Below are 138,837 nucleotides of genomic sequence, written 5' to 3'. Positions count from 1 at the left end.
AGCACCTTTCCCGGTCCCTGAGGGCGCAGCACCCACCCTGGTCCCTGAGGGCGCAGCACCTTCCCTGGTCCCTGAGGGCGCAGCACCCACCCTGGTTCCTGAGTACACAGCACCTTCCCTGGTCCCTGAGGGGGCAGCACCTTCCCTGGTCCCTGAGGGGGCAGCACCTTCCCTGGTCCCTGATGGCGCAGCACCAACCCTGGTCCCTGAGGACGCAGCACCTTCCCTGAGGACGCAGCACCCACCCTGGTCCCTGAGAGGGCAGCATCTTCCCGGTCCCTGAGGACGCAGAACCCACCCTGGTCCCTGAGAGGGCAGCACCTTCCCCGCTCCCTGAGGGCGCAGCGGTGGCTCTGCCCTGCAGACAGGCCCTCAGACGCTGCATTTACATCCCTTTAACTGATCCCACACGCCAGTGACCGAAGCTAATCCGCGCAGCCTCCCGGTGCCAGCGCAAGGCTCCCCACCCCCCGGTGTTCCAGCTGTAAAAGCTCTCTCAGGCTGACATGAACTGCGGTGTAACCACGTCAGATTGACTGGACTTGGGTCAAACGCCCACCAAAAGCCTGCTAGAAAGAAGCTGCTGTAGAATTTATTGCCAAAGCATCGCTGGGGAGTTGTCCTTGAGGGGCTGGGCTCCTCCTGGCTCCACAGAGGCCGTTTGGCATTTGTGTGCTGATGGTTTTGCCCTGGTTCCCCTCCCCAGTTTGCAGCAGCAGCACCACGGTGCTTCGCTGGGCTGTGAGCTGGAGGGGGCTGGTGGCAGACCAGTGCCTTGGAGCATCCTTTAACTGGTTTGGGTTGTGAGCCTGGTGACCTGTGATGGGTGCTGGGGGTGGCTGAGGAATCCCATCGCTCCTCTTCCCTGCTTTGGCACCATGGGGAAAAGGAGCCTGGAGAGCACAGCAGCCACCCTGCTGCCTCCCAGCTTCCCATGGTGCTGGGGAGCAGCATTTCCCTGGGAGAGCAGGATTGGGGTCTCCCAGCACTCCTCCTTTTGGGATGGGTCCATCCCATACAGTGATCCCAGGGATGAGGCAGCAGGAGCTTCCCCATGCCCAGGCTGCCTCCCACTCACTGGGGACACCCAGCCAGCTCCAAGCACCCACAGCCAGCACCCAGCTGGGTTTCCATCACACACCCAAGCATTCCCTCTTCTCACCCCTTTCCCAAGCACGTGCACAGCACCCTTGGGGTCCCAGGGGTGCAGCTCCCTCAAACAGAGCTGGGAGCTGTGTCTTGGAGGGGGGAGGCAGCAGGCAGAGCCTTCAGCAGGACCCTGAGAGCATCTTTATCATCCTCCTTCCCCTTCATCCCCTTTGCTCTCAGGTGTTTCCAACCCGGCCACTGCCCTCCCCACCCACCAACCCTTCCGAGGGGGGTGGGGTGGTGGTGAGGACCCCTTGCAGGGCACTGAAACCGGCTGGAAAGGGGTGTGCTGCCTCCAGCACAGCGTTTTGGGGTGCACAGCCCATCGGGCATCACCAGCGCTGCTCTCCGAAGGGGCTGCAGAGCCATAACCCCCCTCGGGAGAGGGGATGTGGGGGGGTTGTAGGGGGTGGGGACCACTTATCCCCGTGGGAGGCAATGTTTGAACACACGAGGAGCTTAATTAGGAGTTTTTAATGGTCTTGATGCTGCAGCTGGTGCTTGCGAGCCCAGCCCACACGGTGGCAATATCTGCCCAGGGAGTGGGGATGCTCCCCCCCCCACCACTTCCCCCCGGCTCTGCCCGCACGGGGCTGGGGTCGGTGCCTGGAAATGGGGGTTTGGGGGGTGTTTGTTGGTATTTTGTTGTTTAAACTCGTTTTCTCCTCGTATTTTGCCCGACAGGCGTTGGTGTTGCAGTGCTGAGGATGGGCTGGGCAGGATGCTGGCCCTGCATAGGGTAATGTATAGGCTCAGGGGGATGGAGTTGGGAGGGCTTGGGGGGGTTGGTTGTTCTGGGGGGGCTGGTGGCTGTGCCCCCCTGGCAGTGAGGGCCTCGTTGGCAGAGCAGGAGGTCAGGGATGCTGTGGAGGGAAGAAGGTCTCTCCTGTACCCTGTTCCCCATCCTGGAGCTGAATGGAGGGATGGGAAGCTGTTGCTTCATCACAGACTGGGCTGGGTTGGGAGGGACCCCAAGGGTCACAGAGCTCCAACCCCCTGCCACAGGCAGGGACACCAACCTCCAGCCTGGAGCTACACAAGGTTGCCCAGGGCCCCAGCCAACCTGGCCTTGAACACCCCCAGGGACGGGGCACCCACCCCCTCTCTGGGCAGCCCCTTCCAGCCCCTCACCACTCTCTCTGCAAAGAACTTCCCCCCAGTCTCTCCTCTCCCCCTTCCCTCCTCCAGCTTCACTCCAGCCCCTTGTCCTGCCAGTCTCTGCCCTTTAACAAGCCCATTCCCCTCCTGTTCCTCTGCTCCCTTCAGGGACTGGGAGGCTGCAGTGAGGTCCCCCCACAGCTTCTCTTCTCCAGGCTGACCCAGCCCAGCTCCCCCAGCCCCTCTCCATGGGGAGCTGCTCCCTTCCTGCTGCTGGACCCTGCTGAGTTCAACCCAGAGGTTGGGTGTACTGGAGCAACTGGGACTGCCCAGGCTGGTGCCAGGCTGCTCTCCAGAGGTGGGCAGCTTTGGTGTGGTGCAGCCTGACTCCCATTCCTGGCTGGGATAAAAAGTTGTGTGGGATTTTTTTTAGTTTTGCCTTTTTTCCCCCCTTTTTAAAGCCAGTGGAAAACCCACAGAGCTCTCTGGTTACCCAGACATTCTTCCTCTCACCACTTCAAACCGCCGGCTTGATCTCTCTTAACATTCTTTCCCTGCAAATTAAACAGCAGAATTTAAATAAAACAGCTTAAAGGAAGAGAAATTCCAAGACTTTTTCTCCCAAGTCCTTTCCCTTGCACTGGAAAATTTATCCCCCCCTAATTATTTCAGGCAAACGAGCTCCATCTCAACCAGTTGGAATTTTCTATGAAAAATATTGAATCAAAACACTCCCAAACAGCCCCACTGTTCAGCAGGGAACAGATGCACTCGTGTTCATTAGCCTGGATGCTCATCAGGAGCTGAGCAGCATCCTCAGGCTGCCTGTGCTTCCCTGCTCCCAGTCTCAGGGTGTGGATGGGTTTTGGGCTGGGGATGTGTTGGGGAAGGGGAGCTCGGAGGGTTGGTCCTGGTGTTGGGAATACCATGTAGAGGGGATGCTCTGAGCTGTTCCCACCTGGCTGTGTTGGGTTGGGAGCCCCTTTCCTGCTCCCATCTCCCTGGGGAATCACAGGGGTTGGAAGGGAACTCAGGAGATCATCGGGTCCACCCCCCCTGCCAAAGCAGAAAGAAGGGGGTTTGGAGCAGGAGAGCTGGGGCTTGCAGTGCTGTGGGCTGTATTGCACACCCTGTGTCCTGGCTGGATGCAGGGCTGGGGCTGGGATGGGGTGGGTGAAGGGAAAGTGGTGGTATCCAGGGGTGGGTGAAGGTGGCGTCCAGCTTGCACGAGGGGAATTGAGGTGCTGGGATGTTTGCCAAGGTCAAGGAGGGAGTGATGGGGCTGGGACCACTCTCCAGCCTGTCACCTTGAAGGGATGAGCCCACCCTGTGATCCCTGGGCAGCACCTTAGTGTGGAGCACTCAATAGACCCGTCTCTTCCAGAGTAGCTGGTTTGAGGGGGGTGTGTGGGGTCCAGTTCCCCCTTCCCCCTCCTCAGCCCCTCCAGAGCTGCTGATATCCTCCCTCTTCTCCCCCTCCCCAGCCAGGCTCCTGAGACAAAAGCCATATCAACCACTTTTATTTCAAAACACGAAATAAAATTAACTGGGGGGAGCAGGGGGAACGAGCTCTTCTAAAGAGCACCAAATTGTGTTGCTATGGGAACGGGAGGAGAAGCCCAGTAGCTGATGCTCTCCTGGGGCTCGGGGCCGGCTGTACCAGCTGAGATGTTTTCTCATCTCTCATTCTTTCTTCTTCTTCTTTATTTCCCCCCCAGCCCCCCCCCCATGTTTGGGTGTTTTTTTCCCCCTTTCTCCCCTTTGGAAATTTGTCTCAGTGACTTTGCACTGACCCACAGACCTGGCTGCCAGCATGGGGGGGGCTCTGCCCCTCTATGTACCCACAGGGCTGTGGGCAGAGAGTTGGGGGGTCCTGCCCATGCTCCCCCCTGCCAGCACCCATCTCCTGCCTGCCTGGAGCTGTGGGACCTCTTTGGTTTGCAGAGCTGAATCTGGGGATCACAGGAGCTCAGGGAAGCACCCCCACACCCTGCTCCTGGCTCTGCCTCCTGGCAGCAGCTCCCCTCTCTGGCACCGTTGTGAGGGGGGTTTTTTGAGATCAAAATGTGCTTTATAAAACCAACCCCCCCCCAAAAAATGTCTCTACAGAGAGCGATGGTTTCAGGCTGCCTGCAGACTCAGGTGTGTGTTGGGTGTGTTTAGCTGGGGGTGCTGCTGCATCGCTGGAGCCCCCGTGTCTGGGGTGATGCTGGGGGGGACCCCGTGTGTCTGTGGGGGTAACTCTGTGACTGGACCGAGGAGCAGCCCCTCCAAACACAGGCACTCGTGGTGTCTTTGGCCAACCCAGCTCTTGGGGTGTTTTGGCTGGGGGAGCATCCTTGGGGGAGCATCCTTGGGGGAGGGGCAGCCTCTCCTCTGCCAGCTCCCATTTCAGGAGCTGCACAAGGCTCCGAGGGGCTCGTGGTGATCGACCCTCCCACGAGACCCCTGCTCCCCCCACATCACTCTCCTGACCCTGCTGGGGTGATCCCCTGGGTTTGGGGGGTGCCAGCAGCACCTGGCACCTTGCAGGGAGGGAGGAGGAAGCTGTTTGCACCGCTGGCTTCTCACTGAGCTTTGTTTCCCTCTGGTATCCCACGTCCTGTCCTCCCAGGCAGGAGATGGGTGTGAAGGGGGAATTGCTGGTGCTGCTGTGGGCTGAGTCCCACGAGGTCTCCTCTGGCTGCACCGTGTGTGTGCCCTTGGCCTTCCAGAGACCCCAAAACGGGGCCAGAGAGACTCTGGGGAGTGGACAAAGCTGGTGCTGGACACGTGGCTTGTGGCAGAGGTGATGCTGTAGGTGCTGCTGCCTTGTCACAGCAGCCTGTAGCACAGGGACCTGTTGTCTAGATCAGCCACCCATCACTCCCCATCGTCTCTCTCCTTGGATAACTCACATCCTCAAAGGCATTTCAGCCCAAGTAGGAGGAATTGCAGGCCCTTGACTTCGGGGAGATGTTGATTGACATCTCTGCAAGGCCAATTTACCCACTGATCAGTCCCAAATCCTACCACTTCAGCCTGCACTGGAATTGGGAAGGGTGTGGGGATGCAGAGGTGCCCACCTGGGTACCAGGGCAGGTTCCCTCCGTGCTGTGGATGCTGCTGCCTGCCCCAGGCAGCTGCCTTGTGCTGGGTCTGGAAGGAGTTGGGGAAGTGTTTAGGGGAGGGGAAAAGTGCTATGGAAAGTAATATTTAATTAGCCCCAAGAGGAGCATTAATTGGCAGCCTTAATTTGAAGTCTTGCCAGGGTCTGTTGTATTCCTACACCGTTTAGCATAAAATGGGTCTAGAAGCTGATCTGTAGGTCACGGGGATTCGATGGTGTGTGTAGGGCTGCGATGGGCAGGGGAGGGCAGGGGGCAAGGGGCAGGGAGTGGGTATCATTACCACCTGCTCTGAGAGCCCCTCATCCCTCCCACCCCATCCCTTGCCCCCTTTATCTCCCTCCCATCCCTTGCCCCTTTCCTCTCTCCCCATCCCTTGCCCCCTTTCCTCTCCCCCCATCCCTTGCCCCCATCCCTCCTTTAGAACATCTGTGATGCCATCACCCTGCTCCTGGCTTTGCCCGTGGGGTCTGTGCAATGCACTGAGCTTTCTGGATGGAGGGGGGGGGATTTGTTGAACCACTCCAGACCCCAGTCTGGACTGGGTGTTTCACGGCCTCCTGGCTACACCCCAAGTTCTAAGTGGGGAGGAACAGGCTGGGGCTGGTGAGCTGTGTGCTCCTCCAACACCACTCACTGCCCGAGTCCTGCCTGGCTCATCCCAGGTGATGCTACTGCCCTCCCGACCTCTATCTCCATCAATTGGTATTTGGAGCAGCTTGCCAAGGAGAAGCTGTGTTTCCCTGGTACAGGAATGGAGCCTCAGGGCTTGGGGAGGCTGAATGACTCACTGGGGAGTTCTAGGTGCTGCCTCTTGTACCTTGTCCTAAGCCCTGGGCAGGGAGGGCTGGTTCCAGTGAGCTGAGAGATCCAAACCCAGCATGGCTGAGGGAAGCTGATGCTGCCTGGGGAAGCAGCGTGGTGGGGGATCTGCACCCCATCTTCCTCCTCTCCATCCTCCTGCAGCCGGTTTCTATAGCGACCGGGCACCTGCCTTTCCCCACGGCCCTGCCTCCACCTGATTCTCATTCACAGCATCACCCTCCAGAGGCGATGGGACCGAAGCAGCAGCAGCAGCCCCACAGCCTGAGACCCCGTGTGGGTGCTGCAGGGTCCGCAGGGTGCTTGGTGGAAGCACTCCAGTGCACTTGCCATGCTCGGTTTGGCGTGCACAGGCTGCTCCCCACAGCAACACCCCTGGGTCACTTTGTGTCTCCCCAATCCCACAGGTTTTTGGAACAGGCAGAACCTGGTGAGACCCATAAAGGTCCTGGGTGGGTTTGTCTTTTGCCCTTGGAGCTGGAATCCCACCTGGTGTTGAGGCACCGGTGTCTCCTTACTGAGGCTGGGGGTGCTTGGAAGAGCCACAGCCCCTCTTGTCAGGGCAGGGATGCTTGGAAGCTGGGATGGAGGCTGCTGCCAAGTGCTGGGTCATGTCTCTCCTCTCCAACCCAGGAGGAGGTCGGCGTGCTGCCCCAGTCAGGGGTCACCCCTTAACCCTCCCAGGGGCTCGCTGCAGGTAAGTCACTGCCCCCCTTCCCTCCCTGGGTGTCTCAGCAGGCTCCAGACTCGTTAGCAGGTCTCCCAGAAAGCTCTAGCCAGCCTCTCCCGTGTCTGGAGAGCTCTCTCCAGAGAGCCCTGCAGATTTATTGTATGACGGCATCAGCGAGGCACCGAGCCCCTGGGCACAGCCCCCCCCTGCCCGCCGGGCGCGGGGGGCCGGCTGCAGCCCCTCTGTCTGCAGCCAGCCCATAAAACACTCCAACGTGCCCAAAACAAACAGCCAACCTGGACCCCTCAGAGATCCATCCCCAGCGTGGGGAGCATCCCCCCACCTCCCCCTGCCCCGGGGAGGGTCAGGCATGAGGTAACGCTCCCAGATAGAGTTATGGACCCGGCCAGCAACGGGCTGACAGGCGGCTCCGTGGGGAATGAAGGTGATGGGAGGTCGGGGATGGGGCTGGCTCCCTTCTTGGGTTTGTGCTAAGCAGCCAACACGGAGTCAGGGCTTGGCTTTCACAGGGGAGGGTGATGCTGTCGCTGTTCAGCGTGGTTCGGGGCTCTAAACAGCAAATCAGCCTCATCCTGCATGTGGGTCTGTCTCCCAGGACAGAGCTTGTCCCCAGCTCCAGATACTCTGGGAGTGCTGGGGCAGAGCTCAGCCAGGGCTGTACTCAAGCTGGGGGAAGCAAAGTGCTCCCAAGACCTGATCATGCAAAAAAATCTTGCCTTAGACTGGTTCCCCCCCCACCCCCCCAAACTCCCATCCCAAAGTGCTCTGCTGATCTCACAGCCCTTCCTTCCCTCTGGGATGGCTCCTTGGTCTCAGCATCCTGCTGATCTCGTCTTGGTGGAGGGTTTCTCCTCCCAAACACCTTTGCAGGGAGCTGGTGACCCATCCCACGGTGACCCTGGCTCCTGCAGCCAATCAATCCTGCATCCCTGTGCCTGGCTTGGTGGGGCTTCACCTCTGTGTCGCCGGCCTCGTTGGCTCTGCTAATGACAAGCACTTTCCTGGTGACAGATGTGCGTGTTTTCTTGGGGAGATGCTTTCTCCTTGAGGGCATACAGCCTCCAGTGACATGGCTAGCGAGGAATGGCAGAGAGGGGGAGCTGGAGGGGCCCTGAGAAGGTGATTTAATTTATCCCCTGCCCCAAGGCAGGATCAGCTATTCCTATATCACTTCTGACGGATATTTGTCTGCCTCCTCCTTAAAAGCCTCCAGTGATGGAGATCCCACTGCCTCCCTTTGCTGCCTGTCACAGGGCTCTAATAGTCCTTATTATTAGAAAGTTTTTCTTACCATTGAGTCAAAATCTCCCTTGCTGCAGTTTAAGCCCATTATTTCTTGTCCTTTCCGCAGCAGACACAGGGAACAGATTATTCCTGTCCTCTGCTGCTGCCCTTTGTGTCTTTGAGGACTTTCATCACATCTTCCTTGGTTTCCTCTTGCTCAGACTAAACAAACCCCGGTGTCACCACCCCCCCCTGCTGCCCCCCCCCCCCCTCCTTTCAGTGGGTACCAGTGCTGCGGGATGGGGTTTGCTCAGGCAGCTTCAATGGGCGAAGCTGTAACAGCATCTGCTCCAAGCCAGGGAGGGGCTGCTTGGCAGAAGGGTTGGGATGGGGGGGGGTTATGGTTTATTTTCTTTATTATTACTGTTTTTAAGAGTTATTTTTTGTTTCCTGGAAGCTGTGGCTGGTGCTGTGACTTGGGAAGGCTTCCTGAGGGGCTGCCTGGGAGGCGGTGATGCCTTCGTGTGATGGCTATGGGGGCCACAGAGCTGCTGCAAACAGATGTGCCACATCTGCCTAACCAAGGTCAGGAGTCACTGGCTCAGGGATCCGTGGCTGTGCCCCTCCAGTGTGTTTCGTGGTGGCTGTGGGCAGAGGAAGCCCCAAGGAGAACACCAGCTTGATGGTTTATCTGCTTCCACCACCCTCATCCCGCTGTCCCCTGCACTGGAGCCCTCAGCACATCTGATGCTGGTGTGGGATGGATGCGTCTCATGAGGACAGACAGACACCTCCCCTGCTGCTGGGTCCTGGGCTGCCCCCCCACCCCTCAGCCCTGGGTCCAGCACCTCTCCTGAAACAGCAGCCCCCCTGCAGAGTGGGTCCTGCTCAGCCTCACACCACCCCCAGAAACCCTGAGAAAAACCTCTGCCTTGACCCCCAGCTGCTTTACCCAGGGCTTCTCCATTCCCTGTAACTCCTCCACCCCGATTCCCCTTGTCTTCTGAGCTCCTTTCCCCCTGCTTTTACCCTCCCATCTCATCCCTTGGCTGCCTGTAGCTTCCTGGGAACCACCCAGCTCCCTCTGCCCTCCATCCTGGTGCTGACCCCTTCTTCATTAGGCTGCAGCTCTGATTTGCATGACTGCTATTTAATTGCAAACCCACCTGACAGATCTCTCCCCTCCCATCACCCATTCGTGGCATAATGACTGTTTTGTGTCTGACTGTCTGATCTGCAGGAAGGAGTTTGTGGGTAATTTGGGAGAAGAAATTGGGAGCTTTTCCACACACACCCTCCCCCTTCTTCTGGGTTTCTTAAATATATACATAAAGGGTGTGTTTTTCAGGCTTGGTAATTACTGATGCTTAAGTGGGTTGGCATCCCCGCCCCTTCTCCCTGCATCCCTGCAGAGATGAGCTTGGTTCTCTGGGATTTGGGATCTTTATACTCTGTCCTTGAGGTGTTTTATCCAAGCATCAGGTGGAGGGATGAGAACTCCTGGTTCTCCTGCTATTCACACTATTAATGGGGAAAAAAATCCCTTAGGGAAGCGCTGTGGCTTAGGAGATGCCAAAAGTCCTGGTCCCAGCTGGCTGCTCTGTGCAGGTTGCACTGTTATTTCCCTGGCTCCATGTGTGGGTCCAGGGCAAAGATCCTGGTTTTGATCCATCTGAGTGTAAGAGCAAGTTTGTGCTGACTCTTCCTTGGCTGGTGAGACTCACCACTCTTTTGTGGTCCCACATTATGGTTCACCAAGGTTTTCATTAGGGAGATCAATGAGCCGTAGCATCCGGGCGCTGTCTTGGCCATTGGAAAAGCATAAATAACGCTGAGGCCCGTTGTGTCTCCAGGGCAACAGGAGCAACCATCAAACAGGGCTGATTTCTGCACAGAAATCCCTAAATCTGTCATTCTGGCGAGTCCTGGGCTCAATAAACTCCAGTCTCTCTCCTTGGCAGACCTGGGTTGCCTGGTCCTTAACACCACTCCATGTGGTCCTGGGAGCGTGGTGTTGATCCAGCCTTGCTCCAGGGGCTGTGAGCTCTTCCCTGACTTACTTCTGAGGGGGAAAACCCTCCAGCTTTGCCAGCTACAGGTTGAGGAAGTAACTTCTATCGTGTGTAGCTGCTCTACAGGGTGAAGGGGCTGAAATGTTCCTTCCCTCTTTTCCAGGCTCAGAGCACTTGGCAGGGATGTAAAGATGCCTGTGATTGCCTCTGGATCTGCAAGAGCTGTTAGCACCTTTGGCAGCGGCCCCTGGGTGTGCTGGGTGGATGCTCTCACCTTGCAGGGCCTGTGGGTATGGAGATGCAGGTGGGTTGTGGAGCTACAGGGTGCTGCCAAGCACCATGGTGGGCTCAGGCAGCCCCAACCCCTTCTCCTGCCTGTGGGCAGCAGCATGGGGCCCATCGCTCCGTGCACGGTGGCCCTGGCATCCCTTCTCCCTCCCAGCCCTGCTGCCAGGCTCTTTGCCTTGTTATTTATTCCTCCAGCCCCAAGATTCACACAAATTGTTTTTCTGTTACAAAAATTGCCAGCAATTCCACTCAGTGTGAGCTCGGTAGCGAGGCATCTCGGGATGCCTCCCCTGCCTCCTCCCTCCCTCCTCTCCCTCCTCTCCAGCTGCCCGCTCTCCCACGGGAGCTCTTTTCATCCCACTTTCTTCTCTGACTGGCAATATTTGTGAAAGGAAGGCACCTATGCATGAGAGCAAGGCTGGCTCCAGCTCCTTCCCTCTCCTTGGCTAACAAGCAGCCTTCAGCCCTGTGAGATGATGGACAAGGAAGAAGCCACCAGCTGTCCCAGTTGCCAGTGAGGTGGTTGCTCCAAAACCTGAGCAGGGGTGTGCAAACAAAGATGAGCATCCCATGCTGCCTCCCCTGTGCCCATGTGGCTGTGGGCTCTTCCACCCCAGGAGTGTGATTTATTTGCTGCATCTTCTGGACTCAAGTGGTATTGAGTGGGCTTGCTGGAGAGCTGGTCTTTAGAGAGGCTGAATTAGGGGTGGGAGCGTGTAAAGCACTTTTTCTTTTCTTCTTTCATCTCCTCCTTGCCCTGAGGCTTTTAGGGACAGCTTGCCAGGTCCTGTCAAAAGCCTGCTGTGAATGGAGAGAGGAAAACCTTCCCCAGCTATAAGGGTCCTGGTTTCTCCCCTGCTTGCCCACGCTGCAGCATCCCTTGGTGCCCAGCCTTGCATGCCCACGATGCTCCTCTGTGGCTGCTGGAGCTCCTCCAGACCATACTGAATGGCCACATCTCAGGGATGATGAGGCTGTCCAATTAATTTACTCTGCAAACTGGTACCCAGCTTTCATAAGAACACTAAAAAAGTCCTGCAAAGCACAACAGCTTGTGATAGCCTCCCTGCCACCCACCTTCCTTCAGCAGCAGGCAAGTATGGATCACCCAAAAATAGAGATGGAGAGTCCCTGAGGAAGCATATGGCAGATGGGACTAGATCCCTGGCTATCGGGTTTGCTGTCAGTGCTTCAACTGTGTGATCAGCCTCTCTGAAGTATCGTGCTATTCTCCGTGCTGAGGGGATAGACTCTGGCTGCTGGGTTAATTCCTTGCCAGGGCTTCTCAGGACTAGGAGGACTTAGTGATGGGGAAGGTAGATTAGGGAGGTTTGCCCAACGGTTTAAAGCTGTGATGCTTTTTGAAGTCTCCTTAAAGCAGGAGCCTGTGTGGGAAGCAGGTGGGGTTAGCTGGGGGGGGTCAGGAGAGAGAAGTGCATTGCTGCACCAGAGGATCCCTGGATTTCGACTGGCACTGTGATATTCCTGTCCTGTGGTCACAATACCCTAATAGAGGGCTCGTTCCCACAGGTGGGGGGTTGCCTCCTGTTGCTTGTGGGTCAGGGGAAGCGGGTCAGGTGCTGCCCAGGAGCATGCTGGAGGATGCAGAGCCACACGCCTTCACAGGGACTAGTGTGCCAGGAGCACTGGGGGGCTTCCCTGGGCCCCCTTCTCCTCTTTTTATCTCTTGCTTTCCTCCGTGCACGGGCTGCTGGGTGACTGACAGCTTTGCCTCCTGGCCAGGCCTAGGTTAAGGGGTAAGAGCTGCCCTTCCCAGCTGCCTTCTGCCAGCCCCTGTGAGCTGGCAGTCAGGGTAAAGTCCCTTCTGAGGCTCTGAACGGCGTGCTGGCTGTGCAGGCACCGTCCTCAAGGTAACTCTGTGCTGCAGCTTGACTGTCATCTCTTGAGACACCCGTTGCAGAAACAGCCTGGATCCCAAAAGCAATGCCTTGCTCTGCAACAGTACACCAAGAAACCATGGGATGCGAAGCTCCGGGGGTCCCCTGAGCTCCTGCAATGGACTCAGTGCCCCCCCAATAGTGTAATGCACCTTGTAAGGCCAGGTAGGGCTTGATGCTAAAGGAAAGCAGCATGTGCAGAGAGAGTGGTGAGGGGCTGGAAGGGGTTGTCCAGAGAGGGGGTGGGTGCCCCATCCCTGGGGGTGTCCAAGGCCAGGTTGGATGGGGCCCTGGGCACCCTTGTGTAGCTCCAGGCCTGGAGGTTGGTGCCCCTGCCTGTGGCAGGGGGTTGGAGCTCTGGGACCCTTGGGGTCCCTCCCAACCCATGCCATTCTATGATCCCACACTGGGAATTGCAGCTGGCTGCTGCCTGCAGCCCCTCACACACGTTACCTGCCTCTCGTGAGCACCGGGGACCTTAGTCCATGGGAAGGGGGCTCTGGCCCTGTGCTTACAGCTGGGGCAGGCAGGACCAGAGCTGGCTGTGGCAGATGTTCTGGGTAGACAGGAGCAAGCACAGGCTGCCTCCCTCCTTGGCTCTGCTATTGTAGGAAACAAACTTTGGTTGAAGCAGTGACTGCATCCAGGATTTAATTAGCTCCGGCTGGCAAGCCCCAGCCTGAGCAGATCACGCTGATGGGGAATGTGATTGGCATTTCTATCCTAAATAGCATCAGATCAGGAAGTCCTCTGGGGCTGAGCTGTGCATGGGGAGCAGGCAGGGTCAGGAGCGGGCGGGTACCAGCGCTCCCACCCCACGGTGCCGTTCCCATGGAGGGGTTTGGTGGGTGTTTTGGTTTGGTTTTCTGGCTCTGGGCTCTGGCAGGAGGGAGGAATGTTCCCTTCCCTCTGTGCAGGCTGTGCCCTCCTGGTCCTGGTCCAAGCCAAGCCTGAGTCCCGTAGCATCGGTCCTGGTGCTGGGTGAACTTGCTGGTCCCCTGCAGCTCCCTTCACATCACACGTTTGACTCCTATTCTGCCTCCCCTCCAGCTCGTGGGGCTGAACATCATCCTCACAGCCTCTTCAATACCTGGAGCCAGGCAGGCTCCGGGCTCCGCTCTGTGAGCCCGTGTTTGCTAATTCCCAAGGACTGCAGAGGCTCTTATCACTGTCGGAGGGATGGATATGCCCTTTCCAGCTGCTATCCTGGGGGATCAGCCTGTCTCTGCTTTAAAGATACAGTCTGCTGGCAGCTGCCTTTCAGGAAAACAAGGGAGGAAAAACTCTGTGGGAGCTGATTTCTTCAGGGCTCACCAGCTTCTTGCAAACACCTCTCCAAAACGGATTCACCATCCAGGTGGCTTTGCCTGCCTTGCTCCCCTCTTCACAAATTCAAGGGAGTTTTATTTTCTCCAGCTGAAGGAGACCAGGGCAAGGAAAAGCTGGGAAGGAGGATGTTTTACCACTTAAATAAATGGGGAAAGTACTGTGAGCACAGGAAGACGCTGCCGCCTTCGTCGGGAAGAGGAGGGATGCAGTCAGCTAGCTTTAGCTTTTCAGGAAAAGATGATTTTTTTTCTTTTTTCTCCCCCCTTCCTGATCATTTTTGACTCTCTCAAAAAGTTTTTTTCCTCGTTTGTACTGGGATGAACCCAAGTTTTCTAGCAATCTTTGCCAAAGCCCTTCTCTCTGTATGGCAGGAGAGATAATCGACTGTATGTGAATTGCCAAGTCTGGATCGGTGAGTCAGTGGGGAGCAAGAAGGAAACCTCATGTGATGCTCCTGTTGCTTATTGATTGCCGTGGAGCCTGTCATCCCAAACTGCTGCCCATCGACTCGGCCTCCCCAGGCGAGCACAGCACGGTGCTGGGGGAGAATGGACCTGGGGCATGCTTCCCTATCGACCAGCCTTGCAGCTCTGGGCACCATCGACCTGTCTCCGGTAACTTGCCTGCCCAAGGCAGGTCCCTGTGACCTCCTGAACGCTTCTCCTTACCTGCTTAGCTGTTCCAGGGGGCTGCTGGAGATCCCACCAGCTCCCTGACCCCCCACCCCAGATAGGAACACCCCAAGGACCCTGAGCTCTGCAGCAGGACACGGTTGAACTGCTGGCACTGGGGACCTCACCCTCCAAGTCTGGAGAGAAACAGGTCTGTCTTCTCCCCCCCCCCCCCACCCCAAGCTGCTGACGTGCTTCCTATCCCTTCCGACCCAGATTTCTGGTTCCTCCTGCTACAGGAATAGCCTTTGAACTCGCTCTGTTTAGACACTTCCACCTCCTGAGCTTTCCCAGCCTGGCTGCTCCACGCAGCGCGTGATTCACAGGCTCTTTCCCGCATCCTCCCACCCAGGGCAGCCCCTCCTGGTGATGGCACGGCCAACCCAAGGACCCTCTCCCTTAAAGCCCAGAAAATCCTGCTTCAGGAGTGTGAGGACCTGGAGAAATCCAAACTGTCACTGCCTCTCATGCCGTCCTTCCTCCATCACGTGCGTTTAACTGGGGGGCACTGGGAAGAGCAGCCAGGGTCTGCCAGATCTCTGCTGATGACTCAGGATCGCCTCTGTGCTGTCTCCTGGTGGCTGTCTAGCCATCAGCTCCTGCCCAGCCATGGTAAATAACATTTAATCCCTGCCTCCCGAGTCCTCTCCATCCTACCCTTTGTCCTTTCCCTCCTGGCTGCTGCAGGCAGCGCTCAGCTGCTCCGCTCTGGCTGTGGCATTTACCCACAAGCGAGGTGTTAGCCGTGACTCAGCTCTCTCCTTGTTTTTCCCCTTCCACGCTGTAAAATCCCCCCCTTTCCTTTTTTTTTTTTCCCCTCCTTCCTTTCCCTTTATAATCTGGCACAGAACATTGCCCAAACCCTGTTCTTCCCAGTCCCCTCTACAGCCCAGCGCTGGGATCTCCTCCGCTCCTGTCTCCAGCTGTTCCAGGGCTGGGACCTTGATGGCTTTGCCCCTGGATGCTGCTGCAGACGTGGCTCTCAAACTCTTGATGGTTTCTCACTGTTGCTCCTCTCTTCACTCCTCTCCACTGCCCTACCTAAACACCAGCTCCTGCTTTTCACCCTCCTGGCTTTCTGCTCCCCCCAGCACGTCTCCTTCCCTTTTAACTGTCAACAGCTGCCTGTGATCAGCCTGTGAGAACCCCTCTCCCTCATCCCTCTGCTCATCTTCCCAGCAAACCCCTCAGCTGGCTCTGGAGCTGCCCTGAGGCTCTGGAGAAGCCCCTGCAGCTGGAGGGAGCTGTCTGTGTGCTCGCTCCCAGCCCCTGCTGAACCCTGGTGACTGGGGAGGGGGCATTGGTGAACTGGGGCAATTGTCATTGTCCATGGTAACCTGTCCTCCTTGCTGTCCTCACTGGGATGAGGCTTGTGGGTGGCTCTGCCAGCAGATCCCAGGTGTGGGCATGTCCTGCACCATGATCCAGGCTGGTTTTCCAGCCTGCACCGACCTCTTGGCTTCTGCTGCATCCCCAACATCACCCTAAAGCCATGTCCAGCTGGGTACAGGGGGCTTCGGGGGCTTTTCCCTCCCTGTTCAGTGGAAGAGCCTACTATTGCCCTGGGTTTGCTGGAGGCAGCGCTGGTTCTACCCTGGGGAAAAGGGCAGATGGGGCCAGCCAGGCGTGGTGAGCCCCAAGCCTGTGCTCCTCCAGGCCACCATGGATGGGAGTTGGTGCAGGATTTCTTGCCTGGTTAGTGGAAATATCGGTCACCTCCTCAAGCAGCAGAGCTGCTCCTTCCAAGAGAACATCCTCTTCAAGCTGCAGGAAGAAATCAACCCTTGTAAAGCAGCTGGCTTTGCTTGACCTGTGTCAGGCAGCTCCGTGGGTGAGGGGGGATGCTCGGATGCCTCTAGTGAGGATGCAGGGCTGTCTGTCCTGCACACAGGTCTGTCCTGTGCACAGGTCTGTCCCATTCCACCAGCTATCAACTGCTCAGCCCCCCTGAGAAGCAGCACTGCTGGGGCTCTGGGGACAGATGAACACTGGGGACAACTCTCACCATGGCCAGAGGTCTGTGGAGTGGCGCAGAGGAGCTGGGGAGTCCTGTGAGGCTTTAGGGAGCAAGGGGTCCATGCACAGCAGAGGCAGACCCCAAATCTGGGGTGAGGGGACACCTGACTCCTATCCTTTTCCCCCCCCTTTCCTTCCCTCTCCCACCTCCTTCCCCCCAGCCCCCTCACCCTCAGGTGTCCGTACATTATGGATCGAGGATTCTTTGCCCACACAGCACTTGAGGAGAGAAACCTGGCTATGGGCTGATGAAAGGCAGCACCTCCTCTATAACGCTACCCCAGGAAGCTGGCCACAGCCTGCAAAAATTGGGTGTAATCCACAGCACATCCCACCTTCCTCCTCACAGCCTGCCTGTCAAACCTGGGGTGGGGGGAAGAGGACAACCCAGTGCCGCCGCTGAGCTGGAGAGACTGGGATGGGGGTGAGAAGTGGGGAGGGTCCAGCCCTGGGTCCCCTGTGTCACTACACCCAGGTTCCCCTGCTGTAAAATTTAGGCAATTAGAGGTCACCCCTCCTTGTGTGGGTGGCAGGAGTGTTCGGGCTGGGGGTGCTTGCAGGGTGCTTGGTTCATGGGTGCCTCGTTCAGCCCCAAAAACGTGCCGGCTCCGGAGCGCGATTACAAGTCACGGTCACATCTGTCCTCGGTTGCCATGGAGACTTTTCCTCTTCCCGATGCCCAGAGGAAAGCAGTGGATAATGGCAGCGACAGGGAGCTGCTGCCGGAGCACGTCTGTCCGTCTGTCTGTCTGTCTGCCCCAGGAGCCTCGTGCCTGCCTGGCCTCGGCCATCCGGCATCCCGGAGCACGTGAGCCGCAGCATCCCAGCACGACCTGGCTCCCAGGGGCTTTGCCCCAGCTGCTGCCTGACTTCTCACTGGGTGTTGATACAGCAGCCCCTGGACCCAGGTCAATCCCTGGGGACTTGGACGGTAACGTCACCCGTGTGGCAAGAAGGGTGACCCTGGGTGGGTGAGGATCCTGCTCAGACCTCAGCGTGTGGGTTTCCACCTTAGGGCTGAAGTTTTCCACCTTTCCCAAGAGGGCCCAGGCTCCTGCCCAGGGGGTGTTTCCTCTTTCCCCATCTGGATTTCAGCAGCTTCAACCCCGTCCCCTTCAAGCCGCTGTCCTCCAAGGCTGTCACCTCCTCCCATCACCCACCTCTGGGGAGGATGGGGCCATCTTCCTGCTCCACACACCTGGATGTGCTGCAGGAGGGCTGGGGGGATGCGCACGGCTTCAGTCTTCAGAGCTTGATGAGCACACGTGAGCCTTGCAGACTGGTTCCCAGTGGAAATCAGGCAGGGACAGGCTCCAGGAGGGACCGTCGGCTTCCTCACGCGCTCCAGATGGGAAGGGACACGGAGGCAGCAAAGGGTCCCTTTCTGACACAATAAAATCTACTTGCTGCTGGTGGCTTTGCCTATAAACATCTGCTGAGCCATGTATTATTGACATGTGTTATTTAGCTGTTATTAAGCCCTCATCACTCACTGTGAAATAGGGCAGCCGATTCCTCTTGGATTTACCCCTGTGTGGGGCAGGCTGGGGGATTTATTCAGGTTCTGCAATATTTCCCCTCTTCTAGATACCTTTCCTTGCTTGGCTGGCTTATTTCTGGAGCATTCCGACCTCTTCCCTGTGCTCCTGGAGGGATGTTTCCGTGGGCTGAGGCAATTGGGGCAGAGCAGGCGTCCCCAGCGTGGCAGGGACCTGGAAAAGCCCCTTCCCACGCTCTTTGTGTGTGGGAGAGGAATAATATGGACTTTATTTAGGGCCTGAACCCTTGTAGGTGTGGTTCTGCTGTTCCTCAGCTGTAACAGGGCTGCTCAGGGGTGGAAAGTCTGGGTATTGTGGGGCAGACTCTGTGGAGAGGGTGTTTTAGGAGGAAAGGGGCTGGGTGGTGGCGATACCATCGGTGCTTGAAGGGAAGGTGAAGCCTTTCTTTGGCTTTTCAGGTGGATTTTGGGGAGTAGATGGGGAGTGCCTGGAAGCCAGGGCTGTGGTGGGGAGCGAAGTGGAAAAGGCACATCCCCAAGCCTGAGGGTGGCAGGATGGAGATGTGAGGGCTGGTGCGTGACTGGGAGCATTATAAATGGAACCGTGGGGCTGTGCGGCCAGCGTGGGCGAGGGGCTGGGCACCAGGGTGCCTCTGAGCCTGTGCCGAGGGGGACAGATGTGTGTGGGATGGCTGGCTCCCTGTGAAGCTAGATTAAAAATATGAGCAAAGCAGACTCTGGGGCTTCAGACACTCAGGCTTCACTTTAAAGGCTCCCAGACAAAGCAGGGAGGGGAGAGGGGGGGGGGACAGTGCTGGAGAGCAGGGCTGAGCCTGAGATGGCTCCAAATTAATTTCAACCCCCTCCACACACACCCCTCCTGCTTTTTGGATAGGTCAGCAGGGGTGGTGCAGGGATGTACAGAGCCTGGACACGTCCCTCTTACAGCTGAGGGGGTTTGGGGCTGAGCTGCCACACACACAGTGGTAGGAGCCGCTGTTAATGTGGGGGGGGGCAGCCTCAGAGCAGCCCCCCTCCAGGGCTCAGGCTGCCCAGGTGATGTTTGGGGTGCCCAGGTGATGCTTGGGGTATCCTGGTGATGCTCAGAATGCCTGGGTGATGCTCAGGGTATCTTGGTGATGGTCGGGGTGTCCAAGTGATGCTCAGGGTACCCAGGTGACGCTCAAGGCATCTCAGTGATGCTCAGGATGTCCCGGTGATGCTCAGGGTACCCAGGTGATGCTAAGGATATGCAAGTGATGCTCAGGGTGCTCAGGTGATGCTCCTATCAACTCTCCTGTTTACAGCCCGTTGATCTGCTTGGTCCCTCCCCTTGGGTGGAGCTGCTGGGTTTAAGGATGGGGCACAGCTAAACCAGGGCTTATTTTTTTTTTGCTGAGACCATGTGGGGATGGGTTTGGCACTGCCTGCTGAGAGACACCCTGTTGGGGGATGATACCCCAGTGAAGTGGGTGGCAGAGTCAGACTGGTAAGAGGATATAAACCTGTTTAATGGCTGTGTAGAGTTGGAGCTTATAGCTGGGAGAGTTTGCTGAGACTGGGAATGCTGTAGGGCTGATGAGAGCATCCCATTGGCATTGTGGTATTAAACTTTTGGGGTGCTGGATCCTTAGGGGTGACCTTATCTGGCTTGGGTGAGGGGGAGGCTTTGGCACTGACCCCCACTCCTCTCTGGGGAGCATTTGGCAACCAGGTGGTAGGAGTCCCTGCTCCCCAAAACCCTTTGTTGTGTGCTGGAGCGAGAAGTATGAGCTGCCCTGGGCTGCCTGGCAGGGCAGAGAGGATGAGGATGGCTTTTCTCATGGAGGGGGGGGAACTAATTAAAGACAAGGAGCACCCAAACCTCACCCTGCTCCGGGTGCTTCAAAGGACTTTTTAGGACAAGTTGGACAAAAAAAGAAGTCTACGATAAATAATTGAGAGCTGAGGCTCAGCTTTCATCTTCCTCCCATCCAGCACCAGCGGCAAAGGGACCTTGAACCCCTTCTGCAGGGCTGGGGAGGGGTTTGGTAGTGGGGAGGGGAAACAGCGACCGCGCTGCTGTGGGACTGCAGCCGAGCTGGGGAGAGCAGGGAAGGGTTAGGAGCCTCTTTTCTTCCCTTCCCTTCTCTTTACTGGGTCTCTGCAGTGGGGTGGGTGTTTGGGGGTGTGCTGGCCCCCGTGGGGTCCCGTTCCCATGCAGGTTGGGCTCGTTGGCTCTTGGTGAGGTGCCAGCTCTGGGTTATACGTGGCATCTGTTTTCCTCTGCAAATTAAACTCCTCTCTCCTGTGGCTACAGGACCTTCCCCCTCCCTTCTCCTTCAGCAGAGCCTTGGGATGCAGGAATAAATCGCCTTGGAGGCATTTTTCCAAGGAGCCCTGGGTGTTTTCAGGTCACCGCTGTGATTTCGGGTGGGGGCTGGCTCGTGTCCCCTGCCCATGGTGTCATATGCCATAGGGGAGCCCTGAGGGCCACGGTCACCTCATCCAGCCCCCATGGAGATGCTCAGGGTGGGGGTTCAGCCCAGCCCTGTCCCTGGGACCGACCCCCCCCATGGCTGTGTTTTTAATGGGCTTTAGAAAACAGGAGTTTGCCTCGTGGTATCTGGTGTGCAAGGTTACTGGAAGGAGACCAGCAAAGGTCTATAACCTCCCTGCTGATGAGGATGAAGTGCTTGTTTAATACATTTTAGCTTTCAAATATTTCTCCTTAATGTGTTTTTGAAATGACTGGAGCTCTGAAGGGAATATGTAACTTGTTAGGAAATAGATGTGCCGATTAGACGGCGTTTCAGCTCGTTTAGAGACATTTCACTGCCTCACTTGGATCTGCCGTGATCAAAACCCCTCTGCCTCTCCACGTGCCACGGAGCCGGGGAGCTGTCAGCCAGCAGCTCCCCACGGCCCCACTGTGGGGCTCACAAGAGGGGCTTTTGTGGGGTTGTTGGGTTTGTGTTGGGTTTTCTTGGCCCTTCTTGGCTGCTCAGCTTGATGTCCATCCCAGACACCCCAAAACATCTTGGAATTGCTCCCCATGTCCTGGGCTGTGAGGCTGGGGGGGAGGAGAGGCTTGTACCTCTTTCCTTGTGTTATCCCATGGGATGCTCCAGAGGAATTAAACCTCTCCCTGGGTTCGCACCAGGCAGCAGTGTGGGGTCAGCCCCCAGAGCTCATGGGGAAGGTGGATCTGACCCACACAGGTTATCCCCCTTGGCTTGGGGGGTTCTGGGTGTGGGGTGGCTCTGTGGGGTGACCGTGCTCCCCTCTGGCATGGGGAGGTGCAGACTTGCCTGGGGGAATCCCTTGGAGCACCAGATTAGGGTTCAGTATTAGACTGGAGACTTTCAGTGCTGGGGGGAACTTTGCCGCCTCTGATCTATCAGTGAGATGCAGACCAGAGGATTCCACACTTCACCTCTTCCTACATCTCTGCAGCGCTCCCAGGTCTGGCAGCAACTCTTTTCATCCCCCATTTTCATTCATCTCTTAATTTTCCTCCCCCATCCCATTCCCCTGGGCAGACAGAGCTCCCCTTCTCCCCCTCTCCCACCATGGCAGGATGCTGTGAGCCGCATGGTGAGCTGACAGAGCCGCCTGGGAGCACGGGACGAGCCTGTTGAGGTACCTCACTGAGCAGGGACAGGCGGCACATTGAGGTGACCCCCTTCCCCGTGCCAGCCCTGGGATGCTCTGGTCCCCCCCCCCCCCCCCCCGGCCATGTGTGTGGGGCATCCCGCTGTCGGGAGCATGTCGGCGGCCTCAGGATGCACTTTGGTGGCGCTGGAAAAGCCTTTTGCCCCACGGATGTTCTCTAATGGCCCCGGCATGGCTGTGTTCTCCTGTGCTGCTGGGCAGCGGCTCTCTGGCTAATGCAGCGCCCCAGGGAGCGCAGCGTGGGGGCTGCGGGGGGTCGGGGTTAGCTGGAGCCTCCTCTGCTTGCTGGGGAGGGGCTGGGTGGTTCCACAGCCCCCATCCCATGGGAACAGGAGTAGCACTGGTGAGGAGGGAGGGGAGAGAGAGAGACCCTGCAAGCCCTCTTTGCTGGTCCCAGGAAATGGTGCAAAGCAAAGCGGGTGCTGGTTTGGGTTTTTCCTGCCCTGTCCCCTCCTTTGGACCCGGTTGGACCTTGGGGTTTGTTTCTCTGGGCAAGGAGGTGCCACCCTGGGTGAGGTGCCAGTGGGGCATCTCCATGTACCCAACTGTGGGAGTTGCTCTGACTTTGGACCACGAGCGCTCAGAGCCTGGGGAGGGGATGGGGACAGGGATAGGGACAAGGATGGGGATCGAGCCCCTGCTGCCCCTGCCCCGAGGCTCCTCGCTGGCTGCCCCATGGGGACTTTACAACTGGATGATGGACAAGCCGTGTCACTGTGTTACCTGGGAGCTGCAGGTCCCATGGGGCCAGGTACCACTCCCACCACCCCTTTCCCATCACAGCACAAGCTGCCCGTGCGGGCCCGTGGCAGGATGCCACCCACCCCGCCCCTCACGAGGTGCTGGGTTTTCCACCCCCCCCCCAACCCCCCCCCCCCCCCCCATTCAAGGCGCATCACGTCTTGTGAACGCCGCTCCCCGCGCATCGCCCGGAGCTGCATCCCCTGAGCATCCCCTGAGCATCCCCCACGGGTCCGGCTGCCTCTCCCTCTCGCAGTGGGTGACAGCACACAGGGTGGCAACCACCCACCCCCGTGGATGGCTCCCGGCATTTGGGCTGGCCGCCTATCGCCGAATACAACGTAGGGGCCTTTAAGAGGGAGCAGAAGAGAGAGAGAGGGGAGGAGGAGGGGGGGTGGGGGGGGAGCCGGCTCCCCGCACATTAATCTATCATGAGCTAATGTGTTTTTCCCATTTGTTCCTTTGTACATCGCCGAGCTGCGCGCTCCCCCGCGCACACACCCCTGCGCGCACCCGCACGCCTGCTCCCTCCACTCCTGCCTCCGTCTCCCCATGGTTGGCTGGGCCTGAGCCCCCTCGCAGAGAGAGAGAGAGGAAGGGAAGGGAAGGGAAGAGAAGCCAGCAAGCGGAGCAGAAATGGGGAATACACCCTCCCAAGGCATGTCACTCTCACTATGTGCATCCATTCTTAAGTAGCAGGTATTTTTTTTTTATTTGTGTGGTTTTTTCTTTTCCTTCTCCTTCCATGTCGCCGGGGCAGCGCTGCTGATGGTGCCCGGGGTGGGGTGGGGTGGGGTGGGGTAAGAAAACCATCCCTGCTCCCTGCACTGGAGTTTGCTGGCTGTGAGCTGCCACCCTGGCAGGGGGTGCGTGGGGTTAGGATGCTCCGGAGGGGTGTGCGTGGGGCTGGGCTGCCTGTAGCAGGGCTGCGGTGCCTCCCCTGCGCAGGGGGATGCTGAGCTGGTGCCGGTGGTGATGCTGCTGCTCGGGGGTCGGTTGTTTTCTGGAGGGATAAAGTAACCGGAGAGCCCCTGTCCTAGAAACACCAGCGCGGGGAGCTGGAGGGATGATGGGGTGTTTGGGGGCGGGGGCTCACGGGGGATGCTCGAAGAAATCCTTTCTTGTGCCTGTGGCTGTTGCAGCTCTGTTGTTGCAGCGCTGTGCCTTAAACCTGATGTTCTGCTGACCAAGCCAGGCTGGGGGCTGCCGGGCTCTGGATTTCCTTTCTCTCTGAGCCCGGCGAGACAGATGGGGGAGGAGGAGGAGGAGGAGGAGGAGGAGGGAGGCTGCTCTCCTACCTGCTCTCTCCCGTTTTTCCTTCTCCCCCCTCCCCTCCAGCCGCTGCTGAGACACAAAGGGCAGGATGAGCAGCGGGGCTGCGGGTCACCCCAGCTGAGATATTTTCAGCATCTTTGCAGGAGGAAGAAAAATCTGGTGCATCCCGGGCTGGGCTTGGGCGTGGGGGGAGGCGGTGGGAAGGGAAACTTAAAATAACTCCAAAGCCTGCCTGCCTGCCCTCCTTCTGCCCCTGCGCGGTGGCCCGATGCTTCCCGTGTGGTTTTGGGGAGGGGGTGTGTGGGGGGTAGAGACCCAAGGAGGGGGTCTGCTCCCCCCGCGCTGTGTGCGCGCAGGGGTGGGTGTGCGCGGTGAGCTGCGGCTGCCGGCGCTGCCCTGCCCTGTGCCAGCCCCGCTGGGTGCCAGGGATGGGTGCCAGGGCTGTGCTGCCCATGGATGGGTGGGTGGGGGTCCCTTTGTCCGCCCTCGCCGGCGGGGAGCGCCCAGGCTTCGCCCCGCAGCCTCTCCCGTCTTTGTTCTCTGGGTTCTCGCCCTGGCTGTGGTGAGGCAGGCTGGGGAGTGGCGGTGCTCCAGCCCCCTGCGCCCACCCACCCACCCACCCACCCGCCGCTGCTCTGGGGGTGCTGGCACCCAACTTGTGGGGAAGTTGGTTTTGTCGGCGCTTGGGCCCCCCCGGGGATGAACCCGGCACCGGGACCCCTGGGAGCTGGGACCCTTCACAGGCATCCCGGGGGTGTGATGGGGGGGTCGTCGCATCCAGCCAGCTCTGGCTTAAGGATGGAGATGGAAAGGGTCCCTCTGCTCAGCTGCTCCAGGCAGTGGTGGGTGGGTTGGTGGGGGGGGGTGGGGGTTGGGTGTGTCATTCCCCCCTCCCCGTGACAGCGAGCAGAGGGGATTCATCCCTCCCCTGGGCTGGGTCGGTCCCAGGGACCCCAGACTCGCTCCAGCTCTGCCAGCACCCGGATCCCACCTGTGCAGATGCTTTTAGATCCTTCTGGTGCTCCGTGGCTGTCACACCGCTGCTGGAGTGGGGGCTGCTGTGCATCCCCCCCCCCCGCAGCAAGCCCATCCCGGGGCTCAGGGCAGTGCCCGAAGCCCCGCGGTGGCTCTTCCCTCATTTTAATGAGCGATACGTTTCCAACGTGCTAATTATTTCCCCCCCCTGACTGCCCCCGAAGCTGCCAGTGTTCCCACGCCTGAGGAAACGGCTCCGTGGCTCCTTCTGACAGGGACCCTGTGCCCCCTGGGAGATGCTGGTGGGATGCCATCCACCCCGGGGCCGGGGGGATGTGCTGGGAGGGTGTGGGGGAGCCACAGACCCTGGCAGGGCTGGCAAAGAGCTGGTGCCTTTGTGCTGAGGGAGCTTTAGTCTTTGTCAGGAGCTTTCCCTCCCTTCCTGGCAGGATGGGCAAGGGGGGATGCTCATCCCCTTGGTTTGGTCTGGAACATCCTGCTTGTGGTCTGAGGGATGCTCGTCACCCTCCTGGGGGTGTGGGGGTCAGGCTGGATGGTGCCAGGTAGGGGGTGATGCTGAGAACTGCCGTGGTAATTGCACTGGACTGGGGGGTGGTGGGGTTAGTGCTGGGGAGGGGGGTGTCAGTGCCAGGCTCAGCCCTGGTTCCCCATGCACGAAAGCCATATAGCCCCCCACAAATGTGGGGTTTGCCTGTGGGGCAAGAGGGGGATAAAGGCACCTACCCCCTGTTCTGGGTGTGAACCTGGGGCACCAACCTGCTCCATCCTGAGCACCCCCACCCCAGTGTGGGGACCGTGTCTGTCCCCCACATCCTCCTCCTCCCCAGTCCCTCCTTCCCTTCCCCCAGTGCTCCCAGCATCAGCCTGTCCCCAAGGCCCAGCCTGGGGGCAGCAGCCCCTCTTCCCCTGCCTGCCTCCACTTGCTTCCCCCCTGGGAGATTCTCTGTACTGATGCCCTGCTGTGTGAGCAGGGGCACCCTTGGGTGCCTTTTTGCTGCTGCAGGGACCCATGTGGGTGCTGCCTTGGCACCATCTGGGAGCATCAGTCTCCCATGGGGCTGAAGGACCCCGCTGTGGGGGGGATGCAGGGTGCTGGGGACACGGCCCATCAGCTGGATGTTTAATTATAGCAATTGATTCTCCTCGTTGCTGCCCATCGATCCTGGCTGGGGTGCACAGCGGCTGCCCCTGCGCCCCAGGGACACGCCTGGCACCCACGGACACGTGGGAGCAGCATCCCAGGGCTGCTGGGAGCATCCCCACACGGTGCCTGGGGAGGGGGTCAGACCAGCTGCAGACTGTCCCGGAGTAGGGGGGGTCAGAAGAGGGGGTGAATGGGTGTGGGTGTCCCCGGGGTGCTGTGTGCATGGACAAATCATTGAGGCCCCTGATGTTAAGGTTTTATTTCCAAGCATGTTGGGGAGGAAAGGGGGGGGCTGCAGGGTGGAGAGGTGTGTGAGGGGCTCAGGGGTGCTGCGGGGTCGGGCTTTGACCTGGATTTTGGGGTGCTGTGGAGTGCCAGTGGGGAGGAGGATGGGTGCTGTGCTCTGGTCTCTACCCAAAAAGCATCATTTCTCCATCATTTTGTCCTGCCACTGGAGTGGGGGGAGCATCCCTGGCTTGCCATCGCTCACAGTGTGTGCTCCCCAGATTGCTCCAGCCCTGCACCTTTGGGTTTGGGGGGGTGCTGGACCTCTTGGTTTGAGGGGGCTGCACCTCTTGTTTTGGGGATGCTGGGCCTCTTGGTTTGGGGATGCTCATCCTCCATCAAAGCCCTGAGGGTCTGCGCTTGGGAAGGGGCAGCACTGGTGTGGGGTTGGAGGGGAGGTGTGACAGGGACAGGTGCCCTTTTGTGCCAGCTCTGTGCCTGTGAGGTTCTGTCACCTTCAGTGCTCTGCTCAGTTGGCTCCTGCCCAGCAGCTGTGGCCAAGTTTGTCACTATTATTATTATTATTACTATTATTATTACTATTATTACTAAAACACCTCCAGGTGAGAGATGCCTGGTCTGAGGTCCCCAGGTCAGGCTGTAGGGGCTGCTTGGCCAAGCTCTGTGGAGTTATTTCATCCAAAAAAGCACCATCCCACCCTGTGAGCATCATCCCAGGCTGCTCAGAGCCCATCGTGGGTCCGTGCGAGTGGGTCTTACCCACCAGACAGACTCCACCTCCCACAGCCACATCCAATGTGTGGATCTGGGATGGGGGGTGTGTGTGTGTGAGGGTCCCAGCTCATCACCACGAGGGTCTTCAGCTCCAGAAGGGAGAGATGATGTGTGCTCTTAGCCCTTCACTGCGCTCGCTCCCACCCAAGGTCCTCATTAACCCCCCTCCTGGCTGTGCCAGGCTGCAGGTGCACCCCGGCTCCGAGAGGCACTTGGTGAGGAGCTGAAATGCTCGTTAGGAACTGACTGATTTGCTCCTCGCCCGCCCGATGGGGATAATGAAACTTTGCTGTCAGCTGCTTTTATTTTTTCCCTCCCCCAGCACGGGTTCCACTTCCAGAATAAATGCAAATGACGAGGTTTTGTTTAAAAAAAAACCCATCATCTCCAACAGAAGGGCTGATGGAGAGGGCTGGGAGGGGGCGGGAGGAAGAGGAAGGGGGGGGGATGATAAGCACTTATGGGTTGTTTGTTGTTTTATCTCCCCCCCCCTCCCATGCTGAAATGTTCTGATTGCAAAGGGAGGAGGGTGAAGGAAGATGCTGCATTTGGTCTTCCAGCTCAGCTGATAGCTCCGGGCTGAGAAATGGAGCATCTGCCCTCCAGCCCTGAACTGGGGACCAGTGTCCCACCCGAACTGGGAAAGGAGAGTCCAAAAGCAGTTGCTCTTCCTGGACCAGCCCTTTAGTCCCTTGCTCAGGTCACCCCGTCCTGTCTCAGCACCCAGACCTTGGAAAGGGATGTTTGAGAGAGGGTTGGGTGGGGGTGAGGGCTCCGTGGGCTGTTGGTGCTCCGTGGGCTGCCAGCACCACTCCTCCTCGCTCATGGGGCTCCGGAGCGGCTGTTTTGGGTGGTGTTGGCAGATTTCTTCCACCTCGAGTTTCTATATTTCAATCCCAGCCTGTTAAAAGCCTCTTTGTGTCAGGGAACCGTGGCTCTCATCCTGCAGCCAGCCCCTGGGCATCCTCCTGCCTTCCCCTGGGCTGGAGCTCTTGCTCAGGGGTTGCAGCCCCATGTGGGGCTGTGGGTCAGACCCTGCCCGGCTCTTGCTGCCCCATGAGCTCTCACCCCCCCTCGCTGCAGCTACGATGAAGGAAAACAGCATCTGGCTCCTCATCCACCTGAATTTCCCCCCATCTCCCCTTTCCCTCAGCACTGGGCAGTTTCCTTGTGAGCACCCTGGGTTTATGGGCATCAAAATCTTACTGTCTTGTTAATTAGCTTAATTACCTGTGGGAGGCAGGGACTGGCCAAGGTGAGGAAGGGAATGCCCAGGGTGGGGAAGGGATGCTGTGACTCCCAGCCCAGTATCTTGACTCCCAGAGAGATGGTTTTGAGGATCAGTTCTGGCATCTGGTCTGGTTTGTGTGGTTTTCTCTTTTAACAGGGTATTTGTAGTGGAAATGGGACCAAGTTGGGGATCAACAGAGACAAGGATCCTGTGCCTGGCTGAGCTGGGAGGGACCCAGCAGGGAGAGATGGAGCACTGGGATGGGATTTCAAGAGGGATGAAGGCCCAGGATAAGATTCCCTGGTGCCTTGTGGTGCAGGCAGGGGAGGAAGGAATGGAAGGGGACGAAAATCGAGAGGTGAACACAGGAACATGTAGGGAGGAAAGGGCTGTGCAGGGTCCTGGGGCAGTCAGGGTGCCCTGGGTTTGATCTCTGGCTCTGCAGCACTTCTCCAGCTGGATACCAGGCAGGTCACACAGGTTTCTAAAGCCCCAGCATGTTTTAGAAGATGAATTCCTACAGAATGGTGTGTATTAATGCTCTTGTGGTGCTGCCTTGCCCATCCCCTCCGTTGCCTGGAAGGCCCCGGGTGATGCTGCGTGCACCGGGGGGGGGTCCTGATATTCCTGGGTACCCAAAGCCAAGGCTGCCATAGCACCTTAAATCCCCTCTCCAGCTGCCCAACATCTGGTCTCAGCGACCCCTCTCCCAGCCTTACCACGGGGCTTGAGTCCCTCTGCTCTTCCCCAGCATCCCCACGCTCGCTGCCAGCTCCGTGGGGTGGAGCTGGGGCTCCAAATCCCATCCATCTGTCAGCGGCTCGGAGGCGGCTGGGCCGAGCTGAGTGGCACAGTAATAGGGTGTGAAACAACCACCTGTCAGTTGAGTTTCCTTCTGCGGCTGCCGTGGCGCTTGGCAAGGGCAGAGCTGGAGCTGGAGAGGCTCTCCTTCCCCCTGTGATTTGGAGGGATGCTGTCATGGCACTCAGGGGGTTTATTTGGCTGGGTGGTTTTATGTTAATGAACCATCTCTCTCCCGCTCCGAAAAGAGAAGGGGAAGGATGGAGGAGGGTGGGGGGGAAGAGAAAGTGTCACTTTGGATCTTCATGCATGGAAAAATACAGCATCTCCCCACCCATCCTTCGAGTTGGGAAGGTGCATGGGGAGGGGGGGAGGGCTGGGGATATGGGTGACCACCTTTGTGGAGGTAGCTCCTGGCTGAGCCCACGGTGGCTGGCTCCAGCCCTGCTTTGGTGCTTTGTTCTGGCTTCAACATCCCTTTTGGTACACCCGTGCTGGGGAGGAGGCCCAAAGAGCCTGTGTTTCTTCCTCTCCCTGCATCCCGGGGGTTAAACCAGCCTGGGAGGGCAGTGCTGGACCCCGGCAGCTCCTGAGCATGGGATACCATGATGTGTTCAGGAGGGAGGAGGGCAGGAGGTGTTTGGGTGATGTAACCTCCCCCCAGGCTCTGTGGGGTTGAGCTTGTTCATTTTTGCTCTCCAAATAATTTTCACCCCTGTGGAGCATCTCCAGCACCTTGGCATCCCCGGGGACCAGCAGTGAGGGGCTGTAGGGGTGTGTGTGGGCGGAATGAGGACGGGGGAGGTGAGGAGGAGCATGAGCCTGGTGCTGGCCAAATCCATCTGGGATCAGCAGGTTATCACCCAGGCAAAGAGGAGATGAGGTGGGAGCTGTGGTTCTCCTCCGTGCACAGACGCTGCTGCTGAACACCCGTGGCGCAGGGGTCTGGCCACCCCCACGCTGGGTCCCTTGTCACAGTGGGGGGACAGGGGGCTAGAGGGGTCCCACCTGGGGACCACCAGCGAGCAGGGGAGCGGAGGCAGCACCTGGCTGCTCCGTGGTGCAACAGGCAGCCCCGGCGCTGCCCGCAGGCTGCGGGATCTGTCTCGTTGCAGGAGGATTAATGATTCCGGCGTCGTTTGAAGAACATTATATGGCTCATTAAAAACACATTGCCCAGACCAAACACAGAGCCCTTGCGTGTCCCCAGCCCTGCCAGCTCACCTCCCCGTGCCAGCCCGTGGCATCGCCCTCTGCCCGCCAGGCTGCAGGGGATGATGGTGAGGCCGAAGGCTGTGTGAGGGGTTTGCCTGGCTGAGTGTGTGCAGGGTGCCTGTCCATCCTTCCTTCCTCCTCCAGCCGCTGCTGGGAGCGCTCAGGGGTAGCCAGCCAGCTCGGGCACTGTGTGCCCTTGGGATGTTTTGGGGATGCCAAGATGAGGGTGTGCTTTGGGGCAGAGGCTTCTGTTTGGAGCATCCTCTGCCCTCTGTTCCGTGGCACGTGGAGATGCCAAGCCCAGAAGGCTCCCAAGGAGCCTTTGTCCCCTCGGAGGGGACCTGATTTCCAGGGCAAAGGGGGGCCAACAGTGTCTCCTTTCCCCCTTACCCGCTCTGCTCCCCCCTCCTCCCTTCCCGCACGCCTCCTCCTTTCTCTCGCCTTCGCCGCTTCCTTTCAGCTCTCTCTGTGGTGGGGGGAATCAAAGAGGAGAGCAGTTTGGGATTTTTCAGTCCTTCCTCATCCGCTGCACTGCGTGAAAAGCACAGCCTCTAAAGGACACTCAAGGACACTATGATGGTGCCTTCCTTCCTTCTCTCCCTCCCCTCCTCCTCTTCATCCCCTGCAGAAAGCAATGTCCTGCTCCTGATCGACCTGCCACAGGGAATGGCCGTGGCACGGATGGGTCTTGGCTGTACCATGGCTCCTGGCTCCATCTGTGCCTCTGTTTTGATGTCCCTGTGTGAGGCTCAGTGGTGTAAAGCAGCATCTTCTCCGTGCTTGGGGTCCCTCGGGGCCAGGAGGCCACTGGAGCTCTTGGTCAGGGACCTGCACTGCTCCCCTGGGGCTTGCACAAGCAAATAAGGGCCCCTGGTCCTGCTGAGCCCTGGGGAACCAGGACACGTGGGTGGCACGGGACAGGATGGCTTTGGTCTGGGAGCTGCCAGGGTTTCCATCCCCAGGATGTGCCAGGACCTTGAGCGGATCACTCGGCTGCCCTGTGACTTGGTATCTCAGCCAAAATAACTCCGGGGAGGTTGTGGTGCTCTGCAGATGATAATCAGCTCTCTTGGGCTGTCAGTCCCAGCTCTGCACGGGAACAAGCCTGTTATCTCCCTTCCACACGTGCGGGTGCCAAGGTGCAAGTCCTTGGCCCAAGGTTACACAGGGTGAAGTAGAGACCGAAACCAGGAGCTGGGACCTGCTGTCAGGGACTCAGCTTGGGGAGGCTGAGCAGCAGGGTCAGCGCTGCCTGATGGGAACAGCCCCCCCCGTCCCTTTCCTCCCCTTAGCTCCAAGGACATCCTGAGGTTGTGTTGCGTCCCTTTAGGATGGGATTGGAGAGCTCCGTCTTTCTCCCTGGAAAATGTGTGAGAGGAGTTGATCCCTCCTCCTTTTTCCCAATTTCCACTAGAAAAGGAGTATTTTGTCACTCAGGGCTCACTGCAAGCTGGGGGGGGAGGAGGGATGTTCCCACAGGTAAGACCCACTTTTGGGAGTGGGAGCATCGCCCCTTGAGCCGGGTTGGGCAGAGCATCTCCTGCCTCTAAGGTCTGCTGCCAGCAGCTGGCTGGGGGTCCCTGGGTTCCCTCCTGGGGCACCCGTGGCTGAGCACCCTGCCCATGTTGAGGGCTGTTGGCTCCTGCAGACACCACCAGCAGCCAATTCGCTCCGGAGCGTTTCCTGGTGTATTACAAAACGTGGCATAAATAATTAAACCTGCACTGCAATTACCCAAACAAACGAATAAAGCACATTTAGGGAAGGATTTTCCACTTTTCTTTCATTCTTCTTGTTTCTCTCCCATTATGGCTTTAAGATTATTTACTTGCTCTGGGCATGAAATCCACTTCTGAACCACCAGCCTTTGAATCCGCACCCTGATCCGCAGGGATGCACAGGGCCCTGGCCAGTGCCCACAGCAGCGTGGGGGAGCTGCACATCACAACTGATACCCCCCCTGCTTGGGTCTGAGGGTGAAAACCCACTGCAAGGCCAGGGATGAGGGGGTTTGACTAAACCCCAGGCTGCCCTGGGAGCATCCCGAGCACGGCACGGCCGAGCTTCAGCGGTGTTTGGAGTCCTTCAGTGCCATTTCCAGGGGTTGCTACCATTTCAGGGTTAGAAACAGTGTTCATCACTCTGCTACCTTCCTCCTCCTCCTCTTTGCTGGGCAAGGAGGGGCCCACAGAGCCCTCCCACCCGAGCTGCCTGTTCTCATCCTGTGGCTGAACCCAGAGGGTGGTGATGGAAGGACTGGCACCCGAGTGAGGACATGCAGAGCAGGGCCAGGGGATAGCTGTCCCGTGGGCGTGATGGATGAGCTGAGCTGCTGCGCTCTGGCAAAGAAAGAGATCCTTGTGAGCACCGAGGTCTCGCTGGCTCCGCTGTCCCGCTGTCCCCTGCCCGCCCCTGCCCTTGTCACCCCGCTCCTCCAGGCACAGGGAGGAGAAAACCACCCCATGTCCCTAAAAACAAAGGCTCAAAGTAGCTCGGGGCTGTTTTGCTGGGAAGCAGGCACTGCCCAGGCTCAGCTGCCTGTGGGCAGGATGCTTGGGGTGTCTGGTAGAGGTAGAGGTTTGGGGGAGCCTTGCACAGTGACTTTCCCTTGCTCACCCATGTCAGGTCACTCGTAGGGAGGGGGTCAGTGTGATGCCAGCCTGTACCCACAAGCAGATTTGGGGATGTAAGGTGCTCTCTGTGCTGGGGTTTCAGAGCTGACGTTGCCCAGGTGGGGAGCTGGCAGGTCCCCAGGCGGGGCTGTGCTGCTCTGCATACTGGGGCACAACCATGTCGTGCAGCTTCATTCACAACAGAAAGGTCCAACCTGAGGATTTACTGGAAAAAAAACAACAAACCCATATTAAGCCCATCTACCCAGATCTTCCCTTGCTTTTCCATGCCCCAAATTCCTCTTCCCAATGAGCATCCAATGCTCGGGCTGGGAGACTGAGCCCGGCAGGGTCCCCATGGCAAGGCCCCCGGGAGCTGCAGAGCAGGGAGGGGTTTGGGGGCCGTTTGCAGCCTCTGTGTGTGTGTTTTCCTCCCCACTCATGAGAAACAACCCCCTCCATGCACAGGGGGGGCCACGGATGGGGGGTGTAAGGGTTCTGCCTCTCTCGTGCCCCCATGGCGGGGTGCAGCCGTGCTCCCCATCGCTCTCCATGCTGTCTCTCATTCCCAGATGCTTTCTGCTGCTGCTCTTTTGTTTCAGATTTATCATGTGTTTGCTTGCTCTGATTTATGTGTTAATTCCCCTCCATCCCCCGGCAAACCTGCCCACCTGGATCCCGTTCATTCATGAATCTCCTCCTTTCCTGTCCCTAACCAGGGCTCGATGGAATTGCAGGAGGGAAGAAGCCAGGACTCTGTTCCCTTTGTTTAAAGTCTCCAGGTTAGTACCGGGGCTGGGGGCCAGCAGCGGGGCTCCTCCTCACCCTGCTCCTTTCATGTTTGATGTTCGCCCCTTCCCCAACCCTCTCCTGGGTGCAGGGACCGTGGTGGGTGAGGGCAGCACCTGCAGCTGGTTTCTCTGGGTGTTTATAGGAGGGTGCTGCCTGGTTTCTGGTTTGCATTGATGATTGAGGCACTGATGATTGAGGCACTGGTGACTGAGGCATTGGCTCCTGCCCTCTTTGCAAGGTAGGGTGGGATTTGGCAGCTGGGATGGTGTTTGTGGCCGGAGGAGTTATCACTGGTGCTCCTGGAAGGACCAGCCCTGCTGAGGCTTGTGAGGTTTGGAGTTTTCCTTCCTGGGAGGGGGGAAAAGCTTTGAAGGGAGAGTGAGAGGAAGCTGCTGGCTCAGGTGGAGGGGCAGGTGCCTTGTCTGGGAGCTGGCTGAGGAAGCGTGGCTGCTTTAGAGAAGCTGTGAGAGGGGAGCTGTGGTGGAGGCTGTTCAGCAGCAGCCCCTGCTGCGTCTGTCATAATAATAGATTTTATTTCTGTGGCATCTGTCGGCCTCTAATGGGCTGGGTGTTCGTGTTGCCAGGGATGGTTCGGTGTCTCAGCAAAGATCTCAGCTCCTTTTTGGGGAGGCTGAGGCACGCACCAGAGCCCTGTCAATCAGGGCAGCCACTCCGAGCTAAAACAATCCCTGGAGCAGCAGCAGCACCAGTCGGTCTGATCCAGGAGATGAGGAAAACACCTGCCTTTGGAAAGAACCCCTTTTCATCCAGCAGCATCTAAGCTCTCTGAGATTCCATCCTGTAGCTGTTCCCCCCGGGGTTGAGAGCTGCTGGCATCCCTGTGACATCCCTGGGGGACACCAGCCCCCACCACCCCCATTTCCTTCTGCTTTAGGCTTGATTTATTTGGGATTTGGTGACCTTCCTGCCCTGGAGCAGATGGGGGGGGGGGGTTGCCAGCTTGGAGGTAAAGGGAGCTGCAGTGGTGTGTCTGTCTGTCTTCAGGGGGGTGTGTGGCTGTCAGGCAGCTGGAATCCCAGTACAGGCAGGGCTGTGCTGGGGAGGAGAGCTGGGAAGTAGAGGAAACCAAGCTTGTAATAGGTGGGGTGTGCCATGCCTCTCACCATGAGAGCCGTCCCGGTGTAAAGCGCTGGAATGGCGTGCTGTGATTTAATTGCCCTCCCCACAAAACGCCCTGTTGAGCTGTAATGAACACATCATCCTGAAATGGGAGTGGGGGATCCAGGATGGAGACAGCAGCTCCTGGCCAGGCCGTGCATCCATATGGGGGATCTGCCCTGGGCACCGAGTGCTGTTCTAGCTCGTTTGCCGGCCCAAAATTACACATGCAATTAAGTTCCTGGCTCCAAACAGCCTGTGCGTGCTCACCCCTCAGCTGGAGAGCAGACTGCACGGCTGCTTCCTCGGGGCTGTGTGGGGAGGAGGGCTTGGAGGCTGTGCTTGTGGCTGTGGCTTCGGATGCTCCTCATGGGAGCTGGGAGATGGCTCTCTGGACTGGAGGCACAGCCAGCACTGGTAGTTTCATCACTGGTGGCTGTGGTGTCCTGCCCTGGGAGGGCTGCGGGTCCTGGTGATGCTGAACCTCAATGTACTGGGGGAGGGAAGTAGCACCATGGTGATGGTTTGTTGGGGTTCAGGGGCTGAGCAGCACCTGGAGGTGTTTGACATGGCAAGGAAGGCTGAGGGGAGAAGGTGAGGATAGCAGGCAGGACTTGTGGGTTTTGTTGGGTTTGTGGGATCCCTTTGAAACCAGAGAAGACCCTTCTGATCACCCAATCCCACCCCAGCCCCCTGGCAGAGGCTGTGCAGTCTCATTGGCAAGTCCTGTGTCCTCACCATAACTTCTGGCTGGGCGGGTGTTTGTCTTCCAGAAGGATGCCCTGCCTCAGCTCCAGGGTGGGTGATGGAGGAGCCACCCTGCTTGGCACAGGCTCTCCCCGGCCCCCTTCAGCATCTGCCTTCCCTCTTGTCTGCGTTTCTGATGGTTCAGCTCCCAGCTATCAGATCTTGTTCTGCCTCTGTCTGAACAAGATTAAAGAGCCCCCGCGCTCGGAAGCCGCATCCTCGCGGAGGTGAACACAGAGACAGTTATAAGGTCACCCGGCAGCCGTGTAATGCTGCCAGTTAATGAGCTTGTCTCCTGTGGAAAAAAGGTGGTTCTGACCCTTTGGAAAGGTTGCCTGCACCTGCTTAGGCTGACAGTCCTGCAGCTCAGCGACAGAACCCAGCACCGCTCTTTTATCCAGCCTTGGGTTCCGGCAGAGACGTGGCTCCTGGTCACCCTCCGAGGCAGACAGGGAGGTTTGGGAGGTGTCTCAGCAGCTGGGCTTTTGTTTCCCAAGTTGATGCAACAGGGACTTGTTAGGTGGAGATGGGTCCTGGGGCTGAGTGGGGAAGGGGATGAGGGTGCTGAGCCCGGTGCAGCCCGGGCTTGAGGGGAGGGATGCTCTCCTTGTTGCTTGCCCAGGTGAGGGGGCAGCAGCTACAGGTGGGAGTGATGCTGAATCCTACAGAGCAGAGGGTCCTGGCTGCCACAGCATCCCCCAGGACAGGGGAGGGGGCTGTCCTCATCCCTAGCAGCTCCCACTCACCTCTCGACCTTGCTGGAGCTCCCCAAGTCAGGGTGCTAAACCAACCCATGGCACCCAAACACACTTCCCTGTCAGGAAGTCCAGGGAGGGGTAATTCACAGACTCAATGGCTTTTTAATATCTCTGTGCTTCGAGTGAATTTGCAGTGCAGTCATCTGTCTTTTAATTAAAAGTTATTGCTTCTCTCCTCTTTTAAAAGCAGCAAACAGCCAGCCTGCCTCCCCTTCCTCCTCCTCCTCACCGGTGCTGTCTCAGTTTTCCAGCTACCGGTTGCTCCTGGGCTGGAGCTTTATCAGCTCCTGTGTGGCCACAGCTCCAGCTCACTGGCAGCCAGGGACCTTCTTGCCCCTGGTTCCCTGCTTTATTAAGTTAAATGAAGATGCAATGGAAACAGCTGCACCAGTGCCCTTTGCTGGTGTAAACTGGGGCTGATCCATTGCAGTAAGCAGAGCTTAGTGACTTACACCAGGCTTGTTGCATCAGTGGTTGGGTGGCATTGCTGGGATCAACGTGTGGACCCTGGGCAGCCTGTGCTGACACCCTGGGCACAGGCACAGGTGCCTGTTCATCACCCAGTGCCGGTGAAATCCTGGTGCCAAACCCAACAGATACAGGAGCATCCTCCTGAGGAACCCCCTGGGGTGCTGGACACCCCCCCACCCCCACCCCCCCCACCCCATTCCAAACAGCACCCACAGAGAGGTGAGGCTGGTGGCAGTAGGATGAACCCTGCTGCAACAAGGGGTGCCTGGGGGTCGGGCAGCACAGAGTGATCCCCAAAACAGAGCTGGGAGAGGATGCGGCCCCTGCGGGCTCCCTGCGGGGTGTCTGCAGCGCCGTGCTGACAGGTGCCGGGCTGACAAGCTCCAGACTTGTCAGCGCCGGTGATGTACCTATAATTACTGTCTGATGTGCCAGAATTAGACTGGGAGCAGAGTAGTTTGATGCCGACGTGAGTGTCCTTGGCTGCCAGCGAGGGGTTTAACGAGTGCGTGGCTGCGGGCAGAGCAGATCGCTCCCACCCGGGAGGGATGGGTGAGGAGCAGGGTGCAGCCTCACCCCCCTCCTCCTCCTCCTCCTCCTCCCCACCCCGGATGGGCTTTGCAGCGGTGATGGGATAGCTTGAGGGTGCTGCTGGGGAACGGGGCTGTGGCATTCCCCAGGCTGTTGCCTTGGGTGGGGTGCTGACAAGCTGGGTGATGGAGGCTGGCTGAGCCTCATCCCCCTTATTGGGAGCCTTTTAAAGACCCCCGAGGGTGTCAGGACATCCTAGAGCATCGCTCAGCTCCAGGCAGCTCTATCAGCCGCCCTCAGCTCCTGCATCGCTCTTCTGCTTCTCACTGTGGCTCCTCCTGTCCGTGGCTCTGTCCGTCTGTCGCCAGCCGCGCTCTGCATAAGCGACGGGTACCCCCAGCCTGTGCCAAGGTATTAAAGCCTTTATCGTAGTCCAGGGCATGTAATTCACAGCACAAGAACCAATAAATGGGAATGATTCAGAATCATTTAGCAGCTTCTGCTCAGGAAGAGAGAGACCAGGACCTCAATTAAGCTATTTGTAAATTGTTAATTTAAGCATTTCACTCAGATGCCTTAAATTGTTCCCTCCTGCAGTTTACAAATGGGTAAAGAGCACAGAAATATAAATGGAGCGGTGGGGAAATGCCATTTAGTTACCGTTTTCGGCGGTGGTAATAGCACTGTAGCTAACAGCACTTTGATTTAAATCAGACTGAACCAGGGCTGCCCTGAAAGGAAGGATTGACCAGGGAGCAGCGGACCCTGGGTGACAGGGGACCCAGCGCAGGGGTGCCAAGAGTGGGATGGGTACCCTGGGGCTGCCAAAATGCCTGGGCAGCCCTGGAATCACTGACCTGTTGTTCCAGGGATGCTCTTTGCATTTATATTTCTATACCCTGAAAAGTAATTGTTACACATACACACCCTCCCCCCCCACACCCTATACCCCTGTTTTTTCATCTGGGTGTAAGCCAGGTGACTCCTTCCCCTCTGCTCTGGCTCTCCAGGCTGGGGAGCAGCAGCATCCTTGGCTGGTTTTGGATGGGGGCTGCTCCCAGGCATCGGTGTGACCACCCTGATTTACCCCATCCTTGCTGATTTGCCCCCCCCACCCTCCGGGGAACCCAAAGCAGGACCAGGGATGGTTTGGCAGCAGCAATGCCAAAGGCTCGGCGATGCCAAAAGGTTTCAGGAGTCGTGAGCGTCATGTGTGGCACTTAAGAAATCTGTTCCCCTCCCAAAGGGAGCTTGTGGTCCCCTAAAACCCAGCGCTGAGGCTTTCAGCATGTGGGGGGTGGGTGGGATGGGCGGGGGGGGTGTGTTGCTTTCTCTCTGCAGAACTAAATTTGAAAGCTCATCCCAGGGACCTGGACCAGGACCTGCACAGGCTGCTGCCGCCGCAGCCGTTCCTGCCGTGTACTCCTCCGGCTTGGAGGCTATTTTAATGCAGAACAGGGCACATCTCCCATCACCTCCCAGCTGGGATGGGACAAGGCTCCGCTCTGCATCCGGGGAGCGGGCTTTGCCGCATCTGCGCTCAGCAAGTGAGCAAAGGGAGCCGGGCGCTGAGCGCAGGAGGACTTGGTGCTGTGCCACGGCGCCGGGTGGGAGCTGGGTGCTGCGGGCGCCAGCCTGGCCCGGGAGGTGTCTGTGCTGCCAGGCAGCGCTCGGGTTGTGCTGTTCGGGGAACAAATTCTCGCTTCCCGCTTCTCCAGGAGGGTTTTGGTTCCTTCACCACCTGGGGACCAAAGCCCCAGCTCCACGGACCAGCCCGATGGGTGCCGGGGAGGGGGGGCACGGTGGGAACAGCTTGGTGCTGAGCCCCGACGCACGGCGGGTACCGGTCCCCCGTGGGAGGGGAGCGTGCGGCGGGGCCCCTCCGGTGCCAAGACCTCCCCTCTGCTCCACCTGCCACCGTTTGGCAGATCCCAGCTCGGCTCTGTGGCGGGTCCTGCCAGCATCCCCGGGCGATGCCAACCTCGGCAGATGTTGCCACCAGCCCCGGCAGGCGAAGCAGCCACGTGGCCTCAGTTTCTCTCCCGCAGATCTGTTCCCTTCGCTGCTCCGAGGAAGAGGAGGAGGAGGAGGAGGGAGGCTGAGCCATCTTCAGAGCTGCCTTGACACCTCCAGCTTCTTGCTGGGGTTTGAGGAGTTTTTATTACTGGAGAACTTATCAGCCATCGGTTGTCTGAGTTTAATAAGGAATTACGCTCCCTGGCCCTTCAGCTGTGAAATGCATTTAGCTCTGCGATGTCAGGAGGTCTCCAATGGATTTTTTTTTCCCTTCTTTCCCCCACCTTTATCTGCCTTCTTCCCTGTCTCTGATAGTAGGAGATACGATACAGCTGCTGACATGCTGTGGATTGCCAGCCTTGGGTATGGAAGCAGCGCTTCTGCCCGCCGAGCCTTAACCAGTCCTGGGGTTGCTGCTCCATCACCCCCTGGGTGAGGGTCTTTTTCTTGCCTGTGACATCCCAAGGGTTGGGGTGTGGCATGAACAGCCCACCCCACAGTCACAGACCCCCTCAGCACCCAACCTGCTTGTGCTGGGGCAGAGCTTGGGTCCTGGCATTGCTGTGTGGGGAGCTCCAGCTTGGGAAGGTGTTTCCTGATGAGATGCTGATTTCCCATCAGCTCTCCATCAGCCAGCTCCGTGTGGTGCTCGGGTGGGTGCTGTTAGGGGGTGCTTCTGATGGTCCTGATGCTTCATGCAAGCAAGGAAAGGCTGGCTGGCTGTCCCATGGGGATGGGCAGCCTGGCTGCTGCAGGAAAAGCTCAAATCAGGGATCTCATTCACCGCGCTGTGGTGAATGAGATCCCTGATTTGAGCTTTTCCTGCAGCAGCCAGGGTGATTTTTACTTTTCCCAGACTTTTGGTGTTGCTCCACTCCTGCCTAACTCCTCTTTACCTCTCCAAACATCCTTGGCTGCTTGGCATAGCAAGAACAACCCCCTCCCCTCCATTCCTCCTCCAGCTCTGGAGCTCAGCATCACCCACCCCATTTAGTCCCCGATATCTCATCATACAAAGGATGCACAATAGATCCACTGTGGGCAGCGTGTCAGGGTTGCCGTATAGACTGTGAGGGCTGAGCCTGGTTGTGAGCAGACACAAAGCTGTCTGTCTGTCTCCGATTGGGGGGGGGATGGTGGCTGTATCCCCCCCTCCTCCCCAATGACTGTCTTACTGTTCGGATGCTGAGCAGCGTGGGGGCTTTGCTGTGCTTGAAGCAGTTGTGTTTCTCAAGAGTTTAGAGATTAAATAGAGGTAACAGGGAGGGGTGGGTGGTGTGAGGAGGGGGAGAGCACTGAGCATCCCACCATTGCTTGAGCAGAGCCCCTGATCCTCCTTGGACCCAGCACCAGAGCTGGACATGGGGTGCAGAGCACCATCATCGAGCATCCTTCTCCCTCGTGGGCACATTAAGGGCTGGAAGCAGCTCCTGGGGTGGCTGCTGAGAGCAAATCCATGTCTGGTGCTGCAGGTGTGAACGTGGATGCTTTCCCCTCCAGGAGTGAGCTGCTTTTACAGCTTCTCACTGGGAATTCCCAGTCGCTCTGCCCAGCCCATCCCGGCCCTGGTGAGGGTGAGGTGTCACTTTGTGATGGGCTTTTTGCAGAGGCCAGTGGCTCTCACCAGCACACTGCCAGCTCAGGTTTGTGCTGCAGGAGATGCCACGGCCTCTGAAAGCCCCAAAGTGGGAAGATCCAACTCTGGATTTAACACTGGGTCTGGCTGTGGGTCATGGTGCCCCTTCCCACGGTGACAGCAGGACCCTCCCAGGGATGTCAGCACTGGTGATGCTGGTGGGACCTGGGGTGATGCCTGAACCACCCAACCCTGTGGTGAGGGAGGTGGTGGAAGGGTGCTGGGGTAAACCCAGGTGCTGCCCTCTGTTCCTGTCCCAGGGGGTGGGGTGTGGGGATGGTCAGGGGCAGTGGTACAGCTGCAGTCAGGCCCTTCTTGAGCAGCTCTCTAACGACAATGATGCTTATTTACTCCTCATCAGCAGAGCAATCAGAATTAAAAGGTCACCTCATCCTCTGGCCCTCCCTGCTGCGGGACTGCGCCAGGTTTCAGGGATCAGCAGGAAGGACAATTAATCCTCACTGCCAGCAGTAATCGTGTTTGCTCTTCCAGCGTAGCATCCTCCCGTTGCTACACCCTCCTCGTGCCCCCAGACCTCCAGCCTCAGCTCCAGCATCCCTGTGCCGTCGCTGTGGCAGGGAGCACAGTGCATCTTCCCTGTCACTCAGGGTCCAGGTAACGCAGGAGGGCTGGGCAAGCATCCCAGCCCTGCCACTGACCCACTGCTTGCCCTTGGTCATGTCTCCTCCCCTTGTACTGGTGTTGTCTTGGCTCAAAGCTCTTTGGAGCACGTCCTACCTCTTCCCCATGGCATTGGCCCAGTGCAGTAAGATGCCCAATGGAACTAGTGTGTGGGGCTATAGGTAATGTAGCCATGATGTAGATGTGGATGGGGAGAGGTGCCCTTGGCCCTGGACTAAGGGGGGAAGGGGGTGATGCCCACCCCATGTGTGTGGGACCAGCCCAGCCTCCACTCTCAGTTCTCCCCAGAAGTGCTCAGCAAAAAGGAGCAGGAGGTTGGGGTTTTTTTAGGGGGTGGGGGGGTCGTCATGGCAGAGCGTGTGATGAATCTTCCCAGCCTGTGCCAGCCGTGACTCACGGCTGCGGCTGTTCAGGAGCCTGGAAGGGCTTCAGCCGGGAGCTCAGAGCTCCTGAGTTCTTCTCTCTGGGCTCTGAGCCACGGCTGCTCCTGTCGTGTGTGGCCCTCCACCCCCGTGCCTCAGTTTCCCCATCTGCAAAAAGGGGATAAAGCCTGCCTGTGGGCCTTTGGTGTGAGCTTTCCTGGCCTCTACAGCCCTTCCCACCCAGGGATTTGTCAGTCTGGGCAGAGTGGGTCTCTCAGAGCAATGCTGAGGCCGTGGGGCGTCCAGCTGGGTGTTTAAATTCTTCTGGCAGGTAGAAATCCAGCCCTTGCCTCTCCTGTAACTCTGGGCAGGGTGCAAGCATCCCCGTAAATGTGTATGTGGGTGGCTTTGGGGTGCTGCTGGTGTTGGTGCTGCTTAGGGGGCTGCTGGGCTTTGCTCTTGGTGTCGTTGCATCGGTGCTTGGGTGCTGCTCAGCTGGAGGGAGCCCTTGGAGGACACTTCAGGGGTTCACAGTCCTGCAGAGCTGTCCTGGCATGGGTAACACTGAGTTTTGGGGTACTTGTAACACCAGTTTTGGGGGCAGAGGCGTGCAAAGACCCCCCTGAGGTGTGGGCACAGCACTGGTTAGCTCGGATGGACTGGGAGGGGCTGGCTGGTGCCTCCAGCATCTCTCTCAGGTCTTGGCTGCCTTTTCCTCCAGCTTTGGGGTAACCTCATGAGCGCTGGGGCCAGGCAGGGGGGGTTCATGGGCAGCTTTGGGAAGCATCACTCCAGTGGGTACTGGCAGCAGCCTTGGCTCAGGGACAGGATCCAACCCCGTGACCTGGGGACGAGACCTTTGCCCCATCTCGGTGGCACCAGGGAGGCAAACAGACTCTGGCATCCCCAACACCAAGCAACCCAGGTCCCATTACACCCTCCAGCCTTGCACCCAAGGCTGGGGAAGTAGGTGATGGTGTGAGAAGGGCTCGGTGAGCCGTGGCACCCCAGGGCATGCTGCTGGGGGGTTCAGCAGGGCAGGGAGGAGGCAGAGCAGCAGAGCAGCATGCTGCTGGCCGTGCATGGCTGTGCAGTGGCTCCTGGCTCCCAGCCCGTGTGCTGTGTTGGAAGGGGCACGCTGACATTTCCAGAGGAAGGAGTGGTGGGGGAATTAAAAAAATAAATTAAAAAAAAAATACCCAGAGAGCCACGGGGAGCTGGGAGCCAGGAGAGAGAGCAGCAGGGACAGGCATCCGCACGGAGAGCGGGGATAAAACCGGCCAGGGCTGGGGGGAAAGTCGCTGGGGAAGGGGAAGGATGTGAGCAGAAGCGCTGGCTCGGCGCCGGGAGGATGCGATGGCCGCTGGCAGAGAAACTGAGGCAGCGACTTCCAGGCATGGAGACAGCCCCAGCGCCCGCCCGCCGGCCCGTTGCCCCTCGCTAGGTTGGGGACAGAAGGGGGGGACCGACGGGAAGTGGGTGACAGCAGACAGCTGGCTCGGCAGCTCCAGCATCCGCCCTCCCCGTGCTCCGGCATCCCTCCGGCATCCCTCCCCTGCGTGCTGGATGCGGCTCTGGATGTGACAGCCGAGCGCCGACCGCTCGCTGCGCCCAGGCTTCCTCCAGGTCAGTGCTGGGGGGTCAGGTCGGTACCGATCCCTCCTCCCCAAAAAAGCCCTGCCCCGTTACTCTGCATAGGTGATTAATAACGAGCCTGTGCTTAATTAACAGCCAGGGCTCGCGCAGCTCGCTACGTCTCAGGTTTAACTCGTGGGAGGCGGCGTGTGGCTTGGAGCGCTGAGTAAAACCGGCTTTCATTGGGCTTCGAGCATCCCTGCGATGAGGTGCATGTGTTTGTCGCACAGATTGTGTTTGGAGCCGTGCTCCGAGCAGCCTCCTGGTTCCTCTCGGCTTCCCCCCCCACCCCGCCGCTCCCACGGCTTCCCCGGGGTACGACCATGCTTCCTCGCTGGGCAAAGCATCCCTTCGGCGCCCCCCCCCGCGCTGCGCCGAGGCTGCGGGAGCAGGAGAGACCCACCGAGCCTGGAGAGTACCGGCTGACTGCGATGCTCGTGGGTATGGACCTGGAGGGGGTGGGTGGGAGGGTGGGTGGAGTGGAGGGGAGGATGGGTGGGATATGGTGGGTGTTGGGGATACGGGCTCTGGAGGTGATGCTGGTGCCTCGGGGATGGTCCCAGCCCCGTGCAGGTGGGCTCTGTGCTGGGAGATGATGGCGCGGGCTGGGCTGGATGCCCGGCGCTGGTGGGAGGAGGCGGGCAGGGCTGCAGGCAGCTGCTGCTGCCCTCCTTTTGCTTGACTAAACCTCGCTGCCTGGACAGCTTCTGACTGGCGCTGGTGGAAGGGAAGGGCTGCGGGGTTGGAGGGGCTGAAGCTCTCCCTTCAACGGGCCCCAGCGGGCGTTGGGGAGGGCAGGAGCCAGCGTGGGGGTTTGCTCAGCGATGGGAGGGATGGCATCTGCCTTTGGTGCCCTTGTCCTGGTGTCACCCCCAGCATCCCGCTCAGAGGTGGGATGTGCTGAGGGATGTGGTGCCAGGCAGGGATGCCCATGGCGTTTGGGCACCTTAGTGCCCCTGCAGATGGTGGGTGACGTGTCCCAGCAGCATCCCCATGCCACGGTGTGCGCCAGGGTCTCTGATCAGGTCTCTGATCAGGCTGACACCGAAGTCCTGTCACACCTTGTCCCATGTTTTCAAGCCACGAGGTGTTTTCCTGGATCCCAGGCTTTTCCCTGCATCCCAGGCTTTAGCCATGGATCTGAGCAGTGTTTTTTTCCCCAGCATCTTTGATTTGTAACTCGCTGTGACTAACTGGGCTGGCACAGCAGGCTGTGACCAGCCACCCACGTGCTACCTGGGCACTTATAAATAGGGTCTGCTTACACCCCATTTGGAGCATTCCCAGGCTCCTGAGCCCCTCTAACACCCCAGCTTCTTCCAACCTCTCCCCCTCACCTGTAAGAGTGTAGCATCCCCACCTCCTGGCAGGGGTCACCCAAAGAGGCAGTGTTGCCCCTCCATTTCCCCACGGAGCAGGGCTTGGTGCCTTGGCTGGACCTGCCCAGCTCTGGGCTGCGTGTCCCAGCCCGTCGTGGTGGGAGCCAAGTCCTCGAAAGAGCTGGATCAGCCTGTGCCAAGGCAGAGACGGGCCAAGTTGTGCTGGGCTGGGCTGAGCGTGGCTCTCGCTGCCACAGCCGGCACCCCGACGTGCCGAGCCGGGGAGGGATCCCCCTGTGGAGCTGAGCATTTGGGGACTCCAAAGCCCCAGACTAAGCCCTGACTTTGGGGTCAGTTCAGCTTCAATTCATCCCTTGGCAGCTTTCTCTGAGCTCCTCACAGGGATGCTGAAGTGGGGGTGGGGGTGGTCTTACTGTGCTTAGTGAGCTCGCTCCCTCAGTGTCTCATTCCAGGTCCTGCTGGGAATTGGGTTTTGATCTCTGTGTGTCCCCTCCAGCCCACCCTCCTCCTTGCTACCAGCCCCCTCTTGCCTCCTCATGCGGCTCCAGAGCCTCCCCACACCTCTGCCCTCTTGCTTTGCTTGTAGAGGGATGAGGATCAGATCCAAAGTCCCCATCACAGGCTCAGACATGGTCCCACCTCCAACCCAGGAAATACATTCACCCATGGGTTGTCAGAGTAGGTTGGAGCCTGGGGGGCTGGCATCCTCTCTCCCCTGTCCATCCATCCCTCCATCCCTCCCAGACACACATCTTCCTCTGCATCAAGAGTTGGTTTTGGGGATGTTTCCTTTCTTCCTCCCCCAGCCCCATGCCATCACACCCCGCCCCCCCCCCCCCGCCCATGCTCCCTGTCCTCCTGCACAACCCCTCTCCCCCCCTCCTTCTCTTCTGGGCTTAAGAGGATCCATCGATTTGGCGTCTTGAGGGGCAGTTTATCACTTTCCTGATGCCTGATAGATTGGAATTGATTTCCAGAGCAATTTGCTTGGGCAGCTCAAGGCAGAAGCACCCGGGACCTGTTCGGCTTTGCAGGAGCACGGGGAGGGGGTTGTAGCTCTGGGGCTCTTCTCCCAGATTGCTGGTGGGTGCTGGAAATCCCCCATGGTGGGGGGAACACCCGGGTGGGCTCTCAGAGGAGCACAAATTCACCTGCCTGAAGGGAAAAGGGTGATGGAAAAGGTGGCTTTTGCAGTTGATGGGGGGTGATTTGGGGACCCCAGGTCACGTTGCCATCCCAGGCTCATCCCGAAGGCTTTCTCCCCTCCTCCCCCAGGCTGGGCACATGGGGGGGACCTGGCTTTGTGGGGAGACTTGGCTCCCTTTCGCTGCACGACTGCGGGTGAGTCACGGCCCCGCGTCCGTGCACGCCCAGCACAGAGCAGACGCTGCGCTCGCCTGTCTCGGCGCCGTGGTGGGAGTCAGTGGGCGCTGCCAAGATGCTGGGAAAGCTCCAGGTCCTTTCAGGAGGTGCTGAACACTGATCCAGCCAGGGCACAAAGGTGGTACGTGGCTCTTCCTGTGCTTCCCCCTTGCTCTGACACCGGATTCACCCCCCTTGCATCTCAGCATCCCCACCTGAAGCTACACTAACGTTTTCAGGGGCAGAGTCTTTCTTCCCCCAGCCCCGTGCCTCAGTTTCCCTCTCCCAACTGAGGCCAGAGGGGGATCCCCAGGCTTGGTCCTGGATGATGCCACATGGCCTAATCCCATGCCAGTCTCCGGGCCGCTGGCTGCACATCCCGGAATGGCTGCTGTGCGTGGGTGGGAGGCGAGACCACAATGTGGCCTGTGTTTCAGCTGTGAAGAGCCTGGCCCCTTCCATCCTCCCCTCTCCTTTATTTTTATCCGGCACCCACGAGCTGCTGGCATCTCCCCAGCCACTGTGCTGTCCCCAGCAGCTGAGGACGCGGCCGCTTGCCAGGGCACACAGGGCTCCCTTCTCCTCCGGTCCCTGGTCGGGAAGGCTCTGCCCCAGGCAGGGATGCTCCCCATGCACAGAGGATGCCGCCAGCTTTGGCCTCAAGCCAAAGGTTGAGGAGGAAGCTGATGGTAGGGCAAAGATTCCCCCCAGCTCTGAGCCACCCTTCCTGAGCCAATTTGCCTTCCACAGGCTTGCCCTCCGTCCGTCTTGTCGTCCCCCACCTCAGCAGGGTAGCTCCTTCCCAGCTGCAGTGGGGATTGATGCTCCCACTGCTGGGGAGCCCAGGGGGGGCTGGGGAAGGTTGGGGGGAACCCTCACTCGGGCACTGCCCTTCCCACAGGGCAATGGGTCTGTTCCTGCTCGCTGGCTGCCCACTGGGCATCCCCCAGTGTCACCCCCCTGGTGTCAACCGAGCTCTGCTCACCAGGCTGTGGCACAGCTCTGGTTGTGTTGTGCTGCCGCAGGCATCCGGAGTGACCCTCTGGAGAAGGGGTGTCTTCCTCTGAAGCTCACCCTGGCATTTCCAGCTCTACCAGCTGCTGGGTTTGGTGCTGCGAGGTGAATGTGGAGCCCCTTAACTGCCCCATAGCCCCCCTGTAGCCTGGGCAGCAGACCTCACCCCCCCTGGCTCTCGCTCGGCAGCATCACAGATGCTTCCTGACCCACACAGCCTGCTGGGGAGAGGGGAGGACTAGCCCCAAGCTTGGAGCTGGCTGGACATCCCAGGAAGATGCTGAGCTGAGGAGATAGAGTGAGGAGGAGGAGTGAGGTGAGGAAGGACAGGACCCAGCTCATGCTTTCTGGCTGCGGCAGTGGGATGCCCAAGCCACGAGTGAGCAGGGGATGGGGGAGTCCTGTCCTGAGGGGCTGAGGTGGGAAAGTCTGGAGGGCTCCTCGGGGGGTCGTGTCCCCCTTCCCTGGGTGACAGCACGAAGGGACAGCCTGGCTCGTGTACCTCATCAGGATGTGGGGACAGGGCTGTGGGCAGGAAGGTGCTGGTCCTGATCCTGAGCATGAAGGGATCATCCAGGGGTGCAGACCCCATGCTCAGCGCTGCGTCCAACCGCGGTTGGGAGGGTGAACTCCTCTCCCGTTCCCATGCGCGTGGGTGCGATGACACCCGGCGAGGTGGGAAGTGGCTGCTGCTTTTTACAGGGCTGGCCAGATGGGATTTGACAAGGACATGGGAATCGATCCGGGTGTTTCTCTGCTTCCAAAGTAAAGGAGCTGCTTGTCGGGGCAGGGAGATGTCTCATAGACCACCCCAACCTCCAACCAGCGTGTGCCAACGCAGCGCACGGCTTCGGCTCCTCATCACAGCAGCATCAGCAGGGCTGGCACTGCCAGGGGTGCAGGCAGCATCCTGGGCACGTAGTGGTTGGTGACAGGCAGGGCCAAGTCCGTGGGGTTCCATCCGGACCGCTGCTGTGTGGGCACTGTGCCCCTGCCTGCCTTTGAGGAGCTGAGGGGTGTCCTGGCTGCGGGGCTGGGGGGGCTGCGCTAACCGGGCTGGGAAGTTGGGATGAGACAGTTGGCAGGGGGGTTGTGTGTGTGTTTTATTTTCCTTGGTTCCAATTGAATTTGGGAGTGAAAGGCACGGCGGGGAGCCCGCTGCCTGCTGCCCAGCCTGGGCTAAGCCATAGCTCAGTGCTGGGCAGGGGGGGACCCCTCGGGGATGGGGAGAGGAGATGGGAGAATGGCACCCGGTGTCACAGCACGGGAGGTTTGTGCCAGGAGGGATGTTGATGGTCCCTCTTGGGCAGCCTTGGCATCGCTTGGCTTTTCCAGCACTGGGTATCAATCAGCCTGGGACTGAGAGGATGGTGGGGGGGCTTCATCCCAGCATCTGCACGGCACGAGGAGGGTGTGCAGACACTCTGACCTCGATGTGCTGGGACAGACACGGGGTCTGTCCTGCTCCCTGTATCCCTGTGATTTGGGAGCATCCGTAGCTTGGCCTGGACTGGGGGGTGTGTTTCTTGGCTGGTGGCAGTCAGACCCTTTGGCACACAGTGTGGGTGAGGGATGCTCCTTGCCCCGGCTCCTGGCACGGCTGTGCTGGGGGACACAGCAGCCTTGCAGCTCCCACCACTTTCTGACTCTTTGCTGTCTCCATCGTGGGGGTGGGAACCTGGGACAGGACTCGGGGGACACTTGACCACAGTACCCCCACCCTGAAATGAGCTCAAACAGAGTGTGGCTGAGCCCAGGACAGTGCCCCCCTCCCTTAGCAATACCTCTGCTGGTCTCTTTACCCCAGCAGGTCCTGCCTTGGGCAAGGGGGGTGTGTGTGAGTATTTTTGGGGTCACCCCTCAAGCTGGTCTGTGCAGTGCATCAGGGTTTCTGCGCTCCCAGAGCAAAGAGATGTGCAGGCACTCCCTGCCATCCCTCCCTCTCAGGGGGGTGGTGGCTGGAAGTGGGGTGGGGCTGGCAGCAGCGTGGCAGGGAAGGGGTTAGCTCTGAGCGGGGCTCTGGGTGCCGGGCAGTCTCCTCGGGTGCTGCGCAGGCAGCGGGGCTGGCAGAGCAGCATCGCATCGCGTCGCAGCGCCGCAGCCTTCGGGAGGAAGGCGAGCGCATCCCGCTCTCCCCACTCGCCTTAATGGCTGGGTGCGGGGCAGCCGCATCGCTCGGAGGGGCTTCTATTCTTTCGCCTGCCTTTCTCCCCAGATGCACTCTCGCCTTCCCCTCCTCTCGCTCCTTTTTGTACAGTCGCTTTCTTGGGCTATTTTTCATGCTCCACTAGCTGCCGGCGCTCCCCCGGCCCGCCCGAGCCTCGCTGCCTCCTGAAGATTTATGGAACTGCAGTAATAAACTGTGTTTGAGAGATCCTCTTTAGGATAAACCCCTGCCCAGCTGCCGGCAGAGGGGTCTGAGCCGACCGTGCTGCTCACCCTGCGGCTGCTCCGGCCTGGCAGGACGGTGCCTGCAGCACGGGGCAGGTTTTTGGGAGCCTCTCCCCCTAGCACGTCTCCCAGCGAAGGAGCAGGGGGAGCCGGTGCTTGGGCTGTGAAGCACCAGTCCTGGAGAGCATCACCCAAAGCGCAGTGGGGTTCTGGTGTCTCCAGTGCTCCCCATCTCCTGGGAAGGAGGCGATGGCCGCATCCTGCTAGGAGCCCAGGCTGCGGTCCTGGCACAGGTTACGCTCTGCAGGCGGGTGAGGAAGATGGATGGATGAAGCGGCAAGGAGAGCCACGCTCCCTTAACCCTCCGCTGCTCGGAGAGGGGCTTGCCAGGATTTACCGGGGGATTTTGGCTGTCCTGGGAGCCCTGCGCCTGGCCAAGGAGCCGCATCCAGCCCCTGGACACCCGGGACCTGCCTCCCCCGTCCCCCAGAAGCCGGTTGCCGGCCACCGTGGAAGCTGCCCTGTGCCCGCGGGTAAGCGGAGGGAGGGTCCCGGTTTGGGGACACGTCCCAGAGGGATATCCTGGTCTGCTGGGATGGGGCGGTGATGGGATGGGGACCCTGGGTAGGTTCTGGCCGCCGACTCTCCCACCCTGGTGACCCAGTTGGAAGCAGCTCCGGGAAGCGCTTTCCAGGGATGCTGCTGGCAGTGGGACTGCCCGTGTGTGGGTACCGCTGCTACAGCATCCCTGCATGGGAGGCAGGGAGACAACTCGCTGGGGGGATTTCGGGTGGCAGGATGGAATTGCCCCCTTGGGATGAGGTTGGGAGGGAAGGATTAACACCCTCTTTCCACACATAATGCCAGGGAAAGAGAACAGGAGGTTTAAAGCCCCTTTCTGAGGGAGCCCCCATACCTCATGCCCCACTTGTTCCCATATCAAATGATCCCTGCCCGCTCCGGGCTGGGATCTGGAGTGGAAAGTGGCTGATGTGGGGACGTTGTGGCTTTTCCACCTCTCCCCTTGGTGGGGTTTGTGGATCTCGGGGTTCGTGGCGCTGGGGCTGCCTCCCTGCCGCTCGCTCCGGAGCCGGGTGAGGGATGTGGGAGCGGATGCGACACAGCCAGGGATGGAAGACCCCCCACCCTGAGGGTGTCCAGCTTTGCTCTGCCCCCTGCACAGGGCTTTTCAAATCATCCTTTTCAGTAGTCGGCAGAGACACAGCGAGCTGGCACGTTCCCCTCTCAGAGCATGTAATTAGGGAGCCGGGAGCTGCATGCTGATACACGGCTCAGCAGCAAGAGGATGAGGAGGGTGGGAAGGAGACAGGGCTGTGGACATCCCCGGGGCTGGTGGAGGCTCCAGGGATGTGGCCACAGGGAACCAGCCCCTCTTGCACCCCCTGAGCCCCCATCCTTCCCTCCCTTTTGGCTGTAGCTCCTTCCTTCCAGCGCCGTCTCTGCTGTGGCTGGGCGATTTCAGGGTGCCCCGTCACCCCTCTTCTGCAGCTTTCCTGGCATTGTTGATCCCATGGGATGCAGTGAGGCTGGGAATCCTGTTGGCATCAGGATCCAGCCCTGCATAGGGGCTGTTTTTGTGGGGATGGGCCATGCTGGGCACCCACCCCAGGCTGGGGGGTGCCTGGGGTCCTGCTCTCCCTCTCCTCTGCCCTACAGCTGAGCGCTTGAAGAAGTGTCCAGGCACTCCCCATGGGTACCCAGTGCTGGGGCTGGGAGGGGTGCTGAGCACTGGGTGCATTCACCCCAGCTTGTCTTCGCTGCTCTCCCATCATCAAGCAAGCACTCACGGGACCAGCCAAGGGTGGGGAGGGGTTTTGTGCCCTGTAGCAGCAAACTCTCCATGAGATGTGTGTTACGGGGGCTGTCACGGCAGAACAGCAGCTCCTGGGGTGACAAACTGCCCTGGCCACTTTTCCCATCAGCACGAGGGATCAGCAGAGGATCCTCAGCTGATGGTGCCCCGGGATGATGCTCTCAGCCCCGCTCCCATCCATCCCTCTGCCAGTGGAAGGGTGGAGGTGTCCCTTCCGACATCTCTGCCACTTTCAAGGGGGGATCTCGGGGTGTTTTGCACATGACAAATGTGGCACCGTGACCTCCACAGTGATGTGGGGAAGCAGCTGAGCACAACAGTGAGGGGGAAGATACCAGGAGCTTCAGCATATGGGGACATGGTCCCCTGTCCGAGGTCACGTTTGGTGATGGAGCTGTGGGAAAAGAGAGCTGGACCGGTTGGTTTTTGGAGGGGAGCATCAGGCTTTGGGGATGGGGATGTCTCCATGGTGTTTGCTGGGTGCTGGTCCCCTCGCCCAGCTCGTAGCAACCCCCTCAGATGACCTTGAGCAGAGGCGTTACATCTGTGGCACACTCAGAGCGCGGTCCTACCTTAATAACACACTCAGTTGATATAAAGCTAATATGTTGGTCTGATAAATAATTAAGGGGGGGGGGGTGGAAATCCTCTCTACCCTCTGTGATTTGTTTAACAGGAGCTCAGGAAGGAGGGGAGGGGGGGGGGAAGGGACAAGGAGGGAGATGAATAATGGATCAAGGTTAAACAGTGAGCGAGGCAGGCAAGCCTTAACGTGGTGAATCCCTGCAACACGCGTGCCGCAGGCTCCCAGAGTCGTTAGTGGCAGCACAGATCGCTGGTGGCATCGGCCAGCACCGGCCCAGGGCTGTGTGATGCCAGTGCAGGCAGTGCAGGACCCTCCAAAGTGGCTTTTTGGGGTGGGGGGTCTATGTTTTGGGGTGGTGGTCTGTGTTTTGGGGCTGCTTTTGCATCCTGGGGCCACTCCGCAGCGGGCTGGGCTGGGTAGGGGATTGGGGGATGCTGAGTGGCCTCATCCTGCAGCCACCCAGGAGGTGCCAGGCGCTGGCAGCGCGCAGGCATGGCCAGGCGTTCGTTACCACTCGTGCTGTGTGTGCTCAGCTAATGAGCTAATGAGCTATTAGCAAAGGGCTGAGGCCCTTTCACCTCACTGCATGGGTGACCGGCTGCCTGCCTCCTCCCAGCTTGTGCCCTCAGGTAGAGCATCCCTGTGGGCACAGGTGCCCAGTTTGGTACCCACGGGCCGGGCTGGCCCCTGGGAGCAGCGGCGGCAGGATGAGGGTTTGGGAGGTCTCAGGCAGGGCATGGGGGGGTCTGGCAGCAGCATAGTGCAGGCAGTGATGGGCAGACATGAGCCTCCTCCTGCCCCGGCCCACGTTTGGTTTTCTTTTTGGTTTGTCCTTGTGTCCGTGTCGCTGTGTCTGTCTGTGCTGTGGCGCGGCGCCCGGCTCCCCTGTCTGTCTGTGCTGTTTTAATGACCCAACACTGTTTTATTCATGTCTCGGTCTGAACATCCTGCTGTGGTGGCATCCCAGCCTCTCCATCCCTCCTGCCGCTCCCAGCCTCATCCATCTCCTGTCACCACCAGCCCCATGCCTGGGAGTGGGGCCACCGCTGTCATCGCTGGGGGGGGGGACACACAAACCCTGCACCCACTGGATGCATCCCTTGAAGGGATGACCCTGCTCTCAGCTCAGCTGTCCCTTGGAGCCTAAAACCCTCTCCCCACCTCCAAATCTCTGCACCCCACATCTTCCCCGCAGCAGTGGGGCCGCTCCGGGGCCGGCCCTGACCCCGCTCTGCTCTCCTCCCCGTGCAGATCCCGAGAGGACCAGCACCCACATGATCTCGGCGGACGATGCCGAGTACCCACGGGAATACCGGACCTTGGGCAACGGCACCCGGCGCTTCTCCAACGTAGGGCTGGTGCACACCTCGGAGCGCCGGCACACCGTCATCGCCGCCCAGAGCCTGGAGGCCCTCACGGGTCTCCAGAAGTCGGAGATGGAGCGCAAGCGGGATGCCTTCATGGACCACCTGAAGAACAAGTACCCGCAGCACGCGCTGGCGCTGCGGGGGCAGCAGGAACGCATGCGGGACCAGGTAAGGGGGGTGGCACCTCGGGGCGGTGGGAGTGGGGGGCGCATAGGGGACCCTTTGGGGCTGTTCAGAGAGAGGAGCAGAGGCTCAGCGGGAGCTCAGCTGGTGCACACACAGGGTGACTGCTTGTAGCAGCCTTGGGGGGAGCATCCCCCAGACACCCCCCCTCTCCCTGGGACTGGGGCTGGATCCTGGGTGGATTTTCCCTGCCGTGTGGGTGGGTTCGATCCCGCTGGCTGCTGGGGGGGCAGGGAAGTTTCTTTGTGGGGATGTTTCTCTGTGGGGATGTTTCTCCTTGGGAAGATGCCCCGGTGCTTGGCACAGCCCATCCTGGGGGGGTTGTGCAGCAGTCTGGGGGGGGTGGGGATTTCGTGTTACCTCTGGTTTGGGCAGGCTGTTGCTCTGGGCTGCTGAGCCTCAGTGCTCTTGTCTGTGTTTTGGACCCCTCAGTTAAGGATGTTGGTGGAAAACTGTGCCCTGAGCAGCACAAGCGCTGGGATGGGGATACTCTCTGAGCTGGGGGCGGGGGGGGGGGGGGGCAGTTAGTGAAGTTCTGGGGGCAGATATCTCCTCCCCAGCAAGGTGTGAAGGAGGCTGGTGAGCTCGGAGGGCTGTGGGGGTGGGATGAGCAGGGGCAGGATGCAGATGGGAAAGGGGACACCAGCGGTTTGGTACCCAAGCCCAGACAGGGATGTCCCTTGGTTGCCTGTTCCCTGGGGACCAGCTGGTCCCCGGAGCAGGACAGTGGGTGACGTGTCTGGGAACCCTTGCTGAAAGCAGCAGAGACCAAGGACCGAACAGTCCCTGGGGACAATATCCATCCCTCATGCCTGGGGTGCTGGGGACCCCAGCCCTCTCCTTGCCCAGGTAACAGTGATGCCCCAGCAATGCTGTCGGGGGAGCAATAAATCCCCCTTTAAACCAGCGCTTCCATAAAGAGGCACAGGGGAGGGCGAGCACAGAGCAGCTGGAGGAAGTGGCTGGAAAGAAATCTTATATCATCTCCAACTAGACACCTCCCCGAGGGACGGAGGTGACGGTTCCCAGGGCTAACACAGCGGAAAGAAATCCAGCTCTGTAAGGAAAACCATCAGCATCACTCCCTCCCTCTGCCTGCCGCCCGGCTCGCGCCCTCCCTCGCCTTTTGGGGAGCACTGGGGAGAATGGGGGGAGATGGGGGTGGTGGTTCCCTGCTTTCCAACCCCTCTTCTTGTGGCTGGATGCGAAGGAGAGTGGCCAAATCCTGCACAGATGGGGGGGTGATTCGCACCAGCCGGGCATCCAGATCTGGGCTTAGGGCTGATGGTGGTTGGTGGCTTTTGCCATCGCCTGGGGACACGGTCTGTGTCTGCGCCGCCGCCTGCGTGATGCAGCGGTGACATTTCTAGCCACAGAGCAATATTCCTCAGTAAATAATTAGCAACCTTTCCCTTATCATCACGATGATGTAAAGACTTTACTTTTTAAGTTGTTTTTTTAAAGCAGTGGCTATAAAAATCCCCAGCTCGTGGCCACTCCGGGTCCACAGGAGGAATTTTAGAAGGTGGAAGAAGAAAGATTCATTCCAGAATCCAGCTCATCTCCTTTATTTCTGCACCCCCTCCCTCAGGGACACTCAATGGGACTGGGGACTGGGGTGTCTGGGAATCTATTTGCCCCAGTTTAACCCAGTTTGTCTTTCTGGGGTTGGGTTACAGGGGGGAAGGGTTCCCCGATGGTGCCGTGCGGGGCTGTGGCTCCATCCTGCACTGGGCAGGATGCTGGTGAGGACCACAGCTCCATCCATCACTCCAGCAACCTACTTGCAACTGGTGGGGAGAGGAAAAAAAACCAACCCCTTCAACCACCCAAATCCTATTTTTTCCCCTCTTTTTCTCTTTCTTTTTTTTGTTTCCCTTTCTTCCTTCATTTTCCCTGCAGGCAGTAAATAATAACAGGGAGAAAAATGAAACTAGAAACACTGGAAACCCCGGGGTGCCAACCTTTAAATGACATTGGGATAAAACACTCTGGGCCTGCTGAGTTTGGAACTTGCTTTGCTATTCTAGGGGAGCCTGGCAGGTATTTTGGATCACAGGCTTTGCTGTTTTGGTGGGGTTTGGTGGGGGATTTTGGGGGGTTTTGGGGTTTTTTTTGGGGGGTTTTTTTGGGGTTTGGGGAATTTTTTTTGCTTTTTTTTTGGGTGAGGTTTTTTATGTTGTTGTTTTTTGGGGTTTTTTGGTTTTTTGAAATGATTATATGAGAATCAGAGGCCAGTAGAAACATTCCATAGGCGTCAGCATCCCTCTCAGCGCGGCGATGCCGGCAGCACAACCCCGTTGTACTCAGGGTGGGATCTCAGCAATATTAATTTTAATCAGATGTGTATATATAACAGAGGAATAAAATTAATAAAAACAACCAACCAACCACCCAACCTCCCCTGGAAACAACAGGCTAATGGTTGTACCAACACCCAGCAGACTGCGGAGACGTCCGCGGCGGCAGCCGGCTAATTTAAAACCCAGATGGGAGAAGATGTTAAACGGGCACGTTAGTGATAAAGAGAGGATTGGGAATGGGGGTTGGGGAATGGGGATGAGGTGGCTGATGGAGCACATCGGCTGCTGGGCTTTGGGTCTGAATGAGGGGTAAATCCTCCCCCATCCCCTTCTCCCCAGGGTGGGTAAAGCCGGCAGGATGGGGATGGAGGGACCAGGTCTCTTGTCTCCCCACGCAGGGATGCTCCAGGATGCTGGATTTGGCTGGGCCACCCCCATGTATAAAGAGTTAGGGATGTTTAGAGAAATAATAACCTGATAGTTTGAGGGGGTGACCCCCCCCCCTCGCCTCCTGCTTTCTCAATATCCCCGTGGGTTTTGCTGGTGCATCGCTGTGGGAAGGGAAAACTCGGGGTCCTGGGGCACTGGGGAATTATGGGGGTGATGGGGGTCCTGCCAAGCCCTCAAGGGTGGGCAGCCTGGCTGCTGGGGGGCCGGGGATCGCACAGTGAACGCACAGGCTGCGAAGCCCCTGGGGGTGCTGGGGTGGGGTGTGAGGAGCCCAGCAGCACCCTGTGCTGCAGCAGAGTCTTACACGGGGGGTGTGCATGTACATGTGAGCGTGTGTGACCCCCAGCCTGTTCTGAGCCCCCCCCATGACACCCTGACAGGGTGCGCAGGGGGCCAACGCTGCAGAGCTGCTGCCTGCACCCCCTGCCCTCCAGCTGCCCCGCTGCACCCCCAAATGCCCCCAGCACCCTCTGCCCCACTATACCTCCAGCACCCCCTTGCCGCATCACCCTCCCAGTCCCCCCCCAGCACCCTACTGCCCCCCCATTCCCCGCAGCACCCCCCAGACCCATTGAACCCCATTGACCCCAGCACCCCCAGTTCCTGATCGTAACCCCAGTCCCCCCAGCACCCCCAATCCCCACTGCTCCCCAGTCCCCCCAGCACCCCCATGCCCCATTGCACCCCCATCGCTCCCCCTCTACACTGCCCCCCCAGCACCCCCCATCTTCCCTCATCGCTCCCTCTCCCCACTGCCCCCCCTTCCCCCAGCACCTCCCAGTCTTCCCAGAACCCCCATTCCCGATCGTACCCCCGTTCCATCCCCCCCCCCAGCACCCCCCACTCCTCCCTCCCCCCCCCCCAGCACCCCCGGGCTCCTCCTTCGCCCCGCCCCCTGCGGGAGCGCGGGCGCCCCCTCGCGGCAGCCCGGGGAGGCGGCGGCGGCGGCAGGTGGAGTCGCGTTGCCATAGCGACCGCGCCCCTATAAGGGCGGGCGCGCGGGGCCGGCGGCGGCCGCAGCGGCGGGAGGTGGCGGCTCCGCTCCGCGCGCAGCGGCCCCGGCCCCGCCCGCCACCCCCCCCCCACAACCCCCGGCCCCGCCGCGCATCACATCACATCACATCACAGCACAGCACAGGCCGGGCTCACCTGCCGCAGGTACCGGGGCCGAAGGGAGACCGGGGTTGGGGGGGCGGAGAGGGGCGCGTCTCGCCGGGGGGCGGGGGGGGAAGTCGCGGTGTCTGCCGGTGTCCGCCTGCCGCTGCTGCGGTGCCCCGACCTCTCCTTTCCCAGCTATCCCGGTCTTCTCCTCAGCCCGGTATCCCCCTCCCCAAACGTCCCGGTCCCCCTCTCCCACCCCCATCACCAACCCATCGTGCCCTTCCCCTGGCCGCGGGGCTCAGCCCCAGAGCGGGGGCAGCCCCCCACCCCTCTTTCCCTCCAGCCCTCACTACGTTCCCCTTTCTTGGAGGTGCCCCCCAGGCTCGCCCCGAGGAGGGGGTGCCCATGGTCCCCGTGTTGCCCTTTGCTGCAGTGGCTGGGGGGTCTTACCCAGCCTTCCCCCCCCCCTCCCCGGGTGCACACGGGGCCGTGCAAAGCCCCCGGCGGTGCCTGTGCCAGCCCCACCGAGCAGCTCCTGTCTTCCCAGGGCATTGTCACCCACGTCCCCATCCCTCTGCAGGGGACACTGCTCCCCTCTGCCCTTCGGGACCGCGGTGCGGGCAGCCAGAGAGGGGCAGATGGTGGTCTGGGCGTGCAGCATCCCTGCACCATGTGGGGACTTGTCTGGCCTCCAAGTTGCTTGGCCAAGCATCCTTCCCATGGGGGACCTGCCAGCACTGCGAGGACCCCCCGGGCCGTGTACCCAACCCAGCTGGGGAGCAGGACCCCCATGATGGGAGGAGTGTCCTGAGAGCATCTCACCTGAGTCCCCCGAGAGGGGCTGGAGCTGGGCATGTGGCGAGGTGCCCGTGGTCTTGGTGTGAGCTTGGCATCGTCTTGTCTTGTCCTGGTGGGGTGTCTGGCTGGGCTGGGGGGTATGCAGAGGCAGGGCAGGGGGTACCTGGACACACCGCTTGTGCCAAACCGGTGGTGATGGTGGTTTGTGAACACTCCCCGAGGCCAACGGGCTGGTGGGAACTCGCCGGGGTGTCGGGAGTGTGAAGTGGGGGCCTTTCCTTGCTCTTCCCGGGGTCTGTTCTCAGTCTCCAGAGCTGGAGTGTGTTGGGGACCTTGGCAAAGTGCTGTAATGGTGGAGAGGAGCGTGCCCGGCTGTCGGGAGTAACATGAGCGAGTGTGTGTGTGTGTGTGTGTGTGTGTGTGTGTGTGTGTCCCCCTGCCACTGCAGCCAGCGCTGTCTCTATCGATTCCCTTATTTTTCCCCCTGCTGGGAGCGTTTCCTGGCTGATTAAAAGGAACCTGGCCCACGGTTTGGCTGGGATTTGGGGCCGTGGGAGCTGGGGGATGGTGGGAAAGTCTGTGGGTCCCCCCACTTCTCCGTGGGTGCAGAGCAGGGAGGAAGCTGGGCTTGGAAGTCCCTGAGAAGCAGCATCCGTCATCAATCCGTCCGTGCTGGAGATGGATGGCGATGGCAGCCCCAGGGAGAGAGGGCATTAATGAGCCTGTGGTCGTGGGGAGATAGCCGGTGGGTGGGTGCCCATGGGGAACTGGATCTGGCTCCATCCCAGCAGCAGGGGGGATGCAGCTGGCACACTCCCCTCAGTGCTGGGCTCCCCGTGCTCCCCCAGTCCTCACCGTGAGCGCGGTGCCGGTGTCGGGGCCGTCAGCTGTGCAGGGCTGTGCGTGTTCCTGCCTCTCCAGCACCTGTGAACACGTACATCCATCCCTGCAGCCACCCAAAGTTTCCTGCTATTCCTAACCCAAACCTGTCTCCTCCTTCTGCCGGGGGTCCCAGGGGTCCTGGCGAGACGGCCTCGGGCTGCTGCATCTCCCAGTGTCCCGGGGCTGGGCTGGGAGAGAGAACATCAGAAAGCTGCAGCAGGCAGAACGGTGGCTCCTCGGTCCCTGCTGCTGCTGCTGCTGCTGCAGACCTGGCTCCAGCAGCGTTAGGCAGGGAGTGAGGAAGGACAGGTTGCTCTCCATCATTGCCCATGCGTCAGTGCCCTCGGCTCCCCCCGCTTTGCTGCTGGCTGGGCAGGGTGGGCACAGCACCCTGTGGCTCTGGACTCCTGGTGTGGACCCTGTGGTGGGAGGCAGGGCTTGTGGAGGCGGGGGGGTGGAGGTAGCTGCGCGTTAGGGGTGATCTGTGAGTCCTGGAGGCACAGGGGATGCTGCGAGGGTCTGACCCTGCTCGCCCTCAGCTCGGGCTTTCCCAGGGAGTTTTGTCTCAGGGATGCACTTCCCTGGCTTAGGGTGCAATGGGGCTTTGGAGGTGATGGATGGAGGGATGGATGGAGGTATGGAGGGAGGTAGGTCACCCCAAACTGCCAGGGCCTGGACCCTGATGTTGTCCCCTGGTGTGGATGCTCGCCGTTGGGTTTACCTTGCACCTCCCTGTTGTGCTGGTCCACCTACGCCTTCCCGTTGCCATAGCGACTCTGCAATCTGATCTGCCCAACTTCTGCCTGCTTTTCCTGCCTTCTCCCCCAAAACCCTTGGCCCTCATGGTGCCCTGAGAGCAGGATGGAGACCTTGGCCCCTGTGCTGGGGAGCACAGCCGCTACCTGCTTCCCCCAGCATAGGGACCAGGCAGTGATGGGGTGTAGACCCCCCCCCCTAATTCCCCATCATGAGCAGGCTGAGGATGTGCTGAGCCCCAAGCCTGGACCCCAGAGAACCCGCAGCATGAGAAGGGTCCCTGACCTTGGATGTGGAAGCCACAGCAGGGGCTTTTTAAAGCCCAAGCAGGCAGCTGCATGGCTGATCCTCAGCAGAGCACTTGTCCTGACACATCACCGCTCCGGTGTGCATCGCTAGGGACGTGTTGGTGCTGGTTTGCTTTGTGGTGGCATCGGGGAGAGGAGGGGGCTGCCTCAGACATGGTGACAACCCACTATGGCATCTCAGGTGACATCTCTTGATGGCCATCAGAGCCTCTTTGGGCTGGAGGCTGGAGAGAGGTGCAGTAAAAACCAATCCCCTGCCTAAAGTGCCCTTTGCCTGCTGCCGGGAGGACTTGCCAAGACCCCCACCCTGAGGAGCCCAGGTGTGATGGGAAGCAGACCCAGTGCTCCTGCATCCCATCTCATTTTGTGCCAGCCTATCCCCCATATGCTGGGATGCTGGGGGTTGGAGAGGACCTCTTGCAGTAATTGGGGCACCCCAGATGTCTGTGCCGCTCTTCACCCCGGCTGCTGTTCGCATCCACCTCTCGCTCTTGTCACTTGGCTGTTTCCACTTTAATTCAGCTTCTCTTGTGCTGAAAAGCATTAAAAAAAACCCCCAACTTTAATAAGGAGAAACAGATTAAATTCACTTTAATGTTATTTTTCAAGGAGACTTTTTGTTTGTCAAGACATTGTGCCTGGGGGGGGACTCTATCAGAAACTGGAACTCCTGAAAATGAGTTAATTAAAAAGCCAATGAAACTGCCTCTGTCCCTCCCTTCGGTGAGGCGTGCTGGGGATGCTGCTGCTGCCCATTTCAGAGGGAGCCATTCGGTCCTGCCTTGTTAATCGCTAACGGATTTGTGGGATAATTGCAAACCAGGGGATGTCTGGCTTGGTCAGGGCAGTGACTCACTTGGATTTCATTTCCCCTCCTGGTTTTCTCCTGGGACAAAGACTCTTTATTTATTTATTTGAAAGAAATAAGCTTAACTACAACATGTTCTGCGCCCCATTCGGTCCCCCAGCTCAGTGTCCCCCCCCCCCCCTTCTGTGTGCAATGCTGGGGCATCTCCTGTGTGTGCACAGGTACCCTCATAGGATGCAGGAGCATCTCAACCCCCCCCTTTTGCCCTTGCACGCCCGCTCGAGCTCCCCAGCACACGCCTGTGCACACGCGTGCGCATGCCTGTGCTTTGAGGGAGGTGGAGGGGGGATAGTGAGCCCAGTCCTAGTTAGTCCATCATTTTGCAGCATCATGGACATGACTTTCATTGTAATTATAATCTCAGCCTTTGTAATTCTTCATACCTTCTGCACAGCTCTGCTGCAAGCGAGCTGCTGGGTTTATTGGTTGTAACGAGCCTGTCGCTTCAAATCCTCTCGCAGACCATTATCTCCCTTTGATGCTTTTGAAGAGCCAGTGATATGTTAATTCTACCTTGGCCCTTTCCTCTTCCCTTCTCTCTGTACAAATCCACCCTTGCCAGCCTGGCTGGCTGCCGCCCTGCTCGCAAGGGCAGCTGGGCACCGCGCTCAGGGGGGGTCCTGGATCTGTCTCCCCTGGGTTTTGGGGGAGCTGGTGGGAGGTGGGTACGCTTATGGCTGTGGTTGGTTGTGGCATCCTGGTCCTTGCCACCTCCTTGGGCAGAGCCCGTGCTGAAGGAATGCATCCTCTTTGCTGTAGGAGAGTTGGGGTGGGTGGAGGATGAGCTGATGGCAGGATGGGCTGGGCAAAGCGCCGGCGCTGAGCCCTGCTCCTGCCGAGCCCAGTGCGGCAGTGAGGACAGATGGAGCCCTGAAAGGTCTGTGTGGTGGTGTCCATCGCTCGCTTGGCCTGGCAAGCAGCACCAGATTGTCAGCCTTGGACAGCCCTGCCTCTCAGCAGGGTACAGGCAGCGCATCCCATATCCCCCATCCCAGCCCTGCCATGGCACCAGCAGCAGCCCCAGCTCTGCTCGGGAGTCCCAGGTACTCACTGTGCTGCCAGCAAAGGGGCTTTTCTGGAGCTGGATCCAGGGTCCTGGGAGAGGGTGGGTGCTGTGCCATCCTGGGGCATGCTCCAGGTCATGCTAAGCATCCCAGATCCCTTCCAGAATATTCTTGATTCCCACCCATGGTACTTGGGGTTCAGACCAGCTCGTTGCCGGTTTGATGCGGAGCGGCTGTGTGCGGTGGGGATGTAATTTATGGGCTTTGTGATAAGCCTGTCCAGTCATCCTAAAATAATAAATAAAATACAGACCAAGGGCTGGCATGAGATAGGATCAGTAATATCAGGGTCTGAGGAAAAGTACCCAGACTCCTCAACAGTGAAATAAAGAGCATGGAGTAGTGGTGGGGTGTTTATAAAAAACACAGAGGGAAAAAAAGTCAGGAGCATCATTTCCCACCACAGACTGGGTTGGGGCCCTTTAGGGACTGGGACAGACTGGTTTGGACAGAACTTGGAGTATTTGGCCGAAATATCGATCCCATTGTGGCTGCCTGATGCAGCCATTGAGAGCACGAAAGGGGGGGGTTGGGGGATAAGCATCCCCTGGGTGTGAGGGCAGCACATCCATGCATCCAGAGACCAGGCGTCTCTGGGGGTTGGGGGGCTCACCCCCTTTCCTGCCTAGCGGGGAGAACCAGAGTCTGGCAGGGGAAGGGGATGAAGGATTTCCTGCTGCCCCACTGGAAGGTGGCTGTGATTTATCACAGGTCCCTCACGTAGACTTTCCTGGGAGGCAGCACCCACGCCTGGCCCCGGGGAGATGGGCTGAGGGCTGCCAAGCAGAAGCTGATCCCGAGCTGCTGCCCTGTGCAGCTTCACTCCAGACGCTTCCCAATCAAGACGCTGGCATGTCAGATCCTTCAGGAGCTGATGCAATCCCTCTCAGAGACAGAGAGATGGGCCCGTGGTACCCTGCAGCTCAGCAGGAGCGTTCTGCCTACCCTCAGCAGCCTGAGCTTCCATCCCCAGTGGGATGCTTTGGCTTGGAGCACGGTGTGGCTGCGGTTTGGGCTTTGCACAGCCCAGTGGGTACTGGCACTGCCATGAGCCCAGCATCCTGTACCAGGAGCTGGAGCTGCAGAGAGCTGCTGATGCAGCTCATGTGCTAATTGCTGGCTGCGGTGGATGGATGGCTTCGTTGGGTCCCGAAAGGCGTTCCGGGGTGGTTTCTCCATTTCAAGCTCCTGGTGCTTTGGATGGTGCTGGGATAGGCTTGGATCCTGCTGGTTGTTATCTAATAGTGCCTGGTAATCGCAGCTCTGGACTTCTATTTCTGGTTCTTGCTTCTGAGTCACGGTGTGCCCTTGGAAAAGACCTTTGTGCCTCGAGGCTCATCTGCTGCGCTCCTTTGGCTTAAATCACTTCTAAACCAGTTTGGACTTTGGTTGAGGCAGGTCCTGCTTTGGGTCTACTGGTGTCTCATGGAATATTAATGATCACTGCTCCTCCAGTTGGAATGCGAGTGCGCTGCTGCCCCTGGAGATGGGGCTTTGTGTGGATGCACATGGAGCAGACCTTGGCAGCAGAAGGGTTAATGCCCCAGCTGCTCTGTGGGTTGTTAAAGTCCTTGGGTAAATACTCCCTGATGGTCTAACCTTACTGGAACAACTTCTTTCCCTGCTCCCAGAGCATCGGGGTGGAAGACTCCTTAGGAGCCACCGGGCATTGTGGGGACTCATGGGGCCTGGGAGCTTGGGGCAGGCACTTGCTCTCTGATAATAGTGATAGTGGTGATGATACTATTATCCTGTGGTGACAACGGGGAAATAAGTGCTGTAAAGAAGCGAGGGAATAGGCAGGTGGGAGAGGGGAGAAAAGAGCGGTCGAGAACTTTGATCCCAAGAAAAAGGCTGTTGGGACCCCTTCCTGCCCCCTTCACCCATCAGCTGCACATCTCAGTGATGTCAGGATGCACCCATCCCCTTCCGGCAAGGTGGATCTTGTGTCTTGTCACCAGATCGATTTTCCCTCCTTCTGGGTGTGCTGCCTCCTCAGGGCATCCCAGGAGCTGGGCTGGGCTGCGTGGGCATTAGGGGACCATCCCCAGGGTGGGATGAAGCTGCTGGTGATGCTGCGGTGCCAAGTGCACGCCCTGCTCTGCAGTGGTCTGCTTTGCCTGCAGCAGCAGGGACCTCACCTGTCCCCATCCTCCGGCACGGTGTGCTGGGGATGCTCAGCCCCGGCGTCCTCTCGGTCCCTTCGTTGTCCTCCAAGGACTTGCTTGGCTCCTGCAGCCCCATCCTGGCTGTGCCAGCTCAGTGCTGCCCTGCAGAGGGGTCCTGAGCCCCTAACCCACACACCACCCCGCTGCCTGAGGGTGGTGGTCGCAGTGAGGTGCAGCTCCCAGCATCCTTGGGACCTTCGGTGCCGTGTCCCACTGGTGATTAGCGGTGGGTGGCTTGGGCACAGATCCCACCCAGCTCCCCAGCTTGCTGGGCTGCCAGTGATGCCAGCGCCTGTCACTGGCTGTAGCACATCGGCTTGACACCGGTGGCAACGCAGCAGAGAACCCGCAGAGAAGGGGGGGGGGACAGGCCAAAGATGGGGGCAGGATCGGAAAATCCCTTTAAAAATACAAATTATTCCATCTTCCAGCACTGACTCCCAGGGCAGCAGCCTGACCAGCACATGCCAGGGCAGCGTGGGCATACTGGTGCCCCCAGTAGCGATGCTGGGCTGCCATCCCACTCCCTGCTTCACTCTGCCTCAGTTCCCTTGCACGCATCGGGCTGCATGGAGCATCCATCGCTTGCATGATCCAGCTTCCCCCCTTTGCCAGCCCGGAGCAGCATGAAGCTTAAGGAACCCATTGGGATGGGGCTTTAAGCAGAAGCAAGAGCAGGTTTAATGTTGCAGTTTAAAGCCAACGATTCTCGAAAGGAAAACAAAAGTTCAAACCAGAATCTTAATGGTATTTTTTTTTGTGTGTGTTTTTTTGTTTTGTTTTGTTTTCTTTTCTTTTGTTGTTTTATTTTCCGTTAGCAACCCAACTACTGGAGCTTTAAGGTCAGTACTTCTGATTTCTCCTGCTTCTGCTGGAAGGTGCATGCTCTCTTCCAGCCTTGCCTCATCTCTGTGTCTGTGTTAGGGGTGGGGTGGGAGCTCGTGGGGGGAGTTTGTTGTTGAGGAGTCCTGTGTGTGCTGAAATAGCCTGTTCTCAGCTCAGCGGCTGGTGAAGCTCGTGAGAAGCATCCTCTGCTTTTGGGTTGGGCTGTGGGGGAGGACACACAAAGCGGTTCTCTGAGAGGGGTGGATCTGTGTCCTGCCCTTGTTTAGACCCCAGCACCCCAGCGTCTAGTCCTGCTGCTCTGGGGTTAGACCCTAATTCTGTGGGAAACAGCAGAAAAGAGCCTGTCCTGGTTGAGCCCCACAACCCACCTGTGGAGCTCCATCCCAGGCAGAGGGGTCACTCCTGTTTCCAGCCTCCTCATCCTCAGGGGAGGGGAGCAGAGCCTGTCCCTCCCATCCCAAGCACCAGGACCCACCGTGCTTCCCATCGTGGGGCGCTGGTCGCTCTCCTGCCCCGTACCCACATCCCCATCTCCCTCTCCCCTCGTTCCCCGGAGAGCCCAGGTTGAGCCCACACTGCTGGGGCAAGAGGCGAGCTTGGAGGGGTGTGTGTGTGTCTCAGGATGGGGGTGCTGGTGTGCTGCTCCCTAAATCTGTGCTTGCCAGAGGTGGGGTTGGTGGGGGACCAGCAACCATCTCCCCAACACAAAAGCCACCCCAGACCCCAGCTTGCGTTGGGCATGTTGAGGGACCTCTAGACCAGCCAGTGGAGTTATTTATCCAGCTGATGGTGTTGGACCCTGCGGGAGGGGAAGGGGCATCCCTGTCCTGTGTCAGCCATTGCATCTCTGCCTCCACCCTCTGCTCCGGGGTGGAACGGTGCCGGCACCGGTAGGCTCATCCGGAGGTTTGTAAGAATTCCCCCTTTGCTTCGTTGCATCGGGATCTTTGTGCCTGACCCCACCTTTCCCAGCCTACACAAAGGGGACCCTGGCAGGAGTCTCCTGGCAGCGCCCAAGGTCTCTGCCTGCCCGGGGATCCCTGCCAGCACCTCGCAAACAGTTGCCCTATTGTCTGGCAGGTTGAAGTACGCATGTCACCGCGGCTCCCCTTCCTCCCTCCCTCCTCCTCCTCCTCGCCCAGGGATGCTGTGGCAACACTTCAAGGTCAGGCGTGTTGCTGGATGACCTTGGCGTGTTATCCCTGGTGAATTTGCTCTTCCTGTGGAAGAAACAGGCACGTTCCTTGGTTGGCAGAGGGGAGTGGAGGAGCTGTGGGACACGCAGGATGCCCGGCTGGTTCCGAGTGTCCGTTCTTGAAGCACTTGTGGCGTGAAATGTGTGTGAGCAGCAGCTCCCCCGAATTTTCAGCTGTCTGAGTTCTCACTGGCCACGTGTCCTCCAGGACATTCCTGGGACTGGGAGTGGGGGAAGGCACAAAACCCTCATTAATTTTCATTTTCCCCCTTGTTTTTTGTAAGCAATAAGATAGGGGTGAACTTTAGGGGTCCATTGCTCCCCAGCAGCAGCCACAGAGGGGATGTTCAGATTCCTCTCAACTCTGTTTTTCCACCCGAGCCTGGAAATACTTTGTGTTGCTGCTGGAGCATCATCCCTGGCTGATCCCATGGGGAAAAATGTGTTATGGGTTAAATCACCCCCTGCTTCCCCACTGAGGCAGGTCCCCAGCTGCCCGACCCCGCTGCATGAGCCAGAGGCAGCTGGGGATGGCTTGTCGTGGGGGGAGCCCTGTGGAGGGGTGATCCCTGCAAGCAGGTGCAGGGGGGTTCCTTGCAGCCCCCACAGCCACCTGTGTCCCCTGGGGTCTTCTGTAGCTGCGGGCTTGGCCTTCAGCTGGGAACGCTGCCTTTCCCACCCCTGCTCTGTCCCCAAAATAAGAATCCTTAGGTTCCCAGCCTGTGTCTAGCTGCCCCCCACTGCTAGGGGGTGGGGGGAATGCACAGACCCAGCCCTTCTCTGTCCCTCTGCCAAAAAAGCCAGAGCCCTGGCTGATGTGGGCTGGGGAGATCAGAGGGTGGGAAGGGCCATGCCAAACTCCCAGGGATGCAGCGTGCCCCAGGACCCGCTCTCCTCCTGCCCTGGCGTTCCTCACCTGACTAGGGATGGGGTGGGGGGAGTGGGTGCTGGCTGTGATTTGGGGCTCTCTAGGCGTGGGCTTTGGGGGAAGGGGGGCCTTGCATTGCTGTGTTTGCTGGCCGTGGCGTTGGCGATGAGCGGATGCTCGTGGATGTGGATGGCAGTTCCATCGCTGTGGTGGAGGGGTCAGGGAGACCACGCTGTCCTCAGCCATCTCACCCTCTGTGTCCCCTCGGTCCTGGTCCTTGTCCTGCCCTGGCGTGTCCCCAGGATTTCTGTAGAGTGGGAATGTCCCTCCCTGCTCGCACCCATCCTGCTGCTGGGTGGTGGCTGTTGTCCTGCTGCTGCCAGTGCCCAAGTCCCTTGGCCAGGTGGGCTGATACCTTACCCCCCCATCCATCACTGAAACCACATCCTGGCTCACTGCCACCGCCCCTCCGATTTGGGGGTGCTCAAAGCACATTCTGGGTGTCAGCCTCTCCTGGGCAGGAGCATCTCTGTGGGGCACAGGGGCTCCAGGGCCACACATCCCTGGGCCTGACTGGTGGGGGGAGAAAAAAATCCCTTTTCAGGGATGCAGCAGGGAGGGGGCTTCACCGCAGAGACCTGTGAAGGGCGGGGGGGGGGGTGAGGGCTGGGGGCACCCTGCTGCTGCACTAAGGCAGGGGGTGGGCTGGCTCCTCGCTGGGGCGAGTGGGCTGGGGGAGGAATGGGAAGGACCAAAGGCAGAGCTCCCCGAGCTGCTTTGGTGCCAGGGCTTTAAAGGAACATCAAAGGGACCGACGCAGGAGCTGGCGGGGGAAGAAACGGCTGGGATGAGGAAGGGAGGAAAGGGAGGGGGGCACACACGTAGGATGGGACACGTTTGTGCTTAGAACAAGTGTCTGGGGCTGTGTCCCCACGTCGCACAGTGACAGCACAGCCCCTGCTCCAGCCGAGGCCTCAGTCAGGCTTTCGGCCTGCGGCGGCTTGGCCAGGCCAGGCCACAGGCCTCACCAGGGATGCTGGTCTCGTCAGCGGGAAGCCATTTCCACCTCCCTCGGACGCCAGGCTCTGCCCAGGCCAGGCCGCAGTGTTTACTTGCAGGAGCTGAGCTTAGCTCCCGTAATCCTGCCTCCCCCTCCCGTGCCCTCCCCCTGGCCTTGGCATCCGCCGCACTCCTCACAGACCCCGGCATTTTATCGCCTGTGGGAGGAGAGCGATGGGCTGGACCCAGGGGAGCAGCTGCAGAGCTGCAACCTCCTTCTTGTTCTTGGGGTGTTCGCTGCTTTTCAGACCTCTCCCAGGCTCTTTGGGTGCTTGGGTGTCCATTAACCCTGGGCATTGGCGCTGTTTTATCATCGCAGCAGGGATGAAAAGAGCATCCTTAGTGTAGGGATTGGGGAAACTGAGGCACCGTGGAACTAAGTGATTTGCCTGAGGGTACCCAGGGCGAGTGCCTCAGCAGGACCCGCAGCAGCGCCTGGTGGGGGGGTGTCCCACATTTGGGGCTCAAGTTCCCTACAGCTGTTGCTGCTGAAGCTGTTTGGTTGGGGTTGGGCTCCAAACCTGCTCCTCGGAGCCTTTTTCCCCCACACATGTCAGGCAGAGCCCGGCCACCCCCCGTACAGCTGTTAAAGCAAATCATGCCTCAAATGCCAGAGCGCTGAGAGCCCTGTCACCTGTCACCGCGGCATCCCCATCGCCAGCGCTGCCAACCCGAGCGTCCCTGCTGGTTTGCAGCCCATGCTGGCTGCCTTCCCTCCCTTCCTCCGTGGCTGCAGCCCTGTGACCCCCAGGAAGGGCTTGTTCCTTCTTTCCCCCCTTCCCCATCCCCTCCCCGTTGTGTTCTCACGCTCAGCTTTGCTTCCCACCCGCCGGCGGCCCCGAAGGATGCGGTAATTTGCTTATTTTTGGAAGATGCTGTCACACGAGGCGGCGGCATCGCCGGGAGCAGGGGATGAATGCGGCCGCTGCTCAGCCCCAGAGAGGGAGGGGATGGCTGGGATGGAGGGGGGACAGGCACCCCCATCCCCAAAACTACAGCCCACCAGTTTCCTCTCCGTAATCCACCCTCTGGGATCATTTCTGCTTCAGGGGAGGTGCTGGGTTGTGTTCCCCCACACACCCCATTTGTCCAGGGTGTTGTGGCAGGGATGCTCCTCTCCCCAGGGATGCCAGGTTGGACACGCCTGGGTGAGGCACTGGGAAGCCAGCTCCAGGGACAAAAGGACATCTGCCTTTGCTTGGGGGGTTAATGATTATCCTCCCTGTGGGATCCAAGGTCACACCAGCGCTGGGAGATGAGGATGAGTGGGCACAGCACATCCTCTCCCCCGGGCTGGTCCCAGCTCCAGCCTCCTGGACACCAGGACCTCCTGCTACCCCAGCACTGCTGGGTGGAGGCTCTTCCACCCCTGTGCTTTTGGGTAGGAACCGGGTGTTTTGGGGGCTGAACGCAGAGTCCTCAGCAGGACAGGATGGTGTGGTGTGGCAAGGACAGCCCTTGGAGCTGCCTTCAGTGAGAGCATCCTGCTTACCGGGCACGTGCTGCCACCCTCACTGCCCGTGCCCAGAGAGGGACAGAGAGGGGACTGCCACCATGGCAGGCAACCAGCTGCTGTCAATATTCATGAGGCTGCAGAGGATCCAGGCTTTTAAATATTCATCAGGCAGGCGAAGGAAGGCGGGAGGATGTTGGTGCCAGCAGGAAGGGGGGAAAAAAATTGCAGAGGTGTGCAGGGGGGGTGGGCAAGCAGCCACCTGTGTCATCCCCACACCCCGTGGAACCATCCAGGCTGTGACTGAGGGCAAAAGGGTGTTTTCTGCTTGGAGAAACAACATCCAAGCATCAGGCTCCTGCTCATCACTTTCTGAGGGTTGGGCAGCTTGTGGGCGTCGCAGGGCAGGCAGGATGGATGCTGGTGTCCTGCAGATGTTTGTCATGGGGGGACACACCCCCTTCTGGGCTGTGCATGGGGCCCATCACAGGGTAGCAAGCTCTTGCCTGGCTCCTGCTCACATCTGGCTGCCGGTAGCAGGCTGGGCACATCTGGAGGGGAAGGCCCCTTGCTTTAGTCAAGGGGTCTGGTTTAAAAAAAAAAACCCTAATCCGATTTGAACGCTAATCCTGTTAACATTGAGATCAGGATTAATTCTGGGTTAATCGGGATAATCCTGACAAAATGTTGAGCATTAGATGCTGGGTGAATTATTGCTGCCGGGAGCGGGACGCTTTTAATTCGGTGCTGAGACCCAGCAGGCTGAGAGGGGTGTGGGGGGGGCTGTGGAGGGGGATGGAGGGTCCACAGCCCCCTTGGGTGGGGAACACTTGTGTATATCCCTTTGTAGCATGGTCAGATCACCCTGGGCCTCTTCCTACTTCCACCTTTGGTGCTGTAGCCCCAGCTGGGATGTACAGGAGGAGGGTGATGCCACAGCCCCTGCATGCGGTACTGGGACAGCTGGGATGCTCTGTCTGATGCCCAGGCTGGGGGGAGCAGTGAGGGGATGCCCAGGCACCAGGGTTGCTGCATCCCAGTCAGGGGTTGCTGCGTCCTGTTTGGGGATGGATGCTGCATCCTGGTCATGGGTGCTGCGTCCCAGTTGGGATTGCTGCACCCCAGTTGGGATTGCTGCGTCCCAGTTGGGATTGCTGTGTCTTGGTTGGGGATGGATGCTGCATCCTGGTGTGGGATACTACGTCCTGGTGTGGGATGCTGCATCTTGGTTGGTGTTGCTGTGTACCAGTTGGGGATGGATGCTGCATCCCAGTTGGGATTGCGGTCTCCTGGTTGGGGATGGATGCGTCCTGGTGTGGGGTGCTGCATCCCGGTTGGTGTTGCTGCATCCCAGCTGGGGATGGATGTTGTGTCCCAGTGTGGGATGCTGTGTCTTGGTCAGGGCTGCTGCATCCCAGTCAGGGATGCTCCCAGGAGGGATTTGCAGCCAAACTTGAGGCAAGGAACCGTCTGCTGGGGCAGTGTCCTGTTACCTGGCTCCTCTTACAAAACAGACGGGCGGCTCTTCGCTGACTCACTCTCTAGGAGCATCAATAATTAAAGATGAGCAGAGCTCGTTAGGAATGAATGAATGAATGGAAATGAATGAACGGAGAGGGCTGTGTTCTTCTGGAGTCAGTTTGTTTGGAGAGGGGTCAGAGCTGCTTCGGGTGACAAGGCTGCTGGCAGGGTGCTCTGGGCAGGCTGGGGTGTCTCCAGCCCTCCTCCCACCCTCGAGCCCCTCCAGTCATTACTGGGGCCTGGAGTGGGGGCACGACATGCAGGTGATGGGCTTTCACCCCAGCACCTCTGAGCCTGAGTGGTGGGAATGGGTGTTACACCCACAGTGTCAGTTTGAAGGCTTTTCTGTGTAGGGGGGTGAAGGAACCATGTTTGCTGGTGTTTTCCCATCCCTTTGTTCTTGAGATCCATTTTCACCAGGGATGGTGCTGGCTGGGAGCAGCTCTCTGAGCCAGGCTTTTGGGGATGCTCCCCTTCAGCTCCAGCTCATAGATATTGACTGTCCCATGCAGCCTCTGGCACCATCACCCTGTCCCACAGAGGCTGTGGGGTCACAGTCCCTGTGCTGCCCCATCCAGATGAAATCTGGGCATTCAGGACCCCGAGCATCACCCCGTGGGGATGCACAGGCAGGAGGGGAGGGGTGCAGGGAAGGCCTGGGAGAGATGTTTATTTTGGTAGATATTCTAATGTTTAGTGTTCCTTTTTGTAGGTAGGGGAGACAGGCAGGGCTGGAGAGGAGTGATGGAGAGCCAGGCTCCAAGAAGCATCAGGCAGCATCCCCACGTGAGGGATCCTCTGCCCCCTCCCAGTGCTGTCTCCAAGGGGTGTGGTGCCAGGAGATGGCACAGAAAGGTGCTGGGGCTCCCCTCAGTCCCACAGCAAGCCCCCTCAGGGGGGGTGACCGCCTGCACAGCTCAGCAACAGCTCGAGCATCCTCACAGCAGTGATGCCTGAACACCCTTCCTCTCTCCCAGCACCGCAGCTGGAGGCTGGCGGGGTCTCCTCACCTTTAGGATGGGTGCTGAGACCCAGCGCCCACCCTGAGAGCTCAGCACATCACCAGATGGGACCTGTAGTCAGAGGCTGGATTAAACGATGAGAGGGGGGGATTATGAGGGATTAATCCAGATCAGTGTCCAACCAGGGGCTGGAGCGGGGGGTTTATGGGCTCGGTAAATAACTGGGCGCGTTGCTTGGCCAGGGCTGGGCTCGCCAGCCCCACGCCAGCTGTTTCCCAAGCTGGCTGCAGTGGGTTTTAGGGTGCCCTCATCTTTATCCCCATCATGTGGTGCGGCAGAGGAGCCCCAAACAGGCAGGAGCTGGGAAGGTGGCGGGGTGGCAGGGCACCCATGCAAGGGCGATGCCCGGCCGGCCCCAACCTGCTCCAGAGCATCGTCCCTGCCCATGGGGTGGGATGGAGCGTGAGCTGGGGGAGTCTGGGGGCTGCCACCGGACCCAGCCCCGCAGCAGCTGCCCAGCACAGCCAGGGCTCCTTCTCCTGGTGACGCTGGGGTCCTGGGGACAGGCTGAGCTCGGGGTCCAGCGCTGCCTGTGGCATTAGCACGGCGAGGGCTTCTCCTTCCCAGCGGCAAGTCCAGGTCTGTATCAGTGCTTGGGCTGTGCTAGATGGGGTTTTTTGGGGGGGGAGAGGGGTTGGGCTCTCTGCCAGGACAGGCTGCAGAGCTGGGCTGGGGGCTAGATGAGGGAAAAGGAGCTGTGTGCCCTGGGCACATCTCCATGGGGTGCTCAGGGAGCCCCTTCCACTGCCCGGTCTCCTTGGAGTAAATAATATTCTCCCCAGGGCTGAAACACCCCCGGGTACCACAGGCTCTGTGTGATGTACGGGGGGGTCTGAAACGGGGCTGAAATGGCTTTGCCAGCCCTGTTGCCCCCAAACCCCTCCTGCCACTCTCCTCCATGCCCCTGGTCCCTCCACTCCTCTCCTAAACTCTCCCCCTCCTCCCTCTGGCCATCTCAGCTCTCCATCTCCCCTACTCCAGTGGGATAACTGCACTGCCCATCACCACCAGGTCCTGGGGTCTCCCAAATGCCACTGGCACCTCGACTAGGTGGTAGGGGGGGATACTGAAGAGGGGTGTGGAGGGAGGGATGGCAACAAGAAGGCTGGGAGGGGGGAAGGATGGGAGCAGCATCCTTATCTAGCCAGGCAGATATAATGAAGCTGCCTCTGTGCTGACAGTAAAGGGATTGTTGGGAGTTTTAGGAGCTAAAAGAATTGCTTAATTGTGTCTTTTTTTAGCTCTGGGGAGATAAGAGACAAAAGCCCCAAGTCTCCCCCTGTTCCCTGTCCCACCTCTTTTATATAAGGCTCAGAGGGAGGCGTGGAGGGGCTGGGGATGCTCCTGTACCCCCCAGCATGCTGTGTGTGTGGGGGGGAGTTCCTGCTGCCTTCCCCAGGAGGGGCCCGCAGGGGAGCTGGGTGCTTTGTGAGTGGGTTTTCCCTGGGAGAACCAGCACAACAGCACCCATGGTGCACTCCTGGGGTGGGAAGGCTTTGCTGAGGCTGCTGCACCAGCGAGATTTTCTCTGCTCTAGCACACAGGAGGTTCTGGGAGCTTTAAACCACTCCCTGGATACAGCAAGCAGGTTTCCTCCTCAGGGCAGGCTGCAGTTGCCCTGAGCCCAGTGCCCATCACCACCCTGACCCCAGTGCCCATCACCACCCTGACACTGGTACCCATCACCGCCCTGACCCAGGGTGCCAATCACCACCCAGACCCTGGTCCCCATCACTGCCCTAATCTTGGTGCCCATTACCACCCCAATCTTGGTGCCCATCACCTCCCTGCCCCTGGTGCCCATCACCCCACCATCACAGCTCTGCCTTCCCCAAAAACAAGCTGCTCAAGCTTTTCCCACCCACAGATCCAGCTGCGGCTGGAGCTCCCGGGCTGCTGTCCCATGGCCTTGGGCAGCTTTTGTTTTGCTCTTGGGCAGCTGCACTGTTCCACCCTCCCTTCCCTTCTCACCCTGCCCATGAACCTCCCACACTCTGAGCCACGGTGTGGGGCAGGCACCAGGACCAGGGGGTCGGGGGGAGATGCTGCTGCTGCTGCCCCTGAGCCCGGCTGCCCCGATGGGTCCCAGCACACGATGCTGTGGCAGAAACCAGCCCAGTGCCGTTGAACCCTGCTCTGTGACACTGTTCCCTGCTCTGTGACACTGTTCCCTGCTCTGTGTGACACTGTTTCAGCAAGAAATGGGTCATCGCCCAGCGTGGCATCGCTGCAGCTCAGGGACAGCGGGCGGGAGAACCGTGTCCCCCACACCCCTCCTCCCCTCCAGCCCCTCACTGTCACTGTGAGTGGGTTTCAGAGGCCACAGGGAAAGTTCTTGGTGGCCACAGTGGATTTTTGGTTCTTCTGAAGCTGCAGGAGAGCCAGTGCTCTGTGTGGGGGTCTGATCTTGGGTTACATTGCCCCTCGGGGCAGGGAGGGGACATAACTGAGAACCAGGGGGCAAAAGACCTTTGCTCCCAGGCTGAAGGTCCAGGGTGGGGTTTGGTCACCTCCTTGCAAAGCGCTGCTGAGCTGCTGGGATGCATCCCTAGATCCTAGCTGGGAGCTGCAGGGGGTGGGCTCCAGTGTGACAGCCACTGGCTGCGTGCAGAGCGATGCTCTGGGTGGGTATGTGGGTGCTGGCGTTGATCCTTGCTGTGGTGGGGCTGGGGGGCTTTGATGAGCCCTTTGGGATGGCAGGTGCTCCCCAGGCAGGAGGATTTTGGGGTCAGGACTGGCTGTGGATGGCTCCTCCTTGTCCTGTGTGGGATGCAGTCTGGGCCAGACGGTGCCAAAGGTTTGATGTTTGTTTTCTCCCCACATGGGATGGAAAGCTCAGCCCACACACTCCGAGCAGAGATCTCAGCAGCATCCCAGGGAGCTGGGGACTTGTGTGTCCCCAGGACCAGGGCAGCCCCCACATCTCCCCCTCTTCTGGAGCAGCAGGGGGCACACCCATCCTGTCACTGGAGATGCTGGTACGGACAGCAAGGCAGGATTTAGTACCCCCCCCTATACCCCCCCCCAGAGCATCTCCAGTGGCACAGGGATCTGGGCACCCATTTTAGAGCCTGTTCTACTCCAAATTGGGTCCTGTCAACTCTGGGTGGGCTGTGAGCCTTGTAAATGGGTCTGGGGGAGGTTGGGGGGGGGGGGGAGCAGAGCCACCGTGGGGGCTGTCGGGCCACGTCGGCACCAGCCGGTGCCAGGGGCGGGAGGCAGGATGTGTGGGGGCTGAGTTGTCAGTTAGTGTGTTATCTTAGAGCAGAGTAAGTCATTAGTGAAGCAGAGCAATAAAAAACAATTCCCTCTTAGTTGGCTCATTAAGGGTCTGCTGGAGGCCAAGGACAGAGCAGCCACCACACCCTCCCCCTCGCTGAGCATCTCTGCTCCCTGCTGCAACCCCTGGCAAAGCCAGAGCAGCCAAAATGGGCAGACAACCCCTCAAATAGCACTTGGGGTCACCCCCTTGCACCTCTGCCCTCTCCATTTCTCCAGCATCCCACCCAGCCTGGGGCAGGCAGGTGCCCTGTGCCCAGTGACAGGGGGCTGGTCCTGTGCCCGTGGAGGTGCTGAGCAGCACAGGGTGCTGGGGAGGGGGTGCTGTGCTCTCACACTTGTGCCATGGGGGCTTTGTGGGGCTGCTGGGTCCCTGCCTGGGGTGGGAGAGCCGATCCCTGAGCACGCTGGGCTGAGCATCAGGCCAGAACGGTCCCTTCTGGGCTAAAAGCCTGTTCACTTCCATCTTCAGCTTTCCCCCTCTTTTTTTTTTCTTTGCCTGATGCCATAATTAGCTCCATCAGATGAGCTTAATTACCTGGGGTCAGCTGTAACCCTGAGCAAAGGCAGAAGATAAGAGGGGACTGGGATCACCTGGAGTGGGGCAGTGCTTCTTGTTCCACCACACAGGCTGGGGTGTGGGAGGGGAGTGTGCTGGGGTGCTGTGGGGGCTCTGCCATGGTGGGGTGCTGTGCTGTGCTGTGGGCACCCTGATGCCTTGGGATGCTGTGCTGTGGGGCTGTGGGCATCCTGATGTGTTGGGGAGCTGTGCTATGGGGCTGTGGGGACCCCAATGTCTTGGGGTGCTGTGCTATGGGGCCATGGGGGCCCCTGATGTATTGGGGTGCTGTGGGGACCCCAGTGTGTTGGAATGCAGTGATGTTTGGGCCCTGATGCCTTGGGGGGCTGTGCTATGGGGGTGTGGGGACCACAGCAGGGTGTAGTGCTGAGCCACATGCACCCTGCTACAGCCTTAGCAACAAGGATGCCACATGGCAACACGGCCTCTGCTGTCCTGTTGTGCCATGGGGAGGGGGAGGCAGCAATCCCCCCCCTTCCCCCCCACCCCCCTTGGCTAAATCGATTGTTTCTTGTGATTCTTTTCCCCAGGCAAACCATGTCCTGGGGGTGGAGTGTGAGCCAGGCACCTCTTGTCACCTCCAGCCAAAGCTCGATGGCTCTTAAAGTCCAGCCTGGAGGTGGGGTCTGGTTTGGGAGTGGGCAGCAGAGAGGGATGGACAGAGGGGTGGATGGACAGACAGATGGAGACAGGGCAGACTGGCATGAACCAGGGGCAGGTGCAGAGGGGATGGGGCTGCCAGAGGGCACAGCCAGGCTGCAGGGCAGCCCTGGCAGCGTGGGTCACGTCCTGGACACGTGGGTCACGTTCTGGCTGCTTGCTCCTGGCCAAGGACCCATCCTGGCTCAGGATCCAGGGGTGCACAGCACAGCAAACCCAGAGCAAGCCAGCCAGCGATGGGGGGGCACCAACCCTCCAGGTTTCCTGGGGCTGTGGATGGACAGGGATCCCCCAAACCCAGCTACAGCCTGAAATCCTGCATGATGTGAACGTGGGTGAAAAGGGTCGATGAGGTGCTCAGGGATCTGGTTTAGCGTAGGATGGGAATGGTTGGACTTGAGGATCCTCTAAGGTCTCTTCCAACCTTGTGATGCTGTGATTCTGTGATGGGGGTCTCCCCATCACCTCCTGTGCCCCATGGCTGGGGATGGGGCTGGTGGCTGTGCCAGCCCAGGTCTGGTCCAGCCCCTGATGTCAGGCTCGGAGCACCCACACTGCCAGCAGCCTCTGTGCTCCGACACCAACCCCACGAAGCCGCCGATGTCGCAGCAATCAGCTACAGCAAGAACATTCCAAGCCCTAGAAAACCCCCACCCCACCAGATTAATTAAATCCTCCAATTAATGTCTAATTTAAAGGATGATGGTGGTGGCTGTTATCATTTCCTAGTGATTTTTTTTCTCCTTTCACTCTTCAAACCAGAGCTGTGTCCCTCCCGTGCTGCCTTTCCCCCACCCCAGGAGCTGTTTGTTCTCCTTCTCTTTGATTTCCCAACGTTAAACACAGGGCTGCAGAAACCCAGCCTTGTATTTTGGGGCACAGATGGGCACCCCTCACTCTGCTGCCAGGCAAGGAGTACCTGGGGCAGGAGAACCCCCTGGCTGGGTGCCTGTGAGGTGTACTCTCGCACAGGGGATGGCTGTGAGATCAGACTCCTGGTGTATTAAATCTTCACGGCTATAAACCTGAAGCCATCACGTTCCCCTGGCTCAGGCAGCCATAAACCTCAGCGCTGCTGCTTTGCTTCCAGAATAAGCCAGGCATTTATGTTTCCCAGGAGCTGGTTCATTGGTGTAATGGATGTGTAACCTCCTGTAATTGCTAAGGTTATTCCGGTGCTCGCAGGCGAGCTCCGGCTCTCTCACCAGCCAGCCAGCTAGGGCTGGGGTTTATTTCCAGAGGGGTGATGGTGTGGGGGTGGGGAGGAGCTTGGGAGGTGCCTGGAAGGGCACTGGGAGGTTTTTGGGATGCAGAGCGCTGGGAGCCTGAAGTGGGAAACGTGAGTGATTGTGAGAGAGAGAAGGGGATGCTCAGTGGTCGCAGGTGCTTAGGATGGGAGGTGGTCCTGCCCCCTGGGGATGGGGTGAGGCGCATCCACATCACCCAGGAGATCAGCAGCATGGACACCCAGCTTCGAGCTGGTGTCAGGTCTGGACTGCAGTGTGGGGATCAGGCTGGGATCTGGGACTCAGGCCCAGCTGAACCGCCCCATCCTGCACCAGGCTCCGGATAAATAGTGGGAGCAGCACACTGCCACATCCAGAGAAGCAGACAGGGCTTGGGGTACCCATCGCAGCTCTCTGCTGACCTCTTCCCTCTCCCCTTCCAGACCAGGAGCTCCCGACACTCCCAGGGCTCCCAGCCTGGCTTGGCCGATCAAGCCAAACTCTCCTTCGCCTCGGCCGAGTCCCTGGAAACCATGTCGGAAGCGGAGCTTCCCCTGGGCTTCAACAGGATGAACCGCTTCCGGCAGAGCCTGCCCCTGTCCCGCTCCACCAGCCAGACCAAGCTGCGATCTCCAGGTATCCTCAGGGCTCAGCATCCCACCGGGATGGGCTCTGGGTGGGAGATGGGTTTGTACCTCCCCAAATAACCCTGGGAGGAGCGGGAGGTGCTGCGTGGCAGGGGGGCTGAGGTGGACTAAGATGCCTTCAGCCTCGGTGCTCCAGGGTGAGGGTGGGTGGTGGGGAGGTCCCCAAGCAGGGCAAAGCTGTGGCCTCAGCACGTCTTTAGGATCACATGGAGGAGGGGCATAGGGCACACCTCACCCTCTTCCTGCTCCCTCTGCTTCCAGGGGTCCTTTTCCTGCAGTTCGGGGACGAGACGAGGCGCGTCCACATCACCCACGAGATCAGCAGCATGGACACCCTGCACGCCCTCATCGTCCACATGTTCCCCCAGAAGCTGACCATGGGGATGCTGAAGTCTCCCAACACGGCCATCCTCATCAAGGATGAGTCCCGCAACGTCTTCTACGAGCTGGAGGACGTCCGGTGAGGATGGGGTGGGTGGTAGATGCTCAGAAATCCACCACAGGTTGTTTTTCCCTTTATTTAAGGGGGCCACAAATGAGGAAATGGGTGGGATGAGAGCTGAAGGGTGGGGGGGTGGGTGCAGTCGGGTGGCTGGGGGGTTCAGGGGATGCCTGCTGGGGATGCTCACTGCCCCGCATCTCCTTTCAGTGACATCCAGGACCGAAGCATCATCAAAATCTATCGGAAAGAGCCCCTCTATGCCTCGTTCCCAGCCTCCCACATCACCAACGGCGACCTGAGGGTAAGAGGGGATGGTGTTGGCGGGGAGGAGGGGGGGAACCTACAGTGTGTGCGCACCTGGGGGGGCTGGGACCAGTAAAGACAGAAAGCAACGGGGATGGGAAGAGCAACGGGAAGGGAAATGGGGATGGGAAGGGGAACAGGGATGGAAAGGGTAAGGGGGATGGGAAGGGGAACGGCGTGTGTTTGTGGAAGAAGTAATGACTGCAATTCGTCTTGCCCGTTGTTAAGTGTTACTTTATGAGAATGGATGTTTGGGGCCTGACAGCAGGGTAATAAACTAGATAATTAGGGGATTCATCAGGATAAATCATCCCACTTCTGGATGGGAAGGAGGGAGCTGCCGTTGGCCAAGGCCAGGTGACGGCGCGGGAGCCGCAGGTCTGGGTGCTGGGAGGGTCCCAGAGCAAGGGCAGGGTCCAGCCCGCAGGGACCCGGTGCTGATGCCCCTGCCCCTTTCTGCAGAGGGAGATGGTCTACACCTCCAGGGAGTCCTCTCCCACCCGCCGGCTGAACAACATGTCCCCGGCATCCCACCTGGCCTCCAGCTCCCCTCCGCCGGTGCTCCAGTCCTCCTCCCCATCCCGCTCCCGCATGTCCTACAGCGGGGGCCGCCCGCCCTCCTACGCCGGCAGCCCCGTCCATCACGGCGAGCGTCTCTCCAACCTGCCTCCTGCCCAGGGGGTCTCACCCAGCCCCAGCGCCATCCTGGAACGCCGGGATGTGAAGCCGGATGAGGACCTGGCCGGGAAGAACGTGGTGCTGGTGAAGAACGAGGGGCTTTACGCCGATCCCTACGGCATGGTGCACGAGGGCCGGCTCAGCATCACCTCCACCCAGTCCCTGGCGGGCATGGGGGACCCTTTTGGCTACTCGGGGGGGCTGTACAAGCGGGGCTCGGTTCGCTCCCTCAGCACCTACTCGGCGGCCGCGCTGCAGACGGAGCTGGAGGACAGCCTCTACAAGCCCAACGCACCCATCTACAGCGACACGTATGGGCCGGGCTTGGGGTTCCGCATGCCCCCCTCCTCCCCACAGAAGATGGCTGATGGCCGGCTGGTGGACGTGCAGCCAGGGCAGAGCCCGCACAGCCCCTACTCGGGACCCCCCAGCCGCTCCTCGCCCGTCCGTCAGTCCTTCCGCAAGGACTCCTGCTCCTCTGTCTTCATGGAAAGCCCCGTCAACAAGCCACGTAACCCCAGCTCCTCCGGCCCCCCGGAGCTGTTTCCCGGTCCCAGCGATCGCCCACTCTCGGGGTTCAGCTCCCCTGGACCAGCCAAGGACACGGAAACCAGGTGAGATGGGGTGCGTGAGACCCCCTGTTCCCCATGGAGAGGAGCTGTTGCTGCTGGGGTGGTTTCTATTAGCATGGCTGGGGAGGTAGAGGAAGGGTGGAGGGAGGGTGGAGGGAGGGTGGAGGAAGACAAAGGTGTGGCAGAGGCACCAGGATGGGTCTGGAAGCACCAGGGCTGAGGGGAGCGACTGGGGGTCGCTGGAAGCATGAAGAGAGAGGGAACGAAGGAGCTGGTGACCCCAGCGCTGCTGTCACCCTGATGTCCCTCCCTGGATGTGCACACAGTGGGTGGGTGTGGGAGGAACCAGGGCCTGGCTGAGGGTGTGGGCAGAGCTGGAGCCAGGTCCTCACTCAGCCCTTCCCCTGGCAGGGAGCGGATGGAGGCGATGGAGAAGCAGATCGCCAGCCTGACGGGGCTGGTGCAAAGCGCGCTGCTCCGCGGCTCCGAGGCCGAGACCCCCAGGTGAGGAGCTGGGGGGGGAGAGGGGGACACACAGACATGGGGGGATCTGCTGTGGGGAGGGGGATGCCACTGGTGGGGCTGTTTGCTGCTGAGGCTGGGAGCTCCTGGCCCCCTCCTGGGGACCACCAGTCTGGATGGAGGTGCTGGGTCCGACCTCATTCTTCTCCCTTTCCCTGCAGCGAGAAGACAGAAGCCACCAATGGTGGGACCCCCCCATCAGCGTGTAAGTGATGGAGAGCCAGACCCCCACCCTACAGGCACCCACCCCCCACTTCTGCCCACATCTCTTAGGAGTCCCAGGGTGGGTGCAGGAGCAGGAGCTCTGCAGCCCTCACCCCATGTTAGTAACCGGCTGGACCCCCCCCCGCCCCATTCCACTAAGGAGCTGCTGCAGAGTGGCTTCTCCTTGGAACCAGTGGGTGAGGGGAGTCTGTAGACCACCCAGAGCTGCCACACCGGGGCACACAGTGGGGAAACGGTGGGTTTCCCTGGAAGAGCAAAGGAGCGGGGTCTGCTCCCCCTCCACCCCCTCAGCATCCTCTGCTCCCTCCCCACAGCAACCAGCCGCAGCGGCATGGGGACACCGGTGCCTGCGCCACCGCCACCTTCGGTCACCAGCACGCCGGCGGGGCAGCCCACTGCCATCACCCGGTTGCACATGCAGCTGCACCTCCACGACCTGCAGCAGAACGCCAGCGACCTCCGCAACCAGCTGCAGCAGCTCAAAAAGCTGCAGGTGGGTACCGGCTGTGAGGAACGGGGAGTGGGTAGGACCCCCAGCGCAGCTCTTATTGGGCCGGCATCAACTGGGGAGCAGGAAAATCCCTCTTCCCTGCTGGTTTTGCATGGGGCTGGGTTTGGGAAGGTGAAGGGATCCCTCCTCGGAGCTGTGCGCCCAGCCCTGCACCCACACAGGTCCCTCTCATGGTGGGGGGTGGGATCTTACCCAGGTTGAACCCCTCCCATCCTCCCCATCCCTATAGCTGCAGAACCAGGAGACAGTGAAGACGATGCTGCGCCGGACGGAGACGGAGATCAGCGTGCGGGTGACGGACACTATGCGCAAGCACGAGGACCCCCTGCAGCGCCAGCGCAGCTTGGTGGAGGAGGAGCGGCTCCGCTACCTCAACGAGGAGGAGCTCATCACCCAGCAGCTCAAGTGAGCCAGGGCTGGTGGCAGGGAGGGGAAGGGGAGGGGGGAGTATCTGAACTCTGACTTCCACCCTGCTTGGGTGTCAATCAGCAGCTCTGCACGGTGCCAGGATACAGCTTTGACTGTGTGCCCAGCGCTGAGGGGTGCCAAACCCCTGCCAGGCTGGTCACCCCCAGGGGTTTCCAGCATCCTGGAGCGGCTGTGACACCCCTGCCCTGCCTCTGTGCTCATAGTGACCTGGAGAAGTCAGTGGAGAAGATCCAGAAGGATTTGGCCCACAACCACCGGCTCATCCCAGTGCAGGAGCTGGAGGAGAAGGCTGTGGTGCTCAAGCAGCTGGGAGAGACGCTGACAGACCTCAAGGGTGAGGAGGCTGATGGGGCTGGGGCTGGGTGGTGAGTGGAGCCTCACCTGCATCTCCCTGCTCCATCCTCGCGTGTGGGATGCTCCGGGTTGCCTCTGGGTTTGTGTGTTTGTGGCTGCAGGGGTGTTTTCCTGCATCCCCAGGGCTGGTACCCTGCTGCTCCTCAGCACTGGGTGTGTCCTGCAGACTTTGGGCTGCTGCAGGGGTGAGGGCTGCACCCCATGCTCCTGCTCTGTGCCCCCAGTTGCTCTATTAACCATCCAAAGGACTCTGCCTGAGCTCCCCCAGCAGCTCTTGGCTGTTCAGACCTGGTGCCAGTCCCTGTCCCACAGGAATGTGCTGTCACCCACACTCGTGTGTCCTGCAGCCTCCCATCCCTTGACCTTCCCCATCCCCAGGCTGTCCCCATCCTGCCTTTCACAAGCCCTCAATTCAGAGTGACAGAGCTCCTGCCTACCAGCCCCAAGGCAGAGGGTAAATGCTGATTCAGCAGCGGTCACAGTGAGAAGGGGGGGCCACGGGCAGCCAGGAGGGAGGCTGGGGATGCACAGGGCAGAGGTAGGAGCAGCTCTGCTTTCCCACAGCCCTTCCCTAAAGCCGGGCTGGTGCTGAGCAGCCGGGATGGTGAACAGAGCACTGGGCAGGGAGCCCAGAGCAACCTGCTCCGTGTCAGCCCCCACCACCAACCCCCAGCTCCAGGGCAGAGGTTGGTCCCCATGGATACGTAGGGGGGGCACCATCAGGAGCCCAGACTGGTGCCTGTGGGTGGATGGAGGAGGGTTGATGGGCACAGCAGGAGAAGCACCAGCCTGGACTCCCCAGGGTTCATCCCACATCACCAGTACCACAGCCATGGTGGTTTGGGTAGGCGTGGGGTACCCTCACCCTGGTGACACCCCCTCCACCCACCCCCAAAACTCTCTCCCACCCCAGCCCAGTTCCCCAGCCTGCAGAGCAAGATGCGGGTGGTGCTGCGGGTGGAGGTGGAAGCCGTCAAGTTCCTCAAAGAGGAGCCCAACCGCCTGGACGGGCTGCTCAAGCGCTGCAAGACCGTGACGGACACCCTGGCCCAGATCCGCAGGTGAGCACCGAGCCCTCACCCTGGCCCAGATCCCCAGGTGAGCACCGAGCCCTCACCCTGGCCCCTTTGAGCACCTCACAGGGGATGCAGCCGGTCCCTTCGTTCGCCCCAGTGCCCCCGTCCCGTGTGTGTATCGGTGCCCACTCTGTGTTTGAGATGCCAATCCCAAGGGTTGTGGAAAAAAGTCTCATTCTTCTGCTGAGGTACCTAAAACCCCCCACGGATCCCTCCTGGTGGGAGCCCCTCTTCCCAAAAGGACTTCTCCTTACCTCCTCAACATGAGTGTATACCCCAATAGAAAGGCAGCCCTCGGTGTGACCCTTTCCTGAGGAGCTGGAAAACGTTCTGCTGGAGGGAAGGAAAAGGAAACTTCCCTTCCAGAGCCAGTGGGAGGCTGAGCCCACCTGCCTCTTCCCATTACCAGACCCCCTGAGCTCGTTGCCAGCCTGGATTTCTATGGCAATGAGCCCATGTGATGGTGCCATGGCTGAATCTACCTGTCATTCCCTGGCCCTGAGAACCCCTGAGGGGCTTTTGAGCAGGTCTGACAGAGGGGCAGGATTTGGAGGGACCCAATTCCCTGTGAGGTCCCTGAAAACAGCCATCCAGGGAGAGGAGTTTGTCCGTGTGCTCCCTGAGGGGCTCCAACCTCTTCTTAGAGAGTGTAAACCTTCAGCCATGGGATGTGGAGTTACAGGAGGACAAGGTGTTTTTGTGGCGTGGTTCAGAGAGGGTGCAGGAACACCCTTCCCTGACCCAGCACCATCGCTGTGTCCCTGGCAGGCAAGTGGACGAGGGTGTGTGGACATCCCCCAGCAACCTCAGCCAGTCCCCCAAGAAGGTGGCCCCTGAGACAGACTTCAGCAAAGGGTTGGATTTGGAGATGCCCACCAGCCCCCCCGTGAGCCTCCATCACCTGACGGCTGTCACCGAGACCCTGGGCATGCCCAGCTTTGGGCACAGCCCCCCCCAAACCCAGACCCACCCCTCCAAGAGCAATAACCCTTCCCGAGCTCCGGAGATGGTACCTGCCAAGACCCAGACGGGCCCAGAGACCCCCAGCAAGAAGAGTGCAGACAAAGCTGTATCCGTGGAGGTGAGAGCCTGGGGTGGGCACCTCAGCTGGTGTGTGTGTGTGGGGGTCTTCTAGAGGGTCTATCCCAGTTGAAACTGGGAACAGGAACTGGGTCCATCCTCCTCCTTGTGGGGTTTGTAGCCGATGGGGTGTCTGGAGGGTGGGGAGCCCCAGGTGATGCAGCCTTGGGAACACCCCCAATTCCACATTGAGGGAGGAGAGGGGTGTGCAGCTTGATGAAGGGGACGATGCTGCCCTGTTAATACCCCCGTAGACTCCTCCCAGGCTGAGCAGCAGGTTGGGGGGATGCAGCAGCAGGGCTGTGGGTCGCATCCTGCCTGGAAGGGTGGGAGAAGGTGCAAGGGGCTCAGTGTGCTGCCCACAGGCTGCTGAGCGGGACTGGGAGGAGAAGCGGGCGGCGCTGACCCAGTACAGCGCCAAGGACATCAACCGGCTCCTGGAAGAGACGCAGGCTGAGCTGATGAAGGCCATTCCCGACCTGGAGTTCGCTGCCAAGCACAAGCAAGGTGCCGGCAGCAGCAGCACCGCCTCCACACCAGAGCACAAACCCTCCAAGCCGCAGCATGCGCCCAAGTCGGGGGGCAAAGGGGACCCCAACGGCCGCAGGGGCTCAGGTAGGTTCCACCTCTGGATCCCGGGGCTGGGGGTGCCTGATGCTGCCTGTGCCATCGCCGGGGGGTCACCCTGGGCTGAGCCGGGGTACCCCAAAAGGGAGGTTTGTGCCTGGGGTGATGTATTAGAGGGGCAGGGAAAGGTCTGGGTGCCCTCACAGTATCGTTTGTGCCCAGACGAACTGACGGTGCCACGATACCGGACCGAGAAACCTTCCAAATCGCCTCCGCCTCCTCCTCCTCGCCGGAGCTTCCCCTCATCCCACGGGCTGACCACAACCCGCAGCGGCGAAGTCATCGTCACCAGCAAGAAGGAGCCTGGTTTTATGAAGGTAGGGAGCAGGGGGGCCGTGGCGTGGCTGCTGAGCCCGTGGGTCACCGTCGGCAAGACCAGCCCAGGCTCCTGGTACCTCCTCACCCCTCACTGCCCTGCTCCCCCCTTGCAGAAAGCTGAGTCGGAGGAGCTGGAGACCCAGAAGCCCCAGGTGAAGCTGAGACGGACGGTGTCAGAGGTGGTCAGGCCGGCGTCCACCCCTCCCATCATCGCCTCTGCCATCAAAGACGACGATGACGAGGACCGCATCATTGCGGAGCTGGAGGTGAGCGCGGGAGGGGCTGCGGGGTGCCCCAGCTCACCCGCACTGGAGGCGATGCCCACACTGACAGCGTGGCTATGCCCAGCTCGGGGCACCTATGGAGAACACCTTGGGATCAGGTCCAGAAACACCTTGGGATTGGGGCCAGGGAATGGCATCCTGAGTCCTGGCAGGATGCCGCAGGGATGGACAGCGCGGAGCAGGTGCACCCTGCTGGATCCCTCGCTGGGTCCAGGTGCCGTGTGCCTGGTTCACTGTGTCTCTTTGGTCAGACTCATTTGGTTTTTAACTCCATTTTTTGGGGGTTCACTGGGGTTTGTGCACAGGGTGCCCTGCAGAGATCCCACTTGAGATGCCGTCCTGATGCTCTGAACACCCCAGGCTGGCTGTGCCCTATGACCTCCCCTGTTTGCTGCAGTCGAGGTGCCTGAGTGGGTTGTGGATGGTTTTCCCTGGCTGGATTTGCCCCAGGGAGGCAGGGACCTCGGCAACGCTGCAAGCAGGGACCCCAGAGACAGGGCAGGACCCCTGCTTCAGGCAGGGACACTGGCAGTGCCACAGGCAGGGACCCCAGGGATGCCAGCAGCAGAGGAATGGCATCGCCTCGGTGGCTGATGAGAACAGCCCACGTTTCACTCACTGAGACCCAGTCCTGGCTTGGCCCCGGCAGCATCCCCGCAATCCCGGGGCTGCGTGTCCAGCATCCTCCAGCCTCCCCGCTCCAACCGGCCTGTTTGACTCCCCAGGTGTTTCAGAGAAGCTCTGCCTCCCCTTTCCTCCCCAAGCTCCGCCACGACGCGCTCGCGGCTGCCGTCTCCCCTGGGCTCGCAGACTTGTGGCCCAACGGAGCCTCCGTGGCAGCCGAAGGATGGAAGGTAACAGCTCGCTCCGAGCGACGATCCCTTCCGCTGACGGGCTGCACTTTAACCACCTCCTCTCCCACCTCTTTAACTCACTTCTGCTTCTTCCTCCGACTTAACAAACTAATAACGGCTTCTCTCCACTCCCCTGCTCACCGCCGCAGCGGGCACGGCACCGGGGGCGGCACGGGACCCAGCACTAACCCACGCAGCAGCGGCATGGGGCTGCTGTGATTCCCATGAGGATGGGAGGAAGGAAGGGGCCACCCCCAGCACCACACTGGGCAGGGCATGGGGAGGCTCTCACACCACGCTGGGTGACTTGCCACCACCCGGGGAGGGTGTCACTGGCCGGGGGCTGTGGTGGGTGGTGCATGTAGGGATGCTGCTCCACGTGCATGAGGAGGGTGGAATGGGAAAGGCTGGACCAGAGGCCAGAGGCTGCTGGGACCTGCTTGGGCTTGGTCCTATCACCCCTCCTGGCTGCTGGGATGCTGAGCGGGATGGCTCAGCCCCACTCCCTCACAGCCTGCCTGCCTTCCTCCCTGCCCTGGGATCCCAGCTGGAGAGCAGGGGGAAGGAAAGGTGACTGGAGAGAACATGAGGTGGAGCAGAGAATGCTTAGGGATGCAGAATGGGGGGACAGAGAGGGGCAGAGGGAGTGCTGCTGAACCCCTCATTGGAAAGCAGCCTCATCCAGGGCAGCTCAGCTGTTGGTGGGGATCTGGGTACGTTTTGAGGGTCCCTCCCCTCACCTGGAAGACTCAGCAGCATCCCCTGTCCCTGTGGGCAAGGACCCCTCTCTCCTGAGCTCGGACAGGTCCAGCTCCGCACTCATCTCTTCTTCCTTCTCCGCCCTGGGGTGCGATTCAGACACCCCCAGTGAGACCTGCTGTGACAGGGCACATGTCCCTGCTGCCCACCCTGTGCCACCCAGCTGCACAGTGTAACTGCTGCATTTCCCAGCTCTGCCAGGAGGCCACGGTGCTGGTCGCAGCCGCCCTGCCCATGGGTGCAGCTGGGTGCCTCTTCTGCCAGAGCATCTCTCCAGCTCCCCTTCCCTCGCCTCTGGCTCTTGTCCCCTGGGCATCGCACGGCTCGTTGCATCTCCCTAGGGACAGGAACACAGAAAGGACAGCCTTTCCTAGGTGACTTCTTGCTCCTCAGGGTTTTAAAGGTCTGCTGCCGCTTGGCAGCTCATTTGCTGGTCACCCCAGGGAGCCACGGTGTCCTGTGGGGCTGAGCTGTGCCCTCACACCAGTGCCGTGCCAGTTTATACCAGTTTATAGGAGAAACCTGAGCGACACCGTGGCAGTCGGGTTTCCAAAGGCATTTGAGAGGTGCAACAGCACCTACTCACTTCTGCTGACAACTCCAGGCAAAGTATTGCCCAAAATCGCTGTCCCAGGTTGCCTTAAGCACGGTGGAAAAACCAGTCCCTGCCCAGTGGGTACTGGTGGAGCTGGGCAGGAGGGAGCTGAGCGCTCTCTGGCCAGTGTCCCCTCGGTTGGGCACTAGGGGACCCGAGCAGTGTGTGCAGACACAGCATCCTTCCCGGTAGCTCCCGGCTCCCTCCCACCGCTCTCCCCTGGCTCTTAATCTGTCTGAATTCTCTACCTAGGAGCCGCTGGCCCTGGCAGCCCCGGGGAGCAGAGCTTTCTCCCTCCCGCAGATTGTGCTCACCGAGTGGGTGTCTGAACCACCATCCCCTGAAGCCGAACCGGAGGCGCGGGTGGAAACGGGCTGCTCGGAGCACGGGCTCCCGGCCGGCACCGGAGGAGCAGGAGGGGGTCTCACACCCCAGGGGGGAAGGAAGTGCCGTGCGTCTCCTGGCATCTCCAAAAAGTCTCTGTCCATACGTGGGTACCCCCCAGCCTCAGCCCCTGCAGCCCGGGGCTGTGCCCATGCAGCTGTGGAGACGTGGAGGTTCCCTCTGGCACCCGGCACGGTCCCGTCTCTCCCAAAGCACAAACTGAGCCGTCCCATGGGGCAGAGAGGAGGGAACGCTGCTCTGGGTGCTGCTGGCCGGCAAGAAGGCAGCAGCAAGACTTCCCAGCCAGGTCCCTTGGCTCCAGAGCATCCTCGTCACTGGGGAGATGCCACGGGCCCTGGAGCTGGTGAGGCAGTGCCCCCCTCCACTGGCACAGGTGGCAGAGGGTCTGGTGGTGTCCCCCGGCTTCCTGGTGATGGGGACCCCCAAGGAGGAGCCAGGCAGAGTGTGTGGGAGGCATCGCTCCCTCCCGGACCCTCTGCTGGGATTTGCAAACCTGCACGGAGGGAGGACAGCTCTCCAGCCCCAGTCTGCCCAGTGCCAAACCCCAGAGCTCCCCCAGGCAGGGATCCTGTCCCACGGGGAAGCCACCAGCCCCGGGCTGAGCATCCCTGGGAGCAGGTTGCTGCTTTCTCAAGGCCAAGCCATCGTGCAGCATCGCTGGGACAGGGTGGCCAGGCTCCTGCTGCTGGGGATGAAGGTGGCACAGAGGATGCCAGGGCAGGGGGGATGGCAGCAGAGGGGGTCTGCAAAGGACCGTTGTCCCCTCGCCGCTCCATGACTCAGCACAGCAGGGAGATCTGTGAAGGCACATACCAGAGGCTGGATAGCCTGGAAGAAACCATCCGTGAGCTGGAAATAACCATCAGTGAGATCAGCAGCCACCCCTCGGTTGAATTTGCCTCTCCTAATGACCGGCTCGGACAAGAGGGATCCAAGGATGCCAGCAAGGAGACCAGGGAAGGTCTGGGGGATCTCAAACACAGCACCTGTGACCACAGCACTGCTCTGGACCTCAGTCAGGCCAAGGATGATGCTCCTGGGAGTCCATCTCCAAGCAAGTCCAAGCCACTGCTGCTCCCCAAGCCGCAGCTGCCCCTCAACACGCCGCAGGTTTATTTTCTGTTCTCCCTCTTGCCGTGCTCTGCCCCGGGACTCACTCTGATGTCTCTCCTCCTCCACCTGCTCCCTCTCTGTGACTCTACCTCCAGGCAGAGCCAGGGTGGAAAACCCATCTCCTTCTCTTCCCCATCCCTTGAACGGGTTTGGGAAGCGCAGGCAAGCGGGAGCGAGACTGCGGGCAGCAGGGATGGCAGCGCGGAGACGGGTGGTGCAGGGTGGGTACCACCGACCACCCCTCGCTGGTGCCAGTGCTGCCTGGTGCCCATCCCATCCACTAGCACCGAATTAGACCCTGGATGAGCTGGCTGAGCTGATAGCCTCTGCCCTGGCAGGTTTTGGGGGCTGAGCACACTGCTCAATGGGCTGTGGGGCTGGCAAGGAGCATCCCGTGGGGCCAGCAAGGAGCATCCCATGGCTGGTGAGGGCTGGGTGTGCAGGATGAGGGAGCAGCACTCCTCATTTTGCTGATGGCTTTTCTAACGACTGGCAGTTGGAGCATGGCTGCGAGCAGCAGCAGCTGTTTCCCCTCATTAAATCCCTGAAGCCACCCAAATTGGTTTCTGTTGGAATCCACAGCAGCTGAATAGCTGGGAAAAGAAGGGAAGAGCCACCTTCAGCCGCTCTGACGTCAGCCTGCTCCTTTATTAACAGCCAGCACCGGGGGATAAATCTCCTGTTTCATTTGCAGCAATTATCTCAGCCCCCGGTTCTCAAGTGACGATGCCGCCGCCCCGTCGCGATGCTCTCGCTGGGTGAATGGGCTGGGAAGTGGGTGTAGCCGCAGATCCTCCTGTCCTCAGGTCCTGCTGTACCACTGGATCCTGGCACGCTACAAGCAGAGCTGTGGGAGGGGTGGATGCTGCAGCCGGGCGGCACGTGCACACAAAGCAAAGCCCCAGCACAGGGGTCGGCAGGAGGGGTGACACGGCTGGGGCTGCCTCAGTTGGTCCCCAAAGCAGAGTGGGAGAGGGCAGGATTCGGGGTGTATCTCCAGGATGCTGGGAGTGGGTTGTGAATGCTGAGATCCAGGTGCCTGCTTGTGCCTGGGAGGGTGCGATGCCGGGGGGGGGGGAACTGGATTTCCTTGTGCCCTGGGGTACCCCACATCCCCCCCGTGGGAGCACGAGGGTGGTAGGGCAGAGGTGGCACTGTGATACCTCACCGTCCCCCTCCTGCATGTCTCCAGGGCAGTGTCAGTGCTGCCAGCGTTGCTGCCTGCAGCCACTGGTCCAGCTGGGCATGGAGCAGGCAGGAGGCAGTAGTGATGGCCAGGAGAGCATCTGAGGTGCCCCAGGCAGTGTGTGTGGGACGCGTGGTGAGCCCACAGCCTGTGGCATTGCCGGGGCTCCAGTGTGGGCATCACTTTAGGGACCCTCAGGTACCACTTCCCTCCCTCGCTGCTGCTCTTGCCAGTCTTTGTGTCGCCGCCTGCGTGCAGGCAGCGAATAAAAACCTTCCCTCTGCCGCCGTTTCCACCTGGAACCTGCTTCTGCCTGTCGCCGTCTGTCCCTTCCTCTTGGCCACGCAGCCCTGCCTGGACAGGGATGCTCTCTCCTGCCCTCGGTCTCCCGGTGTTTGCTGTGTCTGCCCCTGACTCTCTTTGCGTTGCAGCCGCGGCCGTCGGTAAGTCCCGGCTGGTTTCCAAACCCACCAAAGCCCTGTCTGGTGAGGGCTCCTTTGGGTTGTGGAGCTGGTGGCCTTACCCTTGCCTGGCTTTGCCTCCCATGGGCAATCCACAGAGGGATGGCACGGGCATCACCGCAGGGATCCATCCGGCACTGCTCCAGGCACCTGACACCCAACGCTTGGCAGTACCCAGCTGCCGACGGTGCCGGTTGGGTGGGGGTTTCACCTGCTGGTTTTAACACCCTCCCCTCCTTTTCCTTCCCCAAATTCTCCATCCCGACAGAGCGGTGGCGTTTCCATCCCAGCCATGAAGGTGGTGAACCCGGCGTCCCGGCTGAAGCAGGGCCAGCAAGGCAGCCCCGACAAAAGCAAGCACATAAAGCAGCGGATGGAGTACATGCGGATCCAGGGCCAGCAGCAGGTAGCCTATCCCCAGCACCCTCCTGGCAGCACGGGGAGACACAGGCTGCCCATGCCCCCCTCGCTGCCCCGGACGGGGTGAGGGTGTGGGTGGTGGGCAGGGGGGACCCCGTGCCGGCTGCGCTTGGGGATCGGACTCTCTTGGTGCCTCTGTTCACCTTGGCTGAGCGTGGCAGGGATGGGGGTGTAGGGATGCAGTTGTTGGGGTGCAGGAGGGGCTCTCACACCCCTCCAACCCCCCCCCCCTCCCCCCAATCTGTGGTTTAGTAGCTGGCTGTGGGGGGTGGGGATGTGGCTGTGTGCTGAGAGGGTCAGCACCACCGTGGTGCAAGGAGGAAGCCAGAGTCACTTGTCCCCCAGCCCCGTGTGCCACCCTGAGGGACAGGGCTGAGCCCCAGCCTTGGTCCCTGCCCCGACGGACCCTGAGGCCCCCTGGCAGCACATTTTGGTCGCCATGATTGATGCTGCAGAGGTGTGTGCTTAGCATGAGGTTCTGAGGAGCTTCACCTGCCCGGGGTTGGGGCAGGCAGACCCATCTTCAGAGGTTTTGGAGAGCCAGGACCCTCCTTGCACCACGCTGAGTCCGTGGAAGCAGCTCATCCCGGGATGGGGGGGTGGTGTCACGGGGAGTGTGATGATACCCAGGTACCCCACAGCATGGGGAGAGGGTGAGGGGGCCACAGCAGCTGGAAGAGGAGCGCTTTGGGATGGGATGGCATGTGTACCCCACCCCCCCAGCCCATCTCCCACCCATCTCCTCTCCCTGGGGACCACTCCTGCTGTGGGCAGGGGGACTCACTCCCCTCTGCTCTCACTGACACCCGCCCCCCCCATGCTGGCAGTGGATCTCCAGCTTGCTCAGGCCACGGGCAAGGTAACCACAGCCAATCTCACACTCCCCCTTCACCTCTCCTGTCCCCCCCTCCCAGCTCTCCCCTCCCTCCTGCCCCTGCAATGGGCAGCAGCACCATGAGCAGGCTCACCCCATCCTTCCTCCCCACTCCCCAATCTGTGTCTCAATCCCCTTCCCTGGGCCCAACCTTAACGAACCACCCAATAAACCCCATTTTGCACGTTCTGATGGATCCCCAAACCTGGCAGATAAATGAAGGGGTTTTCTCACCTTCCTGAAGCTGGGGGGATGGGGGGGGAAATGGACAGACACTTAATGCAATTTGGGCATCTCTCTTGCACCCCCCCCAGCTCCTGTAAGAGGGGTCAGGCCCCCGTCCCGTCCCCCATTCAGTGGCTCCATTGCTGGGTTGGAGCTGTGGGGGTCCCAGGGCAGTGGTGGGACATCCCTGGGCAGGGTCCATCCTCCAGTTTGGGGTCTCCCTCCCAGCCACCCTCAGTACGTGTGGCTGTGTCTGGTTTTTCACACCCCTGCAGATTTAAGGGGGGTCCCTCTGCTGAAAGGAATGCCAACTGAAAGGAGCCTCAAGGGGCTGGGGAGAATGTCCTGGGACCCCCAGGGATGCCCCCACGTGCCCTTCCCCAGGGGCCACACCCCAGCATGGTGCTGGCTGTCGAATGCCACCGTGCTCCTCCTCACTCCCACCTTGGGGCACCCTTCGGTCTCCTGGCCCCTAGCACCCATGGGTGCCCTCACTGGGGTGCCCAGACCAGGACTTTTCCATGGCACTTTACTCCTTGCTGCCCACCCTGTGCAGGCTTTGACCATTCCCCTCCTGCCCCTCCACCCAGCAGCGGGGGTGAGGAGGGGCTGGAGGAGCCCTCTCCCCATTCCAGGAGGGTGGATGAGCATCCTTCCTCCCAGGCACCCCGTCTCCCTTCAGAGCAGCTTTTGCACGAGCAGGGTTGGGGTCACGTCGCTGCGGTGGGCGCAGCGGGATGGGGTGGGGACTGTCACCCCTCGGAGGAGCCCGGGGTCGGCGTGGGGGTGCCGAGGCTCTGTCCTGCCCGGCTCAACAGCACCTCCACCACAACCCCAGCGCCGGTCTAACGCTGCACCTTCTTGTCCCCCCTCCCGCCTTTCTCCCCTCTCCCTTCCACCCACCCGCCTCTGTGTGTGCCTGTCTGTCCACGTGTCCGTCTGTCTCTCGCCTCGCTCGTCTCTCTCCTCCTCCTCCTCCTCCTCCTCTCGGGGACGTCCCCTTCCCATCCAGTAACGCGTGGGACCGGCTCATCTCGTGCTCTGTTTGTGGTGGACCTTTTCCAGCTGCTTGACCTCAGGCCTAACTCAATGCTGCTTCTGAACAAAGTCCTGTTTGGTTCTTGGATGGTTTTTTTTCCCCCCCTGTTTTTCCTTTGCCTCTTTCTTTCTTTGTTTTAATTTTTCTTTTCCCTCTTTTCCTTCCTTTCGCCTTTTTATTTGTAAGAAACTGTTTGACTCTCCTCCCCTTTTCTCCTCCTTCTCCTCCCTCCTCCTTGAATCTTGCTTTTCTTTCTAGGCCGCTAGACCATCTAAAGAGGCTAGTGAGACTTCTTCCCCCACGGTCTCAGAAAAACCCGCATCTGGCAGAACATCCATCCCCGTATTGACTTCCTTTGGGGCAAGGAACTCCTCCATCTCATTCTGAGCATCCTTGCCAGCTCCACCCAACCGCTCTCCTGCTCCTGGGGCTTCTCTCTTCCTTGGGCTCCTCCTCCCTGGGACTTGTCTTCTTGAGGCACCTGGAGGGATCGCCACCCCGTCCCTCTCGTTCTGTTTTGGTTTGGTTTTGGGTTGGTTTTTTTCCTCTCCCTGGTTTTTCTTTCTCAATGTCTTTTGCTCCGGTGTGGCCGACCTCGTGTCTCGCCTCTGCTCCGCCACGGCCCGACTTCTGTCTCCCATCTCGCTCTGCAATGGCCAACCAGCCACTTTCTGTTTCTCTTTCTCTCTACTTTCTCCTCCCCCCCTCCCCCTCCTACTTCTTTTATTCTTTTCTTTTCCCCTTTGGGACGCTGCTGGTTTGGTTTATTCCCCCCTCCCTCTCCCACCCTGCCGTTTGCTGTTTATTTAAGAGCTCTCCGAGCTTCACTCCACCAGTTCCACCAGCTTCCAGCAAGGAGGACGCCGGGCAGCGCCCAACCCCGCTGCCTGGGGGGACAGCACCCATCCCACCACGGAAAGGTGGGAGACAGCGGCTGCTGAAGACGTCCTGTACGTCCCCCCCGACCTCTCCACTCGCCCCCCTGCCGCCCTCCAGCATCCCAGCAGCAGCGATGCCAACGCAGCGGGAGGAGAGGATGCTGGGCTCTGCGGCCAGGCTGCGGCTGCGGCGGGTGATGGGTAACGCCGGGCTGTGCCCCTCGGTGCCATCCCGAGGGGGTGTCACTGTCACCGGCTGCCCACCAGCCACCAGCTCTTCCCGGGGATGGGGAGCGGTGGGGGGGGTTGGGGAGGAAGGAGCTGGGAGCGGCACCTCGGGGTGCCCAGATGTGCCGGAGGGGGTGAAGAGGAGGGTGTCGGTTTGGGTGGGGTGGGAACGGGGTGAGTCGGGCTGCCCGTTGCCCTGTTTGTAACGTAGCACTTTACAAAGTCTCCTGGGGCTGGGGGCTGCTGTGATGCTCCAGGGGGAGGGTCTGACTGTGTGGAAACACCCTCCTGGACCTCTGTCCCCACCCTGAGCACCCTTGGGGGCGAGCAGCCTGGATGACATGTCCCCAGACCCCCCCAACTCCACCTGAGGTGTTGGATGGGACCCCCCACCACGCCGGTTCACACCCTTCCCCAGGTGGGGAGCAGCCCCAACCCCACCAAACCTCGGGGACCTGGGCTGGGGAGGGTCCCCAGGGGTGTGTGTCCACCACCCATCAGCACAGCCGGGTGTGTGCATGGGGTGTGTGCACGTGTGTGTGTGTGTACATAGGTGTGCGCTGTGTCAATCACTCCTTTCATTGGCGAGTTCGTCCTTGGCTTTGGGTTGATATTTTTGGTTGGATTTTGGGTTTGGTTTTTTATTAATCTCAGTTTTTTTTCTTCTTTTCCTCTCCCCACTCCCCTCTTTTTTTGTATACCGGTCATTTTTGTACAGAAGAACGAGCCTTTTTTTGGAATAACAAAGAGGAAAAAAAAAAAACCACAAAAAAAAAGCCAAAAAAAAAAGGGAAAAAAGGTTAAAAAAAAGAAAAAAAAAAGAGAAAATACAAACCCATGATGCAATTTCTTTGGATTGCAAAAAGCAACTCTTTACATTTAAGTGAAGTGTCTTAACATTTTATATTGTTTTAAAAAATATATTTACATATTATATATATATAATATACGTAATATAAATATATATATATAAATATTTAAAGAAAAGGGGAAAAAAAAAAGAAAAAAAAGAAATAAATCTCTTCCCATCTGGGATCTTGGGGGGGTGGAACTGTGGAATTTCTTCCCTGGCTAGAGTAGAGCTCCTCGTGGTTTTCAGAGGGTCGGTTCTTTGCGGCTTCGTAACCCTCGTGCTGAGTCCGCATCCTCCCTCCAGCACCTTCCTTGTCCCGTCCCTGTTGCCCATCCCTCGCTGGAGCAGGGGGTTAAAAGGGGCCGGGTGCTCTCCTCTCCTTCTCCTCTCCTCCTCCTCCTCCTCTCCTTCTCCCTCTCCCTCTCCTTCTCCTCTCCCCCTCCTCCCCTCTCCCCCTCCCAGGGCTGCTGACCCCCGGCGGTGACATCCCGGGGGTCGGGACGGCACCCACTTCCCGGCAGCAATAGTAGTCACTCGATGAGGTGTTTGTTTTTTTAATTAATTTAATTTTTTTAGTTATTTTTCCTTGGTACCAAAGTGAAACACTGTAGCAAAGCCGCAGCTTCGTATGGCCGGGATGGGGGGGCTGTCCCCCTTCTCCCCCAGACACCCCCCTCGCCCCCCTGCTTCCACAGACACCCCCCCCACCCTGTCCTGGTGCTCCCGTGGGGCTGGATGTGCCACCCTCCATCCCCCTGGTAGCACGCTTGAGGTGGGGGGGGTGTCCCATTCCCTTCGCTGCAGCGCAGCTTTGCCCCTCCCAGGCATGGTGGGTGCCACCCCGCGGGACCCCCCCACCCCACAACCTCCAGACCAGGTGGGTGGTGATGGGTGATGGGGTGCCCAGCGCTGGGCAAAAAGGAGGAGGGTGCCCAGCGTTGGTTTGCACCCATTTCTCCCCCCCTACCCCCCCCTTCTCCACCCCCCCGCCCCAGTTCCCCTCTCCCCATCAGGCTGGTTTCTCTGTGAGCGTGTGTCTCTGCGTGCGTGTGCGTCCGTCTGTCCGTCCTTTCATGGCATCATGCAAACCGTCCGTGAGCAGAAGCAAAGAGGACAAAGAAACCAAGACAAAAACCCAGTTTTAACTGGGGGAAAAAAAAGAAAAGAAGTTAAAAAAAATTAAAAAGACCAAAAAAAGAGGAAAATGGTGCAAAAAAAACACTAAGGAAAAAATAAAGACCAACGTGCTGCCTGCATCGTGCATGTGTCGGAGGCGCCGCTGCATGAGCACCCCGCTTTACTCGTCTGGATGTTGCTTAAAAACAAAAAAGGCTAAGAGTTTTCAAAGGACAAATAAAAAAAGGGAAAAAATCATTAAAAAAAATAGGAGAAATAAAAAGGAAGAAGGAAAAATGGAGGAAAAAAGAAGGAAAAAAAGAAGGAAAAAAGGAGGGGAAAAAAGGAGAAAAAGGAGGAAAAAAAGGAGGAAAAAAAGGAGGAAAAAGGAGAAAAGAAGGAAAAAAGGAGAAAAGGAGAAAAAAGAAAAAAGGAGAAAAAAAGGAGAAAAAAGGAAAAAAAGGAGGAAAAATGGAGAAAAAAGGAAAAAAAGGAGGAAAAAAGGAGAAAAAAGGAAAAAAGGAGAAAAAAAGGAGAAAAAAGGAAAAAGGAGGAAAAGGAGGAAAAAAGGGAAAAAAGGAGGAAAAATGGAGAAAAAAGGAAAAAAAGGAGGAAAAAGAAGGAAAAAAGGAGAAAAAAGGAAAATGGGAGGAAAAAATGAGAAAAAAGGAAAAAGGAGGAGAAAAGGAGGAAAAAAAGGAGGAAAAATAAAAAAAGAAAAAAAAGAAAAAAATACTTTAAAACAAAGAAAAAAAAGAAGAAAAAAAAGACAAAATAATAAGAAAAAAAAAAAGGACTCCGAGTTCCTACTACTCTTTAGAGGCTGTGTTGGGGTTTCTACGCCGTCGTGTGTCTCTCTCTCCGCATGAATTTTTCTTGTGAACTGTTTTAAAAGAGGAAAAAAAAAAAAAAAGAAAATAAGTAAAAAGAAAAAAGAAAATAAAACAGGAATTTAAAAAAAATAATAATAATAAAATGAAATGAAAAGGCCTCGCACAGGGCGGAGGCGGGGTGGGGAGGGGGTGGGGGAGAGGGCTGGGGGGTTGGGAGCTGGGGGGGCTGGCCCCCTCCGCCGCCCCCGCCCTGTGCCCAGCGCTGTCCCTGTGTGGCTGTGGATGCCATGGGTAGTTGTGTGCGCACCGTGACCGTTGTGACTCGCAAACTCTGATGACAAAGGGTTGCTGTTTCCCTTTCTTTTCCCTCCAGTACTTTTCTTTTCTATCAGCGTGTCCGGCTTTAATAAAATTACTTTCTTTTTTTTTTTTTCTCCCCTCTAGAGCACTTTTTCCCCACCCCCTCCCCCCCCTCAGCCCCCCCCCCCCCCCTTGTCCCCCCAGTTTGGTCCCTTGGTGTGTCACTGGGTTCATGCTGGGGATGCAACATCCCGGCGTTGGTCCCACAGCCCCCAGGGAGGGGTTGGTGGGTGAGAAAGGGGGTGTGGGGGTGTCCCATCTCCTTCCTTCACCCCCCCCCCACCCCAAACAAATAAAAAATGGGAGAAATCCTTCCCCAGATGCTGCTGGCTTAGGGAAATGGGGAGAGGCTGTGTACCCCCCCAAACCATGGAAGCAATAATGGCAGGAAACCACCTCCTCGAATAACCAGTTTATTTCCAATATAGAGACTGGGAATGGAGGGAGAGGGGGCAGCATCCGAAGCAGGGAAGGAGGGGGGGGGGTGTTGGGGTTTTTTGGGGGGGTTTGGTGGGGTTTTGGTTCCATTGCAGGTTTGCATATACCGGCTCTGCAGCCGAGTTGTACAACACGCCAGGGGGGAGTGGAGGGGTTTGGGTGAGGGGAGGGGGGGGGCACATGCAGGAGGGTTTAAAAAGTCAACACTGGTCCAGCACATCCCCCCAGGGTGGGGGAGAGGGGGTGGGGGGGAGGTGGCCTTTCAGCTGAGCAAAACTTCTTAAAAAAATCCTTATAAATCCTTTGGAATATGTTACACAGGGAAGGGGGGGGGGATATTTACAGCTGGGGACAGGACCAGTCGTACAGGGGGGACCTGTGGGACACATGAGAATGACACAGAAAGAACAGTGACGTGACTTGATACCCCCCCAATGCCCCCTGTGTGCCCACGTGGTGATGCTGGGGGGTCCCTGTGCACCCCCCCCCACCTCACCCCATCCCGGGCAGCCGCACTGCATCCCCTTCCTAAAGTGCTTCTGGCCTGGGGGGTGCAGGAAGGGGAGTGGGGTTGGGGAGGGGACTGGGGGGCTTTGCCACTGCTGGATGGGGGCTGTGGCTCACGGGGAGCTCATGTCCCCCATTTCCTCCCCCCGCAGCTCCTGTATGACACCCCCTCTCATCACCATGCAAACACCCCCCATCCATCACACTGAGGGTCGCCCCAGCACAGCCACACCCTGCAAAAGAGCTCAGTGCCCATATCTGGGAGCGGGCCCATGGTGGTGGTCCCCAGGATCACCGGTGGTCCCCAGGGTCCCTGGTGGTCCCTAGGGTCCCCGGCCAGGGCAGCCGCAGCACCCAGGGAAGCGCCCGCACTTCACGCCGCTGCGGCTGGGGATGGCAGGGCCACCACTGCCTGGGGTGGGCACAGTCCCCACGAGCCCCCTGCCATCCTCCCCGGCACTGCCCACCCTGCATGTCCCCATGGTGAGGGGGACAAGGTGTCCCACCCGCTCACGTTGACCACGGAGCCTCGTTAAATAACAGCAGCTTGTCCAGAGCACAATTAAATTACAAGAACGAAGGCGAGTCCTTAAATTAAGGGGGGGAGCCGTGGCGGGGGCATCTCGGGGGGTCAGAGACACTGGGGGAAGCGCAAGGGGGCCGGGGGGCTGCCCGGGGGGCTCTTGGTACTCAGCACCTCGCCAGCGGTGCCGGGCTGTGCCGGGGTGGGCACCGAGGGCCGAGCTTTGGTGGACTCCAGGCTGCTGAGCCCCGAGTCCTTGTCGTGGCAGGGTCCCGGCACCACCTCCAGCCCCCTGGGCTCCTTCCACTCGTTGAAGTTGAGGTCCTTGAGGCCGCCGGGCACCACCACCGTGTGCCGCCGCCAGCTGCTCTTCTTGCGGCGCGTCTCTGGGGAGTGGGCTCGCCGCAAGCGGACCCCCATGTCATCCGCCGAGGCTCGCAGGCGCTGCCGGAGCTGCTCCCGCAGCGAGGGTCTCCCTGGGGACCCCCAGCCTTGGTCCTCACCGCTGGGCGCTGGGGTCTCGCCGCCTGGCCGGGGTCTGGCCAGCTTCCTGCGGGCCAGCGTGTCGCACTGGATCAGGCGGTGGGAGTTGAAGGATGGGCGGCCAGGGGGTCCCTTATCCTCATCCCCGGTCTCCCCATCTCCCTGCCCCGGTCGGATCCGGGCTCCTTCCCTGCTCTCCGTGTCCGTCTCCATGTGGCTGAGCTCGCTGCGCTCGTCATCCGCCTCCTCCCCGCGGCTCCCGGCCACCGACTGCACCTCGGAGCACAGGCTGCGGTCCATGGTGGACAGGGTGGAGTAGCCCGACACGATGGAGCGGGCATCCGGCGCCGGATCGGACCCGGCACCCCCAGCTTCCAGGGAGTTCTCCTGCTCCATCCCAGCCGGGCTGGGGGCCGCCGGCTCGGTGCCGGTGCTGCGGGGGGCTTTGCCAGGTGCTGGCAGGGTGACCGTGGTCCCCTCGTCCTCCTGTTCCCGGCCCGGGGTGTCCCTGCGCTCCATGTCATCGTCAGTGCTGCTCCCGACGCCTTCGGCCTCTCTCTTCTTCTTCCTCTTGCGGGCAGCGGCCGAGACGAAGGGGAGGGCGAGGAGCTCCCGGTGCGGCGGCGCCTTCCGTGATGGCCACGTGCCCTGGGGAAAGGGGGGGACACTGGGTTTAGGGATGGGCTCTGTGCCCCAGCCACCACCTCCCCCCGACCCCCGCCCAGCACCCCCAGCCACCACCTACCCCCCCCCTCCATCCCCCAGCCCAGCACCCCTTTACCTTCGGTTTGGCGGAGCCGCTGCGGGTCGAGCCTGTAAAGCAGAGCAGAGAGGGGAAGGGGGGTGTTATCCAGGTCCTGGGAAAAGGGGCACGTTCTGGGGAGGGGGTTCAGTGGGTAGAGCTGGGGGACGCTGCTCCGTTCCCCCAAATGGGGATGGGGACCAGCTGGCCCCTGGCAGGGATGCCAGCGCCGAGCAGGATCTGTGTGTCGGGAGCTGCAGAAGGTTCTGGGAGGCTGGGAGAGGGTGACAGTGATGCATGGGTGGGGGGTCTCCCCAGCACTGCTCACCCACTGCAGAGCCCCGAGGGGAGGAGTGGGGTAAGGGGTGGGGGGCACACACACAGGCACACACAGCCAGGAAATACAGCCAGGACCCCAGCAGCAGGACCCCCCCCGCCCCCCAAACCCTGCCAGGGATGGGGCCTGGGGCTGCCACTGCCACGTCACCGGGATGAGGCACATGGGGACGCAGCTGCATCCAGCCTCAGAGAGGGGATTGTGGGGGGCTGTGGGGAGGTGGGGGGCTTCCCTGGCTCCCAGGGGAGTTAAGGGACTGGTGGGGACACAGTGGGGGGACAGAGAGGCAGCCCCAGCCCCACTGCTGTGGTGTGAAGGACAAGACAACAGACACCCCTCTCCCACCCCGCACGCCCCAGGATGGGGTTAGCAGCTGCTGACGACGAGAGAGGGGGAGGCAGAAAGGGGGTGCTGACCCTCCCCAGGGCATCGGGCCCCCCCATGGAGCCTGGGATTTGAGTGTGCCAGTCCCAGGACACCCAGCACCCAGAGGATGCTCACAGCAAGCCCCAGCGCACCCGACAACAAGGATTAAAGGATTTGGGGCTCCCCAGGTGCTCAGCCACCCCTTGCGATGCTGAGGACCCAGGGCATGGGCAGGATAGGACCCCCTCCCCTCCCACTGCTCCCCCCTGCTCCCGCTCTCTCGTGGTCACCCCGAGGAGTTAGTGCGTGAGCAATGCACCCAGGATCAACACTGTACCCGCTCTAGCTCTCGAGGAGGTCCGCTGGAGGAGGAAGAGGAGGAGGAGGAGGAGGAAGAGGACAGCACAGAGAAGTTCAAGGAAAGAATGTAAGAAATCAGTCGAACATCAAAGTCTCCCGGTCTCTGGGTTGGCAGCAGGGGCTGGAGGGGGGAGCGGGCGCGGGCAGGGGTCCCGCCGGCTGCCTTGGCACCGCGGCCAGCCGGGTGTGCAGAGGGATGAGGAGCAGCCACCGGAGAGAAGGGTGACAGGAGAGGGTGGGGAGGGGGCTCTGCTGGCACCCCCAGGGGAGATGCCCCCGCTTTCCGGTGAGGATGGTGCCGGGATGTCCCGCTCTGGCACACACAGGGTTGCCGTGGCCATGGTGAGCCGGGCTGGGTGTCTGTGCTGGTGTGAGCGTGGGGGGGGCTGGAGCAGCTGGAGAGGCACCCCGGGGTGCCTGGGTGCCAGGGCTGGAGGGGCTGGTGGCGTGGGTGCTGCTCCTCACCTGCGGCTTCGCCGGGCGCCGCGGTCCTGCCGATGTTGGGCAGCAGGTACTCGATGTTGGGCACGGACTGGGCCTCCTTCTCATCCACGGGGGTCTGCAAGGGGAGGGGGTACAGGGTCAGGCAGCTGCCCACAGCACCCAGGTTCCTAAGCAGGGCTCTGCACCCCTCCTGCCCCACAGTGACACACACTCACCTTCTCACCCTTGTCCTCCTTGTCACTGAAGAACCAGTCTGACTGTGGTGGGGGGGGAGATGGGACAGGGGTTACAGACCAGCAAGGAGCGGGGGGGAGCTTGGTGCAGCTGGGGAACCCCATTCCCCATGCCTGGGGTGGGGATAGACCCCCTTCCAGCCCTCACTAGTGCCTCTTACGTGCTGGATGAGGGTCTCCACGATCTTGTAGCGGTCGGGCATGTGTGTCACCATGTCAGTCATGTTGTCCTCGGACGTCCGCACCAGCGTGGGGCCAAACACCAGTGCCAGATTTCGGGGCTCCATCTGTAACCAGAGCCAGGGTTAGCACCTGCCCACAGCCCCCCCTCAGCGTTCACTGCTCCATCAGGCACCAGCCCCCCTTCCCATTCCACTGCAAGCTGCGGCTCGGCCCAAGCTGGGGGGCTGGAGATGGGGAGGGGGTCTGGGACACCCTGCTGGATGCTCAGGGCAGGGGGATGGTACCTTGTTCTTCTCTGAGTGGTCAGCGATGGTCTTCAAGTGACCCACCAGGAACTTGAGTGTCTCGTAGTAGTGACCTGGCAGGTCCCGGATCTGGGGGAGGTGGGGGGGGCACTAGGTCACCTCTCCACTCACCAGCCCTGCCTCTCCCACCCGGGGGGCAGCCCTCCATGGGGAGGGGGTGTCCAGGCTGTGCCCCTCACCCCAGCCCGACCCCATCTCCTCACCAGCTTCCGCAGCGTCCTCATCCTCTCGCTGGCGTCCTCTATCCGGTTGGCCTCGATGAAGTCGTTGTACTTATCTGGAAGTGGGACATGGGGGGGTCAGAGCCAGGTTAGGGGGGGAAGGGAACACCCCAGGGCCAGGGACCCCAGATGCACCAGCTGGGGAGTGGACTGGGAGTGGTGGGCTGGGGCACAGAGGGGTAGGGAGGGACAAGGATGAGGGCTGGCTGAGGGGGCTCAGGAGGAGGGGGTCCACAGAGCCCCCCACCTCCCTCCCAGGGTCTGGGACCCCGTCCCCATCGTGGGGTGGGGATGGGGACACTCAGTCTGGTATCAGCCATCGATGCTGTGGCCACTTTGGGGGTCCCAGCGACTCACCATCGGTGAAGAGGGGCTCGGGCAGCTTTCGGAAGAAGGATTTCAAGAGGCTGCTGATGACGTTCAGATCCTGCCACCGCTGCAGGGGAGAGAAGGGACCGTGCTGGGACCACCCCTGGGACCACCCCGGGACCACCGAGCTGAGCTGGGGTGTCCCAGGCCACCACCACGGCGGGGGACACACGCACAGGAGCCGGGGGGCTGAGGGGAGGGCAGGGCGGCAAGGGAAGCCCTCGGGTACCCGGAGCTGCGAGGAGACCCGTGTGTCCCCAAGATGCCACCGGCACTACGGCCACCGAGCGCTAGAGGGCCCTGTCGCGCCGGGCAACGCCAGCGCGATGGGGAGGGGACGGCGACACAGCCCCGCAGCGGGACAACGGCCCCAGGAGCATCCCCAGAGCACGGAGACAAGGAGCGGGGTGAGGATGGGGACAGGGATTCATGGAAAGGATGGGGACAGGGACCACAATTAAGGATGGGGACAGGGATTCATGGAAAGGATGGGGACAGGGACCACAATTAAGGATGGGGACAGGGATTCATGGAAAGGATGGGGACAGGGACCACAATTAAGGATGGGGACACACATCAGAGTAAGGATAGGGATTCATGGAAAGGATGGGGACAGGGACCACAATTAAGGATGGGGACACACATCAGAGTAAGGATAGGGATTCATGGAAAGGATGGGGACAGGGACCACAATTAAGGATGGGGACAGGGATTCATGGAAAGGATGGGGACAGGGACCACAATTAAGGATGGGGACAGGGATTCATGGAAAGGATGGGGACAGGGACCACAATTAAGGATGGGGACAGGGATTCATGGAAAGGATGGGGACAGGGACCACAATTAAGGATGGGGACACACATCAGAGTAAGGATAGGGATTCATGGAAAGGATGGGGACAGGGACCACAATTAAGGATGGGGACACACATCAGAGTAAGGATAGGGATTCATGGAAAGGATGGGGACAGGGACCACAATTAAGGATGGGGACACACATCAGAGTAAGGATAGGGATTCATGGAAAGGATGGGGACAGGGACCACAATTAAGGATGGGGACAGGGATTCATGGAGAGGATGGGGACAGGGACCACAATTAAGGATGGGGACCGACATCAGGGTAAGGATAGGGATTCATGGAAAGGATGGGGACAGGGACCATGGTAAGGATGGGGACAGGACCATGGTAAGGATGGGGACAGGGGTGGGCACGGGGCCATGCAGCCCGCCCTGCCCTCACCTCATCCTGCAGGTTGATCTCGGTGGCTCCCTTGTTGAGCTGCTCCTGCAGACTGGACACCACGGCGTTGTTCCCGGGCACGCGGTAGATGCCCATGTACTCCAGCCCTCGGTCCTCCACCACCTTGCAGCAAGCTTCCACGATCAGGGGGACGTTCTGCAGGGACAAAGCGGGGCTGATGATGGGGGTGCCAGGGCTGTGTGGGGTCCCTGAGGACTGGCACTGCCAGCAGGACCGTACCTTGTTGTCTGGGGCAGGCTGGCAGTCCTCCAGCCTCACACCAAAGGCCCGAGGGGCAGATTTCTTGTTCTTCTTCATGATGTTGATGCCCCATGGGGCTTTTTGGGAGCCACCTTCATCTGAGGAGGAAAAAGCCATGGGACTGTTTGCTGATGAGTCAGGACAACCAGGAAGAGCATCCCCGCTGCCCTCCAGGGATGAGCGTGATGGCAGCCAGAGGGTGAGCCCCCCCCTCTCCTTGCAAAGCCCCCGGGTTGGCTGTACTGGGATGCCCCATGCTGCAGAGGGGGTGTCGTACCTTTTGCAACGGCTGCATCCTGCCTGGGGGACCGGGGTGCGCTGGTTCCTGTCTGCTTCAGGAACTCGGCTCGGATCCCCAGCCCACGAGAGCCCTTGGGTGAGGAATCGGGCTTGGCACCAGCGGGGCTGCGGGGAGAGCAGGGGCGGGGGGGGGCTGTCTTAGGCTGGGCACACTCCTGGCACCTCTACCCAGCTGCACCCCACACCAGGTAACGGGGACCCTTGGGAGCACCGAACAACTTGAACCCTTCGCTCGGTGCCAGTTCGGCTGAGCCAGAACCCCACCGGCACCCCGAGGGAAGACGGGCGCAGCCGGCATCTCCGGTGCTGCCCCATCAAGGGCGGCACTTGGCTTCGCTCCATCGCTTTAAAATCAGTGCGCTGGGGGGTCCCGGAGCCCACCGCCCCCCGGTCCGTACCTCACTTTCCGGTAGTCGTTTAACTTCTTGTTGATAAGCGCTTGGCTGGCAAAACCGGGGTCCTGGAGAGGCAGAGAGAAGAGGGGAAGGGAGAGCTTGAGCAACGCATCCAACGGACACCCCAGGCGAGTCCACGCTCTGCCAGGCGCCGCACGGGGCCAGGCAGGACCAGGCAAAGGGCAGGACTGGATCCCCACTGCCCCAAACCAGCCGGTGCCTGCCAGCACCCTCACTGCCCTGCTGCTGTCTGCAGGACTCCTTGCCACGGCACGGGGCGGCACACGGACAACGAGACAGACACAGAGAGCCTTGGGGACAGACAGGCACGTCCCTCGGCATCGCACACGCCTCCGTCAGCCCACACCGGGCACACGGGCTGCACCACGCAGCATCCATAGATGCACACTCATCCCTGAGGGATGCTCCCTGCCCGGCGGCACCACAACCCCGGCAGGAGCCCAACGCGGCTCTGGGAGCTCTGACCCTGCTACCAGCACCGCCAGCAACGCTGAGCCCCCTGCGCCATACGGAGCGGGGCTGTGCCATGGAGAACCAGAGACCACCACGAGCTCAACGGACCCTCTGAGGCCGGAGCATGCCATGAGCCCGGCACCAACGCTGTGACCAAACGAAGCCATCCCAGCATCACAGGGACACGGCGTGCAGCCAGCCCAGCGCTGGCACATCCTGCCCTGTGCATCTTCCGCTGGAGCACGGGGAGCAGCTCTCTCCAGCTCAGACCCGATCAACTCATTGCACACACCACGGCTGCCCCAAACGGGCTCAGCCCCGACTCAGTGCCAGCCCCAGTAGTCAGCAGCACCACATTGGGCACCATGCCTGGCACACACAGAGCAGCCCCCTCCAGATCTCTCTCCACCCAAGGAGACACAACACGCCATGGCAGAGCCACGCACGCTCCTCCCACCGCACGACCAAACACCGCCGGGCTGATCCGGTGCTGAACCCTGCCTGGAACACCATCACGGCACACAAAGCCACACCGCCTCTGCCGAACACCCCGGAGCACCCTGCCCTGCCTGAGGTCAGCAGAGCCACACGCTCTTCTTGGACGCTGCGGCGCCCCGTGCACCCCTGGGAGCACGACACAGCACGGGCGAACCCCCACATCAGCGCAGGGGGGGACTGGCCGTGGCCTGGGGAAGCAGCACAAGGCAAAGAGCCGGAGAGAGCCGAGGCGGTTAGTGCCGGGAGAGCCAGAGGCAGCCGGGAGCCCCATGTGGCTCTCACCTCGCCCTCAGCCTTGCTGTTCTCCCTGATGACTTTGATCCAGGCCAGCATGTCTTCCCGATCCTCTGCCTGAAAGAGATATTCACAGAAGTCAGCGGTCGTCAGGCGGAAGACGTGCTTCCTCTTGGTCTCGCTGTAGGAGATGTCCACCAGGCACGCTCGGATGCTGATCGGCGGCTCCTCCTCACCTGGGGCGCAGGTCACCGCCTCCCGCCTGTCCTTGCACAGGTACAGCGAGTGGGTGCGCAGCACGGCGAAGACGCGCTTCCACTGCCGGATGCCTCCACCGACCTTCTGCAGGGAGAAGGGATGGGGGAGGGTGGGGAGGAGGGGGTGGGGGGAAGGTGGCACGGAACCTCAGGGATGCTCACGATGATGGGGGGGGGAGGGAGGGGGGGGAGGGAGGGAGCACATCCGTCCCCGTGGCGCCGGGGGGTGGGCTCGGGGAGGCACCCGCCTACCTTCCCCTTTTTGGTGAGGATCTGCTTGCAGTGGAGCCAGCCCTCCTTCCTCACGGCGCTGAACGGGACGTCCGAGAGGTCGGAGGTTGAGTGTCTTTTGGAGCGGGCGTCTTCGGATGTGCCAAGGCTGTCCAGAGACTGCAGGGTGTAAGGAGGGGACCAGAGGGTCACCATTCGGGTGATGCTGTTGGCACCTCCTGCTCCAGCAGTGCCCCAGCCAGGCAGAGCATCCCTGGGACACCCCCAGCACCCCCAACCCTCGCCTGACACTCACCCCATCGGTGAAGAAGCTCCTCAGCATGCGGAGGCTGGGGACCCGGCTGGGCATCCTCCTGGGAGGGGGGGGGAAAAGCAGCCCCCGTGAGCAGGATGGTGGGGAGGGGACGGGAGCTGTGCAGTAATGGGATGGGGAAGTGGGGCAGGGGGGGTCCAGCCCTACCTTAGGATCTTCCCCTCATCCCGAAATGCATTCAGACCATCGTCACAGGACTTGGAGCGCTCGGTGGTGATGGCCAGGAGGTAGGACGAGCGGCGGCCAGCCTTGATGCTGCCTGGGAGGGGAAGGGAAGCCAAAGCTGCTCAGAGGCTGAACCCCAGGGCCGGGGGCTGCTCCTCCCCATCCTAACCCCCCCCACACACCCCCGGTAGAGCCCCCTGCCCCCCTCCCCATCACTTACTGCAGTCCTGGGAGTAGTGCCGGCTCAGGGCGAAGGCAAAGGTGGGTGAGGAGGGGCTGGTGGCCACAGCGGGTGCGGAGTTCATGGCGCTGGAGACCACCGAGGAGGCAGGGATGTGCTTGGCCTTCAGGTCAATGCTGGGGCTGGTGGGTTCGTCTGTGAGAGGGGTGGGCAGCGTTGCAGGAGGGGTCGGGGCAGGACTGAGATGGTGGAGACCATGCTGGGATCTCCCAGTGCTTCTGGTGGGTCGTGGGTTTGCAGGTGCCTGGCTGGTGGACACGCTCCCACTCCCAGCAAAGCCAGGAGTCACCCTGAGCCTTGTGCAGAGCAACCCCATAGACCCCTGGCCAGCCTCATCCCTGCTCTGTGGTGAAGGAGGGTCAGAGCTGGCAGCTCCCCCAGACTCATTTGGGTCCCCCCCAAGGCAGAGGTGGCTGGGCAGGGAGGTCCTGAGCAGGATGGGGAGTGGCTCATCCTGGATTCATCCCTGTTCCTGCTCTGGGAACAGCAGGGACATGTGGATATGAGGTTGAGAAGGAGATGTGGGACAACAGAGGGAGGATGAGGCTGCTCGAGCCCAAACCCTGGCACCCCATTGCCAGCACCCACAGCCCTGCTCCAGGGTGCTGGGTACAGCCCCTTCCAGTTCCCACAGAGCGATGCTCTAAAACCATACCATGTCCCAGCAAAACACGCCCTCCCCTGTTGAGCTAACCCCCCCACCCACTCCCCCACCCCATCCCCATCACATCAGCACCCACCACCCCGAGCCCTGAGCTGCCCCAACTCACCAATGAAGGGGATGGACGCCAGCGAGTCCTCAGGGGCCGCCAAGGGAGCCACACGCCGGCCTTGCCGCTCGGCCGCCAGCCTCTCCCCTTTGCCCCCCGCTGCTGGGGGGTCACAAATGTCCGTCTCCTTCACCCCCTCGGGGAAGACAAAGTTCATCTGCCGGAGTGGGGGAGGCATCTTACGGCCCGTGGGCGGCTTCTGCCGCAAAACCACCTCTTCCCTCCGCTCCTCCGGATGCTCGGGCACCCGGCTGCTCTCCGGCCGCTGCTCCCTGGGTACGGTGGGGATGGCTGCGGGGGGTGGTGGGACGGTGGGGACCACCCTCTCCGGGAGAGGGGCGGCCGTCCGCTGCGAGATGCTGAAGGTGGGCAGCCCCCCAAAAGCCGGGTCACGGAAGGAGAGGGCGTGGAGCAGCCCCGTGCGGCGCTGGAAGGATGGGCTGTAGCTCCGGTAGCCGATGTATCCGGAATCATCCGCGCTTGGCAGGTTGGGCTGTGATGGGTGCTTCTGCACGGGCGCCGGCTCCCGTGAGGAGGAGGAGGAGGAAGGTGCGAAGGAGCTGTGCGGGATGGGCTGGGTGGTGGTGGCGGCGGTGGTGACGGTGGTGGCCCGGCAGACCCTCTCGGGTGGCCAGGCGGAGCGGTCGAGGCGAGGGGAGAGCAGGGCAGCGGGCTCCAGGGCCTCCATGGAGCGCCCGTACCTGCCCAGGTAGTGGTCGGAGCGGGCGCGGGGTGCCCATCCCTCCCGGGACGGCTGCAGCAGGGTGTCATGCGAGGCGCTGTGGGGCCAACCCCGGGGGGCTGCCGCCGCCGAGCCCCCCCCCAGCCGATCCTGGGACACGCTGCGGTAGCGGGGCGGCATGGCGTGCCGCCGCTCTTCCGAGGCGCTCCGACGGGGCTCCTGGCTGCAGAACCAGCGGGACAGAGCCTGCTGGCACTCCTGGCGGCCGGGGACACGCTGGCTGCCCGCTGCCTCCCGGGGGGGCCGCCCGGCCCCTGCCAGCCCCCCGATTCCCTCCTTGAAGCCGCAGTGAGTCTGGTGCTCTGGGAGATGCTTGGGGACCCCGTAGCAGGAGGGAGGGTGTGGTGGTGGGATCCCGTAGCGGTCAGGCAGAGAGGGTGCGACGCTGCCGGGGCAGCTGGTGCGGGAGAAGGAGCCGGGGTGCCCGTGGGGTGCGGTGTGGCGTGGGGGGGGACCCCCAGGCTGCGGCTCGTCGGGGCGGTGTGCGGGGCTGCCACCCGCCTCTCTCCAGGTGCTGGCGAGCGCGGCCGCGCTGAGTGGGGACGAGGGGCCGGCGGGGTGGTGGGTACGGGCATCCGGAGCGGGGTCAGCACCCCGGGCCTGGAAGGGGTACGTCTTCCGTGGGTAGCAGATGGGAGGGGGCTCGGGGATGCTCTGCGCCCCGCCAGAGTAGGGCTCGTTGCCCTTCAGGTAGGCATCCTGTGAATACGCCTGGAGAGGGGACAGGGGGTTCAGGGTGGGAGGCTGCAACACCCCAGGGGTGCCCCCCTGCTCCTCCCCAACCTGCAGGCAAACCTCCTGGCTGGCTGCAGCCCCCCCAGCCTTCCTTTCCCACGGGTCCCTCCTAAAACACTCCTGGCTGGGACCAACTCTCCCTTCAGCTTCACACCCCAGGGATCATCAGAGCCCGGGGCAGGCACAGAATTACCCCTGGCCTTGCCAGGGCTGTAACCCCCCCACCCCCAGCCTGATGGGAGCAGATCCCTGGGCTGGGATCAAGCTGTGGTCCAACAGGCACCCCTGGGGTTGGTGCCAGCAGCTTTGGTGACCAGGAGAGCCTTGGGAAGCAGACAGGACTGGAGGGGCATCAGGAGAAGCCCCACACACACATTGGTGGTCACTGCTGCCCCTCAATCCCAGCTCACCCACAGCAGTCACTTGGGATGCTCTAAGGATCAGCCAAACCCAGAGGAACTCACCCTTCAGCTGTGCCTGAGGATGCCCACCCAAAAAACCCCCAGGGGCCATGCCCCCCATCCTTCCTGCCCCTGGTACCTCCATTTCCACATCCCCTGCTGCTTGGGCGGTGGTGATGGGGCCCTGTCCCCAAGGGTCCCCAGTGAGGTTGGGGTGCTTGGCTCCCCCTACTCAAGGTATGGGGGGCACATGGGCAGAGACTGAGCAGCCCCTTGGGTCCAGTGGGGCAGGAATGCTGGCCCAGCCCAGGAAAGGCTCATTGGGGAACGTGAGTCCGGTGCCTGGCACCACCCCCCCTTCCCCACAACAAACTCACCAGCTGGAGGATGTCCTCGTCCTTGGGCATGATGGAGAGCTCCAGCACATCCTCACTGCAGGGAGATGCAACAGAGGGGTCAGGGTGGCCAGGACTGGCCCCCGCCCGCCCACAGGGAGGCCACACTGGGATGGATCCCCCATGAGAGGATCCCAGCACCCCCATCCCCATGGGATGGTCACAGCAACACCACTGCCTGTCCCGGGTGCCCTGCAGCCTGTGTGTGGCTCCTGCCAGCCCCGGTGCCTGCTGCCATGTGCCCCCTCCACCACCTCTCCAGCTCTGCCCATCCCCACGTACCCCCCCAGCCCCAGGAAGGGGCCTGACCTGTTCTGGATGAGCGCGATGACCTGTGAGTAGGTTTTCCCGATGATGCTCTCCCCATTCACCTTGACCAGCCGGTCCCCTGCAGAGCCAGGGAAGAAGAGGGTGTCACAGCAGGTGGGGTGGAGGCATTTGGCTGTCCCCACGGGTGCTCATGGCCAGGGCTTCTGCCAGGGGCAGAGCCAGCTCCTGCGTGGCAAGGGGAGCCGTGGAGGTCCCCAAAACCAGCCCAACCCAGTGCTGAGCATCCCAGGTGGGGACAGGACAGCAGAGCCCCCACAGCGCCAGGGAGCAGAGAGAAAGGGAGTGGGGGGAAGAGGGAGTGCAAGAGAAAAGAGCATCACACATGGCCCATGAATAGCCTGAGCCCCCTCCAGCTCAGAGACCCCTGCCCACCCCGTGCCCCCCGCTCACCGGTGCGCAGCCCAGCCTGGTGCGCCGGCCCGTCCTCCCGCACGTTCTTCACGAAGATGGTGTCCATGGGCTCCAGGCGGCTCCGGGGGGCACCTGCTCCCCAAGGACAGAGCGTCAGGGAGCTGCCAGCACGGCTGGGAGCATCCCAGGGCAAGGAGTGTGTGTGCCCCATCACTGTACCCTCCTGATCCCACAAGCCCGCTTTGCCAGCCCTGCCAGCACTGAGGACCTGTGGAGCACAGACCGTGCCCCAGGGCAAAGCCCCCACTCCGGGCAGCCCCCCCAAAACACACATCTCCCCCAGCCATGGCCACTTCCCGGTGTGGCTACAGCAGAACCAGTTGGGTGCCACAAACAACCAGAGGTGGGTGGGCAGGGGTGGGAGGTGGAAGGATGGCAGAGGGATGATGATGACAAGGGGTGCTGAGGAATATCCTGGAGTGAGGTCAGTGCCCCCCTCAGCCCCCTGCCAAGCCCAAGCTGGCATTGGGAGACAGGTCTGGCTGTGGCTGCTGTATCCAGCTCAGCACCCAGCCCCGCATCCAGCCCCGCATCCAGCTCAGCACCCAGCCCCGCATCCAGCTCAGCACCCAGCCCCGCATCCAGCTCAGCACCCAGCTCAGCGCCCAGCCCCGCATCCAGCCCCGCATCCAGCTCAGCACCCAGCTCAGCACCCAGCTCAGTGCCCAGCCCCGCATCCAGCTCAGCATCCAGCCCCGCACCCAGCCCCGCACCCAGCCCAGCCCCTGGGGGCCGCAGCCCCGGCGCCTCGTCACGCTGCCGGCGCGATCCGTTCTGACGCCTTCACATTCGCTCCTGTCACCACCAGCCTCGGGCCGTGTCCCTGTCCCCAGACACCCCCTGCTCGGCCCAGCAACCCGCAGCGGGGACCGGTGCTGCCCACACCGCAACCCCCCCCCCCCAGGCACTAAGACAGACCCCTCGGGGGTGGAGTCCAGAGAACCCCCCCAAAGGCTTTGGGGACACCGAGCCCGTCGGCCACGCCAGGAGCCACCGACACACCACACAGCTTCACCGCCAGCCAAAACTTAGGGCCACAGTGCCAGCCAACGGCTGTGACCCCCCAGCTGCATCACCCACCATGAGCTCCAACAGCCACCTGCCCCCCCCCAGACCCCTGCGCCCACCCATCTGAGGGGTCCCTGGGGTCCCCGTGCTGGCACAGCACCGGTGCTCACCTGCTCGGTTCCCATTCTCCTCCTCCTGCCAAGAGAAGAGAAAAACTCTTATTTGGTGACCAGACTGCAGTGGGGGGGACCAGGAGGGGACCCGGGGGGGTACCAGCCCCATGAAGCATCCCTCTCCCCTGTGCCACCCCATGGCTAAAATCACCCCCTGACACAGCCGTGCTGCCCACCCAGCCTCACGGGCAGGCAGGGAGCAGGACAACCCCCCAGCCCCCAGCAGCTGGGGAAGGGGCCGGTTTGAGGGGCTGGAGAGGGGATCCAGCATTTCACCCTTCTCCTGGACTGGCTGGGGTGGGGGAAGCGTGAGACCCTGTAGTGGGGTCCCAGGGGTGGGGTGGAGATGCTGGCTGGCACTCATGCCAACACAGCACCTGGGACATGGGTCTGGGTGGCAGGGACCCCCAGAAAGGTGGCGGGGGGGTTGCATCAGCCCCCAGTGGGGCTACAATTAGTCCTGCAATTATTGGGTGGGGGGAAGCATGTCCCTGGGGGTGGGTCACCTCCACAGCCCCTGGCTGCATGGAACAGGCTTGGAACACAGGTCCCAGTGCCCATCCCAGTGGGACTGAGCGACATTCCCAGTAAGGGAGGAGGAGGAGGAAGGGGGGAGGGCTGGAGGCACCCACCCCTGTTGTCCACTGTGCAGTGGGAAGGAGAAGCCACATCCTGCAGCCTCAGCACACACCCAGCACCATCACCCACACAGTAGGAGCGTGGGACCACCAAGGGTCCCTAGACTCACCCCTCTGCCCACCCTCCCCCCACCCTGAGCACCCCAGAGCCCTTCCCAGCGCCTCGGGCACCCCGCAGCCCCGCTCCGGGCGCTGGGCGCGGCGGTGCCGATGCACCACGGCACGGTGCAGGCAGCTCTGCCCTCACCCTCCCCGCTGAGTCAACCCCCCACCGAAACTCAGCCCCCGGACCTGGCTGCCCGCCGGCACCCATGGGTGCTGAGCCAGCCGCACCGCACCCTGCCCCACCGGCCCAGGAACGCCGGCTTGGGGCTCAGACGGGTGCCTGGAGCTATTCCCAGCCCCTTTCCAAGATCACGGCAGCCTTGCGGCACTGATGCGGCTCCTTCCCACGCAGCACCGGCTGCTCCCGCCCTGGCAGGGCTCAGCCCCAGTCCCCGGGGCAGGATCAGTCCCTCGCCCTCAGAGGGATGCCTGAGGAGGATGATGGGGATGAACAGGTTGGTTTGGAGCAGGTTTGGGTCATCCCAAATGAAAGGTCCTTTGCAGAGTCAGGTGGTGGAGATGGTTCCAGTCCTGGTGCTGGTGGGAAGGGTTTGGGAAGCAGGAATAAGGAGCCTGGGAAAAGCACCGTGGTGGAGGGTGCTGAGCAGGGGATTCCAGCGAGTTGTTTTCCCCACCCTGTGACTCACTTCCCACCACAGTTCCCTGCCTGTGGGGAGAACACAGTCACTGCCGGAGCCGTGGGGCAGCCAGAGCCGTGGAGCAGTTGGGGCAGCCGGAGCCGTGGGGCTGTGGGCAGCTGAAAAGCTCTTGGGGTGATGGAGAGCACCCACATCTGCCCACCCTGGAGCAGGGACCAGGGCTGCAACAGACCACGCAGCTCCCAGGAGTTTCTCCCTTCATCCACACGAAGCTGCTGCTGCAGAAAACGAGGCGAGGAGGGGAAATTCCAATCCCCGGGGCTTGGAGCTGGCTGGTCCATGCTGGAAGCTGCTGAGGGTCTCTCCAGCCCCCAGGGGAAAAGCGCTGCCCGGGTCGGGGCTTTTCAGTGGTTTGGGGCGGGGCAGGAGGCAGTGGCCCACCCCGGGGGTGGTTCCTCCCAAAAGGCAGCACCTGGGAGGGGTGTGGGCTGCAGCTGAGCCAAGACACGATCCCGGCTGTTGGGTTGCAGGGCTGATCCATCTGGAAGCCTCCAGCTGAGATCCCAATGGGAAGCAGAGGTGGTGAGCACTGGTGGGGCTGGGCATGTGCCCCTGGATGGGTGAGGACCTTCCCAGTGCCAGAGGGGATGAGCTGGTGATGCTGGTCAGAGGAGGAGGGTTGCAGTGAAGGGCTCCAGCTCAAGCAGCATCCTCTGATCCCAGGCTCAGCACTGCAGTGGCTGTGTGGGGTTTGCTTCAGCTCACGTGATGTGCCGCTGTGCTGAGGCTCCGAGGCTCCCAAGCACCTTCTCCTGCCATTCCCGGGAATGCCAGAGCCATCCTTCATTGCTGGGGGATCCCCTCCATTCCCACAGGCAGCTGTGTCCCCCACTCACATCTCCAGAGGTGGGAGAATGTCTCCCAGCAGGTCCCCCCATCCCAGGGTCACCCATGGGTGGGGACATCCCCAGGCACCCCGACAAGGCAGGCAACGGATGGTCCACTCCATGGCTCCCCAGAGCCCCCCTACCAGCTCCCCAACCCATACACAAGCATCCTGCATCCAGCCACTGCACCTCAGAGTCCTGACCGGCAGCCCTGGGGGTCCACACGGACCCCCCAGCCCAGTGTCCCTCCCCCAGGTCCCAGCCCTACCTTAGCTGTGGAGTGTACCGCCGACTCCGGGGGGTAGACGATGAAGTGCCGGAGGGTGAAGCCAAATCCCCCCTGCGAGCTCTTCTGCAGCACCACCGTCTTTGGGCCCACCCAGGGGAAGGGTCCCTCTGGGGGCACGTTGGCATTTGGGGACGCCCCATCTCTCCGGCCCGCTGTCGGCTGCTGGGGACAAGGCAGACAGTGTCACTTCTGGGAGGGGGGGTGTAAGCAGTCAGTCCCCACCCCTCAATCCACCCTGCCAAAACCCTGCACTGGGGGTGCTGAGATCCACCCAAAAAGCTGCTCTGCTCCTAGGAACTCCCCCCTTACAGCAATTCCAGGCCCCCCTCCCAGCCCACCACCCCCCCCCCCAGCATCCCCTGAGAGTCCTCGTGCGGGGCCTTTTGGGGGAAGGTGCAGGGAGAAGGATAAAAATAAAGGTCAGGGGGAAATGAGCTGTGCCTGGGAGTCTGGATGGGCCCCGGGAGCCAGCACAGCCCCAGGAGCTGTGGGGCGGATGGGGGACTCAGGGACAAAAGGTCCCCTTCCGATGACGCCGCAGCAATAACCCCGGGTGAGCCGGAAAGAGCTGCCTGGGAGGCAACTGGATGAGTGATGCTTCCTGAGACAGGGCAGGGATCTGGCACCGTGGTGGGATCTGGAGGGGGCACGCTGCCTGTGGAGCACCAGATCCGGCCAAGAGGGACACAGCTCCATCCCGCAGCCCCCGGGGCTGCAGCCAGGAGGGGGAACGGGGCTGTGGCAGAGCCAGAGGAGCTGCCGTGGGCATCGTGCCTGGAGCTGGGAAGGGCAGGATGAGTCCTGCCACCTCGGTGGGGTTTGGGAGGGTTCAACACAGCCCTGGCAAGGGTGCTGATGCTCTCCAGGGCTGCGCATCCAGCCCCACAGCTGAAGGGAGCGGAGGACCCTGCCCAAAGCCCCAGCAGCACCGAGCTCTGCCAAAACCCAGCCACTGGCGACCTGGGAGCAGGCAGAGACGGGCAGGGTGGGCAGCCAGGCAGGAGGGGACCCACCAGGGTCCTGCCCAAGCACCCTCCGCTTCCTTGCTGCAGCAGCTGCCGTCGGCCCATCCCGGCGCCATCGCGGTTGGAGCGCTGGCCGGGGAGGGGGGCGGGAGAGGGGCGGGAGAGGGGCGCACAAAGGGACAGGGACAAAAAGCCTTTGTCCCTGCCCGTGCTGAGTGGGCCTTTTCGCTGCCGGGGAGAAAGCTGATGGCAGCTCAGCGGGGCCGGGATGTTCTCCCTGGGCTGGGATGTGCTCCCTGGGCCGGGATGCTCTCCCTGGGCTGGGATGCTCTTCCTGGGCTGGGATGTTCTCCCTGGGCTAGGATGCTCTCCCTGGGCTGGGATGTGCTCCCTGTGCCGGCACATCCCACACAGCATCTGGCTGCAGGTGGGACCAGGGGTCCCAGCTTCCCCCACCACCCAGGAAAAGGATCCCTGGGGAGACAGCACAGCTCTGGCACTGCAGCCCACGAGGCACTGCTCCAGCACAGCACCCATGGCCCTACTCCATCACCACCGGAGCAAACCTGGGGTGGGGGGTACAAGTGCTCCGAGCGCTCACAGACACCCCAAACCACAAAGAGAACCACAATGCCCCAAACACCGACACAGGAGAGCCAGAAAACCCCATACAGGGGGGGCACAGAGCTCCCCATGTACCCCCCCAAGCCATCCCAGCACCACCCGCGCCCCAACTGCTGACCCAAACCCAGATGGTAACAGGCGCCTCGCTGCCCCCATGGGGACCCCCATCCCCGACGCCCCGGGGGCACGAGCATCCCGGCACGGTGCCTGTCCCCATCTGCGCCCTCCATTGTGTCGGCAGGATTATTTTTAAGCTGACAGCTGAATGTGCCCTGCTGATTTTAACCGGCACAGACAAGGCTGGGAGAGGCTGGGATCGGTGGAGACACCGATGGCAGCACCGACCCGCAGGGATGGGGACGTGTCCCTGTCACAGCCGTGCCGGTGCCACATCCTCAGCTGTGGTGGACCCTTAAAAGCATCGGTGGTCCCCCAAAAACCTGGTCCCATGAGCCTGAATCCATCCTTTCAGCCAAGCAAAAGCCCAGTGGGGAAAGTCACCCTGCTGCAAAGACCCCCCACAAAGGGCCCCGCAAGGGGCTTGGCAGAGAAAACTATCCAAGACTGCTGTGCCTCAGTTTCCCTCTTCACCCACCGTGGTGCAGAGCTTTTTCAGGCTGCAAAGCCCCCAACCATAAGCTCTGACACCCCTCACAGTGCCCACAGCTCCCCCAGCAGTGGGGCCGACGCCTCATTTGTCCCCAAACTCATTTGTCCCCAGCCCCCTTCCCGCAGGGACCCAGTTACCTCCTGGCTTTTCGGCTTCATTTTACCCTCAGCCCTGCGCTCCCACCAGCATCCTGCTCCTTAGCTCAACTCCCCCCAAACTCCCACCCCTCAAGGGCTGCAGACCCTTGGGATAGTCCCCTGCCCCCTGGCACGGGTCCACCCTGTCCCCCTACTCCATGTCACCGTGTCACCTCGCCCCCCCTACCCCATGGGGACACAAGGGGACAGGCAGCTCCCACCCATGTCCCACCACAGCAGAACAAAGCAGTGATTTCCCTGCGTCCCACAGACCCCCCCCCGGGGGGGGCGGGGGGGGGGGGCAGGATCTGTCCCCCCTCCTGGGCACAGCGAGCAGAGCAGTGGGAACAAAGCACCGTGGGGAGGGCGGCAGCACAGACCCCCCCACCCCACCCTGACCCCAGCCCCCAGTGCGGGAGGGGATGAAGGGGACTATGAGACAGCCCCAGGACACCCCCTCCCAGCAACCCCCCCTGCCCTCAACACCAGGGGAAAGCCCCCCACCCCTGACAGAACATCCCACCCTCCCAACGAGGAGCGACACCCGGAGCGACACCCGAAGTGACACCCGGCATCCCCAGCACACGGTTCTCACCCGGCGGCTCCTGGGGGTGCAGGGGGGGCCGCGGCCGTGCCGGGGGGGCCCGCGATGCTCCGTCCCAGCGGCGCAGCGGCGCAGGCTGCTCAGCCAGATGCAGCGGGGCTCGGGCGAGCTGCAGTCCACCCCGACGGCACGCTCCAAGCGCCAGCCCTTGCTGGCTCGTTGCACGCTCCACAGCCCTTTACTCACCACCACCACGGGGCTGGGGGTCGGCGGGGGGCGGGGGGGACCCCGCAGCACCCTCCGGGACCCCCGCACCCCTCTTCCCACACTCTCCTCTACCATACGGCCGCGGGCCAGGCCTGGCTTTGGTCAAGAGAGGCTCAGCTGGCGGCTGGCACAGCCATGGGCTCGCCGGCTCCTCGGCTGCCTTCAGCCCCCGAGCTGGGCAGCGCGGCAGCGGGGGGGGGCTGCGGGGGGCGGCGCGGGGGCGGCTGCACCGTCTCGCATGGCTGGGGCGGCGTGTGGTGCTCCCAGCCCGGTGATGCTCCACACGCTCCCTGCGAGCAGCCCCGGCGCGACGGGCGACAGCTGGACCCCCCCACCCAGCCACCCGTGCGGAGCAGGGATGGACGGACGGACGGATGGATGGACGGATGGATGGAGGGAGGGTAGGTGGGTGGGTGGGTGGGTGGGTGGGATGGGCGGAGAGCAGGCGGCCGCCCACCCCGGCTGGGCTGGCAGGCTGGCTGGGGCTCCAGCTGCCCGCAGGGATCAGTGTGCCCAGCCCAGTGTCCCCCAGCCCCCACCGCGGTGTCACTTTGCCTGGACTTTCCCTTTTTTACCCACCCCCCTCTTCCTCCATCACCCCGGGCAGTTTCCCACCCTCCTGCTTCCTCCTTCCCCTCCTCCCGGCCCCTTCCTTCCTCCCTCCCTCCCTCCCTCCCTCGCTCTCCTCAGGGCATCGTGTGATGCCAGGGACAGGGAGGGGGGCAAGCTGGGGGTGCAGGGAGTGTCACCCCTGCTCAGCTGGGAGATGAGACTCTCTGGGGCTCTGCAAGGGGAGAGCCCGTGGGGACTCTGAGCCCCCCGTGGTCCCCTCTCTGTCCCCAGTGCCCACACAGTGGGGACACACAACTACCCTTTTGGGGACCAACACAGACCCCCAGGGACTGACACAGACCCCTGGGGACAGACACAGCCCCCCAGGGACCGACACAGCCCTCCAGGGACCGACACAGCCGCCTGACCCCCCCCTGCTCAGCGCCCCTGGCCAATGGTGATGACTTCAAGGACACTTCCCACCAGAAGCCAAACCAAGAGCCCCCCAGCCCCACCTCCCATTTTGGGGGATACCCAGGTGCAGCGGGTCCCTCTCGTCCCTGGGGTACAGACCCAGCACCCCCCATAGTTTGACCCCAGCTCCCCAGTGTCGCATCCGCAGGCAGGGCCAGCAAACTGCCCAGTCACCAGCACCCTTGGGGGGCTCCCACTGTTCTGGGGGGGTCAAATCACCCCTCCCCAGCCCACCCCACACCCCCTTCATACCCCCTGAGCTGCTCCCCACCAAACGGAGCGGGGGGAAGATGGCAAAGTGCAGCACCTCATTGAAGCCAGAGCCTGCACCCACCAGACCCAGCCGGGGTCCCCCTACCCTGCTTCCCCCCCCCCCCCCCGCATCCCAGCCCGTCCCCCCATCCCAGCATGAGGGTCCCGCACCACATTCCTCCCGTGCTGGAGGCCGAGGAGAGGCACGTGCGGCCGCGCCGGGGAAATGCCAGGCATTGCTGGGATTGCAGCCCGCAGGCCGGCTGCCCCGCTCCACACAGCCCCCTCCTCTCCCCTGCACCCCCCCAGCCCAGCAGCAGCCCACCAGTACGACGCCACGCACCCGCTAACAGCACCCACCGGTACCCCATGGCACCCCGCATCCCGGCAGCGCTTGGGCGCTCAGCTCATCCCCCATGCTGAGGTACCCCAAAACAGCCCAAGCCCACCCAGTGAGGGGCTGGCTTAAGTCACCACACCCCCGGTGATGCCATCCCAGTGCCCCTTGCACCGGCAGTCCAGGGAGAAACTGGGACAGGGCAAGATGGGACCCAGTCATCGCCTTCCTCCCCAAACACCCCGATGTCACCCTGGGGTGTCCCATGGGGGCCAGCCCCAAAGCTGCCAGCACGTCCCAACAGGCAGGAGCTGCTCCAGCAGCCCTGGGGGGTGCAGGGGCTGGCTGGGGAAGGGGGCTCAGCCCCCCCCCACCCTGGGAAGGGGAGGGAGGATGAGGAAGGCGGGGTGTGGGGGGGGGGGAAGGATGGGCCCCAGGCCTGTTCCCGCAGCCCAAAGCGGGAAAGGTCAGGCGGCGTTGGCGGGGGCAGATTCCACCCCCGAGGAATGCGAGCGAGCCTGGACGCCTTCCAAAATACTTGTGTTTTGCACAGGAGTGTCCTAAATCCAGGGCCAAACAGGAGCAAGGGGGAAGGCAGGCAGCATGCACTACTCCCTGCCTGCACCCCTAATTGAACCTGTGGGGAAACTGAGGCACGGAGGAGCCACGCAAAGGCAGCGTCGCTGCCTTTGCGTGGCTCCTCCGTGCCTCAGTTTCCCCGCAGGTAGCTCCTTGCCTGAGCAGCGCTGCCTTTGCTTTGCCCCACTTTTACCAGGCTGGGGAAGGGATCTGTGTGTCACACCCATGCCACCCATGGCTGCTCGGACCCCAGTGACACCCACAGGGTGAACACCATGGTCCAGGTTCAGGGTGGATGAAACCCCCCCCACATACACCATGTCCTGACCCCACCAGCTGCAGTGGGTCACTGCCAGCAAGGCCATCAGCACCCCTGGCATGCAGCAAGGATAACGTCATGCTCAGGGCAGGGACAGAGGACAGAGGGACAGGCAGCTGCCCATCCTGCCGCCACCATGATGTGCTGGGCTCGGCCACAACCTCCCTCCTCTGGCACCGCTCTCTGAGCAGGAAGGAGCCAGCAGCACACAGGGGTTGGGGGGGGATGCAGGGGGAGGAGGAACACTAATCCCTTCCTGAGCAGTGAGCTGAGATTAGGGTCAGAAAAATGAGGTTTTAATAGGATTTTCAGGGAGGAGAAAGCCACGCCGAGACAATCAGTGACTTCCAGCCCTTGCATGGCACAGCCACAGCCTGCTCCCACCTGCAGCGGGTCCCAGCAGGGAAGGGGTGATGGGGATCCCCCCTGTCCCTCCATCCAGGTCAGCCCAGGCAACTCCCTCCCCAAAAAGGACCCTTCCCCGCAAGCAGGGGCTGCCTGCACCCACCCCCTGGGCAAAGCAGGGATGCTCCATCACTGGGACCTGTCTCAGGGGACATGGGAGGCAGGAGAACAGGGGTGGGGGCAGCACCCAGGTGACCAGGCCAGGAGCAGCCGGGATGCCCGCCTGGCCATGCTGCAGCCTCTGGGATTACCTCCTCACAGGAGAAAGTGTTTTAATTCTCTTTAACCCAAACCAGGGCTGAGGAGCTTTGCAGCTCAGTGGGGATTTGGGGGCGCATTTCCTTGCCTGCACTCAGCCAGCAGATGCACACACCTCCCCCCCCGCCCCCAAACTCCCTCCCTATCCCCTGGGATGCTCCCAACCCACCCTGCATCCCTCAGGAGCAGGAGGGATGTGGGCTGGGAACCACTTGGGAGCAGCTATCCATCCCAGTAGGAGCACCAGCACTGGGAACATGAGGCAGCAACACCTCCATGATGGAGAGAAGCCCCCCCATTGCCTCCCAGTAACTCCCTGGGCTCTGGCAGTCCTGTGCTGTGTCTTACAGGGATGGATGCACCGTGTGGAGGCAGGGTGGGAGCCCTGGGGATGGCTTTTTGGGGGCAGGACAGGGTTTGCTCTGAGCATCTGCTGAGATGCCCGACAGCCTCCTCTCTTCCCACGGCCTCACAACCACCTGGCCTCCAGCAGCACCCACACCCCCTCCAGCCACTCTCAGCACCACCCCACAGACCTCAAACCCCACCGACCCACAGCCTAGGCATGGGCAGGGGGCTCCCCAGCCTCTCAGCCGGTTCCAGGGCTGGCACAGGGTGTCCCACAGGATGAGCCATGCCCAGGGCAAAGCTTGACCTGCTGCCGAATCCCACCCCGTTCCAGAGCCACATGTATGTCCAGGGACCCCCACCCACATCCCCACCACCCGAAGCAGCAGGGTGAGGGGTGACACTGCCCAGGTGACACCAAGCCAAGTGCCAAAGAGAAGCTGACTGGCAAGAAGGCCAAGGGGGAGCCAGGAGCTGGCTCTGACATTCCTCCCGCTGCGCTCTGGGTGTTAACTCAGGGAAGGAAATCGCCCTGTTCCTTCCCAACGCCAACTTTTATCTTGACAGCATCATCCCCCACAGCCCCCCGTCCCTCAGCCCGCACCAGGGCTCCATCCGCCCCCTCCACACCAAGGACACCAGTGCAGAGCTCCATGGGGCTCCCCCTCATTCCAGCCATGTCCCAAAGTGGCAGCTCTGGGGGAGCTCTGCCTGCCCAGTCCCCATTGCCACGCTGAGAAGATTTAGGAAAGCAGCCAGAGAGCCCCAGCCCCTTCCCTGCCCTCTCCTGGCTCTCCAGCCACATGGCTCTCTCTGCCCACGCTGGTCCCCAGCACCGCTGGCATCCTGGAGTAGGATCGTCCCCTGGCACAGCTCTGCCAGCAGCCACATGCAGGTTGATGCCATCACAACGATGGAGCTGGCCCATGGTGCCAGCTCAGTGCCACCTCTGCCAGTGGCCCTGCACTGTGATGCCAGGGCAGGATGCAGCTCTAGCTCTGCACCACAATGCCAGGGCTGGATGCAGCTCTAGCTCTGCCCTGGCCCTGCACCGTGATGCCAGGGCTGGATGCAGCTCTAGCTCTGCCCTGGCCCCACACCATGATGCCAGGGCAGGATGTGGCTCTAGCTCTGCCCTGGCCCTGCACCATGATGCCAGGGCAGGATGCAGCTCTAGCTCTGCCCTGGCCCCACACCATGATGCCAGGGCAGGATGTGGCTCTAGCTCTGCCCTCCGGAACACCCAGGCTCTGCCCACAAGAGCCCACCGAGCACCCCTGGCCCTGGAGCATGGCACCCTCACGGGACAGTTGGGATGCTCATGGCTTCCCAGGATCGCATCCCTGCACAGCGGCTCGTTACGGTGCTAATGAAGCCCCACAGCCCCTTCCACTGCATCCCTGCTCCCTCCATGCCGGGTACCACAGGGCCCAGCCCACACAGCTCATCCCTGACACACAGAGCCGGTGGGGAACCTGGCTCTGAGGAGGATACAGGGGCTGGGGACACGCTCTGGAGCCACACCGGGTCCGAGCTGGCTCCCTGAGAGGCTGGGAAACTCCAACCCAGAGACACAACTCCCTGCCCAGGAGGAAGCAAGACGGAGCCTTCAAAGAGGGGGAGCCGAGGGCTTGCCAGAGGGGGCTGCCTTCATCCCCAGCTCCTCCTCCTCATTCTCTGCCCTGGCCTAAAAACAGTGTTATCGGCAGCAAGCCCTAGAAAAGTAACAGGATTCCGTTTCCTGTTTTTCCCATGGAAACCCTCAAATAGAAGCTGGCCTCATTATTGCAAGTTTTGGGACTAACAATGAGCCATTTCCTCTGGTGGCTCCGAGAGGCACCTTGCGCTCCGCTCCCGCTTCTCCGCGGCGGAAAATCCTACCCAGGGAGGTCAGGGGAAGGCTGCCTGCTCCTTCCAGCCCCTGCCCTGCTCAAGGCTGGGGGCCCGGAGTGGGGGCTGTAGCCCTGCACCCCTCACACACATGCTGGGGATCCCCTCGTACCTCCGTGGGGAAGGGCGAGCGGGAGAGGGTGATGCTTGGGGTGGAGGGAGATGCACAAAGGTGACAAATCCTGCATCCCTCATGGGATGATAGAAAAGATGAGCAGGGTCCTGACACCCCCCAAGAACAGCTTTGGGGGACACTGCTCTGGGGGGACACTGCTTTGGGGGGACACTGCTGCTCCTGCAGCCCCTCCTGCCCTGCTGCAGCCCCAGCATCAAGACACGATGGCTTTTTGGGACAATTGTCCCCCAGCCCACACACACCCATGAGCTCAGCAGCCAGCTCGTCCCCCTTCTGTCACCTCCCTGCCCCACTTCTGTCCCCCACCCGGGGACATCAGCATCCCGGGGACATCAGTGTCCCGCTGCTGGTGCCACACCAGTCACTGCCAGCCCCGGGGGGGGGGACCACGCTTCACCCCGAAAGCGCTGGCACCACAGGCCAGCCCCCCACCTCACAGGGCAGAAAAAGAGCCCACTATGTGCCACAATAGCACAATTGTCCCCAAGAGCCACCAGGCTCCGTCCCACCCGCCCCGGGGCTGCCCCACGCGCTCGGCCACATCAAGGGACCCACTGTTGCCATCAGGGTGGCTGGGGGGGGGGGTGGAGGAAAGAGGGGCACAGCTGCTGTGGGTACCCCCATGCCTGCATCCTGGGGTTTGCAGGTGCTGATTTGGGGGTGGCAAGGCAGGGGGGAGCCCCAGGACCTGCCTGGCTGCCTATCGTGGGGATACCCAGCCCCCCCTGGAGCTGTGCCTGCGGCTGGGCTCAGGGATTAGGGCAGGAACCTGCTCTGTACCCCTGGTCCAGCACAGCTCGCTGCTGCCCCAACTCCCTCCTGCTGCTATGGGGTCTCAAGCTGGGTCCCAAGACAAGAGCAGGATGGGTCCCCACGTCATTTCAGTCACTTCACAATGACTCCCCACCTGGGTCTCCATCTCCTTCCCCAACCCAGCGCTGCTGTTGCCCTTTAACTCCCATTTCCCCAGCGTGCCTGGTGGAGCGGAACCACCACCCCCCCCAACCCTGGCATCCCCCCTGGCTCTGGGAAATCAGCTCACTCCAAGGGGTTGGGGTCCCCCAGGGCTGGATGATCAGCCCCCTCAACCAACCTTTGCACAGCACAGACCAAATCCCACTGGGCACGTGGCCGATTCCCACCAAGGCGGCGGCACCGACCTGCTGGACCGCGACGCCGCGGGTTCTTGCGACACGCAACCGCCGCGCCGGCGGAGGTGTGCACAGCCCCAGAAGTTAATTAGGGAAGACTTAATGAAATCCTGGGGATAAGCAGCCGCGGAAAAAGGACTCGCAGCCACTTCGGGTGCTCGGAGCCAGCGCCGGAGACGGCTGGGACGTGGCCAGGAGGTCGGCGGCAGGTTTACGGCAGCCACCAGGGTTTGGATCCTGGGGCAGCCCGAGCCAGGCCAGCTCCTGGAAAGCTGGGCAGGGGTTTTTTTGGGGGGAGCCGGGCAGCTCGGTGCAGCTCGAGCAGCCGGCCCCGCCGCTCGCGGCCGAAAAGGCAGCCAGGTCGATATTTTCCAACTTGGGAGCTTAAAATAGGTCATCTATCTCCATCCCTCGTTAAATCAGGTCTCGCTGCCTTGCCCAAGACGAACTTGGTTTATTAATGGGACGGCACCGGCTCGAAACCTAATCCTGGTTTTTCCCTTTAATGAGAATAAAGGGACCTTCCCTGGGGCTCAGCAGGTTCCCAGCACAAACACACACACACACACCCCTCCATCCCTCTGTGTTTCCTCACAGAGAGGAGCTGGCCACCAGCTCTGAGCTTTCCTGGGAGCTGGCCATCCAGCCCCCACACGCACCCCAGCGGCACCCACACCCCATGAGGGGCACAGGAGCCACCCCCCCTGCCCTGACCCCAAACCCAGAGCTGTCACCCCTCCATCCTGCCAGCTTTGCAACGTCAAACCCCCAGAGAACCACAGCCTGAACCCTAAATAATGCCCGGCGGTGGTTCCTTGGCATTTGACGCTGCTGCTGACGGCATCCAGGCAGCACTGCCAGCACCAGGGAGGGATGGGTGGGGGGGGGTTAGGACACTACCCATCACCCATCAGTCCCCCAGCAGCGCAAAAGACGGGTGCCAGAGCTCTCCAGGCTGGGCACAGCGCGTGATACCCGTCAAGGTTAAAACCACAGCGGGGTCAGAGCCCTCAGTGCGGACAGGGGGGACCTGACAAACCCCCCGTGTCACCAGCCAGACCCCCCGCACGTCATCGCGCCCCGGCCTGGCGTCTGTTGGGTGCCAGGTTTCGCGCTTGCAAGGCGGGATTGCGGCAGCGGCCCCAGCACAGGCTTTTCCTGTCTTTCAAGTTCACGGCCCAGAAAGAAAGGAAGGGGGGGGGTGGGGGGTGTGAAAGGCAAAAGAGAGAGAGAAATAAAGGGATTAAGAAACTCAGTTTGCTCTGAGCAGTGACGGTGAGTGGGGACGGAGGCAGCGGCCACGCGGGGACGAGGGCAGCAGCCGCCAGCCAAAGGCCTGGGGACCATGGGGGACAGCCCCTGCCACGCAGCCCCGGGAATAGGGGGGGGGAAGAGATGGCCGTTGGGCAGGGTTTCTGCTTATGCAGCATAAAAAGGCTGGCTGGAGGATTGCAAAGTGCCTTCCTCACCACCATCCTCCCCGGATGCACAGCGGTGGTTAAAGAACTCGCGTCCCCACACCCCGAGTCACCCCGTGTCCTGGGGTCACCCAGCGAGCTGGGATTTGGGGGGGGAAGATGTGGGCACTTAGCAACATCACCACACCCCCCCCAGGCTCTGGTGCTTGACCTCAGGAGGGGATATTTCACCCCAAAACGCAGCAGATCTTGAGACTTGAACTGCCTCCCCCCCAAAAAAAAACCCACCCGACTGCCAGTGCTCAGCGGTACGGAGTAAGCAGGGAGGAATCCAGAGAGAAACCATGATTAATGCTCAGCCGCTGCAAGGAGCAGCACTCCTCATATCTGAACCATTTCACACACCCCAATTAATCCTTTGAGGCCGGTTATTAGCCCCATTGCCGGCCCAGGGAAGCCGAGTTCAAATAACCAGGAACTGAGGAACAGAGGAGGCCAAATCCAGCTCTGGGGTGAGGACGTGCAACAACCTCGGCTTCAATTAGCAGGCGTCGTGCCAGCCCCACACCACAGCCCCACAGCCCTGCCTGGGCACCACCCCAGCGTGCCCCCCCCGCCCCATCACTGGACCACCCCATCCCCAGGTCCCCCAGCAACATCCCTGTCCCCACAGGAACAGAATTTGGCACAGAATGGGCAGGAAATATGGGTTTAGTTGGAGCCCAGGCTGGTCTTCCTTGGCACCACGCAGCTCCTGGGGGAGACAGGAATCGCCCCAGCACCCTCCAGTCCGGCACTGCCCGGAGCATCCAGAGCACGGGGCTGCCACAGATCACCGAGGCCAGGGGGCTGCTCAGAGCCAGACACAGGGGCAAGATGTGACATCGAGGGGCTGTGGCTACACTGGGGGGGTAGGGGGGGGCAGTTTGCTGCCCGCACAGTGCCAGGAGCTGGCAGGGATGGAGCAGCCGGACCCACAAGCCAGCCCAGCCCGGAGTTTGGGAGGAAACACGCGTGGGCGTTTGCGGGTCTCGTCCCTCTGTCCGGGAGAAGGGGAAGACCAGCCCCAGGGTCTCCACCCTGCAGACGGATCCAGGCGCTCCAGGCCCCCACCGCCCTGCCACGACACCACCCTGGATGGGCACCGGGGACCAGCCACCGCTGCCGGCGACACGCAGCCCCCAGCCCCCTCTGGCTCCGCTGCCCCCGACCCCAGCCCTGGGGTGCCCAAAGACCCCGAGGAGCCCCAGCATCACCCAGCCCCGCTGCCAGACCCCAGCACCACACCCCCCCCCCCCCGCATCACCACCCCCCCCACCCCCAGTATGGCCCAGTTCTTCCAGTCCCCGCTCCCCCCGTGCCCCAAACCTCCCCAGTTCCCACCCCTCACCCCCTCCCCAGCGCCTCTCACCGCGGGGGCGGGCGGCGGGATCCCGACCAGGCAGAAGGCGATCCCATTCATCGGGGCGCGGCGGCCGGGCTCGGCTCGGTCCGGCCCGGCTTAGCAAGGCTCAGCTCAGCCCGGCTGGGCTCAGCAAGGCACGGTCCGGGACGGCCCGGCCCCGCACCACGATCCGGTCCGGCTGGGCTCGGGCTGGGCTCGGGCTGGGCCGGCCCCGGCCCCGGTTGCGGCTCCGCCTCCGCCGGACGCCCGCGGCGGCGGGAGGGAGCGGGCGGGGCGCGGCGCGGCACAGCCCCGGCGGGAGGGACCGCGGGCACCGGAGCGGGGCGGGCACCGGCACAGCGGGGCTGGAGCGGGCACGGATGGAGCTCCGGCACCGGGGAGGGCACACGGGCACCGGGATGGGCAGGGGACAGACGGGCACCGGGATGGGAATGGCGGGGGACAGCCAGAGACTGGGATGGGGACAGCCAGGGACCAGGACAGGGATGGCAGGGACCAGGATAGGGACACCCGGGCACCGGGATGGGCAGGGGACAGACGGGAACGGGGTGGGGATGGTGGGGGGCAGCCAGGGTGGGGAGAGCAAGGGACTGGGATGGGGATTGTCGGGGACAGCCAGGGACCCACACCAGGCAGAGGATGGCCAGGGATGGCTGGGGACACACAGGGACCTGAACCAGGCCAGGGACAGCCAGGGACTGGGATGGGGATTGTTGGGGACATCCAGGGACCCACACCAGGCAGAGGACGGCCAGGGATGGCAGGGAACACACAGGGACCTGAACCAGGCAGGGGACAGCCAGGGATGGCAGGGGACACACAGGGACCTGAACCAGGCAGGGGACAGCTAGGGACCGGGATAGGGACAGCCAGGGACCTGCACCAGGCCAGGGACAGCCAGGGATGTCAGGGGACATCCAGAGACTGGGATGGGGACAGCCAGGGACCAAAACAGGGATGACAGGAAACAGCCAGGGACTGGGATGGGAATGGCAGGGGAGAGCCAGGGTGGGAAAAATCAGGGACCAAGATGGGGATGGCAGAGAACATACAGGGACCCAGATGGGGACAGCCAGGGACTGGGATGGGGCTGGCAGGGGACACCCAGGGACCAGGACCAGGCAAAGGCCAGAGGACACCAGGATGAGCCAGGACAGAAGGACATGGACTGGGAACAGAACCAACCAGGACGGGCAGAGAGGGATCACAGGTCGGGGACAGCCAGACAGGGACCGGCCCAGCGAGGCCGAGGCCAAGCAACGCAGGAGGGGCACAGAAGGACACACGGACAGGAAACGCCAGGACAGGGGGACAGGAGTGACGGAGACTGGCACAGGCAGACACCGAGGCGGAAACACCCGCGCTGGGACTGACGGAGGGACAAAGGCTGACACAGACCCACGGGGAAAGGAAGCAGTGAAGACGGGAAACGGCGGGACAGACGGACAGGGCCTGGCCTGGCGGACAGAGGGACGGGGACAGACGGACAGGGCCTGGCCTGGCGGACAGAGGGATGGGGACAGACGGACAGGGCCTGGCCTGGCTCAGACCTCTTGGACCACAGAAGAGCATCCTGAAGGTGTCATTAAGCAGCCGTCAAGTAAATTAACTCCCATCCCTGAGTCTCAGGGTGTAAAATGGCACCTCGAAGGCACTTCAGTGGCAGGAGGTGGCTGTGACACCGTGGCACAAGCCCCGAGTCACTGTGGGCTTGGCTGAGGCACGTGGCATGGTGCGGGCATGGCTGGAACCCCGTGCAGCCCTGGGGTGGGGGGGGGCAATGCCAGAGGGAAACAGCCACATGGGATGTGGAGGCGGGAGGAGGCGCAGGATGCCCGGGAGGACCCACAGCCACTGCCCGTGGGGGTGTGGGGTGGGAAGGATAGACATCCCCAGCAGCACCAGGGCTGGAGCCAACAGGGCTGAGCCCAAAGGGCTCCAGTCTCCCACTGCATCACCCCGAGATGGTGAGCATCACCATCCTCACCCCGCTCCCCAGCAGGGACAAGGGGGTGAGCTGGGGGGGTGCGCTGGTCGCTCACTGGTGTAAATCCACAGAGCACCCCAGGGTACAAGGTGGGTGCCAAGGGCACACAACCAACCAGGCAAATGGCACAGCCCAGGCTCACACCAAGGGCCCTGGCACATCCCCACAATGCCCCCACACCCAGGATGGTGCCAGCCCCCACCCACCCACTCACCAAGCCCACCCTGAGCGGCCGTTCCCTTGCCGGTGCCGTGGGGCGCACGCCGGGGATGCCACCCTGCGGCCCCCAGCTGCTGAGTGTGAGTTTTCCATGACACAATTAAAGCAAGTCTGTGTCAACAACGACTTCCTCCAGGCACCAGGAGGAACCTCAGCACCACCAGAACACACCAGTGACCCAGGCACCCGCCAGCGCTGCGGGAGCGCCCGGAACTCGGGGCTGGAGAGGAGCCCAGGGGCCTGATGCTGCTGATGGGGCACATCCTGCCTGCCAGCTCCCGTGGTGCTGAGAACCCACCTCACACAACCACGGCCACGGCACAGTCGGACACCCTGGGATGCTGAAACAGCCATCATGGGGTACAGCACCCAGCCCCCTGGGGTACAGCACCCGCAGCAATGGGGCGGGGGATCCCGTGCTCTGGGAACACGTGGGTGCCAACGCTGGCAGGGGGTGGGTGGGCACCCCCATGGGACCGCTGCCACCAGCTCTATCCCCCTGCTCCGGCCTCGGGAACCATCCCAGCAGCTGGAGGGAACAAACAGTCGGATGTGAGTGACGGGACGTTTCCTCTCTGCGAGGGCGCAGCCGGACGCCCGCACCCCGTCTCCGGCCGCCCTCCGCCTACGCTCAGCATCCCCCCGGCCCCGCGGCGGGTCCCTCCATCCCCAGCCCCAACCCCCAGCATCAGCCAGGCTGCACCACAACCTCCCCCCAGAAAGACTCCCCAGGAAATGTGCCCCCCCTTTCCCCAGCCAGGTCTGACCCACCAACATCCAGCCTTTCCCAGAGATGGGAAGGAGTGGAGACCCCCCCCCACCTCACTCCCCAGATGCACCCACTGATCATTCGCCCCCGTTCTCCACCTGGCAGCACCAGTCCTGGGGGTCCTTGTGACCCCCCCCCCATGAAGGGACACATGATTATGTCCTGCCTGCACCCCCCCCCAGCAGCCCCTGTGGCCAGGCAGGAGCCTGGGGCAGGATGAGGGTGGACCCCAGGACTCCTGGGTCCCCACATGGCCTCCCCAGTCTGCCCAGTGCCACCCTCACTGGGGAGCTGACATGGCCCACGCTGGCTGCAGCAGCCACGTCCCCCCTTCTGTGCAAGGTACGGAGACAGGCACGGACCCTCAAGTGAGGGTGGGTAGAAGCAGACATCCCCAGCTAGGAGTGACTCTGGTCTGGGGGTGGGTGAGTGCTCAAGGAGACCCCCCCCATCCCAAACCCCAGCCCCGCTTCAGGGGCAGCGCTCCCACGGGGGTCCCCAAGGAGCAGGGTGCTGCCATGCACCCAGGCAGCCGACACTCCCTCCCTCCTCCCAACCCTCTTTGTCTGCCCCGGCCCCACCCCAGCACCAAGACCCCCATCACAGCCCCCCCAGGGACACCCACCTCCCCCATCCCCACTCCAGGGATGGGGCGGCACACACCACCCCAGCAGGGTGTCCCCACGCCCGGAGCTGCCATCACCGCTCACCCCACACCCCATTCCATGACCATCCACCCGAAAATCACCCTCCTGCCTCCCGGTGCTGAGGCAGCCGCCCCCCCACCCCTCCCCTCGCTGCCTGACCGGTTTAGCAGAGCAGACCCCTCACCACTCACCCTCCCCCCCCCCAGCCCCCCAGCCCCCAGCCCAAATCCCAGCAGCTGGAGAAATGGAGCTGGGGGGGGGGGGGGGGGAGCGGGAGCCCCCCACCCAGCCGCTCCCTGCGGAGCCGCTTCCGTGCGGCAGACAAAGGGAAGGAGATGGGAATCCCGCCCGGCGATGGGTTTTAACCTAATCCCCAGAATTAAGAGCAAAACCAGGGCAGCAGCGTGGGGCCGGAGCGGCACCAGGACACGGCGGGACCATCATGCCCTGCCCACGGCAGCTGGGCTGGGGACGGGGACACGCGTGGCGCCGGGTGCCCCATTGGGGGGGTGTATGTGGGAGGGGGGTGGGCGGGGGTCTCACACAGACCCATCTCGCCGCAGCATGGGTGGGTGGCGATGGGGGGGGGGGGGGTGGGGGGGTGCACACCCCAGCCCCACAGACCCCTCCCAGCCCGGAGCTCCTTCTGGCTGCTCAGCAGCCACCGTGGCGCGAGGCCATTTTGAGCCGGCGGCGAGACGAAAGGGTTACGGCCCCAACCCCTCCTTCACCCACCCACCCACCCACCCGCGGGTCTGGGGATAAACAAGAGCAAGGCCGGGGAGAGGGTGTGGGGGGGGGTCTGGGATGGGTGCGGAACCCCCGGCAGGGAGGCAGCGCGAAGCAGGGCAGCGGGGGGGGGGGGGTTGGGGGGGGCCGGCGCAGACTTACACGCTCATCCCACATCAGGGAGGGGCTGAAATCCTGCTGGGAATTGGGGTACCCTGGGGCTCGCTGGCTCTCCGCATCCGCGGCTGCCGTGGCCCATGGCGGGCGGCGGCGGGAGGCGGGAGGGCGGCTGGCCAGGGCTGCTGGGTGCCCCCGCCGGCCCTGCCCGGGGTGCTGCTGAGCCACATGCCAACCTGCTGCCGCTCACGGCCTAAAATTACCACGGCTCCTGCAAAGGCGTCGCTGCCAATCAGGGTGGTGTGGGGAAGGCGCACGGGCTGCTCCCAGCTCCTCTGCATTGCAGCTGGATGGGCACGAGGGGGGGATTTTCTTTCCCATGGGAAAACAAGCCCCCACCCCCCACCCCCCACCCCCCCGACATGACAGGCAGCAGAGGCATTGGGTGCAGAGGGGATGGACCCCCCCCTGCTTTTCCCACACCCCCACCCACCCCAGGGAGGATGCTGTGCCCGGGGATGGGGATGTCAGCACATCATGTGCAGCCCCCACCGTGGTTTTCGCTGCTCTGGGGGATACAGGAGACATCCCGGGGGTGGGGTGGGGGGGTCCAGCCAGGCTGGGGAAGGCACCCATGTGTGCTCACCCATGCTGCACACACGCTTCCCTGCCATGGCCACAGCCCTTCCCCAAGCCGAAGGGATGAGGGGGGGAGGTTGGGAGGGAGGGGGGGGGGATGCTTGGCAAGCACGAGGCCCCCAACGTGCAGCGAAACCCCGCCGCGTGCTGGGACGTGTCACACCCGAAGCGGCGGCTCTGTCCTGCTCCCTGGTGCAGATCCAGACCCCCCCTCCCCTGGAGCGCTGGGGCTGGGGGTGGGAGCCACCCATGAGGCATTAAATCCTGCGCTTGGATCTGGGGCGGGTGGGGAAAACAGGACAGCCTGGGCCAGGACGGCTTCTGGAGGTGTTGGCCAGCGAGTGACAGGACGTGGAGACAGAGGAAAGACCAACGGACACGGGCTCATCTGAGTAACACCCCCCACCCCAGCACACCCCACAGCAGCTCCAGCCCCTGACCCGAGCAGAAACCCCGTCCCCAAACCACGCTGCTGGCACCAAGCAGGGTGAGACCCACCTTGGGCTGTGATGGGAACCTGTGGCTGAGTGGGGACCATCCCTTCCCAGCCACCCACCCCCTCCACATTGGGTGAGGAGCCAGAAAACACCCCCCTGGCCAGCACCCATGGGTGCCCGTGCACACCCCGCAGCCAGAAGGAGCACTGGTGTCAGTGGGGCAGGGGTGGGATGCAGGGGACCGGGGTGTGATGCAGGAGCTCAGCCCCAGGGCTGCACGTCCCAGCAGCAGGCAGGTGTCAGATGATGCTGAGGGGGGGGTCTGGCTGATGCTGGGGTGCTGCTGGGTGTCCCAGCTTGCTGATCTGTGGGCAACTGGTAGGAGATGCTGGGGCACAGGCAATCCCGGGGAAGCAGGTGGGAGATAGGGGGGTGGAGGGGTGATGCCAGAGCAGCGGCTGAGGGGGAGCTGGGGAAGGTGGGTGGGGACCCGAGCAGGCAAAGAGGGGACCCCGAGCAGCAGGTGGGGAGCACGGGGGTGGCAGGCTGGGTGCCCCCGCAGCGGGGGGGAGGGGATGAGGGGAGGAGAGGTGCGGCCGGGGGTCCCGGCAGCAGCCTCAGCCCCCCCGGAACGGCGCTGGACTCGTCTCATCCCACCGCGGCGGCTCCGGTCCCTCCCGGTCCCTCCCGGTCCCTCCCGGTCGCGCCGGCTCCTACCTGCTCCATGGGGCTGCTCAAGGCACGGGCGCGGCGGGCCGGCCGCGGGCCATGGGCCGGTCCCGGTGCCGGTCCCGCTGCGCCCCGGTGCGGCCCCGCTGCCGCTGCCGCCGCCTCTCGCCGCCGCCGCCCACGCCCGGCGCCGCCCGGCGCATCCCGGGAGCGGCGTCATGTGAGCGGCGGCGGCGGGAGGGGGCCGCGCCCGGCCCCACCCGGGACCCCGCCGCCGCCCTCCCCCCGGCCTCCCCCTCCATCTCAATCCCCCTCCACCCCCCTTCCCTCATCCTTCCCTCCATCGCATCCCGCATCCTGCCTCCCACCTTTCCCTCACACCCCTTTCCCAGTCATCATTACCCTCCTTCCCTGCATCCTTCGTGCATCCTCACCCTTTCATCCTTCCACCCAGCCCCCAAACATCCTCCCACCCATCCATCCCACCATCCTTTTTCCATCTTTCCATCCATCCCCATTCATCCTCCCTTTCTCCTGTCCATCCACATCTCCTCTGTCCGTCCATCCATCCGTCCATCCATCCATCCGTCCATCCGTCCATCCATCCATCCATCCATCCATCCATCCATCCATCCATCCATCCATCCATCCATCCATCCATCCATCCCTCCATCCATCCCTCAACCTTTACCCATCCCTCTCTCCATCTACCCACCCCCCCCACTCCATCCCATCCCCTTCTCATCACCCTCCCTCCTCCTGGAGCCCCCTGGGGTGCCGGGGCTGGTGGCCGTGCCCAGGCTGCGGTGGCACTGCTGGGTGGCACTGCCACCCTCCCTGCGAGTGGCGGGTTCGTGGCCCCTGGCCCCGCTGCGGCATTTCCCGGCGCCGCGGCCAAGCCCTCCAGCCTGGGTAAATATTAGCTCGGAGGCAGCGCCGGTGCCAGGCCCAGCGCGGCCCGGTGACCCGCTGGGGCACTGCCAGCACCCTGCGTGCCTCAGCCAGGAGCACCCGGCCCCACGCCTGGCCTCGGCTCCATGGAGCTTCCCCTCCATGGCCCCACACTCTGCTCTGACTCCCTTCACATAGCACAGTCCCGTGCCTCAGTTTCCCTTCCATGGCCCTACACTCTGCCCCGACTCCCTTCACATGGCACTGTCCCGTGCCTCAGTTTCCCTTCTGTGGCCCCACACTCTGCTCCGACTCCCTTCCCATGGCACTGTCCCGTGCCTCAGTTTCCCTTCCATGGCCCCACACTCTGCTCCGACTCCCTTCCCATGGCACTGTCCCGTGCCTCAGTTTCCCTTTCATGGCCTCAGGCTGTGCCTCAGTTTCTCTCCATGTTCCCACGCCTGTCCCAGCACATCGGGGTGGGCGAGGATGAGGATGGGCTGAGCACCCACCCCATCCCCTCAACACGGTCCAGCCCTGAGCTGGTGCCCTGCTGGGAGTGGTGGGGGGGACACAGGATGCTCCGTACCCCACTTCCCAGCCAGTCCAACCTCACAGCAGCGGGGCTGGGCTGGCCGGGCTGGGGGTGCAGGAGTGGGGGAGCCCTGGAGGAGGGGTTCAACTGCGGACCCCACCAGGCTGGGGGGGCAGATGAGGGTCCTGAGAGGGGGGGCGGGGTGGGGGTGGGGGGTGAGGGGGGAGCGCGGGCAGGAAGAAAGAGGCTTTTGTCTGGGGGCTCCGAACCTCGCGGGGACCGGGGGAAATTCGCTGCTTTCTGATGCTAATGAGCTGGTAAAAATAAGCCCCGCGCAGCGCAGCCATGATGGGGCTTCTCCAGGGACAAAGGGGCTTTATGGGGCAGCGGTGGAGGGGGAACTCTGAGGGGGGGGGGTTCCCCATCCCTACCCCCCGGGCATGTGGCTCCCCGCAGCCCCCGGGCACCCTCCCAGCTGAAGGGCGAGTCGTGGGGTGCAGCCACCCCCCCACCCACCCGCGGCACCTCCCTGCAGCACAACCCTCCCCCCAGGGCTGGGTGAACCCCAAAACCTTCCCCTGCTCCGCCCGGAGCATCCTGCCCCGGGGGGGGGGGCGGGGGGGCGTCCCTCGGCATCTCTGCTCCGAGCAGCTGGGGAGGAAGAGGCACCGGGAGGCCCCAGATGTCGGATGCCGCCCGGAGAGGCCGTCTGAGCCCATCAATGGGCCCTTTGTCCCCACGCACAGCCCCGGCCTGGGGACCGTGCCCGCGGCGGGGGCACTGGGGCAGAGCGGGGGGGGCGCTCCCGGGGCCAGGAGCACGGGGGGAGCAATGGGGGAGGGGGGGGATGGGGGGGTCCAGCCCTGCTGCACCCCAACACCCCACAGCCAGTGATGAAGAAGAGGAGGAGGGGGAGGATACAGCCCTCTGCGCTGGAGGAGGAAGAGGAAGAAGAGGAGGAAGGGGGGGGTGAAGAATATAGCCCCCCCCAGGGCTGGGAGCCCCCCGGCACGCACACATTTGGGGGGGGTGGGGGGGGAGGCACACGTACCACCCGCCTCAGCCCCATTCTGTCTCTGCAGAGTCTTTGATCTGCCAAACTCGGGGGCGTTCAAAGCGGCTCAGCACCCGCGGGGATGGGGGGAGAGGGGGGGGGGCACAGCCCAGGGCTGGGCAGGGGAGGGGGGGGGCACAGCCCAGGGCTCTGCAGCCGGGCAGGGGATGGGGGGAGAGGGGGGGGGCACAGCCCAGGGCTCTGCAGCCGGGCAGGGGAGGTGGGGGGGGGGCACAGCCCAGGGCTCTGCAGCCGGGCAGGGGATGGGGGGAGAGGGGGGGGCACAGCCCAGGGCTCTGCAGCCGGGCAGGGGAGGTGGGGGGGGGCACAGCCCAGGGCTCTGCAGCCGGGCAGGGGATGGGGGGAGAGGGGGGGGGGGCACAGCCCAGGGCTCTGCAGCTGAGGAGGGGTGGGGGACAAAGTGAAGGGGGGGGGCTCTACCAGGAATCTCCATCTCTTGAGGTTCCCCCCATCTCCTTAGGGGGATGCTGAAAGGTGTGGGGGGGAAGGAGGCAACCCGAAGGCACGGGGGGGGGTTCGTGTTGGGTGGGGGGTCAGCAGCTCCAGCCTCAAGCCAACACACAGCACATAAACCAATTTCCAGTGATTTTATTTCAAACCCCCCACCTCTCCCCTCCCCACCCCCCCAAAAAAAAACACCCCAACCCCCCCCCCCCAGTCCAAACGACGATAGAAACGCGTTACAAACACTGAAGTCAGCTCTTCCTCTTACAAAAAAACCCCAAACCAAACCAAAACCCCACCCCCTAACCCCCAAAAAACCAACCCCCACCCCCCCTGGGACCTTCACACCACCTCCCCCCCCCCCCAGGACCTGCAGCAGATACGAACTCCACACGAGAGGCCAAACATGCCTATAAATACAATATATACAGACAGACCCACGGGTACAGCCAGGCTCCCCCTCCCCACCCACAACCCCCCCCCCACCCCAAAAATACCCAAACACACCCAAAAGTGCATTTGTTGTGTTTATATCAAAAACATTAATCATCATCTTCTCTTTTTTTTTTCCCTTAATCTCCTGAAAGATTGGCCTGCAAGGCTGCTTCTACCATTTAGTAGCTTCTTTTTTTAATATAGTTTTATGAAAATAAATTATACAGCAACTATTTTAATAAATTAAGCACGAACAGGACAAAAAACACCCCCTCTCCCCCCCCCCCCCAAAAAAAAAAGGGGGATCAGAGTCAAGTGAAGCCACGTTCCTTCTGGAGGATGGATGGGTGAGGAGTGATGCTCAGAGCTGCTGTTACCCACTCATCCCTGCTCTAGAGGCCAAGGCTGGATTCAATGTTGCTCGCTGCCCACTGGTGATTTGGGTGAGTAAAGCCCTGGGTGGGTAGGGGAGCACCCCAGGGAGGGGGGGTACTGGGAGGCTGCTGTGGTTTGGGGTGGTGGTTGTGCTTTGCAGCTGGAGGCACGGTGGGAGGCAGCGCTGCTGGGACCCTGGTGATTGGGGGGGGGAGGGAGGGGGTTTGGGGTGGGGGGGGGGATAGTGGGGTGTCCCCTGCCTGCCCTGTTTCACCTGGAAGACTCTGGATGAGGAGGGATGGGGAGGGTGCTGATAGATCCCTCCGTCCCTGAAAGATGAGGGGGCTTGGGGGGTGTCTGGGGGTCCCCCCTCAGCCCTCTGCCAGGCAATAGCAGGAGTGAAAGTCATCCCCAGGGTCAAACCCAACTCAAGGATCAAGGGATGAGGATCAGCTCCTTCCTCCTGTGAGCAGGAAGGTCCTCAGCATCCCAGACTGGTTTGGGGTGGCACCTCAAAGCCCATCCAGCAGGGACACCTCTCCCCAGCCCAGGCTGCTCCAGGACCATCCAGCCCGGCCTTGGACACCTCCAGGGAGGGGGCAGCCCCCACCTCCCTGGCCAGGGCCTCAGAGGGAAGAATTT

The 138,837-nt window shown here is 61.2% G+C and overlaps 2 protein-coding genes across 2 annotated transcripts; one reads left to right on the top strand and one right to left on the bottom strand.

Moving 5' to 3' along the window:
- Positions 1-49,636: 49,636 nt before the first annotated feature.
- On the top strand, positions 49,637-94,071 carry SRCIN1 (SRC kinase signaling inhibitor 1; the record flags this gene model as incomplete). Its single annotated transcript, XM_084275303.1, has 21 exons — positions 49,637-49,841; positions 52,980-53,263; positions 64,795-64,818; positions 78,129-78,321; positions 78,594-78,792; positions 78,982-79,075; positions 79,540-80,369; positions 80,739-80,831; positions 81,011-81,054; positions 81,389-81,567; positions 81,815-81,990; positions 82,218-82,348; positions 83,282-83,429; positions 84,213-84,525; positions 84,890-85,139; positions 85,314-85,468; positions 85,583-85,735; positions 86,479-86,607; positions 88,214-89,476; positions 91,395-91,532; positions 93,943-94,071. 21 exons carry the CDS (start codon positions 49,637-49,639, stop codon positions 94,069-94,071), a joined length of 5,130 nt encoding a protein of 1,709 aa, XP_084131429.1.
- Positions 94,072-99,134: 5,063 nt separating this feature from the next.
- On the bottom strand, positions 99,135-118,778 carry ARHGAP23 (Rho GTPase activating protein 23; the record flags this gene model as incomplete). The annotated part of the gene is made up of 24 exons (XM_084275537.1): positions 99,135-100,551; positions 100,685-100,716; positions 102,174-102,267; positions 102,368-102,409; positions 102,547-102,672; positions 102,853-102,942; positions 103,077-103,150; positions 103,452-103,530; positions 104,705-104,860; positions 104,945-105,063; positions 105,243-105,370; positions 105,664-105,725; positions 106,915-107,208; positions 107,376-107,513; positions 107,650-107,707; positions 107,815-107,926; positions 108,053-108,208; positions 108,844-110,296; positions 111,099-111,153; positions 111,426-111,504; positions 111,837-111,929; positions 113,036-113,060; positions 115,536-115,718; positions 118,488-118,778. 24 exons carry the CDS (start codon positions 118,776-118,778, stop codon positions 99,529-99,531), a joined length of 4,962 nt encoding a protein of 1,653 aa, XP_084131663.1. The 3' UTR covers positions 99,135-99,528.
- Between the last annotated feature and the right edge of the window lie 20,059 nt (positions 118,779-138,837).

This window comes from Gallinula chloropus (genome assembly GCF_964237585.1).
Source record: "Gallinula chloropus genome assembly, chromosome: 26".
Taxonomy (NCBI): domain Eukaryota; kingdom Metazoa; phylum Chordata; class Aves; order Gruiformes; family Rallidae; genus Gallinula; species Gallinula chloropus.
The sequence above is the reverse complement of the archived record's forward strand: the minus strand, read 5'-3'. Positions and strand labels throughout refer to the sequence as shown.